This window comes from Aethalodelphis obliquidens, unplaced genomic scaffold (assembly GCF_003676395.1).
Source record: "Aethalodelphis obliquidens isolate GAN/ISIS:26980383/991018 unplaced genomic scaffold, ASM367639v1 scaffold46, whole genome shotgun sequence".
Lineage (NCBI taxonomy): Eukaryota > Metazoa > Chordata > Mammalia > Artiodactyla > Delphinidae > Aethalodelphis > Aethalodelphis obliquidens.
This window is the reverse complement of record NW_020837990.1, coordinates 15,955,729-16,088,936: the sequence shown is the minus strand read 5'-3', so window position 1 is coordinate 16,088,936 and position 133,208 is coordinate 15,955,729. Positions and strand designations below refer to the sequence as shown.

Sequence of the window (133,208 nt, the reverse complement as noted above, 5' to 3'; positions counted from 1 at the left end):
GAAACACAAGAGAAGAAAAGGACCTACAAAAACAAACCCAAAACAATTAAGAAAATGGTCATAGGAACATACATATCAATAATTACCTTAAACATGAATGGATTAAATGCTCCAACCAAAAGTTGCAGGCTTGCTGAATGGATACAAAAACAAGACCCATATATATGTTGTCTACAAGAGACCCACTTCAGACCTAGGGACACACACAGACTGAAAGTGAGTGGATGGAAAAAGATATTCCATGCAAATGGAAATCATAAGAAAACTGGAGTAGCAATACTCATATCAGATAAAATAGACTTTAAAATAAAGAATGTTGGGCTTCCCTGGTAGTGAAGTGGTTGAGAGTCCACCTGCTGATGCAGGGGACATTGGTTCGTGCCCCGGTCTGGGAAGATCCCACATGCCATGGAGTGGCTAGGCCCGTGAGCCATGGCCGCTGATCCTGTGCGTCCGGAGCCTGTGCTCCGCAATGGGAGAGGCCACAACAGTGAGAGGCCCGTGTACCACAAAAAAAATAAAATAAAAAAATAAAGAATGTTACAAGAGACAAGGAAGGACACTACATAATGATCAAGGGATCAATCCAAGAAGAAGACATAACAATTATAAATATATATTCACCCAACATAGGAGCACCTCAATACATAAGACAACTGCTAACAGCTATAAAGGAGGAAACCGACAGTAACACAGTAATAGCGGGGGACTTTAACACCTCACTTACACCAATGGACAAATCATCCAAAATGAAAATAAATAAGGAAACAGAAGCTTTAAATGACACAATGGACCAGATAGATTTAATTGATATTTATAGGACATTCCATCCAAAAACAGCAGATTACACTTTCTTCTCAAGTGCACAGGGAACATTATCCAGGATAGATCACATCTTGGGTCACAAATCAAGCCTCAGTAAATTTAAGAAAATTGAAATCATATCAAGCATCTTTTCTAACCACAACGCTACGAGATTAGAAATGAATTGCAGGGAAAAAAACGTAAAAAATACAAACACATGGAGGCTAAACAATATGTTACTAAATAAACAAGAGATCACTGAAGAAATCAAAGAGGAAATCAAAAAATAACTAGAGACAAATGACAATGAAAACACAGCGATCCAAAACCTATGGGATGCAGCAAAAGAAGTTCTAAGAGGGCACTTTATAGCTATACAAGCCTACCTCAAGAAACAAGAAAAATCTCAAATAAACAATTTAACCTTACACCTAAAGGAACTAGAGAAAGAAGAACAAACAAAACCCAAAGTTAGAAGAAGGAAAGAAATCATAAAGATCAGAGCAGAAATAAGTGAAATAGAAACAAAGAAAACAATACCAAAGATCAATAAAACTAAAAGCTGATACTTTGAGAAGATAAACAAAATTGATAAACCATTAGCCAGACTCATCAAGAAAAAGAGGGAGAGGGCTCAAATCGATAAAATTAGAAATGAAAAAGGAGAAGTTACAACTGACACCACAGAAATACAAAGCATCTTAAGAGACTACTACAAGCAACTCTATGCCAAAAAAATGGACAACCTGGAAGAAATGGACAAATTCTTAGAAAGGTATAACCTTCCAAGACTGAACCAAGAAGAAATAGAAAATATGAACAGACCAATCACAAGTAATGAAATTGAAACGGTGATTAAAAATCTTCCAACAAACAAAAGTCCAGGACCAGATGGCTTCAAGGTGAATTCTATCAAACATTTAGAGAAGAGTTAACACCCATCCTTCTCAGACTCTTCCAGAAAATTTCAGAGGAAGGAACACTCCTAAACTCATTCTATGAGGCCACCATCACCCTGACACCAAAACCAGACAAAGATACTACAAAAAAAGAAAATTACAACAGATTGCCAACAAACACACAAAAGAATGCTCAACATCATTAATCATTAGAGAAATGCAACTCAAAACTACAATGTGATATCATCTCACACCGGTCAGAATGGCCATCATAAAAAAATCTAGAAACAATAAATGCTGGAGAGGGTGTGGAGAAATGGGAACCCTCATACACTGTTGGTGGGAACATAAATTGATAAAACCACTATGGAGAACAGTATGGAGGTTCCTTAAAAAACTAAAAATAGAACTACCATACAACTCAGCAATCCCACTACAGGGCATATACCCTGAGAAAACCATAATTCAAAAAGAGTCACGTACCACAATGTTCATTGCAGCTCTATCTACAATAGCCAGGAAAAGAAAGCAACCTAAGTGTCCATCGACAGATGAATGGATAAAAAAGATGCGGCACATATATATACAATGGAATATTACTCAGCCATAAAAAGAAACGAAATTGAGTTATTTTTTGTGAGGTGGATGGACCTAGAGTGTGTCAAACAGAGTGAAGTAAGTCAGAAAGAGAAAAACAAATACCACACCCTAACACATATATATGGAATCTAAAAAAAAAAAAAAAAAATGGTCATGAAGAACCTAGGGACAAGATGGGAATAAAGACGCAGACCTACTAGAGAATGAACTTGAGGACACAGGGAGGGAGAAGGGTAAGCTGGGACAAAGTGTGGGAGTGGTACTGTAAATATGGACATATATACACTGCCAAATGTAAAATAGATAGCTAGTGGGAAGCAGTCGCATAACACATGGAGATCAGCTCGGTGCTTTGTGACCAGCTAGAAGGGTGGGATAGGGAGGGTGGGAGGGAGGGAGATGCAAGAAAGAAGAGATACTGGGATATATGTATATGTATAACTGATTCACTTTGTTATAAAGCAGAAACTAACACACCATTGTAAAGCAATTATACTCCAATAAAAAAGTTAAAAAAAAAAAAGAAAAGAAAAATACAGACCAATATCACTGATGAATATAGATGCAAAAATCCTCAACAAAATACTAGCAAACAGAATCCAACAACACATTAAAAGGATCATACACCATGATCAAGTGGGATTTATCCCAGGGATGCAAGGATTCTTCAATATACGCAAATCAATCAATGTGATATGCCAGATTAACATATTGAAGAATAAAAACCATATGATCATCTCAGTAAATGCAGAAAAAGCTTTTGACAAAATTCAACACAAATTTATCATAAAAGCTCTCCAGAAAGTGGACATAGAGGGAACCTAGCTCAACGTAATAAACGCCATATATGACAAACCCACAGCAAACATCATTCTCAATGGTGAAAAACTGAAACCATTTCCTCTAAGATCAGGAACAAGACAAGGACGTCGGGCTTCCCTGGTGGTGCAGTCATTGAGAGTCCGCCTGCTGATGCAGGGGACGTGGGTTCGTGCCCCAGTCCGGGAAGATCTCACATGCTGCAGAGTGGCTGGGCCCGTGAGCCATGGTTGCTGAGCCTGTGCGTCCGGAGCCTGTGCTCCGCAATTGGAGAGGCCACAACAGTAAGAGGCCCGCGCAAAAAAAAAAAAAAAAAAGACAAGGACATCCACTCTCACCACTATTATTCAACATAGTTTTGGAAGTCCTAGCCACGGCATCAAAGAAGAAAAAGAAATAAAAGGAATAAAAATTGGAAAAGAAGAAGTAAAACCATCACTGTTTGCAGATGACATGATACTATACATAGAGAATCCTAAAGATGCCACCAGAAAACTACTAGAGCTAATCAATGAATTTGGTAAAGTTGCAGGATACAAAATTAATGCACAGAAATCTCTGGCATTCCTATACACTAATGATGAAAAATCTGAAAGAGAAATTAAGGAAACACTCCCATTTACCACTGCAACAAAAAGAATAAAATACCTAGGAAGAAACCTACCTAGGGAGACAAAAGACCTGTATGCAGAAAACTATAAGACACTGTTGAAAGAAATTAAAGATGATACCAACAGAAGGAGAGATATACCATGTTCTTGGATTGGAAGAATCAGTATTGTGAAAGTGACTATACTACCCAAAGCCATCTACAGATTCAGTGCAATCCCTATCAAATTACCAATGGCATTTTTTACAGAACTAGAACAAAAAATCTTAAAATTTGTATGGAAACACAAAAGACCCCAAATAGCCAAAGCAGTCTTGAGGGAAAAAAAACGGAACTGGAGGAATCAGACTCCCTGACTTCAGACTATACTACAAAGCTACAGTAATCAAGACAATATGGTATTGGCACAAAAACAGAAACATAGATCAATGGAACAAGATAGAAAGCCCAGAGATAAACCCACGCACCTATGGTCAGCTAATCTATGACAAAGGAGGCAAGGATATACAATGGAGAAAAGACAGTCTCTTCAATAAGTGGTGCTGGGAAAACTGGACAGCTACATGTAAAAGAATGAAATTAGAGCACTCCCTAACACCATACACAAAAATAAACTCAAAATGGATTTGAAACCTAAATGTAAGACGGGACACTATAAAACTCTTAGAGGAAAACATAGGAAGAACACTCTTTGACATAAATCACAGCAAGATCTTTTTGATCCACCTCCTAGAGTAATGGAAATAGAAACAAAAATAAACAAATGGGACCTAATGAAACTTAAGAGCTTTTGCACAGCAAAGGAAACCATAAACAAGAAGAAAAGACAACCCTCAGAATGGGAGAAAATATTTGCAAATGAATCAACGGACAAAGGATTAATCTTCAAACTATATAAACAGCTCATGCAGCTCAGTATTAAAGAAACAAACAACCTAATCCAAAAATGGGCAGAAGACCTAAATAGACATTTCTCCAAAGAAGACATACAGATGGCCAAGAAGCATATGAAAAGCTGCACAACATCACTAATTATTAGAGAAATGCAAATCAAAACTACAGTGAGGTATCACCTCACACCAGTTAGAATGGGCATCATCCAAAAATTTACAAACAGCAAATGCTGGAGAGGGTGTGGAGAAAAGGGAACCCTCTTGCACTGTTGGTGGGAATGTAATTTGATACAGCCACTATGGAGAACAGTATGGAGGTTCCTTAAAAAACTAAAAATAGAATTACCATATCACCCAGCAATCCCACTACTGGGCATATACCCAGAGAAAACCATAATTCAAAAAGACACATGCACCCCATTGTTCATTGCAGCACTATTTACAATGGCCAGGTCATGGAAGCCACTTAAATGCTCATTGACAGATGAATGGATAAAGAAGATGTGGTACATATATACAATGGAATATTACTCAGCCATAAAAAGGAATGAAATTGGGTCATTTGTGGAGACGTGGTTTGATCTAGAGACTGTCATACAGAGTGAAGTAAGTCAGAAAGAGAAAAACAAATATCGTATATTAACTCATGTATGTGGATCCTAGAAAAATGGTCCAGATGAACCAGTTTGCAGGGCAGAAGTTGAGACACAGATGTAGAGGAGAAACATATGGACACCAAGAGGGGAAAGCCATGGGGAGTGGGGATGGTGGTGTGCTGAATTGGGCGATTGGGTTTGACATGTATACACTGATATGTATAAAATTGATGACTAATAAGAACCTGCTGTATAAAAAAATTAATTAAATTAAATTAAAAATTTTTTAAAAAAAGGAATTCTTCAGTCTGGCAATCCTCCAAGTGCTGTAAGATCCACACATCCTGCCTAACTCTTTTCAGGCCTACACACATATATTGTACGTGTGATTTCAGGATTTACAGCCTGAACATTGTTAAAAAAAAAAAAAAAAAGATGAAACATGAGGGGAGGGGGCAGGGCACAACATTTAAAAGAATGACATACCCTGAGGACAAGACATAAACTGATTAGAATCAAATAGGTCCAAGATGGTGGACAAGTCGACTTCCACTAGACCTTAAGCCTCAGTATACCTCATCGTAACACATCAGCAAGCTAAATGACATTTCCAAAGCCAACCAAAAAGTAGGCAGTGACCCAATTTCTGGAAATCCCCACCTGTTCCCCACAACAGTTAGCATATTCCTCCCTCTCATTAGCCTATGAAATTACCCACTCCTATAAAAACTGACAACCCCATACCCTGGTGCCTTTCTCACCTTCTGAGATGGTCCACACTCTGTCTGTGGAGTGTTTCTCTCTAAATAAATCCGTTTCTTACCTATCACCTTTTCTCTCACTGACTTTTTTCTGAAATGAGACATCAGCAACCTGGGCTTCATTAAGTCCCAAAACCAGGCGTGTGATCTCAGTTAAAAGACCATGGGCTTTGGACGGGTTTGAGGCCTGGCCGCATGGGTTGCAATCCCAACCTGGTTTAGGCTGGGTTTGAGTTCCGGCACGTGAGTTTGGGTCCCAATCTGAGGTTCATGGCTTCAAGTTACTAACGAAAAGTACAGCAGGACCCATTTATTGTACTGTAATTACTAGGTTGCTTTGGCACAGCAGGAATCCTATGACAATTCTCTTCATATATAATTCAATCAAAGAATTGAGTTTCAGGTAGAAGGTACCTTTTAAATTTGATTACTAAAATATTACTTTCATAGTCCATCCTTATCTTGCAAATTGTCTAAACTGAGAATTTAAAAACAAGGATTTTAGGGCTTCCCTGGTGGTGCAGTGGTTGAGAGTCCGCCTGCCGATGCAGGGGACACAGGTTCGTGCCCTGGTCCGGGAAGATCCCACATGCTGTGGAGCGGCTGGGACCGTGAGCCATGGCCGTTGAGCCTGTGTGTCCGGAGCCTGTGCTCCGCAATGGGAGAGGCCACAACAGTGAGAGGCCCGCGTACTGCAAATAAATAATAATAATAAAAAAATAAAAACAAGGATTTTAAAAGATAGTTCCTTAAATTAAAAGTATTATATAATTTAAAAATAAAATTGTAATTAAACAAGTCAGAGTCAAGATGGCAGAGTAGGAGGACGTGGAGTTTGTGTCTCCTCTCAACTAGGGCACCAACCAGGTGCTGGTGAGGGACCTCAGGCACCAAAGGAGACGGGAGGAATCCCTGCACAACGAGGTAGGATGTGGGGGGAAAAGGGAGGGAGGAAAAGTGGAGGTGGGATGGGACGAGCACCCCCGAGGGGTTGCTGGGAGAGGGGAGGGATTCTCATGATTGGAGGTGCTAATGCACTGCGAGGGGATCAGCGGGGATGGGGAAAGACCTTTGGGGTATTTGGGGATCAGAGGGGAATGTGGTAAGTGTCTCCCCTGGCCGCTCAAGCCCTGGTGAGGCTGCTGGGGCACTGGGTCTGATCCTCAGCCCTCCAGGACCCCCTCCAGCCATGCGGGTCCTGAACCTAAGCTTCCCTCACCCCCATGCCCCAAGCCCAACTGCCACCCACCCCACCCACACCCTACCTCCCCTGAGCCTAAGCCCCAGCCCCCCAGGGCCTTTTCCATCCTGAACCTAAGCCCTGCCCCTCCCTAGCAGGGCCTTTTTCAGCTCACACAGATCCTGGGCCTAAGCCACTCCCCAGATCCTCTTCCAGCCTCGAGGGTCCCGAGGGTCTCAGGCCTGAGACCCGCCCCCCCACCCCCGCCAAGGCCTTTTCCAGCTTTTTTTTTTCTTTCTTTATTTTTTTTTCTGCTGTTGTGGTTCTGCTTTGCTTTGTTGTTGTTCTTACATCTTTATCTTTTCTAATATATTTTTTATTTTTCTAATTTTATTTTATTTTTTATTCTTTGTTATTGTTCTGCTCCTTTTTGTTTGTTGCCTTGTTTTTTTTTTTTTGGCCATGCTGCATGGCTTGATGAGTCTTGGTCCCCAGGCTGGGGTCAGGCCTGAGCTCCTGTTGTGGGAGTGCCAACTCCAAACCAGGGAACCTCAGACCCCAGGGAATATTAATAAGTGTTAGCTCTCCTGGAGGGCTTCATCTCAGCACCAAGACCAGGTTCCACCCAACAGTCCACAAACTCCAGTGCTGGACACCTCAGGCCAAACAACCAACAAAACAGGAACACAGCCCCAATGATCAAAAAAAATGAGATGACAAAAAAATATGGTACAGACCAAGGAGCAAAGTAAAAACCTACAAGACCAAATAAATGAAGAGGAAATAAGCAACCTACCTGAAAGAGAATACAGAGTACTGGTAGTAAAGATGATCCAAAATCTTGGAAATAGAATGGAGGCATGGATCAAAAAAATACAGGAAATGGTTAACAAGGACCTAGAAGAATTAAGGAACTAACAGAGATGAACAACACAATAACTGAAATGAAGAATACACTAAAAGGAATCAATAGCAGAATAACTGAAGCAGAAGAACAAATAAGTAAGCTGGAAGATAGAATGGTGGAAATGATAGCTGAGGAGCAGAATAAAGAAAAAAGAATAAAAAGAAATGAGGACAGCCTCAGAGACCTCTGGGACAACATTAAACGCACCAACATTTGAATTGTAGGGGTCTCAGAAAAAGAAGAGAAAGAGAGGACTTCCCTGGTGGTCCAGTGGCTAAGACTATGTGCTCCCAATGCAGGGGTCCTGGGTTTGATTCTTGGTCAGGGAACTAGATTCCACATGCCACAACTAAGAGTTCACATGCCACAACTAAAGAACCTGCGTGCCGCAATGAAGATCCTGCACATGGCAACGAAGATCCCACGTGCTGCAACTAAGACCTGGCAGAGCCAAATAAGTAAATAAATAAATGTTTTTTTAAAAAAACCGACAGGGCTTCCCTGGTGGTGCAGTGGTTGAGAGTCCGCCTGCCGATGCAGGGGACATGGGCTCGTGCCCCGGTCCGGGATGATTCCACATGCCGCGGAGCAGCTGGGCCTGTGAGCCATGGCTGCTGAGCCTGCGTGTCCGGAGCCTGTGCTCGGCAACGGGAGAGGCCACAACAGTGAGATGCCCGAGTACCGCAAAAAAAAAAAAAAAAAAAAGGAAGACAAACGTTCTGAGAAAATATTTAAAGAGATTATAGTGGAAAACTTCCCTAAACTGGGAAAGGAAATAGCCACCCAGGTCCAGGAAGTGCAGAGAGTCCATACAGGATAAACCCAAGAAGAAACATGCCGAGACACATATTAATCAAACTAACAAAAATTAAATACAAAGAAAAAAATATTAAAAGCAGCAAGGGAAAAGCAATAACATACAAGGGAATCCCCATAAGGTTATCAGCTGATTTTCAGCAGAAATTCTGCAGGCCAGAAGGGAGTGGCAGGATATATTTAAAGTGATGAAAAGGAAAAACCTACAACCAAGATTACTCTACCCAGCAAGGATCTCATTCGGATTTGATGGAGAAATCAAAAGCTTTACAGACAAGCAAAAGTTAAGAGAATTCAGCACCACAAAACCAGCTTTACAACAAATGCTAAAGGAACTTTTCTAAGCAGGAAATACAAGAAAAGAAAAAGACCCACAAAAACAAACCCAAAACAATCAAGAAAATGGTCATATGAACATACATATCGATAATTACCTTGAATGTAAATGGATTAAATTCTCCAACCAAAAGACACACTGGCTGAATGGATACAAAAACAAGACTCATATATATGCTGTCTACAAGAGACCCACTTTAGACCTAGGGACACATACAGAATGAAAGTGAGGTGATCGAAGAAAGCTGGAGTAGCAATACTCATATCAGATTTTAAAAAGTCTAAAGTCTTAAAAATAAAGACTGTTACAAGAGACAAGGAAGGTCACTACATAATGATCAAGGGATCAATCCAAGAAAAAGATTATAAATAATTATGCACCCAACATAGGAGCACCACAGTACATAAGGCAAATGCTAAAAGGGGAAATCAACAGTAACACCATAATAGTGGGGGACTTTGACGCCCCACTTACACCAATGGACAGATCATCCAGACAGAAAGTAAATAAGGAGGGACTTCCCTGGTGGCACAGTGGTTAAGAATTTGCCTGCCAATGCAGAGGACATGGGTTCAATCCCTGGTTTGGGAAGATCCCACATACCATGGAGCAACTAAGCCCATGTACAACAACTACTGACCCTGCGCCACTCTACAGCCTGTAAGCCACAACTACTGAGGCCGTGTGCTGCAACTACTGAAGCCCACACACCTAGAGCCCATGCTCCACAACAAGAGAAACCACTGCAATGAGAAAGAAGCCCGCACACCAAAACAAAGAGTAGCCCCCACTTGCCTCAACTAGAGAAAGCCTGTGTGAGCAGCAACAAAGACCCAATGCAGCCAAAAAAAAAAAAGTAAATAAGGAAACACAAGCTTTAAATGACACAATACACCATATAGACTTAACTGATATTTATAGGACATTCCACATGAAAGTGACAGAATACAAGTTCTTCTCAAGTGCACATGGAACATTCTCCAGGATAGATCACATCTTGGGCCAAAAATCAAGTCTCAGGAAATTTAAGAAAATATAAATTTTATCAAGCATCTTTTCCTACCACAATGCTATGAGATTAGAAATCAATCACAGGAAAAAGCTATAAAAAACACAAACATGGGCTTCCCTGGTGGCGTAGTGGTTGAGAATCTGCCTGCTAATGCAGGGGACACGGGTTCGAGCCCTGGTCTGGGAAGATGCCACACGCCATGGAGCAACTAGGCCCGTGAGCCACAACTACTGAGCCTGCGCGTCTGGAGCCCGTGCTCTGCAAGAAGAGAGGCCGCGATAGTGAGAGGCCCGCGCACCGTGATGAAAAGTGGCCCCCGCTTGCCACAACTAGAGAAAAGCCCTTGCACAGAAACAAAGACCCAACACAGCCAAAAATAAATAAATTAATTAATTAATTAAAATGTGAAAAAAAAAAACCCACAAACACATGGAGGCTAACAATACACTACTAAATAACTAAGAGATCACTGAAGAAATCAAAGAGGAAATCAAAAAATACCTAGAAACAAATGACAATGAAAACACAATGACCCAAAACCTATGCGATGCAGCAAAAGCAGTTCTAAGAGGGAAGTTTATAGCAATTCAATCTCACCTCAAGAAACAGGAAAAATCTCAAATAAACAATCTAACCCTGCACCTAAAGCAACTAGAGAAAGAAGAACAAAGAAAACCCAAAGTCAGCAGAAGGAAAGAAATCATAAAGATCAGACCAGAAATAAATGAAATAGAAACAAAGAAAACAATAGCAGACATCAATAAAACTAAAAGTTGGTTCTTTGAGAAGATAAATAAAATTGATAAACCTTTAGCCAGACTCATTAAGAAAACAGGGAGAGGATTCAAATCAATAAAATTAGAAATGACAAAGGAGAAATTACAACTGACACTGCAGAAATACAAAGGATCATAAGACATTATTACAGGCAACTATATGCCAATTACATGGACAACCTGGAAGAAATGGACAAATTCTTAGAAAGGTACAACCTTCCAAGACTGAACCAGGAAGAAATAGAAAATATGAACAGACCAATCACAGGTAATGAAACTGAAACTGTAATTAAAAATCTTCCAACAAACAAAAGTCCAGGACCAGATGGCTTCATGGGCAAAGTCTATCAAACATTTAGAGAAGAGTTAATACCTATCCTTCTCAAACTCTTCCAAAAAATTGCAGAGGGAGGAACACTCCCAAGTTTGTTCTACAAGGCCACCATCACCCTGATACCAAAACCAGACAAAGATATCCCCAAAAAAGAAAATTACAGACCAGTATCACCTTAACACCACACACAAAAAACCTCAACAAAATATTAGCAAACAGAATAAAACAACACATTAAAAGGACCATACATCATGATTACGTGGGATTTATCCCAGGGATGCAAGGATTCTTCAATATGTGCAAATCAATCAATGTGATACTCCATATTAACAAATTGAAAAATAAAAACCATATGATCATCTCAGTAGATGCAGAAAAGCTTTTGACAAAATTCAACACCCATTTATGATAAAAACTCTCCAGAAAGTGGGCATAGAGGGAACCTACCTCGACATAATAAAGGCCATACACTACAAACCCACAGCAAAAATCATTCTCAATGGTGAAAAACTGAAAACGTTTCCTCTAGGTCAGGTAAAAGACTAGGATGTCCACTCTCACCACTATCATTGAAAATAGTTTTGGAAGTCCTAGCCACAGCAATCAGAGAAGAAAAAGAAATAGAAGGAATACAAATTGGATAAGAAGAAATAAAATTGTCATCATACTATACATAGAAAATCCTAAAGATGCCACCAAAAAACTACTAGAGCTAATCAATGAATTTAGTAAAGTTGCAGGATACAAAATTAATACACAGAAATCTCTTGCATTCCTATACACTAACAATGAAAAATCAGAAAGAGAAATTAAGGTAACGCTCCCATTTACCATTGCAACAAAAAGAATAAAATACCTAGAAATAAACCTACCTAAGGAGGCAAAAGATCTGTACTCAGAAAACTATAAAACACTGATGAAAGAAATCAAAGATTACACAAACAGATGGAGAGATACACAATGTTCTCGGATCGGAAGGCTCAATATTGTGAAAATGACTATACTAACCAAAGCAGTCTAGATTCAATACAATCCCTATCAAATTACCAATGGCATTTTTCACAGAACTAGAACAAAAACTTTTACAATTTGTATGGAAACACAAAAGACCCCAAATAGCCAAAGCAATCTTGAGAAAGAAAAACGGAGTTGGGGGAATTAGGCTCCTCAACTTCAGGAGATACTACAAAGCTACACTAATCAAGACAGTATGGTACTGGCACAAAAACAGAAATATAGATCAATGGTATGGGATAGAAAGCCCAGAGATAAACCCACACACCTATGGCAACCTAATCTATGACAAAGAGGGGAAGAATATACAATGGAGAAAAAACAGCCTCTTCAATAAGTGGTGCGGGGAAAACTGGACAGCTACATTTAAAAGAATGAAATTAGAACACCCCTTAACACCACACACAAAAATAAACTCAAAATGGATTAAAGACCTAAATGTAACACCAGACACTCTAAAAGTCTTAGAGGAAAACATAGGAAAATCACTCTTTGACATAAATCACATCAAGATCTTTTTTGACCCACCTCCTAGAGTAATGAAAATAAAGACAAAAATAAACAAATGGGACCTAATTAAACGTAAAAGCTTCTGCACCACAAAGGAAACCATAAACAAGACAAAAAAACAACCCTCAGAATGAGAGAAAATATTTGCAAATGAAGCAACTGACAGAGAATTAATCTCCAAAATAGATAAGCAGCTCATGCAGCTCAATATCAAAACAACAAACAACCCAATCAAAAAAATGGGCGGGGCTTCCCTTGGTGGCGCAGTGGTTGAGAGTCCGCCTGCCGATGCAGGGGACGTGGGTTTGTGCCCTGGTCTGGGATATCCCACATGCCGTGGAGCGGCTGGGCCTGTGAGCCATGGCCACTGGGCCTGCACATCCGGAGCCTGTGGGCCGCAACGGGAGAGGCCACAACAGTGAGAGGCCCACGTACCGCAAAGAAAAAAAAGAAAAAAAAATGGGTGGAAGACTTAAATAGACATTTCTCCAGAGAAGATATACAGATTGCCAACAGACATATGAAAGGATGCTCAACATCACTAATCATTAGAGAAATGCAAATCAAAACTATAGTGAGGTATCACCTCACACCAGTCAGAATGTCCATCATCAAAAGATCTACAAACAATAAATGCTAGAGATGTTGTTGAGAAAAGGGAACCCTCTTGCACTGCTGTTGGGAATGTAAGTTGATACAGCCACTATGGAGAACAGTATGGAGGTTCCTTAAAAAACTAAAACTAGAACTACCATAAGACCCAGCAATCCTGCTACTGGGCATATACCCTGAGAAAACCATAACTCAAAAAGTTACATGTACCCCAATGTTCATTGCAGCACTATTTACAATAGCCAGGTCATGGAAGCAACCTAAATGTCCATCAACAGAGTAATGTATAAATAAGATGTGGTACATATATACAATGGAATATTATTCAGCCATAAAAAAGTAACAAAATTGGGTTATTTGTAGAGATGTGGATGGCCCTAGAGTCTGTCATACAGGGTGAAGTAAGTCAGAAAGAGAAAAACAATATCGTATATTAACACATGTATATGGAATCTAAAAAAATGGTACAGATGGGCCTATTTGTAGGGCAGAAATAGAGACACAGATGTAGAGAACAGACATGCGGACACAGGGTGGGGAAGGGGAGGGTGGGATGAATTGGGAGATTAGCATTGACATATATACACTACCAGGAGTAAAATAGGTAACTAGTGGGAAGCTGCTGTACAGTACAAGGAGCTCAGCTCGGTGCTCTGTAATGACCTAGATGGGTGGGATTGGGGGAGGGAAGTGGGAGGGATGTCCAAGAGGTAGGGGATATATGTGTACATATAGCTGATTCATTTTGGTGTACAGCAGAAACTAACAGAACATTGTAAAGCAATTATACTCCAATAAAAAAATTCTAATTAGATGAAGTCTCCAAGTGATAGCATGAATAAAGTGTTATACCTGGCCAAAAACTGCTAATTTTTGTTCTACTTAGCACTTGATTAGGCAAGGTGAAGTTTTTTCCTGGTATTGGGAAAGTGAATAATTGTGTAATGATAGATAATGAAACAAGTATTAGAAGTGATTACGTGCCTGTACATGTTTCTTTCAGGGTCTTTTACATCCCCCTTAAGCCAAAAAGTCAATGTGACCTCAGATGGTAGCTCCTGCCACTGTAGCTAACTGACATGCCATATGGGGGGAGCTAGTGAGATGCTGTTTTGAACACTTTCCATCACAGCTGCCGCAAGACCAACGGTGGTCGCTGGAGGGCTCCAGAATGCAAGGTTAAGGATCCTGGAGTTAAAACCTCTGACTTGTCTTCTCTCTTCATGAAGAAGTGTTTCCAACTGCTGGCGAATCTACTTACTGGGAGAGTAAGAGAGAAAGGATGAGCTTGATTTGGGCACTGGAGCAAAGAGGTCCAGAGGATATGCAAACGGGTCTAGCAAAAAAGTCCAAAAATCTGCAGTCATCTCTGGTTTAATCCCTCCTCTCCTATGTGAAGAGAGTTGGGGTACATCATGAGAGTAACGCAGGGGAGATTCACTGCTGTGGACAGGGGGCAAGAGGAACTAGAGTTTGAGTTTTCAGTGAGGCAGCCTCAGAGGAGATAAGAATCAGGTCCAGGAGTGTAAGTTCAGCCTCACAGAACAAGCAAAACGTGCCTTGAGTATTTGTCTGTTTTGTTTTTTTCTGAAACCATCCTTAAGACAAGAAAAACATTAAATCACAAATCTGAAGACTTGAATCTAGTCCCAGTTCTGTCAATCAACAAAACTAGCTGATATTGTGGAATATAATTTGACCCACAGGATAGAAGTTGGTCAACCCCACACGTTGGTTAAAATATCTATTTGTTCCAGAAATCACGTACCTAATCACTGGTTTTTCAAGAATTGATAATCGTGGGGACTTACAGTATTGTTCTGCAATATTTTTGTTTTTTGTTTGTTTGTTTGTTTTGTTTTTTTTGCGGTACGCTGGGCCTCTCACTGTTTTGGCCTCTCCCGTTGCGGAGCACAGGCTCCGGACGCGCAGGCTCAGCGGCCATGGCTCACGGGCCCAGCCGCTCCGCGGCATGTGGGATCTTCCCGGACCGGGGCACAAACCCGTGTCCCCTGCATCGGCAGGTGGACTCTCAGCCACTGCGCCACCAGGGAAGCCCTGCAATATTTTTAACCTTTGGACACTTCTGCTATTTTTTGGCTTTTGGGGGATTTTCTGTAATACAAATAGAATATCATAAGCCCATATTATTTAATTCATCCTTGTCTAGAAAATATAATTGAGGCATAAGCTTCAGGCATTAGTTAACAATTGTTAATGAAAGATCTTAAAAGGACAGGTGACTATTCACCAGTTGCTTTGAGAAGACTAGCCACAAACTAGTTATTAAAATTTGTTCTCCAGGCAGTCCAATGGTTAAGACATCGCACTTCCAAAGCAGGGCGGGGCATGGGTTTGATCCCTGGTCAGGGAACTAAGATCCCACAAGCCTTGTGGCATGACCAAAAAAATTTTTTTTTGTTCTTCAGAATTCTCAGTACCTCAGATAAGCCCATGTCTCTCCCCGGTTCCCTGCCCCCTCTAGTAAAGGTCAAGAGAATTCCCAAGAACCCTGTGGATTTGAGTGAAGTAGAAGCGGCCCTTCCCAGCTTCTGCACTTTCAACTGCAGCAGAGAAGGGGACCCTAGAGCTCTGTGTGTTTCTGGCAAGGTCCCTACCCTTCCCTACTGCCTGACACACCCCTATTATCTGCCCTTCCACCATTAAAACCAATCTCATTATGCCTTTAGCTTTGTTATGTCAGTCTCCACAAGGAGCCCCAACATCTAGGGTTACCCCTTATCCAGATACACCTCAGCACTTACCCTTCTGATTCCATCTCCCCTTTGCCCAACCTGCAAGCCTCTGGACAGGCAGTAAAATCCTCCGTAGCCTCAAACTTTTCTCTTAATAGTCTTTTACTTTCTTATTCTAAGTGAAACTTGATTCTCCTCTGAAGTCAGTGCTTCTCCTGCATCTCTCGCAAGTTATGGCTGACCTACCACTGAGTCTGAGCTCGTGTGCTGGTCTTCTTTTCTCCCCATTGCCACTTCCAAATCATCCTCCTCCCCTCCTCCCGAAAAGCACTCAGCTTCGAGTCTGGTGTCAATGGACTATCCATCCATTAACCCTCTTTGTCACAATCATGTGCTGAACCCCGCCCCCAGGTCATACTCCCTCATTCCTTAATTTAGGTCCTGACTCACTATCATTCTCTCCAACATGACTCCTGTCATAATTTTTAGTGATTTCAATATTCACAGAAGATTATGAGTACCCTGATGTTTCAGTAAGTTTTCTCCTGAAAGTACACCCTGAAACAAGGGCTTTGGATACAAGTGGTTTATTTGGGAGGTAACCCAGGAAGCAGGAAGCAGGGAGCAAGGAGAGTAAGATATAGGGAAAGAGGAAAAGACTCTGTAAAGGTGTGGCATCAAGGTCACCACTATGAAAAATAAGGGGGGGGGAAGGTAGTCAAGTCCAGTAAGACCTCCAGGAAGCATCCTGAGTGTCTCACAAAATTGTCTGTCAAAGGACCAGAGGCTGGGGCACTTATTCACTGACTTCTGACCCTACTGGCTGAGGGTTGTTCCCTGAAGCATATCTTCCTCATACTAGCTGTACTTTGTTCTTGCCTGTAAACCTAGCAGGCTCCTGGGCTTTCAGAGAAGACCTTGAGGTGAAAGCAGAAGAGGTGCCCTTTTCAGGTGGGAAGATGTCAGGGGGAGTCTGAAATGACTTCTACCATAGCTGTTGCTGAAACCAGAAGTAGGTCAAGGAGATATGACTAGGACATCAAAAGCATCTGGAATGCCTGGCTTCTCAGTTCTCTTACCTCTTGTTTTCTAGTGATCCTGTCCTCTGCCCTACCTCAACTATTCTCCCCCTTGATCATAATTTAGCCATTGTCATTACCAATTTCACCCTCCAGATGCTTCCTTCTATCTCTCAACTTGGTCCCTCTTGTATCTTTTTTTTTTTTTGGTATTTTTAAAATATTTTATTTTTATTTTTTTAATAAATTTATTTATCTATTTATTTATTTATTTATGTCTGCATTGGGTCTTCGTTGCTGTGCATGGCTTTCTCTAGTTGCAGTGAGTGGGGGCTACTCTTCATTGTGGTGCATGGGCACGGGCTGTGGGCGTGCGGGCTACAGTTGTGGCTCGAGGGCTCTAGAGCACAGTAGTTGTGGCTCAAGGGCTCTAGAGCGCAGGCTTAGTAGTTGTGGCACAAGGGCTTAGTTGCTCCGCGGCATGTGGGATCTTCCCAGACCAGGGCTCAAACCTGTGTCTCCTGAATTGGCAGGCGGATTCTTAACCACTGCGCCACTAGGGAAGTCCCCCCTCTTGTATCTTGACTCCAACAATCCTTAGACTCTTACCCAGACATACAGTACTTTGATCCTATTATCTTACACTGTTCTTCACCCTCCAAATTCAACTTTAATCCTATGGTCAATCATCATACTCACTCTTTTACATCTATGACCACCTCCCTCAGCAAAATGCCAACCTAGGTTACATTCTATTCTATACCTATTCAGTGTTTGTGCCTGAGCAGCTGAATGTGGTTTTAGAACCAAATAGGTTTTGCCACTCATGAGCTGTGAGACCTTAGGCACATTACTTAACTCTGCTGAATCTTAGTTTCCTTAGCTATGCTGAGTAGTCTCAAAAAAAATTCAGGATCACTAGTCTCAAGTGGGTCCTTGGGCTGCCTAGGAATCATAATGCATTTCCTTAGTCCCTTCACTCTCCCTCCATCAAAAATATCTTCTTCTTTTTTCCTTTCTTCTTAAACCTCACAACATCCTAACTATCAGCTAGCTTCCAACTTCAGCCAGAGAAGAGGAGCAATCAGAAGAGAACTTTCACTTCCAACAGCCCATCTGCTGCACTGTAGCCATTCCACTTCTATGTGTGATTGTTCATGCTCCTAGCAAAGGCCAACCCCTCTCCATTTGTGCAGTAGGTGCCATCACCTTTCTTTATCAAGAAAATGATTCTGGAAAATTTCCCCCTTCTATCTTCTGCATCATCATTTTTTTCCTTTTAGTGTATCACTCCTATTGGCCACTTTTGACTCCTCCTTTTCTAAGATGTAAAGTTTAAATGGTACTTAAGGTCTCCACAAGGAGGGATTTAATTCCAGCACTAAATGTGCATAGAACAGTGCGTAGAACAGTGCCTGACATACAGTAAGCATTATATAGAACAATGCCTGACATACAGTAAGTGTTATATAGAACAGTGCCTGACATACAGTAAGCGTTATATAAGTATTAGGTCTTATTACATTTATTGAGTGCTTTCATGTGTAATGCATTATACTATATTATATTTTACATGTATTATCATATTTAATCCCTACAATAACTATGATGCAGATGCTACTATTTCTATCCTAATTTTACAGGTAAGGAAACTAAGACCCAGCAGGTTAGTAATGCACCCAAAGTCTCTCACAGCTCGTATATGGCAGGACTTGCTGGGTTCTAAAGCTCATGCTCTTAAGGGTTCTCAATCATTAATACATATAAAAATCACCTGGGATACTTGGAATAGGCAGATTTGGGACCTAATTCCTGACCTGAGAAATCAGAATCTTCACAGGTTGGAGCCTGGAAGTCTGCCTTTTTAATAAACACTCTAGGTTATTTTAATGTAACTAATATATCCACCACATTTGAGAAACTCCTTCATATATCCTTTAATGTATACACAGAAAACAGAGGAGAATAAAGCAAACTGTTAACAGTGGATTTCTAGGAGGTGGCAGAGAGGAGAACATAAAGAACTTTCATTTTCTAATGTATGATTTAACATGATGTTTAGATTTTCTTCAATGAGCAGGTGAGTTTTAAAATATTTTAAATGAATAAAAAGTAAAAATTATCCCTTTTTCTACCAAACGCATTCAAGCACCGATAATATTTTGAAGATTTTCTTCCAGTTTTTTCCCCTACCCAGAGTAGGAGATAAAATTATAATTTTTTTTTCAAAGTTAGAATTTTAGTACATATGTGGAATTTTGCATCTTCTATTTTCATGTATTATATTCTGAGCATTCTCCCGTGTAATTAGCCTTATATGAGTTTTAATAACTTAAAAATTGTCATATATCTGTAAGAATTATTTGACGATTGCTGTGCTGTTATATTTTTATGTTGTTTATACTTTCTGCTCTTATTGATAATGCTAGGATGAAAGTGCTCATACCAAAATTTGAGGATTTATTAAGATAAATGGTTATGAACATTTTTAAGAAACTTGAACCCACAGATTAAAATGCTTTTTATTGACATTAATGTTCCTTTGCTCCTATCCTACCTCTTCATACTTGTGTGGCTTTGAACCTGAGCACTAGATTTTATTTTCTTTCCTTACTAGATATTGTCACATTAGCTCATTATTACAGCCAGGTGAGATATTTTGGATTCTGATTCTTTTCTTCAAACATATTAGATATCTTTACCAGCTTCATATCATCTGGAAGTTAATATATGAACAAAAATTCAAGAAAGAGTGGAGTCCCAACTCCTAAATGAGACCGCAATCAGACTGACATTGATTGGACATCCATTATGTTTAACAGAAAATGTTCGTAGAAAATTCTACTTTTGGGATTTCCCCGGTGGTGCAGTGGTTAACACTCCATGCTCCCAATGCAGGGGGCCTGGGTTCAATCCCTGATCAGGGAACTAGATCCCACATGCTTGCTGCAACTAAGAGTTTGCAGGCCGCAACTAAGGAGCCCACCTGCTGCAACTAATACCGAGAGCAACCAAATAAAAAATTTTTTTTTAAAGAAAATTCTACTTTTTTCCTTAATATTCAGCATGCTGGAAAACACTTTCCATACCTAAAGCAGAGAATAATTATTTTATTATTCCCCTATATACATTTCATAGAATCTTAATATTATAGTAATAAAGTGCTAGTACATTTACTCTTAGTAAATAGGTCATAAAAATTTTCAACAAGGTTGTGGTTCCCGAGATTTGAAGATGGCAGAATAAGAAGTCCCAGCACTCACCTCCACCCATAGGCACAAGAAAATTACAACTATTTACCAAGCAACTAATGATGAGAAAAACTGGAAGGCTATCAGAAAATATCTTCTATAACTAACGATATAAAGAAGGAACCACAAGATCGGTAGGAAGATGGAGAGGCGTTATAGTCAAAACCTATACCCCTGGGTAGGCAATCCACAAATGGGAAGAAAATTACAACTGCAGAGGTTCTCCCCAAGGAGTGAGGGGTCTAAACCCCACATTGGGCTCCTCAGCCTGGGAGTCCTGCACCAAGAAGATGAGTCCTCAGAACGTTTGGGTTTGAAGGGCAGCAGGATTTACTTTCAGGAGAGCTAGAGGGCTGTGGGAAATGAGACTCTACTCTTAAAGGGTGCACACAAAATCTCACATGCTTTGGGAACCAGGGCAGAAGCAGTTATTTGAAAGGAGCCTAGGTCAGACCCACTTGCTGATCTTGGAGAGTCTCCTGAAGGGGCAGGAGGCAACTAGAGCTCAACCTGGGGCCACAGACACTGGTGGCAGCCAATTTTGGGGAGCTCATTCTACCACAAGAACACCGGTGCTGGCAAGGGCGATTTAGGAATCCTCCCTGGAGCTTATTAGCACTGAGACCTGACCCAACCCACCAGTGTGTCAGCACCAGTACTGGGATGCCTCAGGCCAAGCAACTAGCTGGGCAGTAACACAGCCTCACCTACCAACAGGACTACTACCTTAAGACCCCCTGAGACCACAGCCACCTCAGACCAGCCCTGTCCACCAGAAGGCTCAGGACCTGGCCCCACACACCAGGGCACTTGCACTAGCAGTGGGGTCCCTCAGGCCATGCAGCCAGAGACCCTGGGCCCAGATCCAACTGCCAGTGGGCCAGCACTAGCCCCAGGACCAGCCTCATGCACCAGTAGGTAGACACCAGCCACAGGAGTCCCTGGACCCTGGTCCCATCCACCATCTACCAAAACACCAAATCCAGGATGCCAGGGTCCTACAGCCAGAGACCTCAGGTCCCAGCTCCACCCACCAGTAGACCAGCACTAGCCCCAGGACTTGACCTCACTCATCAGTGGGCAGACAACAGTCCCAGAATCACTTGGGGTCCAGCCTTGCCCACCAGCAGGCCACCACCAGGTCCAGGACTCCCAAGGCCCTGCAGCCAGATACCCGGGAACCTGGCTCCACCTACCAGCAGGCCAGTATCAGCTCTAACATACTTTGGCCCCCTCAGCCAGCTGCCCCAGGATGCAGCCACACTCACCAAAACCTGCCAAGAACCAGCTTTGGGGCACCTTGGACCCTGCAGCCAGTCAGGAACTTGCCACATCTATCAGCAGGCCGACACTAGATTCTGGACCCCTACCCAACTACCGCCCACTCCAGAAACCAGCTCTGCGCACCACTGGGCCAGCTCTAGCCCTTGGGCCCCTCAAGTCCCCTTAGCCAGCAGCCTTGTGACTCGGGCCCTCCAACCAGTGACCAGCAGGCTCTGTACAAAGCAGGACCTGGCAACCAACTGGATCAGGGCCAGCCATAATTACCAGACTGCCCACAGTAGTCAGCCCACCACAACAGAAGGACCCATGGAGCCCAAATATGAGGCACCCCTATAGTATATAGCTCTGGTAACCAGAGAGAGTGCATTGCTGGGACCATAGGACATCTCCAAGGACTCAAAGGCCACTTCTCTAAGGTAGGGAAATGTAACCAACCTACTAGAAATAAAAACAACGAATAGGGGGCTTCCCTGGTGGCACAGTGGTTGAGAGTCCGCCTGCCGATGCAGGGGACATGGGTTCGTGCCCCGGTCCGGGAAGATCCCACATGCCGCGGAGTGGCTGGGCCCATGAGCCATGGCCGCTGAGCCTGCACGTCGGAGGCTGTGCTCCACAACGGGAGAGGCCACAACAGTGAGAGGCCCAAGTACTGCAAAAACAAACAAACAAACAAACAAAACCCAACAAATAGGCAAATTGAGGCAACAGAGGAATATCTTCCAAACAAAGAAACAGGGAAAAAGCCCAGAAGAATTGTGAAGTAGAGATAGGCAACCTACCCTATAGAGCGTTCAAGGAAATGATTGTAACTCAGGAGAGGAATGGATGAACAGAATGAGAAGTTAGAAGTTTTGTTTGTTTGTTTGTTTTTTAATCTTCAATAGTTTTTATTCCTTTACACTATATTTTGAATATTTTCCCAACTTTGAAAGTATTTTAATGTTTTTCATTCAATTTTTATTTTTATTTATAAATTTATTTATTTATTTTTGGCCACATTGGGTCTTCGTTGCTGCACATGGGCTTTCTCTACTTGCAGTGAGCAGGGGCTACTCTTCGTTGCAGTGCTTGGGCTTCTCATTGCAGTGGCTTCTCTTGTTGCAGAGCACAGGCTCTAGGCACATGGGTTTCAGTAGCTGTGGCACTCGGCTCAGTAGTTGTGGCTCGTGGGCTGTAGAGTGCAGGCTCAGTAGTTGCGGTGCACGGGCTTAGTTGCTCCCCAGTATGTGGGATCTTCCCAGACGAGGGATTGTACCCATGTCCCCTGCGTTGGCAGGTGGATTCTTAACCACTGTGCCACCAGGTAAGTCCTCATTCAATTTTTAAAAATCATACAAGTGAAGACATACAGATGGCCAAGATGCACATGAAAAGCTGCTCAACATCACTAATTATTAGAGAAATGCAAATCAAAACTACAATGAGGTATCACCTCACACCGGTTAGAATGGGCATCATCAGAAAATCTACAAACAACAAATGCTGGAGAGGGTGTGGAGAAAAGGGAACCCTCTTGCACTGTTGGTGGGAATGAAAATTGATACAGCCACTATGGAGAACAGTATGGAGGTTCCTTAAAAAATTAAAAATAGAATTACCATATGGTCCAGCAATCCCACTACTGGGCATATACCCTGAGAAAACCATAATTCAAAAAGACACATGCACCCCAATGTTCATTGCAGCACTATTTACAATAGCCAGGTCATGGAAGCAACCTAAATGCCCATTGACAGACGAATGGATAAAGATGTGGTACATATATACAATGGAATATTTCTCAGCCATAAAAAGGAATGAAATTGGGTCATTTGTAGAGACGTGGATGCATCTAGAGACTGTCATACAGAGTGAAGTAAGTCAGAAAGAGAAAAACAAATATCGTATATTAATGCATATGTGTGGGACCTAGAAAAATGGTACAGATGAACCAGTTTGCAGGGTGGAAATAGAGATACAGATGTAGAGAACAAACGTATGACACTAAGGGGGGAAGTGGCAGGGGGGTGGTGGTGGTGGGATGAACTGGGAGATTGGGATTGACATATATACACTAATATGTATAAAAGAGATAACTAATAAGAACCTGCTGTATAAAAAAGTAAATTAAATAAAATTCAAAAAAAAATCATATAGCTGGCTGTAGCAGCCAGTAGATTAAATAACACAGAGGAACGGATCAGTGAGCTGAAGACAGAGGTAGTGGAAATCACTGATGCTGAACAGACAAAAGAATAAAAAAGAAATGAGGACAGTTTAAAAGACCTCTGAGAGAACATCAAGTGTACTTACATTCACATTATAGGGGTCCTAGAAGGAGAAAAGAAAGAGAGAACAGGGACAGAGAGCATATTTGAAGATTTCAGAGCTAAAATCTTCCCTAACCTGGGGAAGGAAACAGATATCCAGGTCCAGGTAGCATAAAGAGTTTCAAACAGGATCAACCAAAAGAGGACCACAAGACACATTGTAATTAAGCAAAAATTAAAGGTAAAGAGAATATTAAAAGCAGCAAGGGAAAAGCAACAAGTTACCTTCAAGGGAACTCCCATAAGGCTATCAGCTCTCTTTTCAGCAGAAACTCTGCAGGCCATAACGGAGTGGCACAATATACTTAAAGTGATGAAAGGGAAAAACCTACAACCAAGAATACTCTACCTGGCAATGCTTTCATTCAGATTTGACAGAGAGATCAAAAGTTTTACAGACAAGCAAAAGCTAAAAGTGTTCAGCACCATCAAACCAGCTTCAAACGAAATGCTAGAGTTCTCTCAGCAAAAAAGAAAAGGCTACAAATAGAAACATAAAAATTATGAAAAGGGACTTCCCTGGTGTTGCAGTGGTTAAGAATCCACCTACCAATGCAGGGGACACAGGTTTGAGCCCTGGTCCAGGAAGATCTCACATGCAACTAAGCGTGCCACAACTACTGAGCCTGCACTCTAGAGCCCATGAGCCACAGCTACTGAGCCCGCATGCCACAACTACTGAAGCCCACATTCCCAGAGCCCTTGCTCTGCAACAAGAGAAGGCATCACAATGAGAAGCCTGCACACCGCAACAAAGAGTAGCCCCTGCTCGCCACAACTAGAGAAAGCCCGTGTGTAGCAATGAAGACACAATGCAGCCAAAAATTACAAAAGGATGGGCTTCCCTGGCAGTCCAATGGTTAGGACTCTGTGTTTCCAATGCAGGGGACTCAGGTTCGATCCCTGGTCAGGGAACTAAGATCCCACATGCGGTGTGATGTGGCCAAAAAAAAAAAAAAAGTATAAAAATTATAAAAGGAAAAGTCTCATTGGTAAAGGCAAATATATAGTAAAGGTAGTACATCAGCCATGTATAAAGCTAGTGGGAAGATTAAAAGACCAAAGTAGTAAAATTATCTATACCTACAATAAGTAGTTAAGGGATACACAAAACCAAAAGATGTAAAATATGATGTCAAAAACAATAAATGGTGGGCAGGGTGGAGTGGGGAGTGAAAAATGCAATATTGTTAAAATGCATCTGAACTTAAGAGAGAAGCAACTTAAAATAATCACATATTGCTATGTACAGTGTGGGGGATATAGTAAATAACTATGTAATATCTTCTTATTGGGACATATAAACTTATTGAGGTGATCGTTTAAAAATGTATAGAAATAGCAAATTGTGCAATAGGGACTAACATAACTCATATAAAAATATACCAGGGACTTCCCTGGTGATGTGTGCCACAACTACTGAGCCCACGAGCCACAACTACTGAGCCCACATGCCACAACTACTGAAGCCCGCACGCCTAGAGCCCATGTTCCACAACAAGAGAAGCCACTGCAGTGAGAAGCCCGCGTACCACACTGAAGAGCAGCCCCCGTTCACTGCAAGCTATGCAGCAATGAAGACCCAATGCAGCCAAAAATAAATAAATAAATAAGAAAAATATATCAGATTTGTGTTTACCAGAGGCAAGGTGTTAGGGTAGTGGGAATTGGATGAAGGTGGTCGAAAGGCACAAACTTCCAGTTAATAGATGAATAAGTTCTAGGGATGTAAAGTACAACATGATAAATATAATTAACCCTGCTGTATGTTGTATATGAAAGGTGTTGAGAGTAAATCCTGAGTTCTCATCACAAGAAAAACATTTTTTTTCTATTTCTTTAATTTTGTATCTATGTGAGATGATGGATGTTCACTAAACTTACTGTGATAATCATTTCATGGTGTATGTAAGTCAAATCATTATGCTGTACACCTTAAACTTATACAATGCTGTATGTCAATTATATCTCAATAAAACTGGAAGAAAAAAAATTTCAACAATGTTGTGAATTATCCTTTCTCTGAAACTTAAAACTAACTCCTCACTGATCGAAAGGATTGTCCAGTACTTTAGACACCCCGAAAAGATATTTGTGAACTTCTTTTCTCTGTTGAATAAAAATGAGATTCAATAATGATTAAAAAAAAAAAGGAAATTAGCAAAGTGCTAACTGATTCATACGATTTACAAAGGAGGCAGGATAATGGAGATAAACATTTTTCTCACAAGGAATATATAGAATTTTATTTTAAAATAATAAAGTAATTATTGGAAAGAATAATCTTTTAGTACCCCAAATTAAGTATAATTTGGTAGCCTTACAACATATCAGATGGTCACTAATTCTTCCCTCTGCTCCGATCCACATCTACTACATAGAGAATGAATTAGAGAAGCGTATTTAGGGATCTGTTTAAGTTATCCTGGCTTGTAATAAGGTGATGGCAGTGGTTATAGAGTGAAAATGGACAGATTCAAATTATGTTTTGGAAACAGAATCAAGAGGATTTGCTGATGCATTGGTTGTAGGGGATAGGGAAAAGGAGGAATGATGATGCCAAGGTTTTGGGCCTGAACAACTGGGTGGAGGGTGGTTGTTTAAACTGAGATGAGGACGCCTTGGGGAGGTGAGAGAGAAACTCTTTTGGACGAGCAAAAGGCATGGAAATGGCTGTTAAAGGAGAGAGAAGATCGGAAGTTATGTTTTGCATATTGTCGAAGGTAAAAATGTTACTGAGTCCAAGCTTGCTCTGCTTGCCGCACAACAGGCCAATAAATCAGGAGACGAGGTGTTGAGGCAAAGAATACATTTTATTCAGAAAGTTGGAAGACTGAGAAGATGGCAGAGTAATGTCTCTAAAAAACCATCTTATTGGGGCTTGGATGCCAGTTTCTTTTATAGAACAGAGAGGGGGAGGAGGTGGGGAACTAAAGTAAAAAGGCCATAACTCTCGCAAATATCTCTTAGAATGGACAGCCTCGGGGAGGGGATGTGTTAATTTCTTCTTTCTTGCAGCCATCCACAGGTGGACAGGGTCAGGATACTTCCCTGAACAAAGGCACTTCCCTTTAACATTCAAGCAGAGGGGCAGGGTTCCCTGAGGCAGGCCATTATGTATGATTATAATAACAAAAGCAACTAAAAGCAAAGGTTAAAGTCAAAGAACAGATCCAACATGGAGTCAAAATTGGCTCTTCCCTGTTACAGGGTGATTTTGTAACTGAACAGAACCCTATGAGGCCTTCCCAGAACAGACCCCTCCCCCATATCCTCTGCTTTAGCTCTTCTCTGAAGTGTCTAGATAATAGTATCTGATGTACATTTCCAGAGTTGTTTTACAGATGCTAAAACCCTCACCAAATGGAAAAAGTTAACTACTTGATGACATGAGCATGTAGCCCCCAGGCCTACTGCCGGCTACCGATTGATAATATTAACCCTTGTGACACCACCCTGTTACCATCAACCAATCAGAGAATTGTGCCTGAGCTGATCACTTACCCTGGGACACCCCTCCCTCACCTTGCCTTTAAAATGCTTTGCTGAAACTCATCCAGGAGTTCGGGCTTTTTGAGCACTAGCTGTCCCTAACTCCTTGCTTGGTGCCCTGAAATAAATGCTGCGATTTCTTCATCACAACCTAGTAGATTGGTTTTACTGCTGCAGGTGAGCAGACCCAAGTTTGGTTCTGTAACAGTTTTACTGTTGGGGTTGTTTTTATAATCAGGGAATCTCTATGTCTAAAGATTAGTTCAGCTAATCATTTATGAGACCAAGAATGTGAATTTGGAGGGTCTGTGTCTGGCCTTATCACAGGTAAATGATAGAGTCACTTGTGAGTGACTCTTCAGGGAGTCATGAGAAAGAATGGACAATCTAAGTCATATGGAGAAGGGTCTTTCTTTGTAGTAAGCTGTTTCTGGAAAACAAACTTTGGTAAGGGGGATTACCTGTCACTGTTTTCTAGGAGCACAGGGCTCATGTAAAGTCAACACTGTCAGTATGTTATACTTGAGATATTTGTGAGATCCCAAATAGAGATGGCAAGCAGGTAGTTGGATATATGAGTCAGGAATCTGGGAGAGAGGTCCAAGGCTGGAAATATATATTTGAAAGTTCTCAACATTATAGGTGATATTTAACACTATGGGACTTGGTATGATCACTAAAGGAGAAATTGTATATAGAGAAAAGAGGGTCTAAGATAGAGCTCCAAGGAACTATAACCATAAACGTTAAGTAGAGGAGAAGGGCACAATATGAGAGAGATATAACCATGATGTGGGAAACAGGAGAGTTCGGTGTCATGGAGGCCAAGAGAGGAGAGCCTTTCAGGAAAGGGAAAGTGGAGAAGTGCACTGAAAGATGTGGAGAATTAAAATCAGGGCAGTGACCATTAAAACTGATGAGGAAATTAAAGGAAGGATTCTTTTCTTTTAAGATGAAAGATGCTTCTGAACATGTTTTTTATGCTGATGGGAATAAAATAGGAGAGAGGGTAAAAAAACTGATGATACAAAAGAGGTGGGTGATGGCTAGTTCTTGAGATGGGATCCAGAATATAAGTAGAAGTACTGGGCTAGAGGAAGGGCCTGGCCAATAATACAGTAAGAGAAAGGGATTAAAAGATGGAAGGACAGAAGTCTGAAGATTTCATGGGAGAAGAAAGGAAAGATGCCATTTATTTTTGCAATGAAGTATGGATGGAGGTAATCCACTATGGAGGAGGAAGGGGAGTAAGAGGTTATGAAATGAAACAAGTGTACAAGGGAATGCAGTGGAAGAGCAAGCCCAACAGAGAAAAATAGGACAGGATTGTTGGGTAGTGTTAAGTTCCCATTTGAGGTCTGAGTTTGAGTTTAAAGAGAAACCACTCAACCTGGTTTTGGGCTTTTGTCCAGCAGTGTTCAGCTACTTGGGTGTAGGCATGAAGAAGACTGAGAGGGTTTATTAAAGGTTGTGATTTTATTACTTAATGTACAACAGAGGAAAAGGGGCTAGGTTGTTGTAGATATTTTCAAGAAAGTGATTACATAACGTGTATATCCTGACCTTGTCCTATGGGTGGAAACCTTAGGATGGTTTTCTTCAGTTTCGTAAGTTGCTAGTGGGGATTTCACTTCCTTATCTCCCCATCCCCCAGTCACCCATCTTGTCCAGGGTCCCACTTTCTGGAGATGGAAGTGGAGCTTAGGAGTGTTTGGGGCCATGGAAGAGGAAGTCATCCAAATATAGTCCCATGGGCTGAGCAGACTTAAGGTGATTGCTTTTATGCAATATGGAGAAGGCAGCTGCCTCTAAGATACCCTCTCCCAAGAAAGGCAAGTAATACACCCGTCATCACTGGCAAGGTGTGGCATCCTCTGTCACAGCAAAGTAGGATCTTCTGGATTAGGAATAAGGATAGAAATTGATATAGGGATACAGTTCAATTCCAGTTACAGTTAGGCTTAGGGTTGGGTTTAGGGCTGGATTTGTGGGTCTTCCTGGTGCCAGGCAATGGTACAGTCTTTCGAGGTGAACTCTTCTTTTTCTCCATGTAGTACCCAAAGGTCTAGGAAGCCCCACTAGCCATCTTCCTCCCTCTCCCACTCCAAAATCTTGAAAACCCTTGATGCCCCATCTAGTTTTTCACCAGTTCTTTGTTTATTGATTAAACTTTACATACTACCTTTATATGCACAAAGCTTTGTTTTTTGCTTCTTACAAATGAAAAGCTTTGACTTTATAGCTATTGTGTCAAAAATGGACTTCAAGAGCCTATTTTGGAAGTAACAATCCCAAACATCCTGGAAGCAACAGGTGCTTTAGGGTCTGCTAGTCTTGTTTGGATTTCTATAATGAAGTGTGAAAAAATAAGCACAAACATATTTTTCAGAGATTTATATCATTACAGCTGAGTGGGGAAAAAAAGATGTTAAAGAGTATGTTTTTTTGTTTGTTTTACCGGTACGCGGGCCTCTCACGGCTATGGTCTCTCCCGTTGCGGAGCACAGGCTCCGGACGCGCAGGCTCAGCAGCCATGGCTCACGGGCCCAGCCGCTCCGCGGCATGTGGGATCTTCCCAGACCGGGGCACGAACCCGTGTCCCCTGCATCGGCAGGCGGACTCTCAACCACTGCGCCACCAGGGAAGCCCTGTTTTTTTTTAATGTTTTAATTCACAAGAAATTTATTATAATTGTGGTTGTCTCTGAGTAAGGGAGAATGGATGCCTGAGGGACTGTGGAGGAAGGGGGCCTATTAAAATAAATTTCCTACAACACTTCATTGTGAAAAATTTCAAACATATAGACAAGCTGAAAGATTTTACATAGAGAACACTAGTAAACCCACCCCCAGATTCTGTCATTAACATTTTTGCTACACTTGCTTTGTCCCCTTTCTATGCAACCATCAATCCATCTTATTAGGACCTCCCAGGTGGTCCAGCCGTTAAGACTCCGCACTCCCAATGCAGGGGGCTCAGGTTCAATCCCTGGTCAGGGAACTAGCCTGCATGCCGCATCTAAAGATCCTGCGTGCCACAACTAAAGCTCTAGCCTGCATGCCACAACTAAAGATCCTGCGTGCTGCAACTAAGACCCGGCTCAGCCAAATAAATAAAATTAAATATTTTAAAAAATCCATCTTTTTTGGATACATTTCAAAGCAAATAGTAAACATAAGTTATCCCTAAATTCTTCAGCATGAATATCATTAACTAAACTCAAATTTTGTTTACTCTTTTTTCTTTTGAATGAGATGGAAAAATCTTAAGGGTACACTGGCTGAGTTCTGACAAACGCATACACTTGAGTAACCCAAATACCTACCACAACACAGAACATTAAATTACCCCAGGAAGAGGAAGGAGGCTTACTTTTAACTGTATTCCTTTTAGCACCTTCTGAATTTTATATTATGTGCTTCTGTTCTCTATCTTTAAATAAATTAAATATTTAAGCATTTAAAATATTTAAACATTTTAATAATGATGGTTTATAGAGTCTAAACTGGATGAGGAAGAAAGTGAAGACAGGAGGGGATGATAGGTAACAAGGAAGTGGTGGGGTAAATGGAAAGAAGAACTCATTTGAGATTAGACTTTTGTAGCCGTGGTGTTTCAAGAACAAGCGAGTTGGGAGAAAGAAATGTCTTGTTAGACAGTGGGATATTTGAAACTGTTTTCAAAAGTAGTCATAAGTTCAGAGCGTGATCATAGGAATAGTACTCTCATAGGATAGTAGCCCCCTCCAAACCATATGCTCTGAACTGCACATTGTATTTTACCCTTGCAGTATTTACCACAACTCCAATTAAGCAACATTTGGTTTGTATAACTATGCTTAATATCTAGCTCCCTTATTAGACTATAAACTCCAAGAGGGCAGAGGTCTTGTCTGTCTCATTTAATCCTATATTTCCAGTGCCTAGTACATAATAGGTACTCAAACAAGTATTAAATACTTAATTGGATTCTTTAAACAGGGTCATTAATTTATGAATTAATTCAATTGTTATAGCACAGCTTGTCACCTAACTTTTTTTTTATGGTACATAAAGTTGGTTATAATTCAATCAACTTACACTTTAAATTAAGCAGTAGAGTTGGACTAGGGTTGAAGACAACCCAGTTTCACTGGAAAAGGGAACCATAATTATATAAAGTTTATTCCGGACTAGGCCTTTTCTCTGACCCAGCTGTGACCTTGACCAGAGAGAAGCCTCCATTTTCCCATCTGTAGAACAAAGATGACCTCTAAGAGTCATCCCTATGTTGACAATCTGGCAGGACATTACAGGCCTAGTGGCTCTGAATCCTTGTTCTACCACATAGTCATTGTTTAATCATGCCTAGATTACTCTCTAATATAATCACTGTAAAATGTGGGGTAACTAGGTGGCATGATTGTGCTGATTTAATGAGATAGTACAAAAATTTTCTAAATTACCCTTCTCCTTCTATTCACTACACAGTAGTCAGAATGATCATGTTGGAATGGGAGTTTGATCATACCACTCCCTCTTCACAAGCCTGCAATGAGAAGCCTGCAATGATTGCCCATCTCACTCAGAATAAAAGCCTGTCTTTACTGTGGTCCACGAGGCCCTATAAGCCCTTATGCTCTTCTTACTCTCTGCTCTGAACACCAACCTTCTTACTGTTCCTCTGACACTCTGGGCAACTTGCCACCTGTGTTTCCCCCTATTTGGAATGCTCTTCTCCTGCATATGTCCTGGTCTTCTCCCTTATCTCTTTCAAGTCTTTTTGCTCAAATGCCATCTTCTCAGTGAGACCTACTTGGATCCCTCTATTTAAAACTGCAAACTAGGGACTTCCGTAGTGGTGCGGTGGTTAAGAATCCGCCTGCCATTGCAACGGACATGGTTTGATCCCTGGTCCGGGAAGATCCCACATGCCTTGGAGCAACTAAGCCCATGTGCCACAACTACTGAGCCTGTGCTCTAGAGCCTTCGGGCCACAACTACTGAAGCCCACGTGCCTAGAGCGCGTGCTCTGCAACAAGAGGAGCCACTGCAATGAGAAACCCGCGCACCACAATGAAAAGTAGTCCCTGCTCGCCGCAACTAGAGAAAGACCGCGCGCAGCAACGAAGACCCAATGCAGCAAAAAAAAAAAAAAAAAACAAAACACTGCAAACGTCATTACTTTTGCCTGCTTTATTTTACCCTATAGCTCTTATTTATCTCTGTACTTCTCTTACTTATTTCTAATATATTATGTGTCAATGAACACAGTTTGGAAACGTGTATAATACTAGATATATTCTATATCTATATAGGTTCTATATATAGAGTATATTCTCTTTCTTCTCCTAGTGGTTTGAGGTCTGAAGGGATAAAGCTTAGGGGTTTATGGCTTAGGATATTCTAGGATAATGTGCCTTCAGGTAATCCAAGATTTATATTCATTACCTGAATAACCTCTTATAGATGATTTCACTGCCAGGCACTCTTGAGTAGAAATATTAATAGTTAACACTTTCGTGCATGCATTTATTCATTCATGCAAACAAATATTTAGTGGGTGCCTTCTATGTGCCCTTTCTTCTTGAAGACAGCTAGTACAAGCATTTCATTCGGGAATCCCCCGAGGCGGGGGATGAGGGAATACGTCTAGTCCCGCCAGCAGAGGGCGTGCTTTCGCACTCTCCGCAGCCTCCCGGCCCACGAGGCTTTCAGGCTCCCACGCTCGCTCCCTAGCGCGGCCCCGCCCGCCGCATCACGTGACTCGGCCACCGAACCAGAGCTGCAGGGCCCAAGCCGGGCTAAGTTCGTTGCCGGTGGCCTCTGCGGGTGCAACCACAAAGGGTAATCCGAAGGAGTGGGGGGGGCTCGCGAAGTCGATGCTTCCTCTTCCAATTCAGGTCGGCTCCCGTTACCTTCTCACCATTCGCCGTTGCTATCTTCCTGAGCGTTTGCATGAGCTCTTTCGTCTGGGGAGGCTCCGGTGACCATGTAGGGGGGAAAAGTGAGGAAGCTCCAGGTGCCTGGGACTAGGTCACCGCTGTTGGCACGCCGCCCCGGCTCCCCCCACATCTCCACTGCGGGCCGGTGGCCCCGTCAGCCCAGGTGGAAACTCCGGCCTGCAGTTGTGGCCTGGCAAGGAGCGCCACGAAATCTCGCGCCGTCTCGCGAGAGTCTAAGTTGAAGGAACATGGCGACGTCTAATCTGTTAAAGGTAAGACCCTCAGTCCAGCTTGGTTTTTACCCTGGGGGCGCTGGGTTCAGCTCTTAGGGAATGGCTCGGCCCAGGTTCAGCGGCAAAATGTGGGAGTGTTCAGGGGTTGCCTACCGGAAGGGAAGCCAGGGAGGCTGCCGCCGAGGACCGGAACGCGGGTCTTCGGCCTTGGGGTGGAGAGGCTCTGGTTGTCCCTCTTGCCGGTTGACCGGTGTGTGAAAGGACCTGCCGAGGGCTGGAGGGGACCAGTGCTTTCAAGGGACCAGCTCTGGCCTGGGGCCGCAGAAGAAGGGTGGTGCCGGGTCCTGAAAGATAGGGCAGTTAGTATTCTTGGCGTCTCAGCTTCTTCTGAAGCGAGAGCCTAAGGCGCAAAGAAGGAAAATCCAAGAAAATGTTCCATAACAGGTTTTAATGACTGGACCCCCACCTCCTCAATTTCTGTTCTCATTCTGCCTGCATGAAACTACAAGTCAGACAGCAGTGCCTGTCACCTCACTCCCTCCCTTATCTGCATGCTACTCCTTCCCTCCTATCCTCCCTTTCTTAAGTTCATATTTTACCCTTTTTTCCTTAGGAAACTGTTCCTCAACCCCATTACAGCACACAACCAGATGATTACTGTGGAAGCACTACCATCGTTTTATGGGTTAGGATAGTTGCCTTATCAAAGAAAACGGTTAAATTTAGTTTTATGTATTTGGGATAGCAAGGGAGATGTAGGCCCAGAGAGGCAGATTCTCTACCATCAGTTAAAAAGTTTGGAGGAGAAGAAGGAAGACATGGCACTAGTTTCTGCTATGCTGTCTTTGTAATAGGAACCTTTTGCCTTAAAAGTATTGACTGAAATGGGGGTAGTGATTAGCTCAGGGAACACAAACACAAAGGATGAACTACTCCTCCCTCAAACCCATTATTAGGCCTTCAGACAGTGTGGATTGATAATAGAAAATAATAGAACAGAAAATATATTAAAATTTACTGTAACCTCACTCATATCTTCTTTAGACTACTACACTGTTAGCTACACTGTTAACTGTTTAATACATGGGACTGTCTCCTAAAATGTAGACCTAATTTTACTAATTTAAGAGGCAATATATCTTTTAAAAGGGGAAGGACCTAGAACTTGACTGAATTTCTGCCACTTAGAAGCTGTATGACTTTGGGCAAGTTTCTAAACCTCTCCGTGCCTGAGCTTCTTCATCAATACAGTGGCATTATCAATAGCACCTATTTCATAGGAGCATTGTGAAGATTGAGTTAATATATGTAAAATCTTAAAACAGTGACTGGAACTTAATTAGCACCCAATAAACATAAATTGCTAGAGTTACTATTTCTGCTGCTTCTCTAAGAAAACAAATTCATGGGAATTGAGTAACCCACTCTCTACTCTTCTTTTATAACAGTATAGCAAAGCTCTAATGTGTTAATTCAGAAAGAAAACTTTAACTTATTAATTCAGAAAGACTCCTGTTAATGCATCTGTGTATTTACATAAGCAGTAGTGTATGTTATTAATTGAAATGTGTTTAAGAAGTAATTGAATTCCTTATTCTTTGTGAATTTTTGACTTGTTGATTACCTGGATATAAAGCAAGGTCTTTTTTCCTCCCAGATTTCTCTCTCAGAAAAGAGTGAGTCACTTTATTCTACTCCATACAAAGCCTTACAAAGGATTGTTTGGAGGAGATATAAGTCTGAAGCTACTTCAGTCAATACTAGTAAGTGGTTACCTAGTAGAGATTGTGAATCGACATCTATAGCACACACCTACCTATAGAATGAAAAAACTGCCTGAATGTCTAGAAATCGGCACTTAGGACTTAGGTTAAAAAGATCGTAATTCAAGCAGTTCTGTAACTCAAATAACTTTTATAAATGAAAGGAAAGTGATAACGCTTTGACAAACTGGTAAAAGACTCAGTCTCTTTAGTGAACATGAAGAGATGCCAAAGATACACTGGAAAATTTTCAGCAAAATTATTTAATGAAGTGTTAAAAAGGGAGAAAAAGAATTTCTAAATATTTTATATAGTATGTGATTTTAAATATGTACGACTAACATAATAAAATGGATATTATAAGTAGACATTTGATTCTTTTATCTGTATCACCAAAAGTTTATGTATTCAAGGTGGCCAGAAAATCTTTTGTATTTCTTTTTTCTCTCCTCATTGCGGGGGTGGGAGGCTGGAGGGGAATTGCCTTGTGTTTATACATTTAGAAGTAGTTAATTAAAAAGTGGGGAAGTTTGTCCTCTTGGAGAAATGCAGTAAGATCCTAACAGAATTCATAGGATCATTTAAATTCAAGTCTGGAGGAAGGTGTGTGAGAGGAATGGAGTGGGAGTTTGGGGTTAGCAGATGCAAACTAGTATATAGAGAATGGATAAACAGCAAGGTGCTACTATATAGCGCAGGAAACTATTCAATATCCTATGATAAACCATAATGGAAAAGAATATGAAAAAGAATGTGTGTGTGTGTATGTGTCTGTGTCCGTGTGTGTGTGTGTGTGTGTGTGTGTATATATATATATATATAAAAGTGAATCACTGCTGTACAGTAGAAATGAACACATTGTAAATCAACTGTACTTCAATTTAAATAAATAAATAAATTCAAGTCTGGTAGTACCTTGAATAGAGATAGAGCTGGCTGGGGAGTGGCCAACTTAGCCTCATTTCCTTTTTTGACAGGATTAATAGGTTAGTTCATTAGACAAATGCCTTAGACATTGCGTGGTTAGATTTCATCAGAGCATATTTGACAGAATTATCATGTCTTATGGTCAAAATGGAGGGATGTGGGCTAGATGAGAATACAGTTTGAATTTGATTATCAGGTAAACAGCTGTACCTGAAGAATGATGAGTAATAAATCATCAACCCTGAAGGGAGGCCTTTAGTGTCCTGCTGAAAAAATATGTCCTCTTCCTGTGTACCAGTAACCTGGTTGGAGTTAAGTTTATTGAATTTGTGGATGAAGAGTTCGAAGGGATAGCTAATAAGTTTATGAAAGATAACAAGGTTCAGAACTTTGCTGTGAAACTTGAAAGTCAGAACACAATGCGATAAAAACCACCTACTTATTTCATATTGGAATTTGATTGTAATAATAATTATATTTACTAACGTAAGTGGGCTGTTGCTGGGTTTTGGAAATCTTTTGGATATACAAATATTTGTGTTGTACAATTTTACATATACAGTTATCAGTTGCTTGGGGGTTTATATCTCCCCAAACCTTTCAATATTACTACTTTAAGTTTGCTGTTTTAACATATAATTCTCCTTGTTCCTTTACTTTTGCCATTACCACCTAGGCCTTCAGTGCACATTTTCTTCATTTCCAAGTGATGATCCTATTCCAAATAGCTGTTGTTGAAATCTTATTTTGTTAAACCTAACCCTGTTTAATTCTTAGCACATTACTTTATCCAGCTGTTTGAATGCCCTTAACTTTCTTGATCAATAATACCACAACCTTTTCTAGTTTCCCCTATATTCTCCTCTTTTCCAAGGCACCTGCTACATTGCCTGCTTCCACTTGTTCTTGTTCAGCCTTCTTTTTCCCCCCAGGACTTAGCAGCATGTCTCCTGTTATTTTGTTTCAGTCTCCTTTATTCTCACTTCTATGAGGATAAGAAAGTTCACCTATCCCCCTCATATAAACTTAACCTGTACTCTGCTTTGGCTTCAAACCTCTGCCCTTTTCTCTCTTTCCATTCACTGTCATAGTTCTTAGAAAAGCAGCCCCCAATTGCTTCTTTTATAATTCTTCACCTTTTTCCTTAATTTATTATGACTTGGCTCTCCCCGTACCCCTACCCAATTATATTAAAACTGTCAGTCTCAGGATCACTAGCAACCTCCTGATTGCCAAAGGAGATTCTCCCTGGATACATTCATCCTCTATTCTGATATTGTTGCTTGCTTGCTACTTAATGCTTCCCTTTTGGTTTTATGCCATTCTCTACTTGGTTTCCTATCTCTCAAATCTCATGTGTTTTTCACCTCTCCTCCCCAGTATAATTATTTCTCAGGATTTAATCTTCATCCTTTTTCTGTCTTTGTACTTTTTTTTTTCTGGGTCAGTCTTAACTCCCATGATTTCACTATTTTTATCTCTTAACTCTGATCTGAGGACTAGACCAAAACACAATGCTGACCATATCACTTTCCAGCTCATTTTTTAAAAAACTACTTATCTATTTGGTTGCGCCGGGTCTAAATTGCAGCAGGCAGGCTTGCTCCTTAGTTGCGGCTCCAGGGCTCCTTAATTGCAGCTTGCCAGCTTTTTAGTTGCAGCACGTGGGCTCCTTAGTTGTGGCATGCATGTGGGATCTAGTTCCCTGACCAGGGATCGAACCTGGGCCCCCTGCATTCGGAGTGGATTCTTATCCACTGCACCACCAGGGAAGTCCTGCTCATATACCTTTGATAGTTCAAGTTCTTTGAGATCTTTCTAGCTGTGTCTTCTCCCTAATACCTCTCTCCTCCCTCTCCCCCCCCCCTCTCTCTCTCTCTCTCTCTCTCTCTCTCTCTCTCTCTCTCTCTCTCACACACACACACACACACACACACACACACACACACGCGCGCGCACACACCCACGCACACACGCACACACACACACACCCTTACCCCTCCCTCTACCTGGCTAGTTACTTCTTGATTTACTGCATACCAGAGTCTTCAAGACTTTTTGTTTGTTGTTTCGTTGTTTTTTTTTTTTTAATATTTATTTATGGGCACATGGGCTTTCCTCTAGTTGCGGTGTGTCAGTTTTCTCTCTCTAGTTGTGGTGCATGGGCTCCAGGGCACGTAGGCTCTGTAGTTGTGGCACGCAAGCTCTCTTGTGTGAGCTCAGTAGTTGTGGTGTGTGGGCTTAGTCGCCCTGTGGCATGTGGGATCTTAGTTCCCCGACCAGGTATCGAACCTGTGTCCCCTGCATTGGAAGGCAGATTCTTTATCACTGGACCACCAGGGAAGTCCCTCTTTGCTGTTTCTCCTGTCAGGAATCCCCCCCCCCCAGTATTACCCTGTCAAAATCCTATTTAGTCATCAAGACCCAGCCTAGATACCTCCTTTCTTCGTCTTTTTTTTTTTAATTTTTAAAATATGTATTTATTTATTTGGCTGTGCCGGGTCTTAGTTGTGGCATACAGAATCTCCGTTGCCGTGTGCAAGATCTTTAGCATGTGGGATCTAGTTCCCTGAGCAGAGATTGAACCTGGGCACCTTGCATTGGGAGCGCAGAGTCTTAACTGCTGAACCACCAGGGAAGTCCCCCTCCTTTCTTTTTAGTGTTCTCATTTGGAATTTAATTGTTGCTTACTCTGCACAGGCATAGCACTGCATCAATCTATTCTAGCACTTAACATTTTTTAAAATTTAATTAATTAATTTATTTATGGCTGTGTTGGGTCTTCGTTTCTGTGCGAGGGCTTTCTCTAGCTGTGGCAAGCGGGGGCCACTCTTCATCGCGATGCGCGGGCCTCTCACTGTTGCGGCCTCTCTCGTTGCAGAGCACAAGCTCCAGACGCGTAGGCTCAGTAGTGTAGCACTTAACATTTTGCCTTCTGTATTAGTTACAGGATATGTTTACATATATATCTAACTCCCTTTCTAGATTGTAAGCAGTATTAGTTTAGGGACTTCATAATCTGTTGATGCTTTAACCATTTAGCACAGTGATTACTCGTGGTAGGTGCTCCATAAATGAGTGATAGTTGATTGAAAAGAGAAGTCTAGTGCATGCATTGTAGATGCTCAGTAAATGAGTGTTGATTGGTTAAAGGGAGGAATTTTCTGCCTTTATTCCCTTCTAAGTAGATCTAGAGAGGGGGAGAGAGGGGAGTAGAGGTATAAAACCAACCCACAAGGCAATCCAAACTTAAAACTGAAATATGGAGGACACTACTTTTTTCAGTGGAAACTTTTTTACCCTTTGAGAGGAAAGAAAATGGAAATAGAAAGGAGTAGTTCAAAGTGTGTGTAGAATTTATTTTTTATTTAAATAATTTTATAGACACATGTGCAAGGCACCGGGATGCAAAGATAATGCAGAACAATGTCCATGCTCTTTGGGAATTATACTACTACAGATACTAAAGGAGATAAAGTACTAATGATTTGTTTTAAGGCAAGAACTTTAGGAGTGCTATGAGTTGTATTGGTCCCTCATAGACATAGGAGATCACTGCTGGTGGGATGATCAAGGAAAGTTTTATGGAGAAAGCATTAGAGCTGGATTTTGAAGAATAGGTAGACTTTTTGTAGGTGATGATTAGGGGAAAATTTGGTAGAACATGCTTGGCAAAGAATATGGATGTGATACCAAGATTTGAATAGTGTCAGTGAATGTGGTTAAGATACACAACTGGATAATTCTTTTTAATGTCTATTTAAACATAAATGAGAGCCTTATTTAGAACCCAACTTTTCATTGGGTTGATGGAAATTGCCCTTTTGAATGGACATCTAAGAGGAATGTGATCCTTAGGGCCACCTTCCTTCACTCCACTGGCCTGTCCTAGAGACCTGGTTACATTTGACACTCACAGCCGAGGGAGAAAACCAATTCGAGGGTGTGTAGATTGGCCATCACTAGAGGTGGGAGTGGGAATAGAGGACTAAATCATCACTTACTATAAAACTGTGATAAATATAAATGTGAAAATCTTTCATGTTCTGTGAAAATATAAATGAGTGAGCAGTTACCATAATCTGGAGGTGATATATGTAAATTAAAGCTACTAACAGGAAGTGGCAGTTTAAGGTACACTTTAGAGATCAGTCATTTATCAATGGATTAGAAGAGAGGAATTTCAGACTGCAGGAGGTTTTCAAGAGGACACTAGGCATCCATCTGGTGGACAGAGAAGAAGGGTGGAAAAGAGAGACAGACAGGTGTTTCTTATTAGGTATTTTGTTAGGGTCCTAGTGAACCTAAGTTGTATCACAGAAAGTCATGACTCTTGCCTTGGTATAGTGATAGAGTAAATTGGTGCCTTATAGGCTCTGTAAACAAGTAAACAAGTTACAGCTCAGGTTAAAACGTTGGTCATTATACATGGAGTACATAGAGGTAAGTAACATCAAGGATATTTGATCTGTATAACTGGGCTCGTTCATTCCACAGATACATTAGTATCCACTCTGTGCTGAATCCTATTCTAAGTGTCAGTGATACAGCAGTGAATAAGACAGACAAGGTCCCTAGTGTTTGGAGCTTATATGCTAATGCATAAGTACTAACACCAGAGAAATAAGTTAACACATTGGGAAGTTTTTATAGTAATGAGGTCTGTGATGAAAACAGTATAATCAAGAGTGCTCAGAAGATGGTGCCACTATTTTACTTACTTATTTACAGCAGAAAATAATTTTTTCCCCTAAATACAGCTTTCAATTATGTTCTGTTGAATTTTCCTTCCCTGCTATTTGATGACATTTCAGCCAGATCCCATAGTTTTCCGTTTTTTTTTTTTTAAGTACTGTTTAGGGAATTTCCTGGAGGTCCAGAGGTTAGGACTCCATACTTCCACTGCGGGGGGGCTCGGGTTCGATCCCTGGCTGGGGAACTAAGATCCTGCAAGCCGAGCGGTGCAGCCAAAAATTTAAAAAAGTACTGTTTAGTCTGAATTAAAATTTCATTCTCATAGCCAATCAAAGTAACTGTCCTACCTGCTCAAGACCTTGGCCCTGGATCTGCAGAAAGGAAAAGGGAATGACATTCTTCTTAAGTTGACTTGGGAAGGCTTCTCTGAGGTGACAGTAACACTGAGACCCAAATGATTTGCTTTCTAGGCAAAGGTCTGAGGTGCAGTGGTGAGCTTGGCATATTTGAGTAACACCTTTAAAAGGGTGGTGTGGCTGGAACATATTGAGAATTGCCAGTATTCGAATATATACTGTAGTTTTGTGGTTCTTTTGTTTAATGGGGATTGCAAATGTGGTTTTTGTTTTTTGTTTTTTGTGGTACACGGGCCTCTCACTGTTGTGGCCTCTCCCGTTGCGGAGCACAGGCTCCGGACGCGCAGACTCAGCGACCATGGCTCACGGGCCCAGCCGCTCCACGGCATGTGGGATCCTCCTGGACCGGGGCATGAACCCATGTCCCCTGCATCAGCAGGCGGACCCTCAACCACTGCGCCACCAGGGAAGCCCTCTATTACTTTTAAAACATTTTGCAAGCCAGTAGGGTTTTCTGTTTCTCATGTGTTTATTTAAGCACTCCTATTTTTTAACATAGTACCAAATTTTATATTTATACATAAGCAGTTATACCTCTACTCTTTCTTGGGATCAGGTAACATGGAATTGTAGATGAATTCATTGCTTGAAAAAGCAGTTTTGAATTTCAGTGGGAGGTGTGCAGATTTTTAAATCAATGATATATTCTAGAAAGATCTATATAGCATCTTTCATTACTGACCTATAACACCTCCCTCCACTCCAATATATTACAAAAAATTATTTTTTTTCTGTAATTTACCTTCTTCCTAGTGCACGTTTGTTTATCTTTGAAACAACCACCAGGGCTATAAATAAGAGATTGTGGGACTTTACTGTCAAAATTGTTTTAGAACTGATACTTCTACTAGGGAATATTTTTCAGGTAAAGCTGAATGTAGTTTATTTGGGTCTGGGCAACCAACATGTTATATTAAGAGATCCTGATTTCTTTGTACTGATTAGAGCAGGGAAAGGGAGCTGAACCTTTGTTCACCTGTTTTTCTTTTCATTTTTCTTTACCGTTTTTATCCTCTCCTAATTGTTTGTGAGAAACTTTACACTGATTTTTTTTTTTAATATTTATTTATTTATTTTGGCTTCGCTGGGTCTTAATTGTGTCTCGTGGGATCTTCGTCGTGGCATGCAGGATCTTTTTAGTTGTGGCATGTGGACTCTTAGTTGCAGCATGCATGTGGGATCTAGTTCCCTGACCAGGGATCAAGCCCAGGCCCCCTGCATGGGGAGCTTAGAGTCTTAACCACTGGACCACCAGGGAAGTTCCTACACTTTTTTTTTTCCCCTCAGCCCTCGGGGTTTTACATTAAGTAAAAAGCAATTCAGTAGTAGGTAAGCTTTTATCTTACTTAAAATAAGGAAAGAAGAAGGGAGAACGCAGGGAAAAAGAAATGAACCCCAAGAGTTACAACTTCAACATTTGCTTTTATTGGACAGTACATCCAAAATGCATCACCTCTTATAAACCATCCAACTCAAATGCATTATTCCCCTGGCATTTTTTTTCTATGGTCAGTGATTCCACCAGCCATTCATTCAAGTCAGAAATCTGAGAGCCATGTTATATTATCCAACAGGCAGAGCAAGCACGTGTCCATTATCCACAATTTAAGAAATACTGTACTGGAAAGTGAATTACTTGAGGACCTTTCATTTATGTGTCCCAGTGACTAGCATAATTCTTCATGTACAGCAGGTAGTCAGATGTTTGTTGAATGAATAAGTGTAGTAATGAATGATTAAGAATCCCACCCCCAAAATAAGTTCAAACTCTTTCATTAGTAGTTATTTTTTGTCCTTAAAATTAGTTGTTTGGGTTTTTAAAAGTACAAGCATTGTCAGAATTTGTTAAAAAATTTTTTTTACCTCTATGAAAGAATCCTAAAAGCTTTTTTTTTTGACTCATTTATGGGTCAAAAGAAACCTAAAAGTTTTAAAGGGAAGTGGAATGTGAAATTTTTCATTTCAGTGGAAAAATGTGTCCTCCCACTCCCCCACTATGTTTAAAGAGAAATATGTCTTTTATGTAGTGATGCTTCCACCTTATGGCTTCTAGATAATTGCCACTAAATTTTTATAATCATAGATTTTTTTTTTCCTTCAGTTTATAAGCCTGATGAGGTGAAGCCAAGGGCTGGATCTGGCCCATAGGTTAGAAGTCCTACCATTCCTCTTCCAGGAAAGGTCCAGGGAGTATTTAAGAATGTGGCTGTAACAGAACTAAACTGCTTGGATTTGACCCCTTGCCCTGCCACTTACTGCTTGTAACCTTAGGGAAGTAACCTAACCTAATTACAGTGTACAGTTTTTTCACCTCTTAAATGATAATAATGTCACCTAACACATAGGGTAGTTGTAAAGATTAAATAAATTAATATTTGTAGGTATATATTTAGAATAGAACCTGACACATAATTGGCAATCAGATGTTATAAGGTAAAACGATAAAAGTGATGGAGTGATCTATACTGAAGTTAAATAATAGAGGGTATAAATAGCTGAACTCATTTTATCACAGATCTCAAATGTTTGAACTACCCTTGGAAATGTAAAGGAAACTATTTAAAGATAAAAGGAAATGCTCTTTTGTACCACATTTATCACATGTACAAAATTTATTGGTTTCTATAACCCCGAATTAGCCAAATGCCATATATTTGTAATGAAAGAAATAGTAGAAAGTCTTGCAGTGGAATAATTAAGCAAAAATGTAATCAGAAATTTTTTATCATTCCAGTTTCAAGCATCCTACTCTGATTACCCTCTCCTGTTTTTCTAACTCATTCTAGTGCTTTTATTCTGATCATCCAGCTCCACTATGGTCTCCAACTCATTGATTCTGCCTCATTGTTTAATGTCTGAAATCTCTGGGTTTATAGTTTTCATCAGATTAGGAAACATTTTAGCCTTTATTTCTTCAAATATTCTCTGAATCCCAAGATTCCGGTTATATGTAGATGAGGTCATTTGATGTTGTCTCACAGCTCACTGATATTCTTTTTATTTTTAATTTTATTTATTTATTTATTGACATATAGTTGATTTGTAATGTTGCTTTAGTTTCAGGTGTACAGCACAATGATTCAGTTATATATATTCTTTTCCAGATTCTTTTCCCTTATAGGTTATTACAAAATATGGAGTATAGTTACCTGTACTATAAAGTAGGTCTTTGTTGGTTATCTGTTTTATTTATAGTAGTGTGTATGTGTTAATCCCGAACTACTAATTTATCCCTCCCTAATACTTGTTTTTAAACAACTTTTGTTTCTGTGATGTTCATGCTTTCTGCTATTTTCTTAAATGTGTGGAGTGTATTCATAATAGCTAGTTTAACATCATTGTCTACTAAAACTATCATCCACGTCATTTCTGGGTCAGTTTCCTTTGTTTGGTTTTTCTCTTGATGGTGAGTTTATATTTTCCTGCTTCTTTGCCTGCTTGATAAGTTTTGATTGGATGCCAGACATGTGTTTTATGTTTTAGGGGCTGGATTTTTTAAATTTCCTTTAAATATTTTGGCTGTGACACAGTTAAGTTACTTGGAATCAGTTTGATCCTTCTGAAGCTTGCTTTTAAAGTTAGAGTGGGTCCAAACAGCACCGAAGGTACGGCTACTTTGGTGTCATTATAGATGCAATACCTTTCTGAAGACTGCCAGATGCCTAGCATATTAAGGAGTGTTTCCACTCTGGCTGGCAGAACGTGAACTATTACTAGCCCTGTGTGGACTCTGGTGATTGTTTTGTCTACTCCTTTCAAATGATTATTTCCCCAGTCTCTGATAGTTTTCTCACTCACATGTATAGGTCAATATTTAATAGTCAGAGGCTTGAGTGGAGTCCTCTACATATCTCCAGAGCTCCCTGTGTGTGCAGTTCCCTTTTTTCTGATACTCTGTGCCACGCATTTTCATCACCTTGGCCTCCCCAAACTCTGAACTCTTGTCTCCTAAACTTAGTGAAACCACCAGCCTGTTTGGGGTCCTTCTGCTTATGCTCAGTCCTGGAAACTCTAGGCAGTATGCTTGGGCATTTGTAGGGCTCACCTCATTTGTTTATCTTTTCTCAGGAAACACTGTCCTGTACTCCCCTTTGGTTTTCCAGTTGTTCAAGCAGGAGGAGAAATCTGGCACCTGTTATTCTATCCTGGTTGGAAGCAGAGGGCTCTGTCTTTCATCATCCTGTTGTCCTTTCTCTTCCCCTTACCCAGCATAAATTCTCTGTTCAATCATTATAATCTCTTCCTGGAATACACTTTTGACTCCTTTGCTCCTCTCTTGTTTCACTGGGGAAAACCACAACCCTGGATCCACCTCTTCACCTTTTAGTGCCATCTATGCAGTTGAATGTTGCAGGAGAAAAAGATACACACATGCTATTTTCACTTTAAATTCATGACCACAAACTATAATTGAGCCCAGTCACACTGTACTTCCATAGTCATTTATTCTTCCACTTTCCTAGATGTCTGTTTCACATCTTTTCTCTCAAAATTTTGGCACCTCCTCCCCCATCTTCCACGGCATTTTCCTTATTTTCATATCACTAAGAAGCTGAAGCAATCAAAAAGGAACTTCTCACAGTGGTGTGGTGCCACATCTACCCTCCTACCCACATCTGCACGTACCATGTACTTTGCCTTCTCTTAGCATATAGTCACTTCCTCCATCTGTGCATTAGATTCCATTCCCTTTTGCCTGTCCAGGGCATTTAAAATTCTACAACAATTTCCTTCTTTTCTCCTACATCATCAGTATTATATCTTGGAACATACTTATCAGTATACAAACATACTGTATTCCATCTAGATGGGTGGGATGGGGGGAGGGAGGTCCAAGAGGGAGGGGATATATGTATACATATAGCTGATTCACTTCACTGTACAGCAGAAAATAACACAACATTGTAAAACAATTATACTCCAATAAAAAAAAATTTTTTTTTGATTCCCTCTTACCCTATCAGTTATCATGCTGTTTCTGTGCTCCTTTTTTTTTTTTTTTGCAGTACGGGGGCCTCTCACTGTTGTGGTCTCTTCCGTTGCGGAGCACAGGCTCCGGACGCGCAGGCCCAGCGGCCATGGCTCACGGGCCCAGCCGCTCTGCGGCACGCGGGATCCTCCCGGATCGGGGCACGAACCCGTGTCCCCTGCATCGGCAGGCGGACTCCCAACCACTGCGCCACCAGGGAAGCCCAGGGAGCTACTCTTCATTGCGGTGCGTGGGCTTCTCATTGCGGTGGCTTCTTTTATTGCGGAGCACGGGCTCGAGGCACGCGGGCTCAGTAGTTGTGGCACATGGGCTTAATTGCTCCGTGGCATGTGGGATCTTCCCGGACCAGGGCTCAAACACGTGTCCCCTGCATTGGCAGGCGGATTCTTAACCACTGCGCCGCCAGGGAAGTCCGAGCGAGTTTTATATATAGAATGTTAGAAGAGGCAATACAGAAATAAGGCATGATTGGCTAGGAGGTCAGGGATTTCCTTATAAGGTAAGCAGGTCCTATTTTTTAGGTAAGGTTAGCTAGCTAAAACTGAGTTAGAGGATTGTGATTGGTGTTCTGTTTCCTTGACAGTGAGGTGTTTCCCATATGTGCAGGCTGATTTAAGTTTAGATTTTTGATGTGGGCTGAGCCAATGGGGTGGCCTCTGTTTTGCTGTTCCAATATACAAATTAACTTTACTAGACAAAAACCTTAGAGTCAGGCTTTATTCCTTTCTCTCATCCCAGATGCTTGCTGTCAGGAAATCTTGTTAGCACTACCTTTAAAACATATAAAATCTAATTACTACTCACTACCACCCTGGTCCATGTCACTATTATTTCTAACCTTGCCTCCTACACTCAGGTTTAACACTTGCCGCTTTAATGTATTCTCAGCATAGCAATCAGGAAGATTTAAAAATATAAGTCAGATCGTGTCACTTCTTGCTCAGAATTTTTTAATGGTTCCCTATCTCACTTATGGTAGAAGCCAAACTTTTTACAATGGCAAGGCCCTACAAGATCCGGCCCTACGTTGCTTCCCTGACCTCATCCACTCTCTCCTCTGTCCTTATTTTGCTCTACTTTGAATACATCAGGCATGCTTCTACCGTAGGGTCTTTGCAATGGCTGCTTCCTCTGCCTGGAATAGTCTTCTCCCAGTTATCCCCCATGGTCAATCTCCCATCAGCTTCCCCATGGCCCATCTGTGTGTTTGAGAAGAAGAGTGCCTCTGAGGGAATTAGTTGTGCTGTAAAAAGTGAAGGATAGAGGGACAAGGATATGGCAAATGTTGAAATCCTATTGGTGAAAGAGAGCCAGTGGGTGAGATAATCTTAGACTTATTAGCTATTCTGAGTGGTAATGAAAGACTTAAGCAGAAGAGACTTGTAGCACATCAGTAAAGATGAGGCAGCCGTTAGTTAGCCATTGGAAAAATTCATAAATCAGGGTTTGTAATTTGAAGGTGTCTTCGCCTATTAATATCTTTTGTAGATAGTAGGTTTGGTGTCCTGCTGCTTAGTTTTGATTTAATTATATGCTTTTCATTTTAACAGAGAATAGGTCAAAGAACTGCTTGAACATCGTTTCTGGAATCTATTATAAAAGCTTAATAGGAAAAATTCAATTATTTAGTTTCTCCTTTAACTGAGTATTAGAGGAAAATGTTTCTGTAGTTAATCTTGTATGTTTCATCAAATAAGAGACAGTGTTTCCTGTCATTTTACCATAGCTGATAGATTTCAGAGCCTAACCAGTATTTATCTCATACCTGTTTAGTCTTCTGTACCTTTTTGATTATTTATTTATTTGTTTAGGTCTCTCACTGTTGCGGCCTCTCCCATTGCGGAGCACAGGCTCTGGACGCGTAGGCTCAGCGGCCATGGCTCACGGGCCTAGCCGCTCCGCGGCATTTGGGATCTTCCCAGACCAGGGCATGAACCCGTGTCCCCTGCATCAGCAGGCGGACTCTCAACCACTGCGCCACCAGGGAAGCCCCTATTTTTTATTTTTTTAAAAATAAATTTATTTATTTATTTTTGGCAGTGCTGGGTCTTTGTTGCTGCACGAGGGCTTTCTCTAGTTGCAGCAAGTGGGGGCTACTCTTCGTTGTGGCATGCGGGCTTCTCATTGTGGTGACCTCTCTTGCTGCGGAGGATGGGGTCTAGGCGTGTGGGCTTGCTTCAGTAGTCGTGGCTCACAGGCTTTAGAACGCAGGCTCAGTAGTTGTGGCGCACGGGCTTAGTTGCTCTGCGGCATGTGGGATCTTCCCGGACCAGGGCTTGAACCTATGTCCCTTGCATTGGCAGGCAGATTCTTAACCACTGTGCCACCAGGGAAGCCCCGTTTTTTATTTTTAATTGCAGGATTTACACTAAGTTTAATTTTGTAAGTTGCCAGAATCACTTATGGAAGTAGACCTATTTGACATTATAAAATATTCTCTTATTAAGAGGGTATTATGTTTCTCCATGTCATAGTCAAGAAAAGATTTGCATGCCCTTTCTGTGGTTCTTCCATATTTGTTTATTTGCACACCCTTTTCTCAGAGGGAAGAGTAAATGAAGAAATGATGGTTATAGGAAGATATTAACAGAAAAAGTGTAGCCAGCCATGATTAGTACATGAAGTATATACCATGGGATCTCAAATCTGACTGAATTCTCTTTAGCCAGCACTAAGGAAAGCAAAGTTACCTACATGATTCACTTAAGTTCATAAGGTAAAAACAAACTAGTTTTTCAAGGGAGAAGCACAGTTAATCCCAGTACTAAATTTTGAGTATCTCCCATGGGTCCCTATAATAAGAATACTTTGTGATAAAAGTAGGTACCTGGGGCAAGAAAGTACAGTAACTTTTAGGATCAGCTGTGTTTGTAGATGTAAGAAGTATCATTTGCTTTCACAAGAGTTTAATGTTAGTCAGTGGTTCTTAACCTTTTTGGGGTCATAGACCCTGTAACATTTTTATGTAGTTTTATTGTGAATTTGCTAAACGTATAAATTCTGGACTCATCTCAAGAGATTCTGATCCAGCCAGCGTGTGGTAGGTTTTATAAAGGTATGTGTAAGCACCATCCTAGGTGATCCTGACGTAGGTTCTTGTTAGACCATATGTTTAGAAACTGCTTCTGGAATATAATTTCAGGGAGTTCGAACATTACATCAGTACATGGATCTTATCTCATACGAGTGAACAACATTCTCAACAATTGTATGGTGAAAACAATAATGTGATTCATAGGGGTGTTTGGTACTGCTGTATTAGAAAATTAACTATTTTTGTTGAAATTTATTGATCAAAGCAAGTCACATGGCCATACCTAACTTGAAAAGGAACAGTACTCATGAGTAACACATGTGGGGTGCCCCCCTTCTCTTTTTAGTAATGAATTGATTTTTTCCCCTTAATATCGAATCACTTTCACATCACTGAAATAAACATGCATGATTATGAGGTATTATTTGTTTAATTTACTAATATTTTTTAAAACTTTTGCATCTATATGTTCTAATTAGATTGGTCTACAGGTACCATTTCTTGTTCTCTCCTCACCAGTTTGGTATCAGGGTTTTGTTAGCATTATAAAATGAGATGAGTATCTTTCTGGTTTTTTTTCTTCCTCAACTTTCAGAGTTTATATGGATTTTTGATATACTTTTTGTGAAGAGTTTAGGGCACAGTCTCTACACACAAGATCACCCTCACTTCTGACATCAGCTGCAAATTTGGGAGGTTCCCAAAACCCTGAGGTTCAATAATTTGTTAGAAATATTCATAGATCTTAACTGAAAAACTGCTTTGCTCATGGTTATGGTTTATTAAGGGAAAGGATACAGATTAAGATCAGCTAAAGGAAGAAACAGTGTCCAGGAGGGTCAAACACAGAGCTTCCCTTGTCCTCTCTGGTGTTGTCAGGTCACCATTTCTCTCCTTTCCTCATTAAATGACAGGGCACATAAGTACTGCCAGCCAGGGAAGCTCACACAACCTTTGGTGTCCAGAATTTTTATTAAGGCTTCATCATGTAGGCATTGCTCATGTGGATAATCTCAATCTCCAGGTTGATTGACCCAAACCCCTTACCCTAAGTCATACTGTTGCTATTTCTGGATTGGCCTGCTCCCTAAGACTATATGAGTTTGCCAGTCCCCTCCCTAAATCACATTGTTAGGTTATCCAGTATGACCCAAGGCCCCAGGCTAACAAAGACTCTCTTATCAGATATAACATTCTTAGGGCCCAAGGATATTACCTACTAGAAGCCAAGGGCAAAGGGCAGACCGCTCTTTGGACAAGACCAAATTCTTTGCTACACACTTTCACATAACTGTCTTTTTTCTTTTATGGTTGTCTTCCTGTGATTCTTTGATACCAGATTAAGTTATAGGGATTCCTTGATGGAAAATTGGTTCTTTTTGAATTTTGAATTCTTTTTGAATTTCTTTAGTTGTCTCTTATGAGATAAAAATAACAGACGCTTATTTAACTGCACTTAAATTACTTTTTTTTTTTTTTTAAGAATAAAGGTTCTCTTCAGTTTGAAGACAAATGGGACTTCATGCGTCCAATTGTTTTGAAGCTTTTACGCCAGGAATCTGTTACAAAACAGCAGTGGTTTGATCTGTTTTCGTAAGTAATCCATTCATTCTACCTTTTTGATAACATAAAGGAAAATTTGGTGGCTATATTCAAATGGAATATTGGCTCCAGATTGGACTGTTTACCTGTTTGAAATTATTACTGATTGTGTTGGGGGTCCCCAAGACCACCCCTAGGTTCAGTGGTTTGCTCGGAGGACTCGTAGGACTGAACATAAAGTCATACTCACAGCTATGATTTATTACAGCTAAAGGATACAAAGCAAAATTAGCAAAGAGAAAGGTATATGGGGTCAAGTCTGGGGAACAGGCACAAACTTCCAAGAGTATTCTCCCAGTCGAGTCACACAGGATGCATTTAATTTCCCCAGCAACAAGATTGACAACATATGTGATATGCTGTCACCAAGAAGCTCTTTGGAGACTCAGTACCCAGGGTTTTTATTGGGGGCTGCTCACATAGGCAGCCTCTGCCTGGCATGTACCAAAATTCTAGACTCTCAGAAAGAGCGGTGTTCAGTGTAAACCATGTTGTTTGTACAAACAGGTTAGGCACAGTGAGCCATTCTCATCATTTCAGGAAAATTTTCTATCAGTGTAGGAAACTGTCAAACATTCAAGTTCTCAGATCCCAGCCAAACAGGCTTTTCTAAGGAATACAGTCTCAGATCTGTTATGTTAACTCTTAGCCTTTGGCCAGAATGTCTTTACAGCAAAACTATTACCAGTAGGACACCACCCCTGCCCCCATCCCCACCCCCATGTGCAGCAAGGTAAGACCAACTTGTAGTATTGATCTCAGTTATGCCTTTTAGAGGGCCTAAATTTAGTTAGTTAAAATAAATCCCGCCAACCATGAGGTTTATCTTAGAAAAGCAGGTGGCTTTCTCCTTCAGTTTCTGTATGGACCTTTTACATGGCCTGAGGCATCAATTCAGGCACAGCACAACTATGGCCATACAGTTGAATTCGACCTGAAAATTTTCCAGGGTTGAAGCAGTGTCATGATGGGGTACATACAAAAAGAAGTATAATTTCAGAGGACCCACATGGTACCCCTGGAAACAAAGAGTTTGCACTTTTTTAGGGTACTCCAAGCAAGGCATAAATTAGATAGTATGGGTTAACAGGGCCCTCACTGTGTCCTCCCATGGGGCCTTTCACTTTAGAGTTCTCAGTCTAGTTCATTTAATTCAGTTCAGGCCTTGTTTTCAGACGGACTACCTGAAGCCAATTAGTTCCAAACAGTTTGTTTATCCACGACACCATTTCATTTGCTTCATAGTGTGGATGACATTTAGAGGTGTTCTTTGTGGAAGGTGTAGGAATTGGGGCTGCTTGCAGCCGTCTCAGAGTACTGCTAGGTGTGATTGAAGTTCAGCATTCAGTTTGAATTCAAAGCACTAACAACAGCATGGAAAGCCAACACCAGGAGCTGGGAAAGCTTTCAAGAATACTTACGAAATACAAAAATCATTCATGTCCTTCTCCCTGGTGCCTCACCAGGTGCTGAGTTTTATTTTTTCTCCCTTATAAAATCAGTGTGTCCCATTCAGTAATGAAAGCTTTTCATTTTTTTCCCAATCACCCAGACCTGGAGGAGGAACAAAAACATTTTTACAGAAAAACGTTTTTATACAACTTAACTAGAAAGACATATGTTTAGGAATTGGTCTGGATGAAATCCCAAATTTTCAAAAATTTTCATAATAAGTTTACATCACACCCCCACCCCTTTTGTCCTGACCATTTACCTAGTGAGCAGCCTGGAAAAGATCAATTCCTTTCTGGAGATAGCTGTGTTTAATAATGAAGTTGCCTTACTAAGGTGTGTGTGCAAGGAAGGGTGATGCGAAGGTGAGGGAAAAAAAATCAGGTTATTAATTCATTGTTGAAAACTGCAACTAATCCGGAAAGCTGGACACAAGTCCGTAGCAGTGAAATATCACCGAGAGGGGATCATGAATCCAGTCTGTAAGGAGCGAGTATGCTTTCTCCCAACTTGCAGCTTTTAGCAGTAACCACAAGTTAGGAATGCACTTTAGGTCTGTATATCTGATACAGAGGCTATCAGCAGCTTGATTTCAGATGGCCCCGTCAGAGAATGAGTCCTTTTCTGTGGGCATCTGCAAGTGATTTAGATCTTCCAGCCAGAATCCATGACGTTTTCAGTTTATGGCTTCACAGAGGGTGTCTTAAATCTTCAACAGTCCACAAGTCAATGTCCTGTTCACTGAGCATATGCCTGCTTTAGTTCAGCACAGCTTGTGTTGGGGTTTAAATAGCCCAATGTCAGACAATATCAGGTTTCAGCTTAGAGTTAGATCCAAGCAATTAGGATTTGTGAATTCAGGATTCCAAAAAAGCCAGTGACTTTTCTCGAGCAGTGGCAAAGCCAAGATGCTGCAGACCAGTCGTGTTCTAAGTCCAAGTGACAAGACTTTTCTAATCCACTTTTATTTTGTCAGTCTTAGAGTTTAGATTAATCCACTCAGTAATATGCACATCATGCTGGAAAATCATCAGCCTTTCAGGGTCAGACATCTGATTTCACAAGAGCTCAGTAGCAACTAAAAACTGCTTTTTAAAACTCCAGAAGTGTATATCTATTTGGAAATTTCTTATGTTTTCATGTTGTCTCCCTTTTCTCTGAGATGGTAATAAGTAGAAATAATAGTATCCATTATGGAGATTTATTTATTCTGTTTCCAATACTCAAACAGTTCAAATTCTAATCCTTTCACCAGCAGTAAAAAGCAAGGAAATTGTGTCTCAGTAACTTTTTTAAAAAAAATTTATTTATTTACATTTTATTTTTGGCTGCGTTGGGTCTTCATTGAGGCGAGCGGGGGCTACTCTTCATTGTGGTGTGCGGGCTTCTCCTTGTAGTGGCTTCTCTTGTTGCGGAGCTTGGGCTCTAGGCCTGCAGGCTTCAGTAGTTGTGGCTCTCAGGCTCTAGAGCGCAGGCTCAGTAGTTGTGGCGCATGGGCTTAGTTGCTCTGCAGCATGTGGAATCTTCCCGAATCAGGGCTGAAACCCGTGTCCCCTGCATTGGCAGGTGGATTCTTAACCACTGCGCCACCAGGGAAGTCTGTCACTATCTTTCTATTTTGCAACTTTTCCTGATTGATGTGATCCCTCTAGCATTTATGAAAGTACAAGCATATAATATTTTATATCTTTATTTATCATACATCCAGGTACAATAGCCAAAGAATACAAAGCCATCTTTAAAACTTTCCCTGCCTCTTTTTTCTTATTACAGATTTATTCAAACTCCTAGCAATAAATTTAGCATTTGCAATATTAACATTACAGTTGCTGGGAGATCCTGACCGGAATGTGGGAGGCATGGAGAGGTTGCTGAAGCAGCAGTAGTTAGGCTGAAGAAACACCTGGAATAGTTTCTTCTCCCTTGGTTATCTAAAACTTTCTCCAGCCCTGCGACCTAATGTAACTATTAATTCCTCCTGCTTGGAGGAGAGACCAGCAGAAACATTTAACATTTTTGGTCCACCCGAAAGCTTATGTTTGAGAACTTTTGGGCCTTTTCTCCTCTTATTTGGAGGCAAGAACAAAAACCAAAGTCTTCATCCGTACTGGGCTTTTTCTCTCCTCACTTGGGTCAGCATGGCCAAAGCAGCTAGAAGATATAATGAGCCAACTCTCTTGGGGTTAGATCTGTCATTTTCAAATTTCATAGGTAACTTTTACCTTTCTCACAGCAGATAGCAACTCAGCTGCTGATTCATACCACGGTTGATTTCATAGCCATGCGAGTAGCAGAGGTTCATCATACTACCACTTAATCCTTCCTTTTCTCAAACAGTGCTTTCACCATGTTTAATGAATCCCACGTCTGACACCAACCATGTCAGTGGTCTTAAGACCACCCCCAGGTTCAGTGATTGTTAGGAAGACTCATAGGACTCAGCATATAGTTGTATTCATGACTATCATTTATTACAGTGAAGGGTACAAAGCAAAATGCAACAAAGGTGCATGTGGTAAAGTCCAGGGGAAACCAGGTACAAGTTTCCAAGCATCTTCTCCCAGTGGAACATATCCACTTAATTCCTCCAACAACTAATTGGGACAACACATGTGAAATGCTGTCTACCAGGGAAGCTTCTTTTTTTGTTGTTGTTAATATTTATTTATTTGGTTACACCCAGTTTTAGTTGCAGCTTGCAGCCTCCTTAGTTGTGGCAGGCAGGCTCCTTGGTTGTGGCACGCTGGCTCCTTAGTTTTGGCATGCAACTCTTAGTTGCGGCATGCATGTGGGATCTAGCTCCCTGATCAGGGATCGAACCTGGGCCCCCTGCCTTGGGAGCGTGGAGTCTTATTCACTGCACCACCAGAGAAGTCCCCAGGGAAGCTTCTTAAAGACTCAGTACCCAGGGTTTTTACTGAGAGAGCTGGTCACAAAGGCAGCTTCTGCCTGACGTGAACCAAAATTCCACATCCTAGACAAAAAGCAAGTGTTGAACATAAATCAGATTTTTTACATAACAGTTTAGGCACAGTGAGCCATTCTTATCAGGAAATGGTGAGAACTCTCACAAAACCCAAGTTCCTATATGTCAGCCAAGGGCCACCCTTGCAACCATGTCTTCCTAAGGATAGTAGTTTCAGACTTAGTATAATTTCTGTGTGTGTGTGTGCACTAGTAAAATACTATATCAATGAGTTGAAGATGTATGACTGAATAATCTATACACATTAGGCTGCTGTGCTCATTTTTTTTCTTTATCACGGAAGAAAATAGTCTAATCCTAAATAACATAGAACTTGTTGCATAATATTAACTTATATCCATGATTCTGCCTTTTGAGAAATTAGAGTTCAATAAGAAGCAGCTGAGACCTTTTAAAAATTTCATAGCATTCATGTATATGTATATATTTCTTAAATTATTTGATTAAATGTATTTTATGAACAACGTATTGAATGTGGTGGTTTTTTTTGTTTTGTTTTTGCCAGTTTGTGTTAATAATATGGTTTATCATGTAGAGTAATGCTTATTCTCTGTGCATTCCTGACTGGAAAAAGGAGCATAGTGTGATGGTGTTTCCTGCTTAAAGTATACTTCTAAGCAGAAATAGTACTTGCTACAGTTAGTGGCCTCAGCACATCGTTTTTCAAAATGCTTGATCTCCTTGGAGTTACCCAAGGCTGCTCAATATGTAATCCTTTTAAGTTAAAGGATTCCTTATGTCTTATCATGCCACACCAAAATTATAAGACCTACATTAATTAAAATCTTTCCAAACTTTAGCCTATTTAGCCATATTAATTAATAACCTTTAGGTTAGTTATATCTTTCTAAATCTAAGGTACTAAAATAATGTTATGGTATTAAACTACATTTACTATTTGTTGCCCTTTTCTCATAACCTGTATCATTATTTTTTAGCAGGGGTACTGTTGGTGTTTTGGGTGGTTATGAGATTGTTCTGCATACTGTGGCATGTTTATCACCTCTGGCCTTTACCCTCATAAACTCTAGTAGTGGATACTTTCTGTGTACTCCTCTCCCTACCCCTCATTACTGAAAGAAAAAAAGCTCTCACTTCCAAATGTCTGAGGCAGTACCTCCCTCAGTTGAGAACTGCTGCTTTAGATACATGTTGTTTGGTTTGACTCTGGTTTGTGAAATTGGCTAAAATTTAAAAATAAATTATTTTCAACTTGTGAGACTTTATTTTTAAGAAAATTCATCTTTACTACAAATAATTTTTTTAATGTTTTTCTTGTTCTTAAGCTGGTTTTTAGGATACCACTTTCTCCTGTTTTTTCTCCTATCTCTTGTCTACCTCATCTCAGTCATCTAAGCTGATCCATCCCTTTTGTGCCCGTTAAGTGTTGGTTTCCTTCAGAGTTCTGTTTTTTTCATATTCTTTTACCTGAGTTCTCATCTATTTAAGCAATCCAGATTATTCTCCAAACTTCCATACCCATGTGACCTATTGTTTCCTGCATACTTAAGTTCCATAAGTACTCCATATTTAGAGTGATGAAAATCTGTTATTTATAGTCTCAAACCAAAAATCTGGAAGCTACCATCAACCTCCTGTTTTTTTACTCCTTCATATCCGCTTGATTACTAGATTTCATAGACTTTTAAGTACCTCTTGAATTTCTTTCCATCCCATCTGTCTTTCCCCCCCACTCTCTTGCCTGAATGATTACAGTAGTCCTGTACTTTCTTTGTTGTATTTCTAGTTATCTATTGCCACACAACAAATTACCCTGAAGATTACCAGCTTAAAACAACAAACATTTATTATCTTACAGTTTCTGAAGGTCTGGAATCTGGTTGCAGCTTAATTGGGTCTTTCTAGCTCAGTATCTCTTAAGAAGTTGCAGTCAAGCTCTAGGCAAAAGAACTAGGCCTATATTCAACTAGGAGTGAATGATCTTCAAAGCTTACTCATGTGATTGTTGGCAGGCCTCAGTTCTTCACTAGCTGCTCAGTTCCTCACTGTGTAGAACTCTCCATAAAGCTGTTTACTGTGTGGCAGCTTGCTTTCCCCAGAGCAAGAGAGAGTGTTCCCAAGACAGAAGTCATGGTGTTTTATAACATAATTTTTACAATGTTGTGTTAGTTTCAGGGGTACAGCAAAGTGAACGAGTTATACATATATCGATTTTTTTTAAAGATTCTTTTCCCATATAGACCATTTTAGAGTATTGAGTAGAGTTCCCTGTACTATACAGCAGGTTCTTATTAGTTATCTATCTTATATATAGACCTTCATTTCTTCTGTATGCTGTTGATCACACAGACAAATGCTTTGTACACTGTAGGAGGGAACTATACATGGGTATGAATGCCATCCAGGAGACGAGGATCATTAGGGGCCATCCTAGAGACTGTACCTTCAGAGGAAATAGATGATGCAAGGTTTAGAAGATAGCTCAAAAAGCATTCCAGTTATATCATTAGAGAGGAATAAAATGAAAGAGACTACTTTGAAAATGAAATAGTCAAAATAAGGACCTTTGAAATGAAAGAGCTAAATAAAAAAAGATTGAATTAGTAATACAAAAAATAAAACCAAAGAGTCCTCCCTGAATGTAGAGCAAAGTATGGAAAATTAAATAAAAATGAAGACATATTTAGGACAGCTTTAGAATTGGGCTAACTTATACTTAAAAGGGGTTCCAGAAGGAGAGGACAGAAAGTAGAGGAGAGAATATAGCCCCAAAGGATAAGAAGAAAATTTCCCAGGGCTGAAATCTTGTATCTCTCCCCCCAACCCTCCAGATCTTCATATTGAAAGTGCTAAAAACCATGCCTACACATGTCCTTAATTTCAGAATTCCAAGGATAAAGAAAATAATCTAATTGTTGGAGGGAAAATTACCTTTCAAGCGAAACAGACTGGCCACACTCTTTTCATTGGCCAAATTGAATGCAGGAGGCTGACGCAGTTTTCTTTAAATATTTAAAGGGAAATTATTTTGAACTTAGTATGCTGTACCTAGTCAAGTTTTCAATCATGTTTAAGGCGAGATGAACATGTTTTCAGACAAGTAAGTATTTAGAAGATTTAAGGATCCTGCAGAAATGAAACAGATACCCTTTCCTCCACTATTACCAACACTGACCATTAAAGAAATTGAACTTTACTGAACTAAACTGAAGGAGGTACTCTTGAACTGGGAATCCTGACCATGAAATGAATATGAATAGAAAAAAGCAGACACCATCTATCCAAAACCATAAAAAAGTACAAATTGAAACATTTTAGCTTATAAAAATTGTCCCACAGAAACCAACTATGAAGTAGAAAACAAATACAGCACTGCGAACTGAGTTCAGTATCCTCACACAACCATGTGGGGTTATAAAACAAACTTGAACGGAAAATTCAAAAGCTAAGGAGAGAAATCAGCAAAAGTGGAGGAAATAATGAAATGAAAATTGAACTCAGAAAACAAATAGAACAAGACAAAATCTTATCTGAAATCGATCATCTCAGTAGATGAAGAAAAAACAGAGATAATCTTTCCAAAATAAAACAGAAAAATGAAAATATTCTTTAAACTGATAAAGATCACCTGTAAGTAATCTAGCAGCAATATCCCAGTAATAGTATGTTGGAAGCATTCCATTTAAATTGGGAATAAGAGCCCAGTCTCCCAGCCTCTCTTGGGAGAATGAGGCAGCTTGAGGGCTGTGGCTGAGTTGCAGTTGCTGGGTGACAAGTCGGAGCCGGGACAGGCATAATGGCAGAAACTGCTTCTCCACTGAAGCACTTCGTGCTGGCTAAGAAGGCAGTTACAGCAGTCTTTGACCAGTTACTGGAGTTTGTTACAGAAGGATCACATTTTGTTGAAGCAACGTACAAGAATTCAGAACTTGACCGAGTAGCTACTGAGGATGATCTGATAGAAATACAGAGGTATAAAAATAAGCTTTCCATCATTGGTGAGGAGACATGAAAGTGGCATTTTTTTTTTTTTTTGCGGTATGCGGGCCTCTCACTGTTGTGGCCTCTCCCGTTGCGGAGCACAGGCTCTGGACGCGCAAGCTCAGCGGCCATGGCCCACGGGCCCAGCCGCTCCACGGCATGTGGGATCCTCCCGGACCGGGGCACGAACCCGTGTCCCCTGCATCGGCAGGCGGACTCTCAACCACTGTGCCACTAGGGAAGCCCCGAAAGTGGCATTTTTTGGCAGGACAAGCAGTGGGAAGAGCTCTGTTATCATTGCCATGTTGTGGGATAAAGTCCTCCCTAGTGGAATTGGACATACAACCAGTTGCTTCCTGAGTGTTGAAGAGACGGATGGAGATAAAGCCTGTCTCATGACAGAAGGGTCACATGAAAAAAAGAATGTGAAGACAGTTAATCAGCTGGCCCATGCCCTTCATATGAACAAAGACTTGAAAGCTGGCTGTCTTGTACATGTGTTTTGGCCAAAGGCAAAATGTGCCCTCTTGAGAGATGACCTGGTTTTAGTGGATAGTCCAGGTACAGATGTCACTACAGAGCTGGATAGCTAGATTGGTAAGTTTTGCTTAGATGCTGATGTCTTCGTTTTGGTTGTAAACTCCAAATCAACTCTAATGAACACTTAAAAACAGTTTTTTCACAAGGTAAATGAACGACTTTCCAAGCCTAATATTTTTATTCTGAATAATCGTTGGGATGCCTCTGCATCAGAGCCAGAATATATGGAAGATGTATGCAGACAGCTCATGGAAAGATGCCTACATTTCTTGGTGGAGGAGCTCAAAGTTGTGGATCCTTTAGAATCATGGAATCGTAACTTTTTTGTTTCTGCAGAGCAAGTTCTTAGTGCTAGAAAGCACAAAGCCCAGGGGATGCCAGAAGGTGGTGGGGCACTTGCAGAAGGATTTCAGGCAAAATTACAGGAGTTTCAGAATTTTGAACAAATCTTTGAGGAGTGTATCTTGCAGTCAGCAGTGAAAACAAAGTTTGAACAGCACACTATCAGAGCTAAACAGATACTAGAAACTGTGAAAAACAATGGATTCAATAAACGTGGCAGCAGCAGAGAAAAGGGTTTATTCAGTAGAAGAGAGGGAAGACCAAATTGGTAGACTGGACTTTCTCCGAAACCAGATGAACCTTTTAACATTGGATGTTAAGAAAATAATCAGGGAGGTTTCAGAGGAGGTTGCAAATAAGGTTTCATGTGCAATGACAGATGAAATTTGTTGACTCTGTTTTTGTTGATGAATTTTGTTCTGAGTTTCATCCTACTCCAAGTGTATTGAAAGTATATAAAAATGAGTTAAATAAGCACATAGAAGATGGAATGGGAAGAAATTTGGTTGATCAGTGCACCAATGAAGTCAATGCTTCAATGCTTCAATCCCAGCAAGAAATTATTGGAAATCTGAAGCCATTACTTCCAGCTGGTATGCAGAATAAACTACATACACTGATTCCTTGCAAGAAATTTGATCTCAGTTATGACCTAAATTGCCACAAGTTATGTTCAGATTTTCAAGAGGGTATTGTATTTCATTTTTCCTTGGGCTGGTCTTCCCTTGTCCATTGTTTCTTGGGCCCTACAAATGCTCAGCGGGTGCTTCTAGGATTATCAGAGCCTATCTTTCAGCTTCCCAGATCTTTAGCTTCTACTCCCACTGCTCCTACCAATCCAGCGTCACAGGAAGAACTCATGGTTACCTTAATAACAGTATTAGCTTCTCTTACGTCTAGAACTTCTATGGGCATCATTGTTGTTGGAGGAGTGATTTGGAAAACTGTAGGCTGGAAACTCATATCTGTTTCATTAAGTATGTATGGAGCTTTGTATCTTTATGAAAGGCTGACTTGGACCACCCGTGCCAAGGAGAGAGCCTTTAAACAGCAATTTCTGAATTACGAAACTGAAAAACTGCAAATGATTGTTAGCTTCACAAGTGCCAACTGCAGCCATCAAGTACAACAGGAAATGGCGACCACTTTTGCTTGCCTGTGCCAACAAGTTGATACTACACAAAGACATCTAGAAGAGGAAATTGCTAGATTTTCCAAAGAAATAGATCAATTGGAGAAAATATAAAACAATTCGAAGTGCTTAAGAAATAAAGCTGTTCAACTTGAAAACAAGCAGGAGAATTTTACTAAGCAGTTTCTACATTCAGGCAATGAAGAAGAATCTTAACAATAGAGATTGCTTTGGTGATCATGATAGGAGAAAATGGAACTTGGAAGATTGGGACAGTTATTTTTATGAAGTGACTTTAAATATGAATTCTACTAACTATACCTAAATAGCAAATCCTTGAGTAGATCCTGGTATTGATCTATCTCAGGATGTTTGCATTTCTGAAAAGTGTTGTGATGTCTCTTTTAGTTTTAATTTTGGATAAAGAAAAATCCTTTGATACGTGAAAATGATGAATTAGTTTAAAGCAAAAGAACCAACTCTGTGACCCCTGAGGGGTGGGGCCTTTCTCTTAATTAGGGCTCTCTTTGTTTTTGATTCTGAAAAACTCTGCTTCCTGGCATCCAGTAGTTAGAGAATGCTCCTTTCATCTTCTTTCTCAAAACGAATTTTTGATGCCTACTTCAACGGGAATAGTCACATTTTTGTTTTATAAACTGCATTGCTCTAACCACAAAGGAGTGTGGAAATGTTCTTGAGTGTATTATTTATGCAGGTTACAATCACTTTTGCCATCCTGGCAGACGTGTAAACCACTAATAAATAATACTGTTTTTACTCTCTTATTCCCTTTAAAACTGATGTAAAACAGTAAAAGAAATAAAAATAAAATGAATAAGACAAAGTATCTGCACACTTCATTTTAATTTCCTCTAGGTTTAGAAATTTGTTGCCATAGAATTGTAAGTAGTATGCTTATATTTTATATGTGGTCATATCTCATTTTTTAAATCCCTAATCCTACATATTTTCTTTAATATCCATATTAAGGAGTTGATCCACTTTATAGGTCTTTTCACATAATCAAGCTATAAAAATTACTTTGATATGATACATCAAAACGTATTGGATCCAACTGTGCAGTGCTTAAATGCTAAGGAGTTCATAGCCTTTGATGCGTATATTAGACAAAAAAAGCTAAAAGTGCATGGTCTAAGTAAACCTGAAGAAAGTAAAAGGAGGAAAGACAAAAGACAAAATTAATGAAATACAAAATAATTGTGAATAGAGAAAAGAAAAAAGGTAAAAATTTGTTATTTGGAAAGAGTAATATTTATTCCATTTTTGTTTATTATTATGTTTATAATTTGCTTCCTTATTAGTGTTTTCTTCCTGGTTTCTTCGATTTATTTTGTCCTTTGATTTCTTAGTTCTTTTGTTGAATTCTTAATTTTAAAATTCTTTTTAATATTTTTCTTTACAATGAAAGCTTTCAAGCTACACATTTTTTCCTTAATATTGCTTTTATTGTCACCATAGTTTCTGTGGTATTCAGGGTTTTCCTTTTTATTTCTTTCTTACAGATTCTATTTTTAAAAAATTTTACTTTAGTTTTTGGCTGCGTTGGGTCTTTGTTGCTGTGCATGGGTTATCTCTAGTTGTGGCGAGCATGGGCTACTCTTCGTTGTGGTGCGTGGGCTTCTCATTGGCGTGATGTCTCTTGTTACAGTGGCTTCTCTTGTTGTGGAGCATAGCTCTAGGCATGCAGGCTCAGTAGTTGCAGCACGTGGGCCCCAGAGTGTGCAGGCTTCCGTAGTTGTGGCACATGGGCTCTAGGGTGCGCGGGCTTCAGTAGTTGTATCACGTGGGCTCAGTAGTTATGGCTCTTGCGCTTTAGAGCACAGGCTCAGTAGTTGTGGTACACGGGCTTAGTTACTCCGTGGCATGTGGGATCTTCCCGGACCAGGGCTTGAACCCGGGTCCTCTGCATTGGGAGGAGGATTCTTAACCACTGCGCCACTAGGGAAGCCCCTTTATTTCTTTCTTGATTGTTAGTAATTTTTCTTTTTGTTTTCCTTTAATCCATGCATTATCTAGGAGCTTAAATTTCTAGATAGTGAAATTTTTAATTATTTATGGATTATAATCAGAGAAATAGCCTATAAAATTATCTTCTTAAAATTTTGTATGTATGCATGTGCTCTTAGGAAAAAATTATATTTTTGTGAGTTGCAAGAATCTCTACCTAATAAATCATAGCCATTAATTGTATTTTTTTTGGCTGTGCCATACGGCTTGTGGGATCTAAGTTTCCCGACCAGGGATTGAACCTGCGTCTCCTGCGCTGGAAGGCAGATTCTTTACCACTGGACCACCAGAGAAGTCCCCAGAATACCTATTTTTTGCACCAGGGTCACACTATTTCTCTTTTACTCCCTGTTTAACTTGAGGAAGTTGAAATACTTTGGAATATTTCTTACCTCTTCTTCTCTTCATCCCTTCTGTCTGTCCTCTTGAAACCTTTAAAAAGTTTTTACTTCATCATTCTCCCACTCCCCAACCACTTGATTTTTCTAATATAGTTAAGTATTTAAAAAGAATTCCCTGGGGGACTTCCCTGCTGGCGCAGTTGTTAAGAATCTGCCTGCCAATGCAGGGTACACGGATTTGAGCCCTGTTCCGGGAAGATCCCACGTGCTGTGGAGCAACTGAGCCTGTGTGCCACAACTACTGAGCATGCACTCTAGAGCCTGTGTGCCACAACTACTGAAGCTGTGCGCCTAGAGCCTGTGCTCCACAACAGGAGAAGCCACTGCAACGAGAAGCCTGTGTGCAGCAACGAAGACCCAACGCAGCCAAAATAAATAAATAAACAAATAAACAAAATATTTTAAAAATAAATAAATAAAATAAAAAGAATTCCCTGGGACTTCCCTGGTGGTCCAGTGGTTAAGATTCCATGCTCCCAATTCAGGGGGCCTGGGTTTGAACCCTGGTCAGGGAACTAGATCCCACATGCCACATCGAAGATCCTGCACATGGCAATGACGATCCAGTGTGCTGCAACTAAGACCTGGTGCAGCCAAATAAATAAATACATAAATAAATATTAAAAATAAATAAAAAGAATTTCCCTTAACAGCATGTCTCTTTTTAAAAACACTTAGTTATGGGCTTCCCTGGTGGCGCAGTGGTTAAGAATCCGCTTGCCAATGCAAGGGACACGGGTTCGAGCCCTGGTCCGGGAAGATCCCACATGCCGCGGAGCAACTGAGACCGTGTGCCATAACTACTGAGCCTGTGCTCTAGAGCCCGTGAACCACAACTACTGAAGCCCACGCACCTAGACCCCGTGCTCAGCAACAAAGAGAAGCCACCGCAATGAGAAGCCCGCGCACTGCAACAAAGAGTAGCCCCCACTCACCGCAACTAGAGAAAGCCCGTGCACAGCAACGAAGAGCCTACACAGCCAAAAATAAATAAATAAATAAATCTTAAAAAAAAAAAAAAGATAAAGTGCATCAACGAGAAGTACATCCAACTATATGAGTAAATAGTAGAAACGTGTTGAGTAAAAAAATTATTTGAAAAAATTATTTGATATAATTTCTATAACGTTCAGAAACCCTCATAGTATGTTGTAAAACTTGAAAATAAAATGACAGTTTCAGGCTTAGTTACTTCTGGGGATGGATGAGAGAGTAGGATTAGGGAGAGGAACATAGAGGTCTTTAAGGGTATTATCATCATACAGTCCTCAAGTATATTACAATACATTCCTCAAAATGTGTATGAAAATTGACCAGGAGACTTGACATGTTCTATTGTGTGGTGGTGAGAAGTATTGTGTTTCAAATAAGAATGTATTGAAGATATTCTTCCATGATGTAACAACATATAGGAGCACCTGGAGGTTGAGGAAAGGGAGCTGGAGAAGATGTATTGATCACAAGTTTGACTCTTTCCTGGGTACCCAACTCAACACCATTCCCTCTTGCCTTATGAGACTCAAGTCACGTTTGAGCCCTTCTGACATGTACCTGCAGTGGGTATGAGTAGGCAGGGATACTAAGGTAATCCTATTTTGGGGAGGTATGGAACTCCTTTGATGGGTGACTTTTGCTCTAAAACTCTTAAATAGCTTTACCAAACTTTCTTAGAACTGCTGTGTAGTCTAAGACTCTTGCTACCCAACCTTCATCCTTCCTACTCTTCCCTACAGGGATCAGACCAGCATTGTGAGCTTATGTTTTGCCCAGCTTCTTGTAGCTCACTTCCCATTGTCCCTCACAGGCATTACCCTCAATCAATCTCTCTTGCATGTCTGATCCCATCTCTTTTTTGGGAAACCTAAACCACTGCATGGGTCAATATGTGTGAAGTGCTTGGTACATCGTAAGCAGTCAATACATGCTAGTTTGTGTTATAGTAAATTAAGTAAGAGATGATGGTAATTTTGACTGTGGTAGTGGTGATGGATGGAAATGTCCAAATTGGAGAGACATTTAGCTGATGGATACAATAGGACTGTGATTGAATTATAAAAGGGTTAGTTTGCCCAGTTTCTTGCTTATCACTCCCCACTTCACACTTGACAGCCAAGCCACACTGATTTGTTAATAGTTCACTGCATACACCCTAGTGATCTATAGTTCTTTACTCACATTGTGACTTCATAAAATATCCTTTCCCCACCCTCTTTTGCCTGGCAAAATCCTACTTATTCATTGAGATAAGCTTAGGAATCAACTCTTCCAGGGAGTCTTCCCTTTTTCTCTTTACCAGTCACTTCCATCCTTTCCTGCTCCTTGGGTTCCTAAACCGTCTTACGTTTATAGGCTTAGTAGTCGTAAACATTGAAATATAATCAATCTATTTATGTATCAGTTTCTTCTTTTAGACTCTAGATTTCTTTAGCCATGAGGTGAGATTGCAGAGGTATTACAGGAGTCAATTAACCATTTTGTACTTTATTCAAAGAGCAATGGGAAACCGTTGGAGGACTTGAAATATAGAGGCAGTAAGATGTAATTTGAGTGTTATGATGATCACTTTAGCTACTGTTGGATGGATTAGAGGGGTGCAAGAGTAAATTAAGGGAAATGGTTTGATGTGGGCTCTAGAGCCCAATTGCCCGTGTAATTGCCATATACTAGCTGGGTAATCTTGGGAATGTTACTTAACCTTTCTTTGCCTCAGTTTCCCCATCTGTAAAATGGCAATAAAATAGTACTACTTCAGGGTTGCTGTGAAGGTTAAGTGAGTTAAAACAGCTTAGAATAGTATTTGGCATATAGTAAGCAGTTAGCTGTTACCTATTATCTTGTTATTTAACAGATATTTGTGTGCTTACTACATCTGCTCTGGTCCAGATACCACTATTAAGCCGAATTTAACAAATGATGAAAGCAAGTTCAAATTAATATGCAGACAGAACTTTAGATTATAATTATGTCCCTAAGAATCTGAATGTAAAACAGACTATTTGGCCATTGTTATAATGTTACAATTCTAGAGATATTTTTTGGTTTTTTTGACATTTTTTATGGTAGGAGCTCTATAAAGTACTGGGGAACATTTTTTGAATAAAAGAATCCCCAGTATAAGACTCTATCCTTTTGTTATGTTTCCCTGCTCTACAATATAGTAATTAAAAAATTCTCTCTGTGAACATGTATTAATATTAAATATATTTCTATAATGAATGATCTTTGGGTAAAATATGTCAGATTTATAGTTTAAAGAGCTTTTGTTTCTGTTTATTTTAAATAAAGGAGGCACAGTGGTAATTGATGTGTAAATGTGATGAATGTATGGGGGAAACTAGGAATTTTGCTGTAATGGTATTTAAATTACAAATTTTCTAAAAAAGGATAGTTTATATATATTGTGTTATATATTAAAGGATTTATACTTGTCTTTGCACAAGAAAATATTGATAGTATTTAACTTTGGGAATCTGATTGGGAGATACTTTTATAATTTAAAAATTTAATCAGTAAGTGGCAAAGATTTAAGGAAAGCAATGACAAAGAAAATAGAAGCAAATGTTTATATATGAGATGGCTTACAAAGAATGCTTGGTTCATGTGAATGGATTCAAGCACCCTTGAATGGTCCATGGAAGGGTGTCCATGGTCCATGGAAACTGTATTGAAACAGAACAGAGTTCTTTGTTCTTTTTCCAGTGTTAATGTTTGTTTACCTGCTTTATTTTTACAGGGATGTACATGCAGTCTGTCTCTGGGATGATAAAGGCCCAGCAAAAATTCATCAGGCTTTAAAAGAAGATATTCTTGAGTTTATTAAGCAAGCACAGGCAGTAAGTTTTGCATCTATATATTATTTAAGACTTTACTCAGAGAATATCATATTTTCTGATTTTGAATGTAGGGCTTCCTGAAGTAATTTTAAAATATCACATTAACTTTTTTTTTTTTTCACATTAACTTTTGACACACTTGGCTAAATAAATTTTTTAATGAAATGATTGTCATTTGTTGTTTTTCCCCCCCTCCCTCACTGACATTTCTTTCAAAAGAATATATTATTATCCTCAATTAAAATGTGCTATAAAAAGAATTTCATTTTTAATACATTCTTTAGAAATCCCCACCACCATTATTTTTTGGCCACACATCAGTTCACATAAATTATTTTTTTCCTCACAATTAATACTTACTCTTTTCAAGCTGACAGCAATTTTCTTCAATTCTAAATACTTCTCCGACTGTAATTCTTGGACTGTCCTTTGCATTGCTGCTGCTGAGCTGAAATTCAGCACTCTTGAGTTGATGATATGTATAAGTGTTTAATATTATTGAAATGAAGATACAGCTCATTTAGGCATTAGGTCAGTTATGCAAGAGCTACTTTGTTTTTGTCTTTATTAACACCTTTGTTTTTTGGGAAAAATTAATGCAGAGGTAAAGTATTATTTCAGATCAACTCTGGCATCACTAATGCATCCTTTACCACTTTGGAGAAGGGCCTAAAGACATGAGATTATTTTCCTTTCTATAAAATGAAGTTTGAAAACTAGAGAGCTAGAATTTGTTATTCTTTATTTGAAATTTTACATCATTGTCTTGTACAACATTAGTAAAAGTCTGTTAGAAATCTTGTTAATATTAATAAGTGTTAGCAGTTGGAAATTAAAAATGAATATATAACTTAAAGGAAGATACTGAAATTGAATATATGATTGGTATATATTTAATTGTTAGTAGCCACTACCATGATAAAATAAGAATGATGTCACATTGGATGTTACTTGCAAAATGAAATGTTTTATTGATGACACCATTAATTCTGCTGTCTTGATAAATGATTGTTTAAAAATTAGAGTTTTATAAGGAAATTTTTTTTTTAGGAAATTATCTTTTAATGAAAATAAATCATCAGGTTTGCTTAGAAAAATTAAATGTTTCAATATCACAGTTTAATCAAAACATACATTTTTCTAGAACTGATTTAGGAAAACAGTTTCTGCTTGCATTGGAAAGCATATCAGCTTATCTGTTTATGACTTTTAGTGAAGATAAATTATGTTTATTTCAAATTGATAGAGCATTATTCCTTAGCTTCTGGAAACGGGCTCACAAAGAATCATCTTAGAAATATACTTCACACTAGAAAACAAAGTATGTTCAGGGTTTGGAATGATGTTTGGAACGATCCAGAAAAGTTTGGAATGTAGACCTTAGCAAAAACTCGAGGATGGGATTTAGTGCCACTAATTCAGAGCAGTTAAATTCCAGGACTGGCAGTGCCAGACATGGGTGTATAATTTTAAAACATTTAAAAACTTTTAAGAAGATCTAGCTTTGTGAGTTTACTAGTCAATTACTAGACTAATTGAGTTTATCCTGTTAGGAAGGACCAAATCTCCCAAATAGGATAGTGAGCATTAAAATGTTTATTATAGCATTATTGAAAATGACGAAAAGAAATAAAAATAAATATGCAATGCTTGGAAAGTTATTAGGATATTGAATTTTTTCTTGTTTTGTTTGTTTTGTTTTTAAGATTAACGTAACCCTTCTATTTGTATTGGGTTGGCCAAAAAGTTCGTTCGGGTTTCCTGTAACGACATATGGAAAAACCTGAACAAACTTTTTGGCCAACCCAATACATAATTCTGTGGCTTAGCAGTTTGGGCTAGGCTCACCTGATTTTGCCTGAGCTTATTAATATGGCAGCAGTAAGGCTCTTCAGGGACTGGATGGTCTAAGAGAGCTTTTCTCATATTCCTGGTGTTTGGTACCATCCTGGCTTCCCTCTGGGGCTTTTTCCCCCTCACATGGTTTCTTGTTCTCAAGGAAACAGTCTTTGAGGTGTGATAGTGTAATCTTGCAAATCTCTTCAGGTCTTGGCTCAGAAGTCTCACAATGTCACATCTACAGCATTTTGTTGGTCACAGTTAGTCACAGGACCAGCTAAAGTCCAGTGGTGGAGAAATAGACTAGGATCTTTAAAAAAAAAAAAATTGAAATATAATTTACATACCAGATTTCACGCTTTTAATAAGTGTATAATTGTGTGTGTTTTAGTATATTCATAAAGTTGTACAACCATCACCCACTAATTTTAGAACATTTTCATCAGCCCATATAGAAACTTTGTACCCATTAGCAGTTACTTCCGCATGACCCCCCCCCCCCCACTTTGGCAAACACTAGTCTACTTTCTGTCCCTATGGATTTGTTTATTCTGGACATTTCCTATAAATGAAATCCTACAATATGTGGCCTTTTATGACTGACTTCTTTCACTTGGGATAATGTTTTCAAGGTTCATCTATATTGTAGCATTTAGCACTATTTCATTCCTTCTTATGGCAGAATAATATTCCGTTGTATGACTGTGCTGTATTTTGTTTACCTGTTTGTCATTGATAGACATTGGGTTCTCACTATTTTTTGTCTGTTTTGAATAATGCTGCTGTGAACATTTGTGCACAAGTTTTGTTTTAGGTATAATTGACACATAACATGATACTAGTTTCAGGTGTATGACATAATGATTCAATATTTGTATGTATTGCAAAATGATCACCACAGTAAGTCTACTTTCACATCCGTCACCATATGTAGTTACAAATTTTTTTTCTTGTGATGAGAACTTCTGAGATTTACTCTTCTTAGCAGCTTTCAAATGTGTACTACAATATTTTTTTTTTTTTCGGTACGCGGGCCTCTCACCGCTGTGGCCTCTCCTGTTGCAGAGCACAGGCTCCGGACACGCAGGCCCAGTGGCCACGGCTCACGGGCCCAGCTGCTCCGCGGCATGTGGGATCCTCCCTGACTGGGGCACGAACCCACGTCCCCCGCATCGGCAGGTGGACTCTCAACCACTGTGCCACCAGGGAAGCCCATACTACAATAATATTAACTGTAGTCACCATGCTGTACATTACACCTCTGTGACTTTTTAATTTTTTAAATTTATTATTTATTTTTGGCTGCATTGGGTCTTCATTGCTGCACGTGGGCTTTTCTCTAGTTGCGGAGAGCAGGGGCTACTCTTTGTTGTGGTGCATGGGCTTCTCATTGCGGTAGCTTCTCTTGTTGTAGAGTACAGACACTAGGCACACGTGCTTCAGTAATTGTGGCATGCATGCTCAGTAGTTGTGGCTTGTGGGCTCTAGAGCACAGGCTCAGTAGTTGTGGCTCATGGGCTTAGTTACTCCGGGGCATGTGGGATCTTCCCAGACCAGGGCTCGAACCTGTGTCTCCTGCATTGGCGGGTGGATTCTTAACCACTGTGCCACCAGGGAAGTCCCCCTAATTTATTTTTATAACTGGAAGTTTGTACCTTTTGACCCCCTTCACCCATTTTGATCCCTCTCCTCCCCATCCCTCTGCCTGGCAATCACCAATCTGTTCTCTGTATCTGTGAGCTTGGGGGGGGGGGTTGTTGGGTTTTTTGGGTTTTGGGGGGTTTGTTTTTTGATTCCACATGTAAGTGAGATCATAAGGTATTTATTTGTCTTTGTCTGACTTATTTCACTAAGCGTAATGCTCTCAAGGTATCCATGTTGTCACAGATGGCAAGATTTCATTCTCTTGTATGGCTAAATGATATTCTATTGTGTCTATATACCACATTTTCTTTATCAGTTCATCCATTGTTGGACATTTAGATTGTTTCCATGTCTTGGCTGTTGTAGATAATGCTGAAGTGAACATGGGGGTACATATATCATTTTGAATTAGTGTTTTTGTTTTCTTTGGATAGATACCAAGAAGTGGAATTGCTGGAAAATATGATAATTCTATTTTTAATTTTTTGAGGAATCCCATGCTGTTTTCCGTAGTGGCTGCACCAATTTACATTCCCACCAACAATGTACAAGGGTTTCCTTTCTCCACATCCTCAACAACACTTATTTGTTGTCTTTTTGATAATAACCATTCTAACAGGGATGGGGTGATGTCTTATTGTGGTTTTGACTTGCATTTTTCTAGTGATTAGTGATGTTGAGCATCTTTTCATGTACCTGTTGGCCATCTCTGTGTCTTTGGGAAAATGTCTATTCAGATCCTCTGCTCATTTTTTTAAAAATTAGTTTATTTATTTATTTATTTTGGCTGCATCTTCGTTTTGGCTGTGTCTTCGTTGCTGAGCGCAGGCTTTCTCTAGATGTGGTGAGCAGGGGCTACTTTTCGCTGTGGTGCTGGGGCTTCTCATTGCAGTGGCTTCTCTTGTTGTGGAGCATCGGCTCAGTTGTGGCTTACGGGCTCTAGAGTGCAGGCTCAGTAGTTGTGGCACAGGGGCTTAGTTGCTCCATGGCATGTAGGTTCTCCCCAGACCAAGGATCAAACCCACGTCCCCTGCATTGGCAGGTGGATTCTTAACCACTGTGCCACTAGGGAAGTCCCTCTGTTCATTTTTAATCAGAATTTTTTTTTTTGCTATTGAGTTGTGTGAGTTCTTTATATATACTTTGCATATTAACCCCACATCAGATATATGATTTGCAAATATTTTCTCCCATAGGTTGCCTTTTGTTTTGTTAATGGTTTCGTTTGATGTGCAGAAGCTTTTTAGTTTGATGTAGTCCCATTTGTTTAGTTTTGCTTTTGTACCTTTGCTTTTGGTGTCAAATCCAAAAGATCATCACCAAGACTGGTGTCAAGGAATTTGCTACCTATGTTTTCTTTTAGAAGTTTTATGGTTTCAGGTCTTATGTTCAAGTCTTTAACTCATTTTGAGTTAATTTTTGTAAGATAGTTGTCTAATTTCATTCTTTTGCATGTGGCTGTCCAGTTTTCCTAACACCATTTATTGAAGAGACTGTTCTTTCCCCACATATATTTTGACTCCTCTGTCATAAACTAATTGACCAACTATGCGTGGGTTTATTTCTGAGCTTTCTGTTTTGTTCCGTTGATCTGTGTGGTCTGTTTTTATGCCAATACCATACTGTTTGGATTACTAGCTTTGTAATGTAATTTGAAATCAGAAAGCATGATGCCTCCAGCTTTGTTCTTATTTCTCAAGACTGCTTTGGCTATGTGGGGTCTTTTATGGTTCCATACAAATTTTAGGACTCTTGGCTCTATTTCTGTGAAAAATGTCATTGGAATTTTGATAGGGATTGCACTGAATCTGTACTACTTTGAGTAGTGTGGACATTTTATTTATTTATTTATTTTTATTTATTTTGGCTGCCCTGCATCTTAGTTTTGGCATGCAGGATCTTCATTGTGACGTGTGGACTTCTTAGTTGTGGCATGCAAACTCTTAGTTGTGGCATACATGTGGGATCTAGTTCCCCGACCAGGGATCGAACCTGGGCCCCCTGCATTGGGAGTGTGGAGTCTTACCCACTGGACCACCAGGGAAGTCTCAGTGTGGACATTTTAACAATAGCATTGTAACAGTCTGTGAGCACAGAATATCTTTTCATTTTTTTGTGTCTTATTCAGTTTCTTTCATCAGTGTTTCAGTGTCGGTCTTTCACCTCTATAGTTAAATTTATTCTTAGGTATTTTATTCTTTTTGATGTGATTTTAAACAGGATTCTTTCCCCCTAATTTCTCTTTTTTGGTAGTTTGTTATTAGTGTATAGAAACTCAACAGATTTTTGTATGTTGATTTTTCTATCCTGCAACTTCACTTAATTCATTTGTTATTTTTTGGTGGAGTCTTTAGTGTTTTTCTGTATATAATATCATGTCATCTGCAAATAGTGACAGTTTTATTCCTTTCTTTCCAATTTGGGTGCATTTTATTTCTTTTTCTTGCCTAATTGCTCTGGACAAGATTTCAAGTACTGCTTTGAATAGGAGTGGTGAGAGTAGGCATCCTTGTCTTATTCCAGATCTTAGAAGAAAAGATTTCAGCTTTTCACCATTGAATATGATGTTAGCTGTGAGCTTGTCACATATGGCCATTATTACATTGGGGTGCATTCCCTCTATACCTACGTTTTTGAGAGTTCTTAATCATAAATAGATATTGCATTTTGTCAAATCCTTTTTCTGCATCTATTGAGATGATCGTATGAGTTTTAGTCATTCTGTTAATGTGGTGTATCACACTGATTAATTAGTGAATGTTGACGCATCCTTGCATCCCTGGAGTAAATCCCACTTGATCGTGGTGTATGATCCTTTTAATGTGCTGTAGAATTTGGCTTGCTAGTATTTTTTTTTTCAGAATTTTTACATCTGCATTTATTAGGGATTCTGGCTTGTAATTTTCTTTTTTTGTGGCATCTTTGTCTGATTTTGGTATCAGGGTAATACTAACCTTATAAAATGAGTTTGGAAGTGTTCCCTGGTTTTTGGAAGAGTTTAAGAAGGATTGGTATTAGTTCTGGTTTAAATGTTTGGTAAGATTCACCAGTGAAGCCATCTGATCCTGGACTTTCATTTGTTGGGAATTTTTTGATTATGAATTCAGTCTTGATAACTTACCAGTAATCTATCGGATTTTTTTTTCCTCACCATTGAGCTTTTTTGATTATATGTTTCCAGGAATTTATCCATTTCTTATAGGTTGTCAGATTTGTTGGTGTTTAATTGTTTGTAATAGTCTCTCATGATCCTTTGTATATCTGTGGTATCAGTTGTAACGTCTCCTCTTTCATCTTTGATTTTAGTTATTTGTGTCCCCTTCTTGGTGAGTGTGCACAAGTTTTTTGTGTTTTTTTTTTTTTTTTTTGGTACACAGATGTTTATAGCAGCATTATTCATTATAGCCAAAGGTGGAAATGACCCAAATGTTCATCAGTGGACAAACAGATAAAAAAAGTGTGGTATGTCCATAAAATGGAATAGTATTTAGCAGTAAAACAGAATAAAGTACTGACATATACTACAACTTGGACAAGCCCTGAAAAACTATGCCATATAAAAGGAGTCAGTCATAAAAGTCTACATATTATATAATCTCATTCATATGAAAGTCCAGAATAGGCAAATACATAGACACAGAAAACAGATTAGTGGTTGCTTAGGGCTGGGTGGGGAGCGGGGGAACTAGGAAGGGAGGAAGGTAGGAAGGTAATAGCTAAAGGATATAGGAGGTTTTTAATTGAAGTATAATCGACATATAACATTTTATTGGTTTCAGGTGTACAACATGATTCGATATATGTATATATTGTGAAATGTTCATTACAGTAAGGCTATGTGAACAAGTTTTAATTTCTCTTTGATATATATATATATATATATGTTTTAATTTCTTTTAGGTATAATATAGGTTATACAGTAAATAAAATATTTTAAATTTATGGCATGAATGTGTTCCATTATTCTTTAAAGCTCCTGTATTTATTTAAAATTGGTATGATTCTTTGTTTTCAGCGAGTACTGAGCCATCAAGATGATACAGCTTTGCTAAAAGCTTATATTGTTGAATGGCGAAAATTCTTCACACAGTGTGATATTTTACCGAAGCCTTTCTGTCAACTAGAGATTACTTTAATGGGTAAACAGGGCAGCAATAAAAAATCAAATGTAGAAGACAGTATTGTTCGAAAGGTAAGTTAGTTTTCCCATTTTTCCCTAATGTTCTTCAGAAATAGGGTGAGTTGAAGACTTTTGAAAGAAATTTACACTGAAATGAGCTTTTCTACTTCAGATATAAATTCCTTTTCAGCTTTTGCCAGGTTTTATTGAATAATATTAGTTTTCTTTCGTCTTTTTTTAGCTTCAGTTCTCTTTCATCTTTTATGTGGTCTTAAGCTGTAAATCTGTCTTCAAACATTACCTCATTTGCTTTTCCTTTTCTCCTTTTCCTAGTTTTATCTTCGTAATTTTATTTCATTATTCTTTCTCTGTACTTTTACCTTTCTATAAATTCAATTTTTTTCTGTTCAAAAAGTCTTTCCTTATTAGGTTACCTTCTGGTATCTTTGTGTTTAATTGTGGCTAAACTGCTGTCATCTTTATCATTTTTTTACTTAATTCTAGTTATTATAAACTCAGAATGTACCATGTTTATTTTCATATTTTGCCTAGTTTCTAGTTAAAAGCTCTGTGCCCAGTAACAACTCATGAATTAATGGAAAGAACTCAGCTCTGAAATTGAAGAGTCCCAGGTTTCCCTTTCAATTCTTCGGTCAATAATGTCCTAAGCTTGCTGTCCTCATTTTTCATATTTATAAGTACACACACACACACACACACACACACACACACACACACACACACACACATTTCTACTTGTGAGAATCAAATGGAACCACAGATTTGAATAGTAAAAAATGCCATTTGAACTTTGAACAACTCACTGCTTGCTGTGATGGTTCTAGCAATCAGCTCAGGCATTTCAATAGTGTCTTGGACCTTGTTGCCCCTTCCCAGCCTTAAAATTTGTACTAATGCTGACAGCATACTCATGAATACGTATATGCCATTTTCATCATTTAAACAGAACATCCATAGGGTGGATTTGTATATTCTTTTCTTTTTGAGATTCATTATCAAACATATTTTCATTTGGTCCTTTTCACATTTATCATGTATTTGTACAAACATTCATATGACCATCCCAAACACATATCAGTATCTCTGAAATACAGCCTTGGAACTATAGGGAAGGTGACATTTTCCATGTATTACCATATTAATTTTTACAACAACCACTTGAAATTTGTACTGTTATTTTCACTATTTTACAGAAGAGAAAGCAGGCAAATAAGTAACAGCTGGAATTCAAATCCAGTTGTGTTTGATTCTGAAACACTTGTTCTTTTGTCAGTATTTACCACATGATAGTTACCAAATTTAAATATACTGCTTTCCTGTGACTTCCTTGGTGGCGCGGTACTTAAAAATCCACCTGCCAGTGCAGGGGACATTGGTTGATCCCTGGTCCGGGAAAATCCCACCTGCCGCAGAGCAGCTAAGCCCTTGCACCACGACTACTGAGACTGCACTCTAGAGCCCACAAGCCGTAGCTACTGAGTCTGTGTCCCACAACTACTGAAGCCCGTGCACCCTAGAACTCACGTGCCGCAACTGCTGAGCCCATGCACCGCAACTACTGAAGCCCTTGTGCTCTAGGGCCTGAGTGCCGCAACTACTGAGCCCACATACTGCAACTACTGAAGCCCAGTGCGCCCAGCCTGTGCTCCGCAACAAGAGAAGCCACCACGATGAGAAGCCCACACACCGCAATGAAGAGTAACATCCGCTCACCACAACTAGAGAAAGCCTGCGCGTGGCAACGAAGACCCAAAGCAGCCAAAAATAAAAATAAATAAATAAATATGTTGCTTTCCTGTAGTATTCAAGTGAATGTAGGTCTAAGAATTTTATTTCCTTTTTTAGCATTTGTACTTAAAATTTTTTGTGTGTATTTATGGTACTTGGTATATTAATAATTGAAATGATGGCATATTTTCTTCTTTTTTTCCTAGCTCATGCTTGATACATGGAATGAGTCAATCTTTTCAAATATAAAAAACAGACTTCAAGATAGTGCAATGAAGCTGGTACATGCTGAAAGATTAGGAGAAGCTTTTGATTCTCAGCTTGTCATTGGAGTACGAGAATCCTATGGTATGTTCTGAACCTTTATGATCAAATTTCCTTTTCATGGAAATTAAGACAATTATAGAATAGTAGTCTCAAAGTTATGTTTATTAGAATATAGTCACATCTACTTTTAGTGCCACATGAAATTAAGAGTACATAAAAGATATTCTGTTTTAATGAAAGCTACAAAAGTTTATATTCGTGTGGTTAATATTTATTTTCTCCATTTCACTCATTTCTTGGCTAGTGAATCTTTAGCAACCTATATTAGAGAAATGTAGATTCGAGTCTCTAGCTTATGAAAGGTAACTGGTTTTGCACTTATATTTTTAGGACATCAGTTTATTCCATGTATACGTTCTGGAATTTCTAAACTTTTTAGTGTCTGATAGTGATACTCTCATTTTTCATTCAATCAAATGTACTGTTTCCTCTGACCAGAATACTTTTCTTCCTCTTTTATTTGCTAACTCATCCTCATTCTCTGTTTCCTCGTGGAGGCCTTTCCTAATTCCCAGAGTAGGTTAGGTGCTTCATAGTACCTGTGCTTCTCTGTCGTAATACTTCAGTGTATTTAACTGTGTTCTTGACACTATATCTTTACTGAACATAGAATGCCTGATGCAAAATAGTTGTCGATAAGAAAGTTTTATATAAATGAACCTTTATTTATCTTTGACTTGCTTTCTCCATTGCCATTGTGTTTCTTTAGGTATCAAGTCTAGATTTCCATTAGCCATGTCCCTGAAATTTATTTCTTTTTATTTCAACTGCCACCAGTTAAGACTTCTTTGAATTCTACTTCTAGACTTTTCAAACAGTCTTCTTATAGTGATGTTATTGCTATCATTTAGCCCTTATACTTTCACAAGATTAATTTTTAAGTATAATTTTATTGGTGTTTTTATTACCCATTTAGTGGTAGGCCATGCTAAATTCAGGTTACTTAGCCAGAGATTTGAGGTTCTCCATAACCATTCCTAACTTACTATTCTACCTTACCTTCTATTAACCTTACAATCCACGCAGACAACCTCGTTGTTATACCTCGATTTGATCCTGTGTTGTTCTACTTCTGAATATTTACTTCCTTTACTAATCAGTGTAAATCCTACTTTGTTCCTAAAGGCTCAAACTCAAATCCCATCTTTTCTGTGAATGGTTTCTTGATCATCCAGTTTGAAGTCAGTCTCTTTCCTATTCAAAAATAAAATAGTTCATGTTATCTATACTATTTGTCACTTTACTACTCTATACTGTTATCTTTTTAAGTTTCTCATAAAGAAGGATTTTGTCTTTCATGGCTTTATGTTCTCTTGAGCATTGTCACAGTTCCTTGAACATGACTCCTCAATATTTGTTATTTCATTTATTGTACTCAAAATACTGATTTGAATCATAATTAGAGTAAAATTTTATTTTCTGTTTTTCAGTTAACCTTTGTTCTAATCCAGAGGATAAGCTTCAAATTTATAGGGACAATTTTGAGAAGGCATACTTGGATTCAACAGAGAGATTTTATAGAACACAGGCACCTTCGTATTTACAACAAAATGGTGTACAGAATTATATGAAATATGTAAGTGAGAACTTAGTATGTGTGGTAATTTGAGCTATTTTCTTGATTTTCTTAAAATGATTGCTATTTTGCTTCTGGACAGGCAGATGCTAAATTAAAAGAAGAAGAAAAACGAGCCCTACGTTATTTAGAAACAAGGCGAGAATGTAACTCTGTTGAAGCAGTAAGTAATTTTGTAATTGTTTATTCTTTGAGATTACTTGAAGTACAGTAGCCCAGGGGTGGTATATACATGAAACAAGTAACATTATTTATCCTTTCTCACTTCTGTGACCAATATTACTAATTGATTTTAGTACTCGTTCCCAGTACAACTTGAGAAGGCACGTTACTCAGAACTCATTGTTCTTCAGAGCTAATGTGCAAGATAAAATCTGTTTGCCATCCCTGCTCTAGACTTCTCTAAATTTAATGTACTTAATTTTTAATCAATCTCCTTCTATTATGTTTTGTGCCTACCTAAAGTTAACCATATTAGGGACTTTCAGGTATCAAGTAAAGTATGCTCCTGAGAGATACAGTTGATTCTCAGTATTGATGGTAATTACATTCTGTAAAATAGTGGCTGCGAATACTGAATGAATGAGCACCAAACTGTTACTACTAGGGGCTATTTTTTCTTTTTATGTGAGGGTGTTTTCAAACTTTTCTTGTCATGACATAAAATATTAATTACTTGATAAGAGAACATCAGTCTTTTAAATAGTTTTTATTTATTTTATGTTGTAAGTTCCTCATTAAAAGAAAGAAATGATCAGAGGTAGTAGCCATGCTACAGTGTCTATTCTGGTGTTTTCTTTTCCATGGATGATGACCTTAGTGTGCTTTGTTAAGGAATTTAAGAATCAAGTTTGGATAGAGTCTTAGAAATTGCTCAAATATAGCAATAATATTTCTTCCAGTTCCTTTCAGTCTTTGGAGCCTACAAACTAGATTTAGATTCACAGTCAAAGAAGTAACATTCCAGTTTGCTTACAACCAGACATTTTTCAACTATGGATGGGATTTCTTTTTTCCTTACTTTTGATTTTTCTTTGGCTTCTTCCATCTTGAGTGATAGTCATGTTTATTTGTTCAGATATTGGACTGAGTTGGATCGTTTTTCCCTTTTTTGTTTGTTTTGCTTTTTATTATGTACAGTATATATCCTCTTTCATATAACTCTGATATTGGCCAGGGAAGGGGGCAGGTTTAGTGGTTGCTTATAGAAGTTCTCTATAGAGATTTAAAGCCAGGCTTGAACTTCATTCAGAAGGTAGGGAGGCCATTGAATATTTTTTAAACAAATAATGCTATGCTCAAACTTAATCCGTCAGAAAAATTAATCTAGTGTCAGTATGAAAGATTAATTGGAGTGGGGGGGACTTCCCTGGTGGTCCAGTGGCTAAGACTCTGTGCTCGCAGTGCATGGGGCCTGGGTTCGATCCCTGGTCAGGGAACTAGGTCACGCATGCCACAACTGAAGATCCTGTGTGCTGCAACTAAGACCAGCACAGCCAAATAAATAAATTTTTAAAAATTGGAGTGGAGAATAGCTTGGAATAGGAAGTGGGAGGCTTTTGCAATAATTCAAGCAAGGTATTAGGAGTGCCAGGTAGGGTTATAGCAATGGGAATGGAAAGAAAGAGGGTAGAGACAGACTTCCCAGAGGTGGAACATTGTAATATGAATGGGGCTGATATTGGAGAGAACTGAGTTAACAGTGTTTCTAAGGTTTTGGCTTGGGAGAATTGTGCTGCTGCGGGAAGATCAGGTATAAGAATAAATCTTCGTTGTGAGGGAAAAAAGATGAGTTTAATTAGAGGGATTTGAATATTTTGAATTGATTGGTGGGCCTATACCTCCTGGATGGGGATGTTGTAAGTTTGTAAGATAGAGTTGTTTTTCTATTCTTGTACTCTATTTTATACATCTTAGTTGTATCATATTTATAGTAAACTTAAAGAAGTTCAACTATAGAGGTCCAACTAATACAGTGAATAAGAGAGAGCAAGAAAAAGAGAATGAGAAAGGTAGAGATAAATAAATACACATGAAAACTTGTATAGAACAGTTAAGTCTCCCTTTCTACTTTAAAATACACACACACATTTTGGGAAAAACTTGAAATAGAAGATGTGAATTTGTGCTTCCATGGATACCAAGTGTGAACATCTTACCAAGCTGAATGATTCTAGAGTTTAAAGATAAGTTTTTGTTTTGTTTCAACAAAGACCCTAAGTGCAATATAATGTGCTTGCAAAGAAATTGTGCCTTATTGGGGAAGTAAGAGGTCTGTTTGTATGGTTTGTTTTGATTTTTTGCTTATTTTTCTTAAATCAACTATTTTGATTGATACAGAAAAGTTACAAAAGTTACAAAAATCTCAAGTGTAAGTGAGTTATCACAAAGTGAACATACCTGTGAAATTACCAGAAAAAGAATTATCAGCAAGTAAGAAACATTCCATCATGCTCCCTCCACAGTATTATTACCATCTTTTTTTCCCAAAGGTTATCACTTTCCTATCTCTTAAGAACATAGATTAATATTAATCAGTGACCACTATATAGTCTGTACAGGAAAATTTGGTGCAGAGAAGACATTAAGCATGAAAACTATAGAATTAATTGTAACATTGGGAATTTAAGGTTTAATGCAGATACACTACTGTATTATATACCTTACTGAGCTAAGGCCATTATACTATATACATAATATTTGTTAATTTACAGTTTCTGTTTCCAAAGAGAAATGGTGTGTTAAAGTGAAGTATGTTGTAATGGAAGGAACAGTAAACCAAAAAATCACCAAGTCCGGGGTTCTAATTTAATATGCATAAAGTATGAACAGTATTATTTGAATAGTTACTAAGAAAAGTGACTTCCATAATTGAAAATTATTCGGAGCAGACTTACTGCCCTAAATTCTGTCTTACAGGAATTATCAGCCATTAGAACATGCTATGCTATATCTTAATGCTTTATTGATAATAGTTTTCATCTCTCCTTACCTGTTAGGCTATTACTAGTGGAAGACAATTACCTATCAGCTCATATGGGGCTACACAGTGTTGCACACCAGAATTTAATATTAAAGTATGTACATTTTCGACATTTGTGTTTTCTCTGAAAATTAGGAAATTATTATGATTTATCACTTACCTTTTTTGAATGTTGTAAGTCTTGATCTTAATCTTCTAAACCTGATTACTTTTCAACATCCTAGGAAAACAAATTCCTGGACCAGTGTTCTGTATAATAGAGCAAGTCTCACCTAAGTAGTACCCAGTTGTGAGGCCAGGCCTAATAAAGGCCAAATATACATTTCAAGTAATGTTCATATAGTGCTTAGCAGCTTACTGAATTCCCTTCCTTGTTTATAAGAGTTTTATTTTGTTCTTTTGGGTATTCTAAACATCTGATTATATCTTTGTAACATTAATATCTCTTATTTCCTTCAGTTGATTAAATCTGTTAATGATTTATTTTAGGAAAATGTTAATAATATTGGGGATCCTTGTCTTCTTTCAATGTTTGATAGGAGTGCTTCTAAATGGTGCTTCTAAAGCACCATTAGCATGATGCTTCTTTCTAGCATGATGTATGCATTTTATGATGCTAAGAAAGTACTTATTTTTCTTTTATTAAGAATATTATCAGGAATTATCTACCTTAGCCCTAAAGCCATCTTATTTTATGGAGAATCATTAGAGGCATTTCCATGAAGATAATAAACAAGGCAAGGACACCCACTATTTCTACTTCTATTGAACAGCGCATTAGAAGTATTAGCCCATGCAGTTAAACTACAGAAATCAATTAGAGGCATAGAATGGGTAAGCCAAAAGGAAAACTGTCTCATTTTAGAGATGATATGATAGTACTTTGTCTGGAAAACTCCACAGTTGATGATAAAACTCAAACAGTAAAGTAATTCAGGGAAGTGGCAGGATAAAAAATTAACATACAAATGTCAGTCTTCATATACACAAATAATAAACAGAAGATATAAGGTTAGGGCAAACCTTACTTATAGTAGCAACAAAGAAAATTAAATACTTGGGAAAAGTCTAGTAAGAAATGTGTGAAACCTGTAAGAGGAAACGTTTTAGACACTCCAAAGACACGGATGTAGACTTGAAAAAATGGAGAGATATCTCTTATTCTTAAATTCTATGACTTGAAATGGTACAGATATCAGTTCTTCTCTAAATTAATTTATATATTTCCTGTAATTCCAATAAAAATACCAACAACTATTTATTGAAATTAGACAAGTTGAAAAAAAGTTCATGTGGAAAAATAAACATGTAAGAATGGCCAGGAAAACACTGGAAAATAAAAACTTAGAAGAGAACTAGCCCTACCAGACATAAAACATACTATATAAATTCTCTGTAATTAAGTGGTGTGGTATAACAATAGAAGAAACAAAAAGAAGATGGAATGAACAGAGAAGAACTACAAAAACAACTGGAAAACAGGTAATAAAAGGGCCTAAGTAAACACATACCAATAATTACTCTATATGTCAGTGGACTAAATGCACTGATCAAAAGACATAGGGAGGGATGGGATTTCCCTGGTGGCGTAGTGGTTAATAATCAGCCTGCTGGTGCAACGGACATGGGTTTGAGCTCTGGTCCAGTAGGATCCCACATGCTATGGAGCAACTAAGCCCATGTGCCACAACTACTGAGGCTGTGAGCCACAACAGTTGAGCCCACCTGCCACAACTACTGAAACCTGTATGCCTAGAGCCCATGCTCTGCAACAAGAGAAGCCACTGCAATGAGAAGCCTGCACACTGCAACAAAGAGTAGCCCCTGCTCACTGCAACTAGAGAAAGCCCGTGTGCAGCAACTAAGACCCAACACAGCCATAAATAAATTTAAAAAAAAATAGGCTAATTGTATTACAAAACAAGACCCTTCAGTATGCTGGCTACAAGAGACTCCCTTTAGGATGAAGGGCACACAAACTGAAGGTAGGTATGGGATAAGTTATTTCATGCAAACAGAAACGATAAGAAAGCAGGGGTAGCAATACTCATTTCAGAAAAAATTAAAACAAAGATCGTGATGAATCACAAAGAAGGGCAGTATATAATGATAAAGGAATTGATACAAGAAGAGGATATTATACTTGTTAACATATGTGCACCCAATCCAGGAACATCTAAGTATAAAGTAAATACTAACAGATATAAAGGGATAAATTGACAGTTAATACAGTAATAGTAGGACCCCACTGACATCAGTGGACACGTCATCCAGACAAACAATACGGCAGCAAAGATCCTGAATGACAGAATAGATGAGTTGGATTTAATTGTTGTCAACAGGACATTCCATCAAAAAAAAAAAGGGCAGAATAAACATTCTTTTCAAGTGCACATGGAACACTTTCTAGGATAGGTCACATACTAGGTCACAAAACAAGACTTAACAAATTTAAGAGGATAGAAATTATATCAAGAGTTTTTTCTAATCACAACAGTGTGAAACTAGAAATCAACCATAGAAAGAAAAGTGGGAAAATAACAAACATGTGGAGACTAAACAACCTGCTGCTAAAAATCCAGTGAGTCAATGATGAAACTCAAAGAGGAAATCAGAAAATACATCTGGACAAATGAAAATGGAAACACTGCTTTCCAAAATCTATCTGATGCAGCAAAGCAGTTCTAAGAGGGACATTCATAGCAACTTCAGGCCTTCCTCAAGAAACAAGAAAAATCTCAAAGAACGTAACCTAATACCTAAAAGAAATAGAAAAAGAAGAGCAAACAAAGCCTAAAGTCAGGAGAAGGAAAGAAATAATAAAGATCATAGAGAAAAAAAATAAAGATTAAAAACACCAAAAGAAAAGATTATTAAAACCAAGAGCTGTTTTTTTGAAAAGATAAACAAAATTGATAAATCTTCATCCAGGCTCACAAAGAAGAAACCGATAGGATCCGAATAAACAAAATAAGAAGTGAAAGAGGAGAAAGAACAACTGATACCACAGAGATAAAAAAATAAATCAGTTGAAGAGGAGGGAACACTCTCAGATTGATTCTATGAGGCCTAATACCAATAGCAAACAAAGACACTACAAGAATAGAAAATTAGAGGCCAATATCTTTCATGAATACAAATGCAAAAATCCTCAACAAAATATTAGCAAATCGAATACAACAATGTGTAAAAAGGATCATACACCATGATCAAATTGGATTCATTTCCGTGTCACAAGGATGGTTCGGCATATGCAAATCAGTGTGATACACCACATTAAAGAAAGGAAAGATAAAAATCACAGTATCATCTCAGTAGATGCAGAAAAAACATTTGAAAAAATTCAGCATCTGTTCATAGTAAAAACTCTTATCAAAGTGGGTGTAGAGGGAACATAACAAAGGCCATTTACAGCTAACCCTCAGTCAGCATAGTACTCCATGGTGAAAAGCTGCAAGGTTACCCACTAAATTCAGGAACAAGATAAGGATGCCCATTCTAGCTGCTTCTATTTAACCTAGTTGGAAGTCCTAGCCACAGCAGTAAGACAAGAAAAAGAAAAGGTATCCAAATTTAAAGGGAAGAGGTAAAGTTGTCACTGTTTGCAGATGACATGATACTCTGTATAGAGAACCATAATGTCTCCGCCCCAGAACTGTTAGAACTAAGAAATGAATTCAGCAAGGTTGCAGAATACAAGATTAATGTATTTCTATTTCTGTTGAATTTCTATACACTAATAATGAAATATCAGAGAATTTAAAAACCAATCTCATTTAAAATTACATCAAAAAATGTAAATACCTAGGAATAAACTTAACCAAGGAGATTAAAGGCATATACTCTGAGAACTATAAACCATTGATGAAGGAAATTGAAGATGATTCGAAGAAGTGGAATGATATCCCATGCTTGCTTGGATTGGAAGAATTAATATTTTGAAAATGGCCATACTACCCAAAGCAATCTACAGATTTACTGCAATCCTTATTCAAAATACCTGTGACATTTTTCACAGAACTAGTACAAATAATCCTAAAATTTACATGGGACCACAAAAGACCCCGAATTGCCAAAGCAATCCGACACTGTCTTCAACAAGTGGTGTCTGGGGAAACTATATAGCTATGTGTAAAACAATGAGATTAGAACATTCCCTCACACGTATACAAAAATAAGTTCAAAGTAATTTAAAAACATAAATGTAAGACCTGAAACCATAAAACTCCTAGAAGAGAATATATTCAGGACACTTTGTCATAAATCGTAACAATATTTTCTTGGATGAGTCTCCCAAGGCAGAAGAAATGAAAGCAAAAATAAACAAATGGGGCCTAATTAAACGTAAAAGCTTTTGCACAGCAAAGGAAACTATCAAGAAAACGAAAACAATCTGGGAGAAAATATTTACAAATGATGCAGCCGACAGGGATTAACAAGGATTTGTTAATATCCAAAATGTAGGAACAGTTCATAAAACTCAATATCAGAAAAAGAAACAACCCAATCAAAAAATGGGCAGAAGACCTGAATAGATATTTCTCCAAAGAAGGCATAGAGATGGCTAAAAGGCATATGAAAAGATGTTCAACATTGCTAATTATTAGAGAAATGCAAATCAAAATTACACTGATGTACCACCTCACACCTGTCAGAATGGCTATCATCAAAAAGTTCACAAATAACAACTGTTGGAGAGGATGTGGAGAAAAGGGTACTCACGTACACTGTTGTTGGGAATGCAAGTTAGTGCAGCCACTATGGAGAACAGTATGGAGGTTCCTTAAAAAACTGAAAATAGAGTTACTATACTATCCAGCAATCCCACTCCTGGTTATGTATCCGGAAAAGATGAAAACTCTTAATTCGAAAGGTTACATGCACCCCAATGTTCATAGCAGTGCTATTTGTAATAGCCAAGACATGGAAGCCACCCAGGTACCCGTCAACAGATGATTGGATTAAGATGTGGGGTGTATGTGTACACACACACACAAACACACACACAATGGAATATTAGCCATAAAAAAGAATGAAATATTGCCATTTGCAGCAACATGGATGGACCTAGAGATCATTATGCTTAATGAAATAAATCAGACAGAGAAAGGCATGCACAGTATGGCATCACATGTGGAATCTAAACGATACAAATATGCAAAACAGAAACAGAGTCACAGATATAGAAAGCAAACTTGTGGTTACCAAAGGGGCAAGGGAAGAGGGGAGAGAGAAATTAGGGGTATGGGATTAACAGATACAAACTACTGTATATAAAATAGATAAGCGGGCTTCCCTGGTGGCGCAGTGGTTGAGAGTCCGCCTGCCGATGCAGGGGATGTGGGTTCATGCCCCGGTCCGGGAAGATCCCACATGCCGTGGAGTGGCTGGACCTGTGAGCCATGGCCGCTGAGCCTGTGCTCCGCAACGGGAGAGACCACAACTGTGAGAGGCCCGTGTACCGCAAAAAAAAAAAAAAAAAAAAAAAAGCAGCAAGGATATACTGTATAGTGCAGGAAATTTTATCTATTACCTTATAATAACTATAATGGAGTATAGTCTGCAAAAATACTGAATCACTATGCTGTATACCTAACTAACTGTACACCTCTCTGAAAGTAGTACAATATTTTAAATCAACTATGAATTGGTTTCAATAAAAATACATAAATTTAAAAAAATAGTGTGATATTGACCCATGAATAGATAGTAGACTAGTGGAATGGTATAGAAAGTGCAGAATTATATATGACAAAGGTTGCATGTCAAATCAGTGGCGGTAAAGATGGACTTTTTAAAAAATGGTGATGGGATGACTCAGCAGATACTTGGAAAAAGATCTTTAGATCTGTATTTTACACCATTCAGAAAAATAAACCCCAAATAGATCAGGGATCTACATGTTAAAAATGGAATCATACAAGTACTAGAAGAATTCCTCTTTAACTTTGGCGTAGAGAGAGGGTTTTTTTTATGACTCAGAGTTCAGAGTCAGTAAAAGAAAAGACTGACAAATGTGACTATACAGTAAAAAATTTGCAATCTTAAAAGTTCTCATAAGAAAATAAAATTTTTAACTACGTAGTTATGTATGTATGTTAACTGGACTTAATTGTGGTGACTTAATTCACAGTGTATACAATTATCTATTATGTTGCACACCTTAAACTAATGTTATATGGCAATTATACCTCAATAAAAATAAATTAAAATAATTTTAAAAATTAAAAAGTATGTAATTGCAAAAAGCACAATCAGCAAAGTTAAAAATCAGCTCACAACCTGGGAAAAAGTATTTGAAATATATGTCACAGACAAAAGCCCAATATCCCTACTATATAAAGTTCTACTATATAAAGAACTTTTAAAAATTGGGGAACAAAAAATGATAAGTATCTGGTAGAAAAACGTTGGAAAAAAGATGCAGATATATACTTAATACTGGCCATGATACATGAAAAATGTTCAGAGTTTTAGAGAAGAATTCTGTAAAAATGTGGAGGGAAATTGACGATCACTATTAGGTACGATCACACTAATAGTTGTTGCAGACAAGCTCCACTAATGGATACTAAAATCAGTGGCCAAAGGTTTGAGGTAGAATTGACAGTTTCAGAGTATCTTCCTCAAGATATTTGGTAAGGGAAAAATAGTTACTACGATGGAGAAACCCAAAAAACACTTATCTTAATCAAGTGATCAAGGTTAACATAACCAGTAATAGGACATATTGATATTATGTACCCCTTCATATGATACACTAAGAAGAGTACAAAATCATTTCTGTTGTATTCTTGTCAAAAATTAGTACTCTTATTCTAATGAGAAAATTTTAGAGAATCCCTATTTTTGGGGCAGTGTACAAAATAACTGGCTACTATTCTTTAAAAGTGTCAAGATCCTACGTAAGGAGGCAAAAGACCTGTATGCAGAAAACTGTAGGATACTGATGAAAGAAACCAAAATGACACAAACAGATGGCGAGATACACCAAGTTCTTGGATTGGAAGAATTAATGTTGTGAAAATGACTATACTGCCCAAAGCAATCTACAGATTCAGTGCAATCCCTATCAAATTACCAATGGCATTTTTCACAGAACTAGAACAAAAAATTTTACAATTTGTGTGGAAACACAAAAGACCCTGAATAGCCAAAGCAGTCTTGAGAAAGAAAAACGGAGCTGGAGGAATCAGGCTCCCTGACCTCAGACTATACTACAAAGCTACAGTGATCAAGACAGTATGTTACTGGCCCAAAAACAGAAATATAGATCCATGGAGCAGGATATAAAGCCCAGATATAAACCCACGCACCTTTGGTCACCTAATCTATGACAAAGGAGGCAAAAATATATAATACAATGGAGAAAAGACAGCCTCTTCAATAAGTGGTGCTGGGAAAACTGGACATGTAAAGGAATGAAATTAGAACATTCCCTAACACCACACACAAAAATAAACTCAAAATTGATTAAAGACCTAAATGTAAAGCCAGACACTATAAAACTCTTAAAGGAAAACATAGGCAGAACACTCTGACATAAATTGAAGTGAGATCTTTTTTGACCCACCTCCTAGAGTAATGGAAATAAAAACAAAAAATAAACAAATGGAACCTAATTAAAAGCTTTTGCACAACAAAGGAAACCATAAACAAGACAAAGAGACAACCCTCAGAATGGGAGAAAATATTTGCAAACAAAGCAGCTTACAAAGGATTAATCTCCAAAATATACAGGCAGCTCATGAAGCTCAATATCAAAAAAACGACCTAATCAAAAAATGGGTGGAAGACCTAAATAGAAATTTCTCCAAAAAACATACAGATGGCATGTGGAAAGATGCTCAACATCATGAATTAGTAGAGAAATGCAAATCAAAGCTACAATGAGGTATCACCTCATACGGGTCAGAATGGCCATCATCAAAAAATCTACAAACAAATGCTGGAGAGCATGTGGAGAAAAGGGACCCCTCATGCACTGTTGGTAGGAATGTAAATTGATACAGCCATGTAAATGGAAAACAGTATGGAGTTTCCTTAAAAAACTAAAAATAAAACTAGCATATGACCCAGCAATCCCGCTACTGGGCATATACCCAGGGAAAACCATAATTCAAAAAGACACATGCACCCCTATGTTCTCAGCAGCACTATTTACAATAGCCAGGACATGGAAGCAAACCTAAATGTCCATCAACAGAGGAACGGGTAAAGAAGATATGGTACGTGTATACAATGGAATATTACTCAGCCGTAAAAAGGAATGAAATTGGGTCATTTGTAGAGATGTGAATGGACCTAGAGACTGTCATACAGAGTGAAGTCAGAAAAACAAATATCGTATATTAACGTACGTATGTGGAATCTAGAAAAATGGTGTAGATGAAATCTGTTTGCAAAGCAGAAATAGAGACACAGAGGTAGAGAACTAATGTATGGATACCAAGAGGGAAAGAGGAGGATGGGAGGAACTGGGAGATTGGGTTTGACATATACCCTATTGATACTGTGTATAAAATAAATGACTAATGAGAACATATTGTATAGCACAGGGAACTCTACTTAATGCACTGTGGTGACCTAAATGGGAAGGAAATCCAAAAAAAGAGGGAATATATGTATATGTATAGCTGATTCATTTTGCTGTATAGTAGAAACTAACAGAACATTGTAAAGCAACTATATGCCAATAAAAATTAAATGTGTCCAGATCATAGCACACACACACGGACCAAGAAATTGTCACAGATTGGAGGAGACTAGGAAAACTAACAACAAAATGTAATCTGGGTTTGTAGATAGCATCCTGGAATAGGAAAGACTGGTGAATTTCTAATAAGGTCTGTAGTTAAATAATATTGTACTAATATTATTTTCCTGGTTTTGATAGTTGTGCTGTAGTTATGTAAAAAGTTACCATTATGGGAAATAGGGTGATGGATGTATAGGTACTCTCTGCTATTTTTACAACTTTTATGTAAGGCTAAAATCAAAATAAAATGTAAAAAAATAAAGAATATTGTGAAGAATGCCTTTATTATTTGGGAAGCATCAGTGGAGATGATCATGTGGCATTTTCCTCCGTTGAACTAATTCAGGAAATCACATTAACAGAGTTCCTAACATAATAGCATTCTTTCATTTTAGGATAGAACAGAAAGTCCCCCTGTCTTTTTTTTTTGGCCACACTGTGCAGCATGTGGGATCCTAGTTCCCTAACCAGGGATTGAACCCGTGCCCCCTGCAATGGAAGTGTGGAGTCTTAACAACTGGACCTCCAGGGAAGTCCCAAAGTCCCATTTTTAATGGATAAAAATTTATACCCCAAAGGGATTTTGACATATACTATATATAGCCAATAAAAGTTACTCTCAAGATATTTCTGTTTTTTATATATAAAATGTTTAAATGTTTGGTTTAGCATGTAATAACAATATTTTTAGGATCCTTTTATAGATTTATCCTAATTCAACTTTCATTTGGATTTGCTTGTTGTCAATACAGCAGATTCTAATAGAGATGAATTGAAGAAAAGTGAGTTATGCTGTTTGGATAGGGTAATATATTGATATTTTGAACTGAAATCTCTAGGCCAGAGATTTTCAATGAAGATAGTATCTACCTCCAGAGAGTGTTATTGAAATTTGTGGAGGCTTTTTTTTTTTGGTTGTCACAATGATTGATTTTTAGTGAATGGAGTCCAGGAATGCTACATGTCTCACAGTGCTCAGACTGTCCCACATAAATAAGAATTAGCCCATATCCCAAAAATAATATTCAGTGCTCCCGTAGCCACTCATGTAAATGAAAATCTTGTTTACACTTAGATATCTGAGTCTAGAATTTAATTTCATTTTACTTTTAAACCAGAACATTTTTGCATGATATTAGTAATACACTTCATTTTCTAGGTATGTTGTTGTGTAAATTGAGCAATGAAAATATATTTTTTGTTTGGAATCTTAAATTTTTTTCACTGTTGGAAATTTATATCATCTATAGTGATACTGCTCATGGTATCTGTGTCACCAATGAACCTGTGTTAAATTGAGGTCAGGACCATGAATGCTGCCAGTTTGTCCCTCCAGTTTGTGACCTGAGAGGAGTCTTGTTCCACCGGTTTTAATTAGCCTAGCTCTAATTGGCCTAGCTTGGGTTGAGTGCCCAAACTTGGATCAAATGCTTTGTGTGTGTGTCTTTGTACACATGTGCAAGCATGCTTGAGTTGTCAATGTGTTTGTAGTAGGTATGATATAGTAATACTTGACTCATCCAGAAGATAACCCTTTTAGCAACTTTAGCTACTTGCAGTTCAGTGGAGAACTTAAACAGTAAGTTAGGCCAAGAGTTCTGAGCAGCTGCATTGCATTAGGTGTCTGACAGGCCCAGTCTTCAACTTTTGCTTATAGGAGAACAACTTAGCCCCACCCAGATCCAGCTTAGCCCCAACACAATTCTAATGAGCTTGATTATCACTGGATGGGCCTCTAGCAAATGAGCACCGTATATTAGTAAAACCAGGTAAGAGGCTTCAGAGCTGTGCTGCTTGAAGTGGCATTATTGACAGAAAAGTGACACGTAACAGTAAGAAAAGAATGAGAAAAAATATTTTTAAAAATTACTTAAAATTTTTTTTCTGTGGCTATTAGTATTTTAGGTGATAGTCCTGTATAGCTTGGTTTTACCTGAAGGCAGTCATTTATTGTGCACCTAAATTATGTCAGGCCTTGTGCTAGTGGGGATAAGAACGTAGAACGGGTTCCTATCTTCAAAGTAACACTAGAATAAAATGGATTGTTTATACAGTGGAATAATGGAATAGAGAGTGAAATGGTGATGGCAGGTCTTCATTTCTTCTCATTGACCAGAGCTCTGATAGGGAAGCAGTGTATTACACTGGTTAGGGACATACATGTTGGAAGAAGATGAGGATTTGAATTCCATTGTCATTTTACCAGCTGTGTGCCCTTTGTCAATTTCTTCAACCTTTGTAATCCTTGTTTTCCTAACTGTAAAGTGGGGTAATACCCACTTGTGTTTAATGAACTACTATATCAAAACATTAAGTGCTGTGCCTGGCATGGTAGTTTTTACTGTTAGGGCTGTGGTTTACAGACGTTGCTTACTGATTCTCAGAGAGATAGACACTATTTTGCTACCTGTGCAAAATATTGATAAAAAATGGAATTAGCAACAAGGTCACAAGTCATAAGTTGTTAACATTAAAGTAAGTAAAGTACTTGTTAACCTTCAGTATTTAAGTATATTAAGGGTGGTATTTAAAAAGTCAGGGTGAGTCTAACTGACTGCATTGGTCTATGTAGAGAGTTACTTGTATAACTAGTTGAGAAGTGAAGCAAGAAACACTGGTTATAAAGGTTTAAAAAAACCTTTTTAAAAAAAAAGAAGTTAATTTTGAGAATAGCCTACCACACATGGAATAAATGAATTCTTGAATACATAACCATATCCATGTATGGTTAGAGACCTGATAATGATAAAGTAGAATCTTAAGGTGGAGTAATCTAGGATGATTTTTAATTCAACTCCTCTATTTTATAGCTAAGGCAAAAGCAAATTATAACTTACAGGGAATTACATAACTAACAAAAATCAGAACTGTTCCTATTGTTTTTATTAAACTTCAGTGAAGTAGCATTGTGCAAATTGAATATCACTAAAAAAAGACTCTAGTACATCAGTTAGCCTACCTATCCCACCTTTCTCATCTTCACAGAGCTATGCATTCATTCATTCAACAAATACTGAGTGCCTGCTGTGTTTTATGGCAGGCATCATCTTTGAAGAGTTTTGCTATAAAGGAAGGTAAAACATCAAGCACATTGATAGTTAAAGTGTTTCACCTTGCAGACCTCTGGGGAGATTGCTATGGATTTAGAAGTTGTGCTCATCTCAGGCAAAATACAGGAGTTGATGACATATGGCAAAAAGTTTTTTTCTTCACGGAAGCTAGCAAAAGGAGACAGAAAGGGAATACAAGGTGAGAGAGATGGTTTATCACTATCCTTTCCATTCAAGACGTATTTTTCAAATAACAAGTATATACTCAGGGTTGACTCTGTATGTAGAACTTTGGTAAATGATGGGGAGAAAAATACAAAAGAGGAATAACATGGTCCCTGCCCTCAAGAAACTGACCCTCTTGTTAAGACAAGACTCTTTGGAGATAAGGAGAGAACTCTATCAAGCAACCTCCCTTTCTTCTTTTTGCCTACATAAAATAGTTTTCTAAAGGATTTTCAATACACAGGGATCTATACCATGATTCTTCTCTTTATTTTTATTTATTTTTTGCGGTACGCGGGCCTCTCACTGTTGTGGCCTCTCCTGTTGCGGAGCACAGGCTCCGGACGCACAGGCTCAGCGGCCATGGCTCACGGGCCCAGCCGCTCCGTGGCATATGGGATCCTCCCAGACCGGGGCACGAACCCGTGTCCCCTGCATCGGCAGGCAGACTCTCAACCAGTGTGCCACCAGGGAAGCCCTTCTCTTTATTTTTTAAAAAAATATTTGTTATGAAACTTTTCAAATATTTTCGGAAGTAGAGAAAATAGTATAATGAACCCCACCCTCCAAACCTAGCCAGCAACAATGATCATCATTTTGTCATACTTGCTTGGTTGATCCTTTTCTTCTTTTCTTTCCTTTTTCCCCTTTCCTCCTTTCCTATCCTTTCTTTTCCTTCCCTTCCCTTTCCTTCTTTTCTTTATTTTTTTTAAATTAAAAAAAAAATTTTTTTTTTGGCCAGGCTGTGCAACTTGCAGGATCTTAGTTCCCTGATTAGGGATTGAACCTGGGCCCTGGCAGTGAAAATGTCAAGTCCTAACCACTGGACTTCCAGGGAATTCCATCTTTTCTTTCTTTTCTCTCTTTCTTCCTTTCCTCTAGCATTTAAAGAAGTTATGATGTACATTTTTACTCTAAACACTTCTATATTATAACATTACTTTTATTGCCTGTATATATTTCATCATATATATGTACTATAATATACCTAACTACTTCTCTAATGATGGGAATTTTCATTATTATTTGTTATTATTATGGTTTTTTTAAATAAATAGTACTTCCTGGAATGTATTTACATGTTTATATCTTATATCCTGATATATTTTTAAAATCTTTATGTATACATCTTTCTTACATGTGGCATTCTATTAGAATGGAATTTCCTGGAAATGAGATTGCTGAAGCAAAGGGTATGCACCTTTTACAGATTGCTATATAAGACCAAACTGATTTTCAGAAATGTTGTTGTAATTCTGATTCCCATTAACAATATACGTGTTTATCTTTGCTGATCTGGGTTTTTTCAGTCTATTAATTTTGCCAATTTCCCAGTGTCATAGATTTTAAAATATTTTTTAACGTGCATTTAAAAATTACTAGGGGACTTCCCTGGCAGTCCAGTGGTTAAGACTCTGCGCTTCCAATGCACGGGGCGCGGGTTCGATCGCTGGTTGGGGAACTAAGATCCCACATGCTGCATGGTGCAGCCCCCCCCCAAAAAATGCTAATGAGGCTGGGTATCTTTATTTTTTTAGGATTGACATTAATTGTTTAATTCAAGGGAATATCCATCTGCTAGTTCCTATCATTAAGAACATTGGATTTTCCACTACTTTATTCTTATTATGGACCATTTGTATTTCTTCTTTTGTGAGTTGAGGCTACTCTTTCATTATTTTACTTCTTTATTCAAAAAACCATAGTATCTTGATTTCCTATCTCTGATTTTCAAGGCCCTTCATAATTTGGCCATAACTTATTTTTCTAACTTAATACTGTCCAGTAGGAGTCATTCTACCCAATAAGGAATATTTTCTTATTCATATACCTCATTCTATTCGTTTTTTTCTTGGATTCATTCTTTTTAAGTAATGTTTTACATTTCTTTTCTGCCTATTCAAATCCTTCAGAATTCTTAAAGCCCATCTTGCGAGTCTCCCCAAATACTCTAGCCTTCATCCATTTCCTGTTATTTGAATTCCCACTGTACCAATTGTTTCTACAACTTGATTTAGTAGCAAATTATAGGCTACTTTGTTGTGTTATTCATCAAGCACCAAATGTGTTGAGTCCATGAATATATAGCTGGATGGAACACAGTCTCTGTCCTTGTGAAGTTTATTTATAGTGTAGTAATAATTGTTTATTTCCATCTCTTTGCTTTATTGGTGAAATTGAACTTTTCATATACCTCTGTTATGTATGAAGTATGCACACATTTTAGATACACTATAGTTACATATCCCAAACTGGATTGTAAGAGCATTGAGTGTATAAACCATGTTTTATCTTCTCTATTCCTTACAACACTTAACTCATTTCTGAGCACATAGCCATTACTAAGTATATACCTGCTCTCTTAATGTAGTATCAAAAGTTGTAGGCTTGGAGTCACATACCTGGCCTCATATTACAGCTCAAGACCTTATGAACTAATTGTGTAACATTTGTAAGTTACTTAGCCTCTGTAAGCTTGTTTCCTCATATGTTAAATATCTGCTTCATAAGGTTTTCATGAGTTAAATGACATATGGGTTAATCAGATAATGTATGTAAAGCATTTACAGAGTAGGTGCTCATTAAAAGATATTTGTTATTATAATAACTTGTTTAACCTTTCAAGCTAGAAAGTGTTTCAGTAACCTTTATATCCCTAACTCCTTTCATCTAAGCAGTTACCAAATTCTGCTCAGTTTACTTCAACTATCTTGTCAATTTAGCCTGTCGTTTATGTTATGTTATGTTATGTAATGTTATGTTATTTTTTTGGTCGCACCACGTGGCTTGCAGGATCTTGGTTCTCTGACCAGGGATTGAACCAAGACCCATGGCAGTGAGAGCCCGAGTCCTAACCACTGGACACCTAGCCTCCTTGGTCTCTCCTTTAAATCCTCATTGTAACCCACAATAAGAAATACATTTTTTATTGTGACTTAGTATATGCTTTGTTTATTTGCTCATATCTGAAACAATGTTATGAAATAATATTGTTTTTGTATGTGATGCACTCTGATTTTTTTTTTGTTCTGTTCTATATTAAAAAAAAAAAACAAGCTGTTTCACAACAGTTTGAAACACATGACACATGATTTTTGGAGTCTGCAAAATTTGGACTACTCCTGAACTAGATTATGTTCAAGTGTAAATTTTCAGTGAAACAGAAAACAGAGATTATTTTAGAAAACAGAAAATAGAGCTTATTTTAGAAAACAGAGCTTAATCTGATTACACTTTGTTTCTTCTTCATTAGTTGTATATAGTTAGATTTACCTATTCTCTGTCGAAGGTGGGAGTGTTCCATTGTGCATATTCCAGGGCTGGTATAGAATGAGATTACTCAGTAATTGGGGCAGAGCTTCCCACCCTGGCAGAAATTTCTCAACTATTTCATATGTATGTTGTTCTTCTTAGGACAGAAATTGACATACATGGACTTTAAAGTCATTAGTGTAATTCTCATAGAGGGAGGGATCTGAAAAAATTCCTTTTATTGTGGAAATTTTTTTAACATTTTAAAAAGTGGAAACAGTGATATAATGAATCTCCATTACATAAATTTAACTTCAGTAATATAACAACATTATGTCAATTCCAAGAGGAATTTTTAGCAAAGAACTTTTAAGGCACACACAATTCCCTTCCTTAATACAGACAAATGATCTGTTTTTCAGAAGAGAGGTATCAGCCTTAATGTACCTTGTGTTAGTAATCACAACCTGTTCATTTTGATACCTGCAAGAAGAATAAATATATGACACGAAGGAGCAGTGGTGGAGTGGAGCCAGCCAGAACATTAGACCCTGACCATCTTAACTTGCAATCTTTCAACAGCCATGTTTGCCAGTCTCCCCACCACCACTCAGTACCACCTACCTTGCTGACATTAGACTGACCTTTTAAAAATGACTTGGTGGGGGAATAGAAGCTCATTACATTTATCTTCTGTTTAAAACCTTCCCTACCTATAGAGTAAAATCCCAAACCATAGGTTTTCATTCATAATCTGGCTCCAGTCTACCTTTCTCTCCCACTCTCTTCATATTCAGCTTTTTTTTCTTAGAATACCCAATCCATTTTAAGATTTGTACTTTTCAATATCCAATTCAGATTTCTTCTTGTGGATGAGACCTTTTTAACTACCCAGAAAAAAATAGTAGTTCCTTTGTTTGTTTCTGTTTGTGTGTGTGTGTGTTTTGCCACTTAACTGAGTTGTATTTATTAAAGTTTGCTTCCCTCCCCACCCTCAATAAGACAGTGATCTTCTCCAAAGCAGAGGTTATAGCTTATTCTTTGTATCCTAACACTTCTTTGGTGCTCACAGCAATGAAACCTACTATGTGTTGAATGGATGTTCATACTTCTAGCATTTTAGAATCTAATTCCAACACAGGTTCTCTCCAGATGAGAGTTCATTAAAGTTTAGTTTTTCAGTTTGTTTTGTAGATTAAAAAGTTTTTTCTCCTCCCCTTGTTGGGGACTTTCATTAAAATTTCTAAAGAGAACCTAAGTTCTATAGCCTTTTCCTTAGGGGGAAGTATGCTTTGGTAAACTAAAATAGAGTATCCATCTTCAGTAATCCTCTAGTAAAGGTAAGTAAAATCTACTTTCAGTATTCTTAGTTTTTTGCTGTTGTTGAACATTGTGGTTTTGTGGGACTATGAAGCAAAATGGAGTGGAATAGATCTGTGCCTTATTGTTGCTTATAATAGCCTTGACCAATTTTTGATGTATTTCAGCTCATGGAATGCTGTGTAAATGCCCTGGTGACATCCTTTAAAGAGACTATCTTAGCAGAGTGCCAAGGCATGATCAAGAGAAATGAAACTGAAAGTAGGTAAAACATCACATAAAGTTCTCATACTCTTTTAAGAGGATATCTTTGAAGCACATCACTTTTAATAAATTGCTGTTAGATCATTCTTTTATACATAGGTATTTTTGTTATGGCAAACTGCGTAAAGAAAATGATAAAAATATTTAGCATAGTTAGAAACACTGTAAAGAAAATCTTCTTTATAAACTTATATTTTAAGCATTTCTCCCCATTATGTATCAGTATGTTTGTGTGCGTTCACATGCGAATTTCAGTTTGTTCCCAAAAGTAGGACGCTACTTTTAAAGGCTAATTTAAATGGTAAACGTATGGTATAGGATAGAACTAGGTATTTTGACTTTTGTGTGGAACCTTGTGGCAAATATTTTTAAAAAGTAATAAAACACTCTATGTTGGTAATCTTCATCCCTCTCCCCCAAAATATCTTATAATTTAAGATTTCTGAAGTGTATTTTTTATTACTTAAATGTTATTTTTTTATTACTTAAATATGATAAAGTTCTGTTTTGGGAGGTAACAAGTACATTAATACCAAAAAGCATACAGTAAAAATTACCCATATACTTACTACTCAGAGACAACCACTTTTAACATTTTGATGTATTACTCTCTAGATTTCATTGCATAAAATTGCAAGGTCCTATTTAATCTCTAGTTGTCTTTCAAGTACGTTTTTCAGTTCACTTAAGTCTTACACTCTTCAGAAGTATTTTGGAGTAAAAGCAAGTTTCTCATTTGGCATAAATGAAATATTTGAATTTCTGTATGCCAAACTAAGTAGAGTTATGTCTGATCCAAGGTGGACTCACTTCAGAAGGATTTATTTAGTGGTAACCATTCTGTGAGGTAAGATTATTGTGAAGGTCAATTAAATGGGTTAATAGGAGAAAGTGCTTTTTGCAAACTGAAAAATTCTTTATGAATACAGTTGTATATTACCTTGTTACTCTGAACAATCTGAGGACATTATTTTACCCCTTAGTGATGTGACTGTGTATTGTGTATTTAACATTGCATCTACTTTATGAAATGTAACTAATTTTCTGTGTAGACTTTTGTATTTCTTAGAATAAATATATTCCATTGCATTGAAGGTCAAATGACTCACCTTTTAAGAGGAGTTGGGTTTTGCAGTGTGTGATCACTTTAATTAGAGTTTCTTTTAAAAATAATTTTTGTCAGACTGATATGGTAGATCAGGAAGTTATAGTACTTAACGATAACAAGTCCTAAACTAGTCTGCACCCACAGAATACTATTAAAGCTATCAACTTCCAGCTAATATTTCCCCACACTCTTATTATCATAGGCATTCTAGATCCATGATACAAATCAAAGAGAAAGTCTGTTCTGATGGATGAAATGATTACATGGGTGTGTTCTATCGTTTCAGAATTACATTTGATGTTTTCATTAATGGACAAAGTTCCTAATGGGATAGAGCCAATGTTGAAAGACTTGGAGGAACATATCATCAGTGCAGGCCTGGCAGATATGGTAGCAGCTGCTGAAACTATTACTACTGTAAGTTCTCCTCAATGACAATGATAGATATATATCAAAGTTATTTTGTAAATGCAGGATAAGGTATTTAAAATCGGGTATTTTAAATTGATGGCAAAACAGTAATGCTGGAACACCTTTCTTAATAAGAAAAAAATATTTCAGAAAAGTTACCAAATTTTAAAGCTATAGTGTGTTATGAGAATTATGTTTATATTTTATCATTTTTTGTATTTTATTTTTAAACTCAACTTAATATACAACACTTTATTTTTAGGACTCTGAGAAATATGTTGAGCAGTTACTTACACTGTTTAATAGATTTAGTAGACTTGTCAAAGAAGCTTTTCAAGATGATCCACGATTTCTTACTGCAAGAGACAAGGTATATATTCCTGTATGTTAACACTTGTCATAATTTAATTTTAATAAGAAACTTGCATCATGATGCTATTAAATTACAAACTAAAAAACCTAGCAACTCTGATTTTTCATCAGTGGAGGGCAACCATATTATATTTGGTTTCTTATATGCTTTTGTAAGCATTGGGTATGCTTGTGAACCAGAATTTAGCTAGAAAGTTGCTTTCTTAATTTTTCAAGAATGTCTTCCTGTTTTTGAATATTATTGATTATTGAATTCTTATTCATCCTTCCTTTAAGACTCAGCTCAAAGTATACTTCTCCTGGAATTTCCTTGATACTCTGCCTCCCCCCACATCCTATCCCAAGCAGAATTGATTTCTCTGTCCTGTTTCCTTTCATAGGGCTCTTGTGAGAGTTGTATCACATTTATTCTTGCTTTCCATACCTTCTTTCCCATCATTATAGTCTAGGATAATGATAATGAAACAGTATTATCCTTACAGTCATTATCTTTTTATTATTTTAAAATAAATTTATTTATTTTATTATATTATTTATTTATTTAATTTTGGCTGCGTTGGGTCTTCATTGCTTCACGTGGGCTTTCTCTAGTTGCGGTGAGCGGGGGCTACTCTTCGTTGTGGTGCACTGGCTTCTCCTTGAGGTGGCTTCTCTTGTTGCGGAGCATGGGCTCTAGGTGTGCGGGCTTCAGTAGTTGTGGCGCGAGGGCTCAGTAGTTGTGGCTCACGGGCTATAGAGCACAGGCTCAGTAGTTGTGGTGCACGGGCTTAGTTGCTCCGCGGCATGTGAGATCTTCCCAGAGCAGGGCTCGAACCCGTGTTCCCTGCATTGGCAGGTGGATTCTTGACCACTGCACCACCAGGGAAGCCCCGTATCTTTTTAAATATCATAAACCTATCACTAGAATTACCATTAGTTTTTCCCCCTCTTCAACTACCTTTCCTTACTTCCCAAGTGAAATTATTTTCTAGACTCTAAAAACACAATCAACTTTCTCCAGTAGCATTTTTTAAAAATTACTGTCTACCTTTAGATAAATATTTGGGTAGAAAGAAAGGTAGATAGGTAGGTACCTAGGTAGATAAAGTAGGAAAAGGGTTAAGGGAGTATGGAGGTAATGAGATCATTTGAAATATTAAATTGAGTGGCCTGCAAAGGGCTTTATATGAGGTGACATTCAAATCAAGATTGAAGTTGATTAAGGAATATGTCATGTGGCTCTCTGAGGGAATAATACTCTAGTCTGAGGGGAGAGCAAATGCAGAGGCTCTAAGGCAGGATTATACCTGTCATGTTCCAGAACCAGAGAAGAAAGAGATCATTGTGGCCAGAGTGGATTGAGTGAGGGGGAGAATAGTAGGAAATCAGAGATAAGTAGTCAGAGATAACAGGAGGCCAGATCATGTAAGACTGAGCCATGGTAAGGAGTTTCATTTGTACTCTGAGTAGGATAGAAAGTCATAGAAATATCTTGAACCAAATGACAGGATCTGACTTACATTTTTATCAGGATCACCTGCCTGCTGCAAAAAGAATAGACTGAAGGGGGCAAGAGAGGAAGCAAGGAAATGGGTTAAGAATCGATTTAAGTAATTCAGTTAAGTAATGATGGAAGCTCTGCCCAGAACGATAGTAGGTGAAGGTAGTCAAAAGTGGTTGGATTTTGATTATATTGTAAAAATAGGCTATACAGGACTTGCTAATGGAATCAGATGTGGAATGTGATAGAAAGATATCAGTCAAGGATGACACTCAGATTTTTGTTCTGATCCATTAGAAGTATATGCTTGCTGAGATGAGGGAAGATGAAGACTTTGTGAGAAGCAGGTTTTGGGGAGATGGTTGAAGAGAGATTAGGAACTCAGTTCTGGACAAGTTAACTTTGAAATGCTTGTTAAACGTCCATATGGCAACATCAAATCTGGAGCTTAAGGGAGGGGACGGGCCTGCAAAAATAAATCTGGGAGCTTCAGCATATAGATGGTTTTTAAAGCACTGACAGTGGCTATGATCTCCAGAGTAAGAGTGAAGATAGCAAAGAGAAGAGATCCAAGGACTGGTCTGGGGCATTTTAAAATTAGTTATCATAACGATAAGGAACCAGCCATCTTTCCTGAGGAGAGAGGCGAATGAGTGGAATGACCAGGAGAGTGCTGTGCTAGAAAACAAGTGGAAAAAGCACTTTCCAGGAGGAGGGCAGGATCTGCTGTTTTAAAATGCTGCTGATAGGTCAGATAAGATGGGGATTAACCATTGTCTTCAGCAACATGGAGGTTGACAAGAATGATTAGTTGGAGTAGTAGTGTGAAAGCCTGTTTAGAACAGTTTCAGATAAGAATGGTAGTAGAGAAATTAGCGACAGTGAGTTAGATAATTCTTCTAGGAGTTTAGCTTAGAGAGAGAGAAATATGGGGAAGTAGCTGAAGGTGGACAAAGCCAAGAGAGAGTTTTTAAGATTTAAAGAATAATATGTATGCATATTGAGGCTGTAGAAATAATGGAGGGGGGAAAATTGATGATACAGGAGAAAAAGGAGGGAATTCTGATTACTTTGGTTTTCTCAGTGAATTAGGAAGCCACATCATCAGCTGAGAGTATGCATGGGAGAGGAAATACTGGAGGTTTGAAGAGAAAGGAGGTGGTATGAAAATGTTTTCTAGGAGAATGTGTGGACAAGAGAAAATGTTATGGTTGTCAGGCAGCATTAATACCTCACTTGAGAATAATGATAATCATGACATGAGAAAGAGCATGTTGAAATCATTGACTTGGCCAGATACATCATTAAAAATAAAAACTAATTTGTATTTTATGTATTTTTAGAATTATAATTATCTATTTTAAGTATTAAAAATAATGTTCGTATCTTATTTTATATTATTTGTAGGCATATAAAGCAGTTGTTAATGATGCTACCATATTTAAACTTGAATTACCTTTGAAGCAGAAAGGGTAAGTCTTTTAAATCACATGTTTAAAATTTTTACATTAAAATTCTTAAATTTTTTGGAGTGTATTATATGTTATTGGATATGCAAAGTGCCCTGTTTCCCTAATCCTATCAGGTTTGTTTTTCATTTTTTTAACTTTTATGATTTTTGCCACCTTTGATTATTAAAAATTCTGTCTTGATTTTAAATTTTATATTATCTCCTCTATGACCAAAGAATGTTGACCTTATTTTTTTAAGTAAAAAACGTTTTGTTCTTAATCTTTTTGAATCTCTTCTTGATTTTTCCCTCCTCGTTATTCACCAAAGTTATTTTATAACCTACAAAAGCATAGAATATGACTCTATTCACCATACTGATTTTAAGGGAAATCAATTTTAATGTAAATTTTTATATATTTTTTTTAGTTGATCTCTCATTGGTGAGATCTCAATCTCAAGTAAGATAGATTTATTTGTGCTACTATTACAGAAAATCTGAAAATGAAAAGTTAATGAAATATTAATTAATCTGAGCTAGTTATAGTATCTTCAGAGTTGTACTAAGTAGTGCTAAAGGTTAATTGGAAAAACTTCTTTCTTAATCTTAAATAAATTTTATACACAATGCTAAAATATTCAAAAATAGCATTTCTCAAGAAGGAAAAGTAATTGTTCAGGGCTTTGTTGTTTTTTTTTAAAAATCATTTTCATTTTGTATTTTTTTGAACCGTGTAAGTTATTTGAGTGCCATCACAGTGGAAGACACCTACCTGGGTCATACAGTTTTATTGGCATTGTTTAGAAGGGCATTTATTGTGTTCTCTTTATAAATATGAAACATATAACACTACATCTTAGAGATCTCTTCATGTGAATACATAAAGGTCTTACTTATTCTCCACTACTTCCAGCATTTTTTAATGAAAATATTCAAACTGAAGAGTAAAGTCACTCTGTTGCTTTATTTATATGTATATGTATCTTTATATGTATATTTATATATATATATATATGTATATTTATTTATATGTATCTCCCTATACATCCATCAGTCAACTTTTAAATGCATTTCAAAAGAAGTTGCAAGCATCAGTAAACTTTGCTCCCTAAACACTTTAGCATGCAGTCATTAATTGAATTTTGTGTTTGTTTTGAGGTAAAATTTACCTACAGTCATATCCATAAATCATATCTTAGGTGTATAATTTTGTCAGATTTGACAAATGCCTACATCCCTATTAAGATATACAATATCTTCATCATCCTTGAGAATTACCTTATGTCCATTCCCAATCAGTTCCACCTCCTTCCAGAAGGCAACTATTGTTCTGATTATTTCAACATAGGTTAGTTTTGCCTGATCTAGGACTACATATAAATGGAATTCATACAATATGTACTTTTTGTGTACAGCTTTTTTCAACTCAGCATAGTGTTTTTAAGATTTATCCATGTTTTTTTGTATCACAGTGGTTTGCTTTCCAAAGTGGTTGTACTGTTTTACACTCCCACCAGCAAAGTATAAGAATACCACTTAATCCGTGTTCTCGCCAGTGTTTAGTGTTGTCATTTTAATTTTAGTCATTCTGAATGTATGTAGTATTATCTCAGTATAGTTTTGATTCCCATTTCCCTCATGTCTATTGATATTGAACACTTTTTTGGTATTTTTGGTACTCTTATTTTCTTTAAAAAGTGTTCAGATTTTTTGCCTGTTTTTTTTCTATTGGGTTGTTCCTTTTTAGTAGTGAGCTGTGAGTCCTTATATATTCTGTATGTAGGTCCTTTATAAGATATATGCTTTTCTTTTGTGGATTTTGCTTTCTATGTTTTGTCTAGGAAACCTTTGTCTACCTCTGACACTAGGACAAGATAACCTTCTGTTTTCTTCTAGAAGCTTTATAATTTTTAGCTTTCATATTTACATTTAAGAGCCACCTTAAATTGATATTTGCATATAGTGTAAGTTAGGGATTAACTTTCATTTTTTTCTTTTCTGTATGGATAGCAAGTGGTTTCATCACCATTTGTTGGAAATACTTCCCATTCCCTACTGGGTTGCTTTAGTGTCTTATGTGAAAAATCAAGTGACTTAAAAATATGTATGTTTTTCTGGACTTTCTATTCTATTCCATTGAATTAAATGGGTATCCTTTGGCCATTACAAACAGCCATGATTAATATAGTTCTGCAGTAAGTCTTTAAGTCAGCTGGTATAACTTTGTTCTTTTTTTTCCTTGAGTGCTTTTGATATTCTGGTATTTTGCTAGTATATAAAAATATGGTTGATTTTTGTATATTGATCTTACCTCCTGTTACCTTATTAAAGTTATTAGTTCTAGTAGTTCTTTTTTAGATTTCTTGAGATTTTCTATGTAAAAAATCATGTAATCTTTGAATAAGGCAGCTTTATTTCTTCCTTTCTCATCTTTATACCAGTTATCTCTTTTTCTGGATTGATGCACTGGCTAGGATCATAAGTACAGTATTGAACAGAAGTAGTGAGAGTGGGCATCCTTGCCTTTTTTGGCAAGCTTAGGGGAAAAGCCTTAATATTTTGTCATTAAGTACAAAGTTAGGTGAGGGTTTTTCATAGATGCCTTTAATTGGGTTTTTTTAAATTCCTAATTTGCTGAAAGTTTGATAATGAATGGGTGTTGACTTATTAAATGCTTTTTCTGTCTTAAAATGACCAGAAGGTTTTTCTTCCTTATTCTTTTGATGTGGTGAAATACATTGATTTGGGGGAGGGGTGTGGGGAGATAGAAGAGAGATTTATTTAAAGGAATTGGCTTATGTAATTGTGGGGGCTGGCAAATCCAAAGTTTGTAGGGCAGGCTAGCAGGCCGGAAATTCTTGGGCAGGAATTATTATACATCTTTGGGCAGAATTTCTTCTCAGAAAGAAACCTGAGGGAAACATCAGTTCTGCTTTTTAATTTTTATTTTATATTGGAGTATAGTTGATTTACAATGTTGTGTTAGTTTCAGGTGTACAGCAAAGTGATTAAGTTATACATATACATATATCCATTCTTTTTCAGACTTTTTTCCCATTTAGGTTATTACAGAATATTGAGTAGAGTTCCCTGTGCTATAGAGTGGGTCCTGTTGATTATTTATATATATGTATGTGTGTGTGTATATATATATATATATATATATATATATATATACACCATATATATATATATACACCATATATATATATGTTAGTGTGTATATGTTAATCCTAGACACCTGATTTATTCCCCCCACACACACACATTTCCCCTTTCATAACCGTGTTTTTGAAGTCTGTGAGTCTCTTTGTTTTATAAATAAGTTTGATTAATTTTTTTTAGATTTCACATGTAAGTGATATCATATAATATTTGTCTGACTTACTTCACTTAATATGATAATTTCTAGGTCCATCCATGTTGCTGCAAATGGCATTATTTCATTCTTTGTTATGGCTGAGTAATATTCCATTGTATATATATACCACATCTTCTTTATCCATTCCTCTTTTGATGGACATTTAGGTTTCTTCCATGTCCTGGCTATTGTAAATAGTGCTGCAGTGAACATTGGGGTCCATGTATCTTTTCAAATTATGGTTTTCTCTGGACATATGCCCAAGAGTGGGATTGCTGGGTCATGTGGTAGCTCTATTTTTAGTTTTTCAAGGAGCCTCCATACTGTTCTCCATAGTGGTTGTATCAATTTACATTCCCACCAACAGTGCAAGAGGGTTCCCTTTTCTCCACACCCTCTCCAGTATTTATTGTTTGTAGACTTTTTGATGATGGCCATTCTGACTGGTGACATTGTATTTTTGATTTGCATTTCTCTAATAATTAGCAATGTTGAGCATTTTTTCATGTGTTTTTTGGCCATCTGTATGTCTTTTTTGGAGAAATGTCTGTTTAGATCTTCTGCCCATTTTTTGATTGGGTTGTTTGTTGTTTTTGATATTGAGCTTCATGAGCTGTTTGTATATTTTAGAGATTAATCCCTTGTCAAGTCACTTCATTTGCAAATATTTTCTCCCATTCTGTGGATTGTCTTTTCATTTTGTTTATGGTTTCCTTTGCTATGTAAAAGTTTTTAAGTTTAATTAGGTCCCATTTGTTTATTTTTGTTTTTATTTTCATTACTCTAGAAGGTAGATCCAAAAAAGATATTGCTGCAATTTATGTCAAACAGTGTTCTGCCTGTGTTTTCCTCTAAGAGTTTTATAGTGTCCAGTCTTACATTTAGGTCTTTAATCCATTTGGAGTTTATTTTTGTGTATGGTGTTAGAGAGTGTTCTAATTTCATTTTTTTACATGTAGCTGTCCAGTTTTCCCAGCACCATTTATTGAAGAGACTGTCTTTCCTCCATTGTATATTCTTGCCTCCTTTGTCATAGATTAATTGACCATAGGTGCATGGGTTTATTTCTGGGCTTTCTATCCTGCTCCATGGATCTATATTTCTGTTTTCGTGCCAGTACCAGACTGTTTTGATGACTGTAGCTTTGTAATATAGTCTGAAGTCAGGGAGCCTGATTCCTTCAGTTCCGTTTTTCTTCTTCAGGATACATTGATTTTTTTTAAGAAAACATTTAACCAAGGTTGAATTCTTGGGATAAATTCTACTTGGTCGTGCTGTATTATTCTCTTTATATATTCCTGGATTTAATTTGCCAGTGTTTTGTTAAATATTTTTTGTCTATATTTGTGGATTTACCATTTTCTTTCTGGCCTTTGTGCCTTGTACAATTTTCATTTTTTTGATATTTGTCCTTTTCTGGTTTCAGGATTATGCTGGCCTCAAAAAGTATTGAGAGTTATTCCCTCCTTTTGTATGTTTTAAAAGAATTAGTTTAATTGACATTACTTCTTCCTTAAATGTTTGGTAGAATTCATTAGTAAAACCATTTGGGTCGGGAGTTTTCTCTGTGGGCAGGTACTGATCACAAGTTCGATTTCTTTAATAGATACAGGCTTTTCAAAATTTTAAATTTAATCTAGTTGTAGTTTTGGTGAAGTGGTGCTTTACAAGGAATCTTTTCTTCTCAGTTGTTGAAATAACGTACATATAGTTGTAAGTTTATTATCCTTTTCTCTTTGGAAATACATTAAAACTTTTTTTTCTGGAACCATTTGAGAGTAAGTTGCTCATTATTCCAAGTACACTAGTGTATATTTTCTACAAATATAATCACAATACAACTATCAAAGTCAGAAAATTGTCTTTGATGCATAATAACCATCTACTCCTCAGATCCCTTTAAATTTATTGATAATGTTGTATTTTTTATAGCAGAAGGATCCATCGCAGAATCATGTGTTGCATTTAGTTCTTATATTCCTATTTCTTTGGTGTGGAACTGTCTCTCTTCTGACTCTCATTATCTTGACATTTTGAAGATTACAGTCCAATTATTTTGTAGGATGTCCCTTAGTGTGAGTTAATCTGATGTTTTTTATGATTAGATTCAGGTTTGCATCTTTGGCAGAAGTGAAAGTTTATTATTCTCATTGAATCTTTTTTTTGGCCACGCCACATGGCTTGCTGGATCCTAGTTCTCTGACCAGGGATTGAACCTGGGCCCTCAGCAGTGATAGCATGGAGTCATAACCCCTGGACCACCAGGGACTTCCGTCATTGCATCTTATGTGAGGGAGGGTGCATGATTTTGATTTATCCCAGTACTGATTTAGTTTAGTTTGATTACCTAATTAAGTTGGTATATGCCAGACTTATCCACTCATTCTTTTTCTTTTTGTAATTAAGTATTTTTTGACAGGTACTTTAAAACTGTAAAGATCCCATCATTGCTCATTAAATTTTCAATTCGTACATTGATTTATCATCTCAGTATGAACTCATAGTTTACTATTTTTATTCAATGGGTTATAATTTACTTTTTTTTTTGGTGGGGGTGGTGGGTTGCTGTGCTGCATGGATTACAGGATCTCAGTTCCCTGACCAGGGATTGAACCCAGGCCACAGCAGTGAAACCACCAAATCCTAACCACTAGACCACCAGGGAACTCCCATAATTTACTTTTATTCTTTGTTTTGAGTTTTAGATTATCCTAGATTTCACTAATGGGAGCTGGTTTCTGGGTCCTTTTAAAGTAAATTCTTCTTTCTTTTTGGGATGTGAAGATTTCCGGATTCATTTTGTACTTTCCCTTGCCTTAGCCTCAGGGTTAGCCATTTTTTCACAGAGCTCTAGTTGCTTTTAGTGGACGTTGGTATTTAGTGGACAAAATCTGTTGCTAGGTGTATTAATTGCTATTGTGGTGTCACTGCTCCTAGAGCCTCTCAGTGGACAAGCTAAAGGTACACATATGCATTTGCAACTACAGTACCTGGCCTTGTTTCTTTGTGGATGCATTCCTCACCCTGCTGAGGCTCTGACTCCCCAGACTGGGCCACCCCCTACATGAATGCCTTCCTCATCCAACTGGAGCCTTAATGCCTCCCGTTGTACCTTCTCCTTGCATGGACACCCTCCTTACCTATTTGGTCTCTTCTCTCATACTCCATACATGGCCACTCCTTCATGTCAACACACCCCTTAACTGTTTGGTCTTTGATGCCTGGATGCTAGGCCTTTCTAGTGGCTCTGACACCTCATGCAAAGTTGCAGACCTGCAAGGATGGCTCTTTTACTCTGCTTGGGCTTTCATGTCCTTGGTTAAGTTTATTTCTAGGTATGTTTTTCTTTTGGATGTTATTATAAATGAAATTGTTTATATAATTTCCTTTTGGATTGTTCATTGCTGGCGTATGAAAACGCAACTGATTCTTGTGTGTTGATCTTGTACCCTGCAACTTTGCTAATAAATTCAGTCATTGGCTCTAGTAGCTTTTCTGTGGATTCTTTAATACTTTATATATAGAAGGTCATGACATCTGTGAATAGAGATACTTTTACTTCTTTCTTTCCAATTTGGATGTCTTTATTTTTCTTGCCTAATTGCTCTAACTAGAACTTCTAGCTCTAGATAGAACTTCTAGCACAGTGATGAACAGCAGTGGTGAATGTTGACATCCTTGTCTTATTCCTGATTAGTATGTTAGCTGTAGTTTTTTTCATAACTTCGTTATTCTTAATAGCAGCATGGTGTTATGTCTGGTACATATGGCATAGTTTATTTAATTGATCCTTTATTTCTACACTAAGTATTTTCTGATACTTTGCTATTACTAATAATAGTGCTCCAGTGAATAATATTGTACAGTTGCCATTTTATATGTTTCTACAGTCTAAATTCCCAGAAGTGGGGATTACTTTCTCTTTATTTTTTTTATTCTAAGGTGACCAGATCCTGTCTTTAGCTCCAGATTAAGTAGGAAATTTCTGTGGAATAAAATGAGTATTATTAGATGATTCAGGCAGCAGAACATGAGTGTTGTAGCTATTGGAGGTGGTAGAGGTAATGTTCTAGAAGAATAAAGCTGCTAGTATCATCCAGGTTATTTGGGAGAGTCACTTCTGAGGAGGAATATAGTAGTTCATGGTGAGCCAGTGCTTCCACTGAGAACAATCAGGGAAATCAGGTAAATTTAGGAAATACTCATTTTAATATTATCAAAGAGCTACAGAAGCAACTAGAACAAAATAATGAAAGTTATAGAAATGAGAGAGAACCTTCAGAAGTTAGCTGATGCTTTGTAGCTGTGTTTCCCTGAAAAAAAGTAACTGAGAATCTAGGTTTCACTCAGGCTGAGCAGTACTGCTGGGGGACAGTAGAGCTTTTGGTGGTCACACAGGACTGGAATGACAAAACTCAACTAGGATCTCAAGTGAAAGCCCAGGAGGGACATTCCTTAGATTCAGTGGGTAACCAGAGGTAGACTGATTCTTACCAAAACTACAACCCATCCTTGAACCAAAATAGTTTGATTGGATTAAAGTGATCAGCCTCTGCCATAGCAGAACAAAGGGTGAACACACATTCTTAATGGAAGATAAACTAGTCTGGTGCCTCTGTGATTCTTTTTTTTTTTAATTGAAGTACAGTTAATTTACAATGTTCTGTTAATTTCAGGTATACAGCAAAGTGATTAAGTTATACATTTATATTTTTTTCAGATTCTTTTTTCCTGTAGGTTATTACAAAATATTGAGTATAGTTCCCTGTGCTATGTAGTAGATCCTTGTTGATTATCTGTTTTATATATAATAATGTGTATGTGTTAATCCTAAACTCCTAATTTATCCCTCTCCCCCTTCATGATTCTTTTATATGCAGTGCGTAGTATTCAGTACATTACTAGTCCTGTGATGGCAGAGAAATTTATGGTCAACTAAGAGAAAAATAATTTCAGAAGCAGACTCTCAGGTGATCCCACTATTGGAGTTAGTAGATAAGGACTTTAAAATAATTAAGATTAATAACTTAACCACAGTGATATATCACTCACGCCCACTAGGATGGCTAAAATTAAAAAGACATTAACAAGTGTTGGTGAAGATGCGGAGAGAGATTGGGATCATTATAGTTGGTACACAGCTACTGTGGTAACACTTTTGTAGTTTCTCAAGAAGTTTAACATAAAGTTAACATGTGACCCATCAGCTCCACTCCTGGGTATATACCCAAAAGAAATGAAAACATATATCTACTCAAAAACTTGTACATAAATGTTCATAGCAGCATTATTGTTAATAGCCAAAAAATGGAAACAACCCAAATGTCCATTATCTGATGATGGATAAGCAAAATGCGGTATATCTATGCGATGGAATTTTATTTAGTCATAAAAGGAAAGAAATTCTGATACATGCTACAACTTGAGTGAAACCTTGAGATGTGAAATAAGCCAGACACAAAAGGACAAATTTTTTATGATTACATTTATATGTAGTATCTAGGATAGGCAAATTTATTGATACAGAAAAGTAGAATAGACATTACCAGGAACTGGGGATAGGAGGGAATGGAAGGTTATTGTTTAATGAGTACAGGGTTTCTGTTTAGAATAATGAATAAGTTCTGGACATAGATAGTGATGATATTTGCAGAACATTGTGAATGTACTTAAGGCCACTGAATTGTACACTTAAAATGGCTAATATGCTAAATCTTTTGACCATGATAAAAGGATAATTTTTTGAAGGAATGAATGGATATGTGCTATGATCTGGATGAATCATAAAAACATTATGCTAAGTAAGAGATACCAGTCACAAAAGGTCACATATTGTATGCTTCCATTTATATGAGATGTCCAGAATAAGGAAATCCATAGAGACAGAAAGTCGATTAGTTATAACTAGGGACTGGGAGGGAGGGATAGCTGGAAAATGAGATTTGACTACTAATGAGTATGGGGTTTGTTTTTGGGGTAATGAAAATGTTTAAAATTTTATTTTGATGATAGTTGTACAACCTTGTGAATATACTTTAAAGAAACATTGAATTACACACTTCAGATGGATAAATTGTATGGTATGTGAATTATATCTCAGTAATCTTAAATAGATCATGAATAATAATGAGTAAGTAATACATATTGATAGACAAATAGGTGGAAATTGTTACCTGAGAAAAGGTAAAATATCTATAGCGATATGTAATTGGAATCATAGAGAAAGGAAAAGGAGGCATGAGCTATTGACCAAAATTTTTCCAAATTGCCAAAAGATGCCAACTTGTATTCAAGCAACTCTTTGAATCTCAAGCATGATAACTACAAATTAAACCATTCCTAGGTACATCATAGTAAAACAGCTAAAAACTGGAAAAAAACAAAACACAAAAAGCCAGAGATCGGGGGAATGACACAATACCAAAGAAACAACAATAAAAGACTGAAAACTGTCTTCTCAACCTGTTGAATTGGAGGAAGGGAGATAGACTACTGCAGTTATTACAGCAGTTCATATAGAAGCTAGCTAGGTATTGGCAATGTGAATAGATTGGAGGAGATGGATAGATTCTTATGAAGTAAGTTAGTGGTCTTTAGACTTGCTATATCTACCTCGAGGGATACAGAAAGAATTCGCAAGAGTATGCCAGTGTAGCTACTTTTAAGGAAATCACTTTCTAAATCCTCAATTTCCACATCTACTTTTTTCTGAAATTGAACCCTCTGGTGGAAGTATTGCAGTTTCTCCTTTCACTTCTCCTTTCCAGAATTACTCTTCCCTATTTTGTAAAGAAAGGCATATCTCTCTTCATTCTTACTATGGTATGTGCCTTGAATTGTAAAATGCCTCCAAGTCGTTTAAGAAAGGAATATTTTGAAATATTGGTATTGTTGTACAGAAAATGAATTTCTAATGACTAGATGTTATATCCTTTTGCAAAATGGTTTCTAATTATTTGCTTTCAACACAATTGATGGCTAATTTGATCCATTATTAAAAAATAACTTTTTTTGTTAGATCAGTATATGTTTTTTTAGCAAATAACTCAGGAGGTGCTCAATGAATTGAGTAACATTATAAGAAAAACTTCTTCTAGTCCTATCTATAAATATGAATAAGATTTTTTAGGTAAAAGACATAAATTTATAAATACAAAAAGTAGAAGTAAAATTGATGATTTCCTGCATTCATAATTGGGAGGGGAAAAAAGTTTCATCCACTTCATAGACAAAATTTTGCATATGCATATGTTTTATACACACACAATATAATTATGTTGTTTTGTTAAGTCGTGTACTTATAATTTGGACAACTCATTTCTGATAACAGTTGAATTTTATATATAAGAAGTTTTAAAATGTTGAATTTAAATTTATTTACATATATAGTTTAGAGAAGTTTGATAAAGAATAAATGAAAGACTTTCAAACATAAAATATGATACACTCGTTTTAAAGTTTTGTTAGGAAAGTGAAATAGAGATGTAAGTTCATTGTTTAAGGAAAGTTTGTTTACAGTTGTTTTTAATGAAGGATGATATATATCATATCACTGTGAAATTTAGGTTACATTGGATATGTCTCAAAGAGTGAAGTAACAGTTTTAACATAAATAGATTGATGTTCTGAATCAGATCGTGAAAAACAGGGGAGAATGCTACCTGTGTGACATCTTGCAAATAAATCGAACACTGAGTGCTTTAAAAAAAAAGTTTTAAATGTTAACTTATAAATATGCAAGGATTTACACAGTTTTTCAAAACTATTTTAGAAGCATCTTAATAAAATCTTTTAAAGATCATTGACAAAGCTGCCACTAGAGTGAGGCAAGGTGGCACATAGGTTACAAAATACAAGGAGGTCTCACTCTCAGTGTTCTCCAAGTGCACTTATGGGAACCTAAGAGTGAGTGCCTCCTTAAACTATGCACCCTAGATGTAGACTTGCTTACCCTAGTCCCATTGGATCTATACAACATAAGAAATCTGTGAAAAATTGGCTTTAGAAAAAATATTTGCAGATTCAGTCATTTTCATCAACTGCTTTTAATTTCTTTTTTAGGGTGGGATTAAAAACTCAGCCTGAATCAAAATGCCCTGAGCTGCTTGCCAATTACTGTGACATGTTGCTAAGAAAAACGCCATTAAGCAAAAAACTAACCTCTGAAGAGATTGAAGCAAAGCTTAAAGAAGTGGTACATAAAATTTTTTTAACTTGAAATTTTTAAATTATCTTTGAATTTGTGTTTTGCTTATAAGGCTTTCTGTGATAGCCTCAGTTTTTTTTTTTAACGTATATCTCTAAGCAACTAATATTATGAAATTTTACCAGTGCAAGATCTCTATAGAGCAGTTATTTTTCTTACTGAAAATTTTTATTCTGTAGCTGCCAGAAAGGGAAATAATATTTAATTCTTCCCCTTTCTTGATTATTTTTAAAAGTCAGTTAAATTCTAGCTTGTATTAAAGGACAAAAAAAGGGAAAATGGAGCTAGCTGGTAGTATTTGGAATGATATTTGAGAGACCAGGAGTTTTTCACTTCTTTTTTTTTTGTGAGAGCCCAAAATAGATAGCCAGGGATAAATGAATGTAGATAAAAAGTTAGTTGCTTTCATATTTATTTGTCTCTGCTTGTTATTGTAATATGATATAAGCCAAGGACATCATATCAAAGAGGAAAAAATTAGTAAGTAAAGATATAGAGAAAGTATAGACAAAGAGGGTTAGAGGGGGGAGTTCCATGGCAGTCCAGTGGTTAAGACTGCTTTCACTGCTGGGCCCAGGTTCAATCCCTGGTCAGGGAACTAAGATCCCATAAGCTGCATGGTGCAGCCAGCAAAGCGGGGAGGTGGAGTGGGGGGTGGTTAGAGAGAAGATTAGCGTTAGAATAAAGTGAAGAAGAAATGTAGAAGAAAAAAATGGGGAAGAACCATTGATTTTCATGTAAAGTTTTATCACACTTTATATTAAATCTCAAAACTTAATGTTTCTAAGAACTAAAAGGTTATTTGGTTACAGTCTCAAATTTGCTAACTTTTGAAGTATTAAAGTATTGTAGTATTTCAGGACTGGTTATTTTTCAGAGATGGGCAATTTACTAAACCTCTCTCTGTATTTGATTATATAAATTTCTGAATTTTGACAATTGGGGATGTAGAAAGGTCTAAATGAGAGGGATGGCTAAGAATGTATGTAAATTGAAAGTAACTTTTTTTTCTGTACAGCTCTTGGTACTTAAATATGTACAAAACAAAGACGTTTTTATGAGATATCACAAAGCTCATTTGACACGACGTCTTATATTAGACATCTCTGCTGATAGTGAAATTGAAGAGAATATGGTAGAGTGGCTAAGAGTAAGTAAAATTTTAAAAAATATTTGGTTTTCTTAAAATAGCACGTTTCATATGTGTGCTTAAGTAATGCATTTTGTTGATATTGTTAATATTGAAGAAATACGGAACGTTTTAGAAGAATATAGCATCAATTATATAAAATAAAGTATATTTTCTTAATGAAGACTTCTGGTGAAGCACCTTTGCTCTTGCTTTGCTTCTGTTGTTTCACTCTTTTGTATCTCTGCTCTCATTTGAACTGACCTTAACTAACGGACAAATCGTTTCATTTTTAAGATGTTTTTAGTACTAAATATTTAACCATAGAGATGTTTGTAAATAAATACATCTATTAAGGAAAAAGAACAAATAGGTAAAAGTTGATGACTTATTTAGGTTAATTAATGCTAATTATGGCTAAATTCCCATGTTAAAATATTTTACGTCTGTTCCTTTCAGTCCATTTTAATGGAATTTGAGTTATATCAGTATAGCATAAATGAATGTCTTTCATTTATACATATGGTGTTATATATAATATTACATTAATATATGATAATAAAACATCTATTATAATGTGTATAATTATATGTATTTTATATATATTTTTTTCATTTATATGTGTATTTCAAATTAAAGATTTGCAGATAGCCCTGTTTTGCCTGGTAGTGTGGGATAGTAAAAATTACTGTTCAGGTGATCTTAATATTAACAATCACTGGGAAAAATTACTGCTTTGTGACTTCGAAATTTTTGTCAAAATATTAAAAATCTCTTATTATCTAAGTATATAGGAGAAAGAAAAAATTAGTAAAATTAATATGTATTTAGTACACTGTAATTTAAAACAAACTTTCAGATTTAAAGTGTATTTCTTTGAAAAAGGTGCTATTGCAATTCACATGTCTGATATTGTATCTAGAATATATAAAGAACTCTTACAACTCAACAGTAAAGACAACTCAGTTAAAAATGGGCAAAGAGGGGCTTCCCTGGTGGCGTAGTGGTTGAGAGTCCGCCTGCCGATGCAGGGGACACGGGTTCATGCCCCGGTCCGGGAAGATCCCACATGCCGCAGAGCGGCTGGGCCCGTGAGCCATGGCCGCTGAGCCTGTGCGTCCGGAGCATGTGCTCCACAACGGGAGAGGCCACAGCAGTGAGATGCCCGTGTACCCAAAAAAAAAAAAAAAAAAAAAAAAGGGCAAAGAATTCGAATAGACATTTCTTCACAAAAGATATATAAATGTCCAATAAGTGTATGCAAAGATGCTCAACATCATTAGTTATTAGGAAAATGCAAATTAAAACCACTGGGATAGCTGAAAATTCAGACAATAACAGATGTTGGTGAGGAAGAGGAGAAATTGGAACCCTCATGCATTGCTGGTAGGAATATAAAATGGTGCAGCCACTTTGGAAAACTGACGGTTCCTCAAAAAGTTAAACATAAAGTTGACCCAGCAGTTCTACTCCTAGGTAATTCCACTTAAGAGAAGTGAAAACATAATGAGCACACAAAAAATTGTACATGAATGTTCACAGCAGCATTATTCATAATAGCCTAATAGTGAAAATAACCCAGAAGATCAGTCAGCTGACAGATAAAATATGGTTTATTCTTATAATGGAGTGTTTTTGGTAATAAAAATAAATGAAGTGCTGATATATGCAACCATATAGATGTACTTTGAAAATATTATGCTAATAAGCAAAGAAGCCAGTTAGACCACATACTATATGATTCCCTAATACAAAGTGTCCACAGTAGCCAAATCTGTAGAGACAAAAAATAAATTAATGGTTTTCAGGTATGGAGGAGTGGGGGAACATGGGGAGTGACTGCTAGTAAGTATGGAGTTTCTTTTGGGGATGATGAAAATGTTCTAAAGTTAGATAGTGGTGATGGTTGCATAACTCTGTAAATATACTGAAACCTGATTAATTGTACACTTTAAAAGGGCAAATTTTGAGGTACGTGATTTATATCTCAACACTGTTACTAAAATGAAGAGTAGTTTGACTAATACTTGCCTTCTTGTCATGTAACTTACAAGTTACTTAGTGAGCACCTTTTGTATACTTTGAAGAGTTCTCATGCTCTGTAAGTTTGGATCAGCTTCCAAACTTTTGTCTTTTGGTCTTTCAAAGTCGTCAAAGTTTTTGCTGGCATCACTTCCTCTTCTTAATTTTTTTGTCACTACCACTTTTCTCATTTATGTTGATAATTTGCCTTCATTAAGTTCCTTGTACCTGCATGTTTAGACTCTTCAGCATTGGCATTATCAACAAACATTACAACCACAGTTAGCTCTTTCTTCAGAAACTCCATTTATGTTCTATTTTATTTTCATTTCCAACATTATTCCCTTCCTTCCTTCCTTCCTGCCTCCCTCCCTCTCTTCCTTTTCTTTCCTTTCCTTTCCTTTTCTTCTTCTTCTTCTTCTTTTTTTTTTTTGGTGTACTTTTATCATCTTTCTTGACCAATACCCTTTCAGTTATCCGTTTTTGTAAAATGTCATGTGGATTTATCAGTGGAAGACATGAATGCAACAAAGCTACATGCTTTGCTGTCTGTGGGTGAACTGAATAAACAGATGACTAACAGATTTTGAAAGAAATATTGTGATTGGTCAGTGATATGATGTGCTTTGTTAGTGATTTGTAGATTGAGGAGCTAGAAGTGAAATTTGTGCTTTATGCATAACTCACGTTTAATATATAATGGTAATTGAAAGTTGAACAGTGTTGTTGGGGTACTGGTGTTCTTTTAACTGTACTGTGGTAACTGAAATTCATGCATATTGGAATCATGCACAGAAAGCCAGGATTGCCTGTATATTCTGTTTAGGTTCTAAGAATCAAATTTAATAGGTATTAGATTATAAACATTCTATAAATATAAGAGAGAAGAAGAATTTTGTATTAAAGCATCTAAAACTTAGTTTTCCATTAAAATTTTTCCTAATAGTATATCAGATTATTTATTATTTATTACTTCTTCTGTCTTTGGTTTTCATAGGAAGTTGGTATGCCAGCAGATTATGTAAACAAGCTTGCTAGAATGTTTCAGGACATTAAAGTATCTGAAGATTTGAACCAAGCTTTTAAGGAAATGCACAAAAATAATAAATTGGCTTTACCAGGTATTATTTTATAATTACATACATTTTTTTAAACATTTTACAAAAGAATATCTTTGTTTTCTAGTAAATTAAAAATAAAACTAAGCAGTAATAGAGACAAAGATGTTAAAAAGTCCACATTCCTTGAAAATATCCTACAAAGCAGAATTTAGATTTACTAACTCTTATTTTGAAACAGAAAGACACTTTTAACAAAATCTTTAGAGTCTTATTTTTCACCAAAGCTTATCCTCTGTGTATGTATTTTACCCATTGTCAAGATTATTTGCTTTGTATTTTCTGATATACTTTCCTATAGCTGATTCAGTTAATATAAAAATTCTGAATGCTGGTGCTTGGTCAAGAAGCTCTGAAAAAGTCTTTGTCTCACTTCCTACTGAACTGGAGGATTTGATACCCGAAGTAGAAGAATTCTACAAAAAAAACCATAGTGGTAGAAAATTACATTGGCATCATCTCATGTCAAATGGAATTGTAAGTAGATGGTGTGTTAGTTCAGATATTGGTTTGGCTGAAAGTAGCAGGACTCCAAATAAGACTTGTTTAAACAAGGTAGATCTTTCCTTCTCTCACAAGTGAAAGTTTGAGCGGGTATAGTAGATCTGTTCCATGAAGTTGTTAGGGACATAGACTTCTGGTTACAGCACCATCCTTAAGGTATTCCCTTGCCTGCAGAATCCAGTATGATCCTCTCACTATGTCTGTCTTCCAGCCCAACAGGAAGGGAAAGATGTGAGGGTATAGCTTCCTGGAACGGCAACTTCTAGAAGTTTTCCCCATTATTTCCACTCAAATCTCATTGGCCAGAACTTAGTTACATGGCCACATTTTTGCTCAGGAAAGCTGGAAGGTGAGCCTTTATTCTGGACAGTCATTAAAGTCTGCTAAAATTTTTATTACCATGTAGGAAAGGAAGAATGGATATTGAAAGACAACTCGCAGTCTTTTTGTATATAATCTCATATAAGAGATATTATAGTAGATAGATGGTAATCATCATGAAGAGATTCTTATTTTTTTAACTGTTTTATCTATTATAGATAACGTTTAAGAATGAAGTAGGTCAATATGATTTGGAGGTAACAACATTTCAGCTGGCTGTATTGTTTGCATGGAACCAAAGACCCAGAGAGAAAATCAGCTTTGAAAATCTAAAACTTGCAACTGAACTCCCTGATGCTGAGCTTAGAAGAACTTTATGGGTTGGTTTGTTTTTATGTTTTTTGTTTTTAACATTGCATCCTCTCACATAGCAGGAAACATGTGTTGGCTTGTGTTACAATAAATTTATGAATTCATAACACTCAAATGACTTTTAAGCAAGAAAAATACACTAGTGAGGTATTTATGGAAAAAAAATTGAAAATAAGCAAGTTACTAAGACAGAGAATGGCAAGAGAGAGAGAAAGAAAGAGATTGAGTTGGTGTTTAAATTTTGCCTGTGAAGAGCATGACCAAAGATTTCATATTGAAAATGTGTTCAAAGTTTTTTATGATAACCAAAATTCTAAGAATAAGAAGACTTTGGTCCTTTTGAGGCCCTGTAAAATGTACTTATTAGCCTTCTCTTCAAAACTACATTTTACCCCCTACTCCATATGCCTGTTAAAAGTTCCAAAATAAACTATTACCTAGAGAGAAACAGCTGGTTTATAACCGGCAATGATGTTTGCTGTGGTCATATATGACCAATCCCTCTAGTTTGTCGTTGTTGTGTTTTTTTTCATTGTCTTATTGTAAAGAGAGCATTTATTGCTTCCTCATAACCAACTCTTTTCTCCTCATTCTCTTTCCTCATTATGCATTTACATTGTTATATTCATGGAAGTACCAAATAAAATTTTGAATTATGAATTTGTGCTCATAATTTTTTCTCACCTTTATTGGTCATGTTGTAAAATTGATCTTGGTATTCTATAGTGTTTATAGAAGCTAATTGTTTTCTCTTTATTCTTCATAGTCTTTAGTAGCTTTCCCAAAGCTCAAACGGCAAGTTTTATTGTATGAACCTCAAGTCAACTCACCCAAAGACTTTACAGAAGGTACCCTCTTCTCAGTGAACCAGGAGTTCAGTTTAATGTAAGGTTTATGTTGATTGATCTAAAATAAAAATACCTTGTTTGAATTTTAATATTTTATTTTTAGCAAAATAATTTTCCTTACATGATATTTAAAACATCTGTATGCTGTCATCACTTTAGATTTATGCCATTTAGTTGTTTATTAAACATATTAATGAACTAGAGATGTTTATTATTTCTTTACATATTTTTCATGGATACGTTTTGGTGTCTGACATACTATATTGCTTTTCATCTTTAAAGTAAACATCCTTTTGCACTCTAAAGCAGCTTTATCCACACGGAGTACTGTTTCCTTTAGATCCAATTAGAAGATAATGTTGAATTACAACCCACATATCTTCAATTATCTGATCACTTTCATGGCAATATAAATTATATTAACTTTGTTATTACAGGGAGCATAGTCACACTTATTAACAGAGCTTTTATCATGTTTGAGGGAAATCATAGGGTTCATTTTAATAAAGCTACATGTTGGTTATTTGTTATTTTTCCCTTAAACAGTGTTGGATATTAATTTTTAGACTATTTCTAAATATTTTCTCTTAGACATTGTTGCTATAATATGATGTTTAAAAAGCCTTTCACTGTAAAATATTTGATTTAATGTTTTTTATAGAAAAAATGCAAAAGTTCAGAAAAGGGGTAAAATCAACTTGATTGGACGCTTGCAGCTCACTACAGAAAGGATGAGAGAAGAAGAGAATGAAGGAATAGTTCAACTAAGAATACTGAGAACCCAGGTTTGTAATATTAAGACACAATGTCTAAATTTTGAAAAATGTTGTTTTTTTAATCTTCAAATCTTTTTTTAAAATTAAAGGAATGTAGGTACTCACACTTTTCGTGCAGAAGAGCTAATTTTCAATTTACTGAAATATAAAAATTGTATTAGTAACATTCTCTTAGTTGTGCAAAGAGATGTCTATATGAGTTGGTGGTCTCTGGTAGGTTCTATTGGTTGGGCAGAAATCTTGGTTTTAGGTTATGCTTCTCTGACTGCATGTCAAAGAGAATAAATGTATATCAGCAACAAGTACGATTCTAGGATTGAGTATTTAAAATTTAATTTTAACACTTCTAATTCCATTGTAATGGGAAATTAGGGACACTTTAAAAAACGTATTTTAAAACTAGGATTATACCTTCTGAACATGATAAGGAATACCTATTGCAAACTAACGTATGACTGTTTTAACTTTAGAAATAGTCTTATTAAAACCAAGTAGTCCCACTTTTACTGTTTTCATTTAATATTGTTTGAAACTATTGGCCAATGCAGTCAAGCATGAAACAAAAAAGAAGACAAGATTAAAATTTTTCATGTCTTGTAGATCATATAATATGATAAAGGAACAGAGAAAAGATAAATAAAAATCAAATACTTTTCTATTTAGCAATAAACAAATAAATAAATAAATTTAAGAAAATAAAAGAAGAAACCATAGAATTCACAGGCATTTCTTTAAAAAGCAGTGTGTTGGACCTGTATGAAGAGAGGGGCCTTCGCCTGAGAGATTCAAAAGGAGATTCGAATAAATAGAAAGATCATGTTCCTTTTTTTCTTACTAAATTTTTTAATTGAGGTATTATATGTAAGTTATATATGTATAACTTACATATAATAGAATACATATTTCATAGTTTTCAGTGTGTTTTGCTAAATGTGTATACCTGTGTGACCATCACCTCAATTAAGATACAGAACATTTCTATCACTCCAGTAATTTCTCCATGTCTCCATTCAGCCAGTCTCCCCCTTCAACCCACCTGATTCCTATCACCATTGCTTTGTTTTGCCTGTTCTTGGTCTTCATATACATGGAATCAGACAGTGTACTCTTTGTATCTGGCTTCTTTTTAACATGAAATACCATTTGTTGTTGTTATTTTTTTTTTTTGGCTGCTTTGGGTCTTCGTTGCTGCGTGCGGTCTTTCTCTAGTTGCGGAGAGCAGGGGCTACTCTTTGTTGCAGGGCGCAGGCTTCTCATTGTGGTGGCTTCTCTTGTTGTGGAGCACAGGCTTTAGGCACACAGGCTTCAGTAGCTGCAGCACACGGGCTCAGTAGTTGCGGCACATGGGTCCTAGAGCGCACGAGCTTCAGTAGTTGTGGCACATGGGCTCAGTAGTTGTGGCTCACAGGCTCTAGAGCGCAGGCTCAGTAGTTGTGGTGCACAGTCTTTGTTGCTCTGTGGCATGTGGGATCTTCCCAGACCAGGGATCGAACCTGTGTCCCCTGCATTGGCAGATGGATTCTTAACCACTGTGCCACAAGGGAAGTCCGAAATACCATATTTTTTAATGATAAGGCTGAATAACTTCCCATACTAGTAACAAGTCTACTGAATTTCATATAAAAATTCAACTAGGAATATTTTTGGAATTTTAAAAATTGATTCTCAGTTTTATCAGAAAGAACAAATAGATGAGAGTAATTGAGAACCTTAAAAAAATAAGGTGTTAATGGTAGTGGAACTTGCCTTGCCAAATATTAAAACTTATTAAAATATCTACAAAAATAAAATAGCATAACATACAGATTAATAGAAGAAAATAGCTCAGAATTAAACCTCCTATATAAGTGTAGATGAACTTTGCAATAAAGGAAATCATTTCCATGGCCCATGAAAAGAGAATGTATTATTCAATAAGAGATTTTGGAAAATTTTACTTCTGGGAGGAAAAAGCATGATATAGTCTTAGTTTATGGCTACACCAGGATAAATACAGATGGATTAGAGTTGAGATATGAAGTGGAATGGGCAGGTATAGTCATACTATAAGATGTGCAAAGAAAATGAAGTTTTTTTGTTTTATCTAAAACTGATTCATAATAATGCTCAATCTGCTAATCCAAGCTATCCCTTTAGGTAATGCTCAGACTTATTTCTCCCTGATTCTACTCCACCCATCCTTGTTCTTTGCTGTTTTCACAGATGGCATCTGCATGTATTGAGGTTGAGAGAAATTCACTTGACTTCATAGTGACAGTGAAGGGATTGTCCTATCTGTACAGTTGTAACAGTGTTCTAGGTTTTTGGTCTTGTCAGCTCTAGAGTGCTTTATCTGTCAGCTCTAGAGTGCTTTATCTGTCACCTATGGGAATTTGACTTTCTATTGCTATCTATTGCTGATGTCTGTAGCAGATGAACTATGGTTTATTCTTTTTCCAGTTGGTAAGGACCACGTGGCCTCTTTCCTGTTCTGGCTGCCTGTCCTCTGCTCTTACTGAGCTCTTGAGCCCTCTGAGCCTCTGCTACATCTTCTTTGTGGCCCTTGGCCTACATGGCACACTGTTATCATCTGCTGTTACAGGATCACCCTCTCCTGACACTGAAGGCCCTGTGGCAGGTCCATTGGCTCTAAACTCTAATCATATGGGAACTGAGAGAAATTCAGGAGTGCAAATTACTTCCATCATATTATGCCACTTTTCAAGTGACCTCCAACCTATTAAATGGGACCAGGGCCAGAACCCCTCTGTTTTTCTCTTAACATCTCTAACACAGCCATCTTCACCTCTACCGAAGCTAGAATAGGAGAAATTGGAATATTTACAGTTGTTCCTCTCCTACTTACTGGTTTCTGTAATGTACAAGTGCCTGTAGGGGGACAGACTTTTTCCATCTTCTTTCTTTCTCTCTGGACCCTTGACATAAACCCCTGTGATCAAGAGCCTGGATCTGGACATACTGACATTGGGAGTAATTCACCTGACCTCCTAGTGGCAGTGTAGGAATCCTCATATCTGTACAGGGGAAGTTGAAGGTATACTTTTCTCACACTGAGTAGTGCCTGACTCCCAAGCCTATTGCCTTGTAGCCAAACTCCATTTTCAATGTTAAAAAGCAAATATTGATTCCTTTTTTTGTTTTCACATTTCTTTTATAATGAATTCTAACCTCCACTAAGGCAGATGAATGCCTTTTGTTGACTAAGCAGACACCTTGTACTGGAAAAGGCAAAAGAGAAAATATGTTGTAATTTTCTAATTTTCCTTATTAAAAATAATAATAATTAAAGAAATCATTAAGGAAGCTATTGATAAAATTGATTTAGATGAAAAGTGCTTACTCCTACAGAAAGTTAAACCATTTAATTGAGTCAGTACAAACTGAAGATACTTATAACAAGTACAGTTTATTATCTGATAAATTTATAAAGAATAGGAATTATTAATTTTTGAAACAGACAGCAACTGGCCTCTACTGCTATGCAAAGAAGTAACTGTGAATACAAGGGAAAAAGTATGTGTAAGGGGTTTGTTGTATCTTAGTTGATAGTTGATTCTTAACACAATATCAGGTTATATACATATTGTGTTCACAGGTAAAATAAACTTTTTAAATGTACATAGTGTGGATACGAAGGAATGAAAGGAAATACACCAAAACCTTAGGTGTGATTTTCTTTTCATCAGAGAAGTTATGGGTAATTTTGTTTTTCCTCATTTTTTAAAATCTCCATAATATGCAGATTTTATTTTTCAGAGTGAAAAAAAGATAACTGGTCTCAAGATTGATCTAGTGATTGCTAATCATTTGGATAGGTATTGGATAGAGGATAAAATACATTAAAAGTCATTTTTTGTTTTGTTTTACTTAAAATAATTTAATATTTTATTTTTTCTTTTAGGAAGCTATCATACAAATAATGAAGATGAGAAAGAAAATTAGTAATGCTCAGCTGCAGACTGAATTAGTAGAAATTTTGAAAAACATGTTCTTGCCACAAAAGAAAATGATAAAAGAGCAAATAGAATGGCTAATAGAGCACAAATACATCAGAAGAGATGAATCTGATATCAACACTTTCATATATATGGCATAATTTTGAATATCATGGACAGTATTAAGAACCAAAATTTTGGAGTGCTTGGGCAGAAAGTTCTTGCAGTTTGTGCTAGAGGAAGGTTTATTTGGACTTTGATTACATAAATATTAAAATCTCTGCCTTACCTAACAAAACAACTATATTTTGCCAATCACATTAGTTAGCATGGTGGCATTCCCTTCATGTTGCACACTCTGTTTTAACAGCATGCCGTTTTGTGGAGAAACTTGCATTCATGAAGAGCCCATAATGAACTTTTAAAAATCTGATTTATACCCACCGGAAGAAATACAGTTGGGAAGGGTGAAAGTGGGGTTCTTGTTGCTTTTTTTTTTTCTTTTTTTTTTCTTTTTTTCCTCTCTTACAAAAATGTACTTGCACAAGGAAGGATCTTCAGATGTTTGTGTGCTGAAAAATGCTGTTACGTTTTGTTTTAAAAAATGCAATTAAAACTAGAAATAGCACTCTTGGTTTCTTTTGATCAAAAGAGTGAGCTGGTATACACAACATTGGGACAGGGCAGATATAGGTGAAAAGATAAGTTTATAATAGTATCAAATTATATGTTCAAACACTGCTTCAGTATAGCAGCTGGATTTTAGTGGTGACTTAAAAATGGTATTAAATTTTTCCAACTAAAAAATGTTGGCTTTCTTTAAGCAGGAGACTACTGTCTTAGTTGTTTATTGTTAAATGATGAAGAGTTTTTTAAATCTTACATGGCTAAGAGAGCTTGTTTTGAAAAAGTGAAGCTCATATTAATTATTATTTTAATTGTTTAAAAAAATGTATGGAGATAGGTTGGTCGATTGCAGAGTCAAAACAGCAAAATAAGCATTTTAAGTGTTTACTAAGACACTTAATATTTATATACTTAATATTTATTATGCCATATTCAAATTTATTAAAAACAAGACAGAAATCTCCTGCTTTAATATAATACAGTTATGTAACTGACCTCTTAATCTGTAGCATAGAAATATTTTGAAATTTTAAAGTCTCATGATTACGGATTTATAACCTCAGGTTTCTGGAAAGGAAGACATTCTGTTTTAAAAAGTAATAATTAGGTATCAGTCACCTAGGAGGAAGAGAAGAACCACAACATAGACCTGAAAAGCATAAGCAAAATTGTTGCAATCTTAATATGAGCAGTAAACTTGCCAAATATATGTATATATATATTTATATATTTTAAAAATAAGCATTTAAAAAATGTTCAGAAGGCAACACTTACCTTGTTCCTTTTAGTCAATCCAAAGTAGCAACTTACTAGTTGCTGGCAACTGAATACCCAGAGTAATGGAGATTTTAGGACTTGAGGACATGAACAACTTAAAAGAGAAAAACTTAATCCCCTTTGGGAAAGAATGGCTCAACATGGATTTTATTCATTGTGGTGCACATTTCAAATTTTCTTGCAAATTATTTTATATTTTATTTGATATTAAGTAATATTTTAAATTATTTTGATGATAGTAGGAAATGGAGTGCCAGAGTGTTGAAAGGCGTACAGTATTATTACAGAGTGCTTTCAAGAGCATTTCATGGAATCTGTCCCCAATCCCAAGAGACTTTGTGAGCTGCCTGCTGAAAGGAAGGACAGCAAATTTAAAACATTTTAAAGGTTTTGCTGGCTATAGTCAAAGGCCTATTCTGAAACTCATAAGAAATTGGAATTTTGTTTCTAATTTAAAATCTTACATTTGAGCTCTAAGGTAGCATATGTCAGTTATTAGACCAAGCATATTGTGAAGATTAAACTAAATTAGCACTCACTGTTTTCTCTAATTAGATGACTGTTAACAATGGATAAATTCAAAATTTTTAAAAACTGATAATTTGGTAATAATTGTGGCCCTTATGTTTAATAAATAGTTTGGTATTGGCATATTTGCTTATCTGATAAAGGAGCGCCAAAGGAGGAAGCAATGGAAAGAAAAATTACAGGCCATTTCTTAAAGTTTAAGATTTGTTGTTGTTTTAAACCAGAATAGTTCTCAGAACTTTTTTTGGAATTTCTGATCTTTTTTTAGTCATTTAAGAATGAGAGCCATGATGTTTTGATTTACAAAGGCAAATTTAATGCAAAAGTGGGTAACTCTAAATCCATAGCAAAGTTTTCTAATAATTTTATAAATTTTTAAATTGCTAATTATGTCCTAATTGTATTTTGGGGAATAGAACAGCAACAAATACTGTAGACTTACAGTTTTCATCATTTTGTTCATTATGTATACAAAAGTATATCTGACTACTTTTTGGTGTTTATGAAAACCGTTTAGTTGACAAGGTGCCTATACCATTGTTGAATTTTCTTTAAATATATTTTGACAACAGATTTGCTAATTAAAAAAAAAAAAAGGATCTGGAAAAAAAACTACCAGCAATTTGCTAAAGATACAGAATCACAGTTAGTATCCTTTATTACTAAGTCCCTTTTCTCTAATGTGCACTTAAAATTAGTGCTATCTGAGCAGGGATGAACTCTGATATAGTTAAGGGGAAAAATATATACATATATGTGCATATATTTTTTTCATGAGCAGTATGGCAATAGGACACTTCAGAGGTTAAGATTTGAACATTGATCTTCTAATATAAAGGTGGAGCCATCTTGAAAATGTTAACCTTTATTGCCATCTCATTGCCAGAGTAAGTAGATATGAAACAAAACTTACAAAGTGAAAATACAGAACAATTTTAATGCTTACAATGAGTTAAATATTTAGAGTATTACTGTTCTAATGATTTAATGAGTATCCTGAAATAAATTCTGAAGTCTTCCAATTTTTACATTTATTGGAGGGGTCCCTGCATTCTGGCAAACTTTATTTAAGTCTCTTTCTCTTATTTTGTGCATAAATGTTAAAATTTCCAAAAATGAAATGTTAGCTTTCTTATTTTTACCTTTTACTAAATTTAATACAAACTATGACCGGAGTAGTTTAAAAGTATTTTGTATTATTTGCAGTAGGATGTCATTGGCCCTGCTCAAAGGGCAAATTTTAAAAATTCAATTTGGGTGAAAGTTTTGCTAGTTTTCCAGAAAGATTTGCTATCTTAAACTCAAGCTTGTTTTTTCTATTTTCATGTAAATGACTGGGATGCTATCTTATAAACTCTTCCAATGTCATGTTTGTGAAATAAACATTACAATGAGAGCTTTCCTGTCATCTACACTATATATGTTGTCTGGAGTGTTGAACAAATTTGAGTTCCTAAGTTGTAATCTATCCTCGTATATACAATTTTGAATGTGTGCCACTACATACTGAGATGATAATGCTGTACAATTTTAAATGGTAGCAGTTTCTGTATGCAGTAGGCTGAAATATTTTGATGAACTGCTTAATTTTTGGATTTTATTTTTTAAGTTGTATAATTTATTTTCTTGCAAAATAAAAATGTAATATAAAAGCTTTCACCTATCAAGAAAATGTTGATGTTCTACTGTAAAATAGTTTCTAAGAGTTTAGTTAAAATTTTTATAATAGGTATATTTATATATTTAATTGTGAAATAGTAAATCTTAGCCAGCCTTAGGAATCAGAAATATGAAAAGTAACCCACTTATTTCTTTTAAATTTCAAAATCTAGTTCAAAATGAAAGCTAACAGGAATGTAGCTTTTCCATTGATGATGGCATAGGGCTATCATGCCTGGAAGAGGTCAAAATTTCAAACCTGAAAGTGATTAATGCATTCATTCATCCGTTTAGATAGGTCATGTCATAACCAAAATTTAAATTTTATATCAGACAAAAGTAAAAAATATATCACAAATTATTTCATGTTTTGTATATTTTTGGAAGTTTGTGAATATTCAAATTTCAAAGCTAGAGATAGTTGTAATAAGGTTACGAAGATGGACTGTGTCTTAGTCTTGGTGGTTGTAACAAAGTACCATAGACTGCATGACTTATAAACCAACAGAAATTTATTTCTCATAGTTCTGCAGGCTCAAAGTCTGAGATCAGAGTGCCAGCATGGTTGGTTCTGGTGAGGAACCTCTTTCAGGTTGCTGCTGACTTCTGTGTCCTCACATGGCAGAAAGAGGGTTTAGAGAGCTCTGGGTCTCCTTTATAAAGGCACTAATCCCATTCACAAGGGCTCCACTCTCATGACCTAATTACCTCCCAAAGTAAATGCCCCACCTACCAATAACGTCACATTGGGGATTAGGTTTCAACATAGGATTTTTGGAGAGAGACAGACATTCAGTCTTTAGCACTTCATAATGACCCTAAAATCAACCTTGGACTTTCTGGGATTTGGAGGTGGGGGGAAATTGACTTGGAAATGAAGGTAGAGAAAAGTGTGGCCTCAGTTTAAGATTCCCCAGAACGTAGAAACAGGTTAGGCATAGAAACAGGCAGAAGCTTCTGGGCCCCTTACTTGCCCATGTCTCCCAAGGCACTGGGAGGGACCCTAAGAGTTTTGTATTTGTGATTTATATTATTTTTCTCAAAGAGAATCCCCTAAATATCCAAGGTTGAATCCAGTCCTGCTAAAACTGAATGCAAAAAGAAACGTGTCTGGCACACAGAAGGCATTCAAGTGCGGATTGAATGAATGAGGTGTGTGTGCCTGAGAACAGAGTAGAGTTTAATACTTTGTTTTAAATGGGAAGAGTTTATTTTCTAATTGCCTATTCTAGACTGTAAAATCAAATACGGACTTTGCATGTCACTAAACTTCTATTTTAACCAATGGACAGTATGGAACAGGGGTCTTAGACTGTTGAGGAGTTACAGACTTTTATGAGCGTCTGATTAAAGAAAAAGACATGCATATAAAGGTACGGACAATTCTGTTTATAAATTTTAAGTATTCCAACACTCAAGATTAAAAATCTTTGATAATGAGATCCCACAGTGAGTAAAGAGAGTAAGTAGCAGCCTGCTCTCTGAATTGGTAACAGCTTAATGTCACAAGTGCTGATTCAAACTTAGATCTATACTAGTTGTTGTCTGTTTTTATCTAAAGAATGACAGGAGACTTCCCTGGGTGTTATTGGGGTTTGCTATTTTCATTAATGATAAATGCAGTACTTTATTATTGTGGTTGCTGAAGCAGACTGATACTACTTAGATGTTTCTTTGACACTGGTTGATGGTTGAAGGGTAGCAGTGGGAACCAGGAAGGCAGAGAGGAAAGAGCCAACTTTGCAACAAGCCAGGTTTGAAAATTAACACTCCTGTTAAGAGACCACAATTATCATACCTCTAAGAAGGGGTGGGGCTTGGGACTACCTTTACAAGGCCCTTTTCCTAGGGCTGCTAAGTGTGTAATTTTCTTGCCCCCTACTCTACCTTACCTCCTCCATTCTCAGCAGATGACCTTACTTTGGGAATATAAGCAGAGAAAATAAAATAAGGCTTTCAGGCATGCACTTTCATAACTTGCTTTCTCTACCTCTAAACTTTACCTCTAACAGTGCCCATTTTCATCTGCCTACATATCTCAGAGGAAGGGCTGCCTCACTTCTTACTCGAGGCCAACTGTTTTTTTTATCTTTTCCTGAATTCCTTCTGTTTCTGTGTTTTGCTCCAGAATACCTACATTTCCTGTATCTTCCAAACATCTTTTTATTAGTTATTTCCTCTTTAGCCTCCTACAGGGGTTCTCAAAGTTTTGGTCCACAGACCAGCAGCATTATCATCACTCAAGAACTTGTTGGAAATGCAAGTTTTTGAGCTCCACCCCAGACCTACTGATTCAGAAAGTCTTTGTGGGGGGGCGGTGTCTCAGCGATCTGAATTTTAATAAGCCTTCCAGGTGATGCTGATGCACTAAAGTTTGAGAACCACTGTCTTACAAACATTCAAGTATCCGCCATCCTTAAAAAAAATGCCTTCCCCTACCTTGGTCAAGTTATGACCCTTGTTTTCCTCCTTCCTCCATTTTCTGCTAAACATCTTGAAAGAATAGTCCACAATCTGTCTCTATTTCTTCTACTTAGTACTCATTGGCTTATGTCCTCACTGGTCCTCTTGCCAAGGTCATCAGTGACCTCCTATTGCTTAATCAGAAGCTCATTTTCAATCTTCCTCTAACTTGACCTCCTTACAGCATTTGCACCTTGAACACTCCTGGTTATTGAATTTTGTTCATCTCTTGACTTCAAAGATACCATTCTTTCCTGGTCCCACATTTCTCTCTCAGTTTTGTCAGTCTCATTCTCTGGCTCTTCCTCTGCCTGCACATCCCAGAATTTCATCTCCATTTCTACTCTTGCTGAGCTACATACTCTTCCTGGGTAATTTTATCTACCTCTGTGGCTTCAACCACCGTCTGCATGTTGATGCTTCAGACTGTCTGCAACTGCTTGCAAGATGGACATGTATTTCCAGGTATTTCTTGAACATCTCATCATCCATCACAGACTTGCTCCACTTAATAACTATCTCCATCTTCCAGGTTAGCAACCTTCATTTGACTGTCTATTGACCCCCTCCCCACACCACATTATTGATTCTAGTTATGTATTATCTCTAGAATCTGACCTTTGTTCGCCTTTACTTCTGTGTTCACTGAATGAATAAGAACATTTCATAGTATGCTTATACTAGGTGAAGTAGGTAGGGACTAGCTGTTGGGTTGCTTCTTAGCCTACGTTTGGAAGTAGACTAAGTGTACTGAGTGATAAGTAGTGGTCAGTAAGATTATGTTTGCTTTAAATCTGTGGCATTTCTGGACCACTGGCCTAGCTCTAATTTTTCTCTTAATTGAGCTCATACCTCAATGTCTGA

At 37.6% G+C, this 133,208-nt stretch overlaps 1 protein-coding gene and 1 pseudogene across 3 annotated transcripts; both read left to right on the top strand.

The window, feature by feature from the left end:
* The first annotated feature begins 33,204 nt into the window (after nt 1-33,204).
* On the top strand, nt 33,205-129,881 carry CUL5 (cullin 5). 3 transcript variants are annotated; one of them, XM_027082403.1, is made up of 20 exons: nt 33,205-33,726; nt 50,996-51,105; nt 67,671-67,770; nt 75,269-75,445; nt 77,329-77,470; nt 78,880-79,025; nt 79,108-79,188; nt 82,025-82,102; nt 98,781-98,874; nt 100,272-100,402; nt 100,659-100,766; nt 103,656-103,720; nt 115,121-115,253; nt 116,284-116,415; nt 119,414-119,537; nt 119,836-120,011; nt 120,578-120,739; nt 121,498-121,616; nt 122,241-122,364; nt 126,257-129,881. In XM_027082403.1, the coding sequence occupies exons 1-20, from the start codon at nt 33,703-33,705 to the stop codon at nt 126,449-126,451; spliced, it is 2,421 nt and encodes an 806-aa protein (XP_026938204.1). In that variant the 5' UTR covers nt 33,205-33,702; the 3' UTR covers nt 126,452-129,881. The 3 variants fall into 3 exon arrangements, with proteins under 3 accessions (XP_026938204.1, XP_026938205.1, XP_026938206.1); XM_027082404.1 differs by lacking the exon at nt 82,025-82,102; XM_027082405.1 differs by lacking the exons at nt 119,414-119,537; nt 119,836-120,011.
* Nucleotides 57,771-62,916, top strand: LOC113607198 (mitofusin-1-like; annotated as a pseudogene).
* Nucleotides 129,882-133,208: the final 3,327 nt, after the last annotated feature.

Coding starts and splice junctions, on each gene's coding strand:
- CUL5 (XM_027082403.1), top strand. CDS start 33,703: ATGGCGACGTCTAATCTGTTAAAG. Junction 33,727..50,995: donor CGACGTCTAATCTGTTAAAG/GTAAGACCCTCA, acceptor TTTTTTTTTAAG/AATAAAGGTTCTCTTCAGTT. Junction 100,403..100,658: donor CTGCTGAAACTATTACTACT/GTAAGTTCTCCT, acceptor CTTTATTTTTAG/GACTCTGAGAAATATGTTGA.